The sequence below is a fragment of the Symsagittifera roscoffensis genome, chromosome 2, assembly GCF_963678635.1.
Source record: "Symsagittifera roscoffensis chromosome 2, txSymRosc1.1, whole genome shotgun sequence".
Classification (NCBI taxonomy): Eukaryota; Metazoa; Xenacoelomorpha; order Acoela; family Convolutidae; genus Symsagittifera; species Symsagittifera roscoffensis.
In genome coordinates this window covers 60923850-61060619 of record NC_087063.1, presented here as the reverse complement: position 1 = coordinate 61060619, position 136770 = coordinate 60923850, and the positions used below count along the sequence as shown (strand labels likewise).

Sequence of the window (136770 nt, the reverse complement as noted above, 5' to 3'; positions counted from 1 at the left end):
AACAATGCAATTTTAGCTGAATCCGCGGAATGTTAACCTGGTCAATGAGCTTACCCTGCCAAATTGGTTTTCATGGCATAAAAGATATGCCAACGGATATTTAAAGGCGATCGACCTGACATTGACAAATTGCAAAAACGCATTTGCTTTTCTGGATTATATCCTTAAAGTTACAAAACGCTAAAAATTTGGATCACAAAATTAAAAGAACAAAGGCATTTGAAAAATTGAAAGCAGTGAAAACATATAAAAAGCTATATGCAAGACTTTCACAAAAAATTCAAGTGGAGCGCAAAACTACCAGACAAAAAGTTAACAGAAGAAAAAGCAAGTGGCCCGAAAAACAATCCGTCTAGCACTTAAAGTAAAAAAAAATTCAACGAATATATAAAAAAACAAGTTGAAGAAAATCTAACGCAGACTCCACACACTGCTTGTGTCCAAACATTCGGAAAACAACCACGATTGCTCCTAAATAGTGTCTTTGCATTCCTCCCCAACCCAAAAACATATGGCAACTGTAGACCAACAAGGTTAAGCGACTTATTAGCATGCAAGGTCGCAAGGTATAATAAGATTTACCGGTTTTTAGACATAGAAAACCCCGAGGCATCGGCACACCCTTTGTCCACGGAAACATCTTAGGGGCATTAGAAGAAAATAAGTTCCCATAAAAAGGCGTCAGCAAACCAACCGGCATGAAACAGCAGCAGCACACAACTTTTAAGACTACTGGTACAAGGCATCAACAAAATCCAGCAAACGACCATGACCAAACAGGCAAAGACTTGCTAAGACGGAAAAAGAACAGGAAAATTCCCAAAGCAAGGGGAAAACAACTCACGATACCCGCCTCATTGGCCTCCAAATCAGAAGTGTCAGAACATCTCCGAGAGAAGACGTACCGGAGGCGAGCAAAAAGCAAAGGGACACGAAGAAAACACCACCACCAACCAGAGCGTCAACGAGAACACGAAAGAGCACGCTAACAACAAAAGTAGGTAACGCTATATTAATCATGCAAGTGAGAACAAAAATTTAGGCCCAAAACGAACACCAAGTCAGAAAGTACCGTCCCTAAAGAAACTGATAGAGGCAGTGGCCCACCAGGGAGACAGGAGCGACCAAATAAAGGTGATCGGGTATCTAGAACTCCTAAAATAGCTGGGACCGAAGTAACAAGCCACCGCGACAAGGAAAATCACATTTCGCGAAGAAATATCAACACCGGCAGTATGGCCGATAAGAGAATCGAGTTCAAGATGACAAAAGCAACAGCAGGAAGAGGAAGAGAAAAAAGACAGGAAACAAGCCTGAGGATAGAAGTAGAAGAAATGGGAGATCAACTCCGATTCAAACTAAAAAACTAAACTCAAAAAGGAAACCGGGGAAGTTTTATCCGTCCGCAATATATATATTGAGATAGAGACGTAACTGGAGTACTACTCGGAGGATCGTTCCGTACGGATACGGAACCATTAGTAATAGTTACCTGGTCAATTAGATGACTGTATGACACATCGATTGAACTGGGTCGAATCTTGGGTCGACCGGTGTAAAACCATGGGTCGAACGGGGTCGAACCAGGCGTCGAAAGTTGTCGAATCTTGGGTCGAACATGGTTTATTCGTGGACCGTCGAACAGTATGGAATCATATTTTGAACATGGTGAACGTGGTTTAATCATGGGGCGATTCGGGTCGAGTTATGAGCGTTGTGGAATCATGAGTCGGATAGGCTCGAGTCATGTTTGGTATAATGAGAAAATTGAATTTCTGTCAGGTTTTTTTTGCTGGCAAATTTGTAAAACTTAACGATGCAAAAAAATTCACTATATATGCGTTTTTTGTGCCTTGGTTATTCGTACTGTTTTCTTTACATCATTTATGCTCGTAGTAGACAAATGAAAAGGATTTATTTTTTCTCTTTTCAATTGAGGTTGGCTATTTTAGGGCATAGCGCAACCTAATTTGCGACGAGTGAACACTTTTTTCATTGAAAAATTCAACCTCAACTTTTCAATATCTTTGAGAGGTTGTAAAAAATTGATATCAAAAAATTCAAAATTTGTCTGAAAATATTATACTGAGAAAAAACATGCCGTCAATTTCGTTGCACTTCGGCAATTCGGAGCTACAAAAACATCTGGATGTAATGAAATAATCACAAAATAGTTCAAAAAAATGCAAATTTAAAAATTTTGACAGAAATACTTTTTTTATAATAGTTGTCTCGCCTATGAGTATATTGGTGGGCAAACCACAAATTTTAAGTTTTTTGAACAACGATGTGTTTTTTTTGCTTAAAACGATGTTTATGAATTAGCCTTTGTATATACATTCTAAACCGTCTAGGAAGCAAAAACTTCGATTTGATTTTGTCCAAACCAATACTTAAGATCGCATCAATTTTGCTATTCATTCTAAGGTTTCCGTAGATCAAGTCAATCGGTTTTAGCTGGTGTAACTTCTAGTATCTGAGTTTGAGTCAAAATCTTTAAAATCGAGTTCAAATTTTTTCTGAGTTTTAGAATTATAACTGAAGTTTTTGCGGAGTCCTTTTTCTAATTCGGCAAAAGGCATCTGAAAAACCTGGAAAGATTGATTTTAGGTCAAATGCGATTATAATCTCCAGACTACAATAATAATTACTGCCAGGTCCAGGTCAAAACTCATTTGTCGCATTGTTCACGAATATGGGAACCTTCCCCGCACACAGTAAAAAAAGAAAATGAAAGATTATAATGGATTTTTATTGTCAGTCTCCATAAATTTCAAAAAAAGATTATAATCGATTAAAAATGGATTATAATGTTACTATTTTTCGAAACAAAAAAAAATGTATAATGATCGATTATAATCGATTATTTTTTGAAAAATATTACTGAAATTTTATTGAATTATAATCCATTTTAATCGATTATAATCCATTTTTATTCAAAAAACGTCATCGCATCATTTCGTTTTATTTTTGTGTATGTTCTGTGTGCTTTTTGGTTGGTTTCTTTTTTTACTGTTTACTGTTTACTTTTTACTTTCTTACTGTTTACTGCAAGGGCGGATTAGGGGGGGGGGGGGGTCGGGCGGACGCCTTATTTGATTGTTATTGATTAAATTGTCACCAAAAATGTTATCATTATAATGGATTATAAATCATTTAAACATCTAAAATTGGCGCTTATAATTAATTATAATTTTGCTTAAAAAACTATTATAATTATAATATAATCGATTACTTTCTCTTTTTACTGAGTGCGGGTCGTTTTCACAACTTACGATACGTTAATTTCTTAGCAACATTTGATGACAATTTTTGGAAGACAATGAAGTAACGACAAATGAAAGAGTGGTTCAGTGAGACATGAAAAAAATAGTTTGAATTGAAAATATACATATATTGTCATTTCCAGTGCAATAATGACTATTTAATTGTGTCTACTACTTTGATTAGGGATTTATTTTTGAGATTTTATGCTTTGCTTTGATTTTCTGTTTTGCTTTGTTTAATCTGAATTAGCTTCGGAGCAAAGACTTTTTAATTTTTTTTTATTCTTCTATTTTTTTTGAAGTTAAAACTTTTTACGGATTATACTGTGATGGTTTTCACTTTGGTACAAATGTTACTTTTTTATTTTGTTGATTTTTCATTAAAAAAAAGAAATAAAGTTTTAGTTTATTAGCTAATTTATCTTACCTACCTCGCGGTAAGGACGAATGAAAATGCCAGTCTGTGAAGAAAAAAAACAACAGTTTGATAGGAAAAATATCAAGACAGCTCGTATCAGGGCGAAGCCTTGCATGTTCCGACTGCCTCATAAGGTCTATTTTAATGGCATGAAAAAATTAAATGTAACAAGACTGCTCGTAGCAGGGCGAAGCTCTGAATGTTCCGACTGCCTTTTAAGGTTTATGAAGCAGTAATAGCATGGAAAAATTAAAATGTACTAAAAAATATAATGGAATTTTAAAAAAAATTGAGATTTTTTTTGAAAAACATCACCCCACACGCCATATAAGTACTAAAGGATAGATTTTGCTCATAGTATCAAATCAATTATGGCAAACAAATTTCCTTCAACCAATTTGGAATGATTTCTAAGACATATTTAATCTCCGCTTACGCGTTATTAGCGTGAAATATATCGCGCGTTAATTGTCCCAAATTGGACAAAATGGCAACCTTTAAACCCCCATAACTTAATGAAAAGTTATCATTGGTGAAATATCTTTTTAAATATAAGCTCAGGTCAACACTAGTTTTTGAATGATAAAAATTAAATATTCGAAATCGGGGAAAAAACCACTGCGAGCACAAATATTCCGTTATCTATGTTACGAAAGTTGGAACAATAATTTTGAATTTCACTACAAAAAAAATTATTTGATTACTTTTTCCTACATGAAACTGAGTGTGTTTTGCTGATTGTCGTATTCACATGAACGTATCCACACCACTGACATGTTAATTCAATTAACTTTTTTTTTAATAACGCCCTTTTTTGAAGAAAAAAATTAAAATGCACAATTCTTTTTGTCAGTAGGTGTGACTTAAAGAAAAACATTTCTCATTTGAAAAACCGAAAATCAGCACTATTTTAAGTACTAAAACGCAAAAAACTTCAGCGGCATTTTGGCATTATAATTTTTTGCAATTATTTCGTTTTACTTTAAATAACAGCAAAGAATAGTAAATGGATGGATGATGATCATTAATTTTCTATGCCCGTGCAATTGATTAATTTAATGTAACATTTGAAACCTAAATTTTAACCTAGCCAGATCATGAGTTATATTAAACGATATTAAAACTATTTGGGAAAATTAAATGTATCGCATCGTTCAAGAGCGTACCTGTCGTTTGCTAACACTAGTTCATATTTTAGCTGCTTTGGTCACAGTTACACTTTTTATGAAATTTGATGAATGCAAATTATCTTCAATCTGTCAACTCGCAAAGTAAAAAGAAAACTAGTGAGAGGCGACAGTTTGCACAAAACAAGCAAATGAAAACGAGATAGCTCGAGAAAAACGCATTTTTAGTTGTTCCGATTGCTACTAAAATTTCATAGATTTGTAAGATTTCCCGCACATGAAATGTCAATTGTGAAACGATAAATAGTGGAATTCATGAGTTTCGAGCCGCATTTATTCGAGCTGTTCAATACTCTATGCGAATGAACTATCTGAAACTGGCCTCATAACTTGATGGAATTTTTTGACAGAAGAACTTTATTTGTAAGTTTGAAATCAGGCAGCAATAACTCGCAGCTCGCAGCTCGCAGATCTTGTGTACAAGCACTTTTTTCTTTTGATTAACTTGTCTTTTTCCTGTTTAGAATTTTTCGAGTCCCTTCATTGTTTGTAATAAAAACTTCAGAGCTCGAAAAACTTTCTTTGACATTCCAACCGTATGAGTTTCCCTTCATGCCACAACTTTATTCAGTTAATGTCTATGTAATTTTTGACTGAGTCAAAAATATGTCGCAATCATAATTCGAGCCCAGATTAACTCTTCGAGTATCAAATTTGAGTTATTGTTCCGACTTTCGCTACGAAAGTAACGGAATATTTGTTCTCGGGCAGGGTTTTTTTTCTTCAGACAAATTTCGAATTTTTACCTAGCCATTTTTGACGAATTTTTTTCTGCATCATTCAACAGGTTTTGTTGTCCTGGGCTTAAATTTGAAACGATATGTATCTGTGATTTTTTTGTAAAGTTATATGGGTTTAAAGATTGCCATTTTGGCCAATTTGGGACAATTAACGCGATATATTTCGCGCTATTAACGCGTAAGCGGAGATTAAATCCGTTTAGAAATTGTTCCAAATTGGTTGAAGGAAGTTTATTTGCCATAATTGATTCGATACTAGGAGCAAAATCTATCCTGTAGTATTTATATGGCGTGTGGGGTGATGTTTTTCACAAAAAATCTCAATTTTTTTTAAATTTCATTCTAATTTTTAGTACAATTTAATTTTTTCATGCTATTACTGCTCCATAGACCTTAAAATGCAGTCAAAATTTTCAAGGTTTTGCTCTGATACAAGCAGTTTTCTTTTTATTTATACTCACGCTATCGTTTTGAGATCCGTTCTGCAGAAGTGCAATTGAGTAAACTCCAAGCTGGACAAAAATTAATTTGGGCAATTGCAATATTCAAGTTTCATCTTGAAAAGGTTTCCAAATTGTTACAAATTTTATTTCTTCTGAGAGGTCATTAAAATCATTAGCATTAAACGTTTGTAGGCCATTTTTCCCTCATGATATCTACAATCTTCAATACAGCACCGACTGTTGGCTTCTAATTTTGTATCCAATTGGTTTTTTGAAATTACAGCCTGCTTTTTCAACTTTGGTTTACTGTTTTTGAACAATTTTAGTCAATATATCGGTGTCCATTCATGTTTTTACGGCAAACGTCTGTTGCCCTAATAAATTTTTCTTTCGTTAATTTTGATTAGCACTGTGGTTGCTTCAACTGCCTACTTATTCGAGGTTTTCAAATGCCTGCTTGAAATGCCTGCGTCAGAGAAATTGTTTGTCAAGTGTTTAGCATCCAAATCAACCGACCTTCTTGTCATTTTGTCTACATTCGTTTCGAAAGTTACGGAATATTTGTTCACGGGGTGGGTTTTGTTTCCAGACAAAATTCGACTTTCTAACTAGCCATTTTTGAGTGAATTTTTTGAAGCTATTGTTGATTTGAGCTTAAATTTGAAAAGATATTTCACCTGTGATTATTTTTTAAAAAGTGATGGGGGTTTAAAGATTGCCATTTTGGCCATTGTAGTCAATTTTGGACAATTAACGCGCGCTATATTTCGCGCTATTAGCGCGTAAGCGGATATTAAAAGATTAAATTCGTTCCAAATTTTTTCAAGGAAGTTTATTTGCCATAATTGATTCGCTTATAGGAGCTAAATCTATCACTCTCTACTAAATGTGGCGAGTGGGGAGATGTTTTACAAAAAATCCCAAATTTATAAAAGAAAATTTAATATTATTTTTGTATTTAAATTTTTCATGTCATTACTGCTCCATAGACCTTAAAAGGCAGTCGGAACATTCAGGGCTTCGCCCTGATATGAGCATTCTTGCTTCAAATTCAAATGATTTTTTGAGGCTTTTCACCACTTGTTTCTCTCAAGAAACTTACTTCGTTTTGTTTTTGATCTCATGCTTTAATTTATTGTTTTTTTTGTCTGTACTTTTTTCTTTATGATCCAATGCAAAGATTATTTTTCACTTCAAGAGTTGTTTTTTGGCGCTCATTTTAATTGTTATCCAGTTTTGGGGAAAAACGATTCTGTTTTAAACACTTAGACTTGACATTCAGTTTACCAATTATTCAAGACAAATTATGCATTTTTCTCGACTAAAGATATGTAACCCATTATGTGAACTAATGAAGCTCGAGGTTATATCGATAGCAGCTTGATATGTATATTCAGTTTGTTTTACAATTCTTTGGTTTTCAATTTTTAGGAAATTTGATAAATCCTTGATAGATCAGTGATAGCTCAGTGATTGTTTGACAGTTTGCGTTTGCTTACCGATTGCCCTGATTGGTTTGTATCATAACATGTTGATTCAAATTGACAAATTATGCAATAGGTTTTTTTGTGTTGTTGTTATCTTTACACACACTGTTGATGTTGCCACATACTAAGTTTCATGTAAGTTGAAAATTTGGTGGGATGATTTGCTAGAATATCGACATTTTCTTCAACTACCAAACTTGCAAGTAATAACAAATTACAACAAGACTGCTCGTATCAGGTGAAAGCACTGAAACTTCCGACTGCCTTTTAAGGTCTATGGAGCAGAAATAACATGAAAATTTTAAATGTAATAAAATGAAATTAATTTTTTTTTCATTTGAGATTGTTTGTAAAAACATACCCCAACACGCCATATTAAGTACAAAGTGATAGATTTTCTTCCATTAAAAATCAATTATGGCATAAAAGCTTCCTTGAACCAATTTGGAACATTTTCTAAGACGGATTAAATCTAGCTTACGTGTTAATAGCGCGAAAAATATCGCGCATTAATTGTCCCAAACTGGCCATAATGGCAATCTTCAAACCCCCCTAACTTTGCAAAAAGAGATCACAGGTGAAATATAATTTCAAATTTAAGATTAAGACAACAATAAACAATAGCTTTCGAATGATGTTAAAAAATTCAGTAAAAAATGACTAGTTAAAAAGTCGAAATTTGTCTGAAGAAAAAACCCAACCCGTGCACAAATATTCCGTTACTTTCGTTCCGAAAGTCGGAACAATAAATGACTTTCGTAATTAACAAAAGTTTACTGTTCAAATGAGTTGCGATCGTTAACAATTGACCATGCTTGACCTTGCATTGAAATATGCTTTTGTATTGTGAATTTGAACAAAAATCAAAACCAACACCTCCTCCAAGCTTTTCTTCTAATGCCAATTTATAAAAAATTCAAAGGCGTGATTTAATAACTTTACCAGGTTTTGGTTTCAATTAAGCATAAATTTTGTGCTTTTCTCCCAGGGTAACAATTCTAGTTCTGAAAACTCTCTGTGAAGTAATTTGATGTTTTGTAAAACAATACTCACAGAATTTGAAGAACCCAACTGATCAAACAACAACCATGCGTATTCCCCCTGTGGGACCAATTAAAGAGTTCCAATCCTTATTACGGCCCAATTTATGAGTTAAGGGCATTTGAATTTTGTATCTAGTTGCAAATTTCCCCCTTTTGCAATAAGGAGGATAGCCTAAGAGTTTTTGCTGATGCATTAGCTGACGTGGGTTTTTGAGTTGCCTTTCGTTGCTTGTTGTTGCTGCAACCAATTATCGTTTTCAAAAAATGGAAATGGCGTTTTTGGCAGCAACGTGAGGAACTATCAAGTCATTATCTAGTCATGATGGAATCATGCATGATCTCAGTTGAACCCAGGAACTCATAATACTTTTTGGCCTACTGAGTCCAACCATACTTCAACATTGTAAATTAATTACGAAAAACTCATTAGTGTTCTTGGATAAAAAACAACAAACAGATTTCGAAGGCAGAGTTAATTGACTAATGAAAACATGAAAAATAGTAGACACGATTACATGAAATAGATTTCGGGATCAAAAACAACAAAACCAAAAGCAATCCCCTTCATGTCTGAATTCATTTGACCGTATTAAACTAAGCTTGGCGTTTTACTTGAGTGATCATAAGTAAGCACCTTATTGAGTTTTTGAGAAAACTAATAACTTAGGAATGAGGCTTAGAAATTTGAAAAATATTAAAATATAATTCAACGATTAATTCAATAAAATAGTAATTACTTCTTCATTGATTTTTCCCATTTTTATTGTTTTGCTTGGCATGAAATTGGTTTGATATGTCATATGAAAAAGGAGATTTTAATATATCGGCCATTTTGGCGTCTCTTTTCACACCTCAGAGGTGTTTTTTTTGTAAGTGTAAGTGCGCTGTTGATTTTTTCGCCTTCTTTTATCCCACACTTCTTGTGTTTTTATCTGTAGTGCGTGAAACGGGATGAAATTTTAATGTTTATCCCAGTATTTCCAGCTGCAATTTGACAATCAAAAAGGTCAGATGAAAGGCAGTTGCAAATGGTATTAAGTTTTAAATCTGCTTGTTGTCAAAACATATCATACATTCTTCCCCCTCCCTTTTTCCAGTATTGCCGTCTACTGTTTCTGACCGGATGACCGGTCTGAGTTGTTTTTTTTGCAAAATGAAAGCACCATAAAACAAACAAAAGTAGCCGGTTGCTTTGCAACTGGCACAGAATGTTCCGACCAGTAATCATTATAAGGGATTTTAGTCACAATAAAAATAATATAAAACTATAAGTTTTTGTTTCTTGTAAATTTTGTAAAATGAAGGTGCTGAAACAAACTTTGAAATATTTAATGATATCTAAAAAAGTCCGAAAAATTTCATGGAGTGGGATGAATCCCTCGTTCTTTTAAGTGATTTGGCGACACATTATAGCGGCATCTAGTCTAAACTCTAGTCTGAACATTGAGGTTAATTTTATTGACATTGAGTGAAATTTCTGAAATATAATTTTTTTAAAATCAATTACTGGTAAGTTTTGATATGCTATCACTTTTGATGACCCTCAAGTGTTCTTTATTTACCAGATTTTATGCGTAGGAAAACCGAATCTTCACCATATTTCATTCCCTTTCTAAGATTGGCGATCAAAAAACAGCAACCCAATCTGGGGTAATTGGGCGAGAGGGCAAAAAACGACGCTAGAAGCTCGCCAGACACATTGATCAAAACGATACTTCCATTTATTACTTTTTTCTACGACAATGAAAACCTCCTAAAAAACTTATTTCGTTTCCGGTTCAATCCAATCAAAAAAGTTGCACGTGGGTCATATAATTTGAGTATACGAAAGTAACGGAATATTTGTTCTCGGGCAGGGTTTTTTTTCTTCAGACAAATTTCGAATTTTTACCTAGCCATTTTTGACGAATTTTTTTCTGCATCATTCAACAGGTTTTGTTGTCCTGGGCTTAAATTTGAAACGATATGTATCTGTGATTTTTTTGTAAAGTTATATGGGTTTAAAGATTGCCATTTTGGCCAATTTGGGACAATTAACGCGATATATTTCGCGCTATTAACGCGTAAGCGGAGATTAAATCCGTTTAGAAATTGTTCCAAATTGGTTGAAGGAAGTTTATTTGCCATAATTGATTCGATACTAGGAGCAAAATCTATCCTGTAGTATTTATATGGCGTGTGGGGTGATGTTTTTCACAAAAAATCTCAATTTTTTCTAAATTTCATTCTAATTTTTAGTACAATTTAATTTTTTCATGCTATTACTGCTCCATAGACCTTAAAATGCAGTCAAAATTTTCAAGGTTTTGCTCTGATACAAGCAGTTTTCTTTTTATTTATACTCACGCTATCGTTTTGAGATCCGTTCTGCAGAAGTGCAATTGAGTAAACTCCAAGCTGGACAAAAATTAATTTGGGCAATTGCAATATTCAAGTTTCATCTTGAAAAGGTTTCCAAATTGTTACAAATTTTATTTCTTCTGAGAGGTCATTAAAATCATTAGCATTAAACGTTTGTAGGCCATTTTTCCCTCATGATATCTACAATCTTCAATACAGCACCGACTGTTGGCTTCTAATTTTGTATCCAATTGGTTTTTTGAAATTACAGCCTGCTTTTTCAACTTTGGTTTACTGTTTTTGAACAATTTTAGTCAATATATCGGTGTCCATTCATGTTTTTACGGCAAACGTCTGTTGCCCTAATAAATTTTTTTTTCGTTAATTTTGATTAGCACTGTGGTTGCTTCAACTGCCTACTTATTCGAGGTTTTCAAATGCCTGCTTGAAATGCCTGCGTCAGAGAAATTGTTTGTCAAGTGTTTAGCATCCAAATCAACCGACCTTCTTGTCATTTTGTCTACATTCGTTTCGAAAGTTACGGAATATTTGTTCACGGGGTGGGTTTTGTTTCCAGACAAAATTCGACTTTCTAACTAGCCATTTTTGAGTGAATTTTTTGAAGCTATTGTTGATTTGAGCTTAAATTTGAAAAGATATTTCACCTGTGATTATTTTTTAAAAAGTGATGGGGGTTTAAAGATTGCCATTTTGGCCATTGTAGTCAATTTTGGACAATTAACGCGCGCTATATTTCGCGCTATTAGCGCGTAAGCGGATATTAAAAGATTAAATTCGTTCCAAATTTTTTCAAGGAAGTTTATTTGCCATAATTGATTCGCTTATAGGAGCTAAATCTATCACTCTCTACTAAATGTGGCGAGTGGGGAGATGTTTTACAAAAAATCCCAAATTTATAAAAGAAAATTTAATATTATTTTTGTATTTAAATTTTTCATGTCATTACTGCTCCATAGACCTTAAAAGGCAGTCGGAACATTCAGGGCTTCGCCCTGATATGAGCATTCTTGCTTCAAATTCAAATGATTTTTTGAGGCTTTTCACCACTTGTTTCTCTCAAGAAACTTACTTCGTTTTGTTTTTGATCTCATGCTTTAATTTATTGTTTTTTTTGTCTGTACTTTTTTCTTTATGATCCAATGCAAAGATTATTTTTCACTTCAAGAGTTGTTTTTTGGCGCTCATTTTAATTGTTATCCAGTTTTGGGGAAAAACGATTCTGTTTTAAACACTTAGACTTGACATTCAGTTTACCAATTATTCAAGACAAATTATGCATTTTTCTCGACTAAAGATATGTAACCCATTATGTGAACTAATGAAGCTCGAGGTTATATCGATAGCAGCTTGATATGTATATTCAGTTTGTTTTACAATTCTTTGGTTTTCAATTTTTAGGAAATTTGATAAATCCTTGATAGATCAGTGATAGCTCAGTGATTGTTTGACAGTTTGCGTTTGCTTACCGATTGCCCTGATTGGTTTGTATCATAACATGTTGATTCAAATTGACAAATTATGCAATAGGTTTTTTTGTGTTGTTGTTATCTTTACACACACTGTTGATGTTGCCACATACTAAGTTTCATGTAAGTTGAAAATTTGGTGGGATGATTTGCTAGAATATCGACATTTTCTTCAACTACCAAACTTGCAAGTAATAACAAATTACAACAAGACTGCTCGTATCAGGTGAAAGCACTGAAACTTCCGACTGCCTTTTAAGGTCTATGGAGCAGAAATAACATGAAAATTTTAAATGTAATAAAATGAAATTAATTTTTTTTTCATTTGAGATTGTTTGTAAAAACATACCCCAACACGCCATATTAAGTACAAAGTGATAGATTTTCTTCCATTAAAAATCAATTATGGCATAAAAGCTTCCTTGAACCAATTTGGAACATTTTCTAAGACGGATTAAATCTAGCTTACGTGTTAATAGCGCGAAAAATATCGCGCATTAATTGTCCCAAACTGGCCATAATGGCAATCTTCAAACCCCCCTAACTTTGCAAAAAGAGATCACAGGTGAAATATAATTTCAAATTTAAGATTAAGACAACAATAAACAATAGCTTTCGAATGATGTTAAAAAATTCAGTAAAAAATGACTAGTTAAAAAGTCGAAATTTGTCTGAAGAAAAAACCCAACCCGTGCACAAATATTCCGTTACTTTCGTTCCGAAAGTCGGAACAATAAATGACTTTCGTAATTAACAAAAGTTTACTGTTCAAATGAGTTGCGATCGTTAACAATTGACCATGCTTGACCTTGCATTGAAATATGCTTTTGTATTGTGAATTTGAACAAAAATCAAAACCAACACCTCCTCCAAGCTTTTCTTCTAATGCCAATTTATAAAAAATTCAAAGGCGTGATTTAATAACTTTACCAGGTTTTGGTTTCAATTAAGCATAAATTTTGTGCTTTTCTCCCAGGGTAACAATTCTAGTTCTGAAAACTCTCTGTGAAGTAATTTGATGTTTTGTAAAACAATACTCACAGAATTTGAAGAACCCAACTGATCAAACAACAACCATGCGTATTCCCCCTGTGGGACCAATTAAAGAGTTCCAATCCTTATTACGGCCCAATTTATGAGTTAAGGGCATTTGAATTTTGTATCTAGTTGCAAATTTCCCCCTTTTGCAATAAGGAGGATAGCCTAAGAGTTTTTGCTGATGCATTAGCTGACGTGGGTTTTTGAGTTGCCTTTCGTTGCTTGTTGTTGCTGCAACCAATTATCGTTTTCAAAAAATGGAAATGGCGTTTTTGGCAGCAACGTGAGGAACTATCAAGTCATTATCTAGTCATGATGGAATCATGCATGATCTCAGTTGAACCCAGGAACTCATAATACTTTTTGGCCTACTGAGTCCAACCATACTTCAACATTGTAAATTAATTACGAAAAACTCATTAGTGTTCTTGGATAAAAAACAACAAACAGATTTCGAAGGCAGAGTTAATTGACTAATGAAAACATGAAAAATAGTAGACACGATTACATGAAATAGATTTCGGGATCAAAAAACAACAAAACCAAAAGCAATCCCCTTCATGTCTGAATTCATTTGACCGTATTAAACTAAGCTTGGCGTTTTACTTGAGTGATCATAAGTAAGCACCTTATTGAGTTTTTGAGAAAACTAATAACTTAGGAATGAGGCTTAGAAATTTGAAAAATATTAAAATATAATTCAACGATTAATTCAATAAAATAGTAATTACTTCTTCATTGATTTTTCCCATTTTTATTGTTTTGCTTGGCATGAAATTGGTTTGATATGTCATATGAAAAAGGAGATTTTAATATATCGGCCATTTTGGCGTCTCTTTTCACACCTCAGAGGTGTTTTTTTTGTAAGTGTAAGTGCGCTGTTGATTTTTTCGCCTTCTTTTATCCCACACTTCTTGTGTTTTTATCTGTAGTGCGTGAAACGGGATGAAATTTTAATGTTTATCCCAGTATTTCCAGCTGCAATTTGACAATCAAAAAGGTCAGATGAAAGGCAGTTGCAAATGGTATTAAGTTTTAAATCTGCTTGTTGTCAAAACATATCATACATTCTTCCCCCTCCCTTTTTCCAGTATTGCCGTCTACTGTTTCTGACCGGATGACCGGTCTGAGTTGTTTTTTTTTGCAAAATGAAAGCACCATAAAACAAACAAAAGTAGCCGGTTGCTTTGCAACTGGCACAGAATGTTCCGACCAGTAATCATTATAAGGGATTTTAGTCACAATAAAAATAATATAAAACTATAAGTTTTTGTTTCTTGTAAATTTTGTAAAATGAAGGTGCTGAAACAAACTTTGAAATATTTAATGATATCTAAAAAAGTCCGAAAAATTTCATGGAGTGGGATGAATCCCTCGTTCTTTTAAGTGATTTGGCGACACATTATAGCGGCATCTAGTCTAAACTCTAGTCTGAACATTGAGGTTAATTTTATTGACATTGAGTGAAATTTCTGAAATATAATTTTTTTAAAATCAATTACTGGTAAGTTTTGATATGCTATCACTTTTGATGACCCTCAAGTGTTCTTTATTTACCAGATTTTATGCGTAGGAAAACCGAATCTTCACCATATTTCATTCCCTTTCTAAGATTGGCGATCAAAAAACAGCAACCCAATCTGGGGTAATTGGGCGAGAGGGCAAAAAACGACGCTAGAAGCTCGCCAGACACATTGATCAAAACGATACTTCCATTTATTACTTTTTTCTACGACAATGAAAACCTCCTAAAAAACTTATTTCGTTTCCGGTTCAATCCAATCAAAAAAGTTGCACGTGGGTCATATAATTTCGCAAAAAAAGTCTTCTTAAAACGTCAGAAAAACATGGTCAAGCATTCTTAACCAAAAAAAACGTGTCGAGTAATCATTTACCAACCTAATAGCAGTCAAAAAAATCTTATATTTTTCGAATTCAAAACTTATTGCACTCAAAACTTGTTGTAGTCAAAACTCAAAACCTGTTGTATCTGAAATATGGCGTATAATTAAGTTCATAGTTTATAGGGTATCTTATTTTATAAACTTTGTTGCTGGGATACAATAACTGACAGATTCTTTAGTTTGTCGATAACTAATTCGTATAGATAAAGCTTTAATTTATCCATTTTTAAAATTTTGTAGTTTGATAGAGCAAGTACAGCCTTTTTAGAAAACTTGCAGGATATTTGGTTAATGAAATTTCAAACAACTCGATCAAAAACATGACAATTTTTTACCAATTTTAATCTAAAAAATTATTGATTCTAAAACGTGTCAGAAAAAATAACAGGTTAAAAGCTTGAAGTTCTTGAGTTTGAAATAATGAAAAACATTGAAACAAAATTTAGCAAATGCACAAATTTCTATGTTTTGTTTCAATGTTTTCTAACAATTATTTGATGAGCAATGAGATAATTAATAAATCTGAAGAAATATTTTTAAACTAGAAATGACAAAATGAATTAATTTCAAATAAATTGGCCATAGTGAAGAAAAAATTCAGGCATAACAAAAAAATTGACTTTCCTGCAAAAAATACATCACTTTTCACTGTTGTGTGATTATAAAAAGTTGGTGGGATGAGAAAATAGATTCGGAGCTTTAAGTTATTTTTTTAGTTACCCGCTTTGGAATTTCATCGATTATATCTTTGCATATTTAAATAAGGCATTACTGTTCTTAGTGAGGCAAACAAAAGTGGTTTTTACTTGTATTAACAGTTAATTTAGTGTATTGTAACCAAAAACTGATATTTGTTCAAATTTACGGTGTAATACAAGCAAAGTTATACGGTTTAGCTTTGCGAGCCGGCGAGGTTTGAAGGTTGGACGAAAACACTAATTAAACATAATTACATCATAAAAAAATAAAATTCAGGTATTGGCCACTTTCAGGCAAGCTATTTATGCTGTAGTTTTTTCCATCATTCTTTCAACTGATAACAAAATTCCTTTTCTGGTCCATGTCGATGTATCCTTTTCGATCCTTGAAAAAGCTAAACCGTATAACTTTGCTTGTATTACACCGTAAATTTTTTGTCTGTTCAAATAGAGCATCTATGCTATACTTTCTGCCAAGACCGAATTAGTTTATCATAAAACAAAAAACAACTTTTCGAAATACTAACAATTTTGAGCGTACAAGACTTTGCTATAGCTCTTCAGAAATGATATAGGTCTGTAAATATTCTTTTCTAATCTGCTATCAGGTTTATTTAGCAATGAAGCTAATGATTTTTTCAAGAGCATAGGATTCTTTCCAGGTTCAAATGAGGGATTGATTAATAACTTAATTAACTACTATGTTCACGTTCTTAATCCAAGACAATAAAATTACACTGTCAATTCTTGTAGAATTTTTAGTTTCCAAACTATTTTTGATCTCCACAACTTCATGAAAAAGTGCAAGAAAGTATGTATTTTGAATGGAGTATCAACCGAATTTTGACAAGCAAGATTTTGACTAATTGTAGATAAAAAATGATTAAAACTATTAACTATATTGTCAGGCTCTGTGATATCAAAATTGATTTTTTTCACGATCGCAACCTGTGAAGTCTGGGCCACTTTACCATTCAGATCATATAAAATTTTTAAAATTTGTCTCGATTCTCCAATATCTATTGAGTTTATTAAAAAAGTAGTAAAAAAAACGCATGTAATAATTATTTCTTGCATGTACTTATTTATTTTTTGACTTTTCTTTTATCCGTTAGAAAACTTATTTTTTTCTTATTTTGTGAAAGTTTCTCTCTTATTCAGTGTTTTTCTAAGTTTTTTTTATTAAACGTTAATTTTTTTTTTCAAAGTTTTGCTGTTTTTATATGGTGCAAATTCATCAAAAGTTTCAATGATACACTTTTGGAAGTTTTCACAAGATCACCAATGTTATCTTTATCAATAAGAATTGATTGGGCTAGTTTTTGTTTAAAATTGAATTGGAACGATTTTAGGCTGTTTTATTCGTGGAGAAGCGACATATCCGTGAAAATAGTTGACTGGGAGGAATTCATTTTTGAGAAATTAAAAGAGCTGGATAAAGATCAGAAAAGCGTTCACTGTTGAGAACCTCGATTGATGTGATAATGCGGATAACGAAATCATCGATGAAAGATGAAGGTAGTTCATTGAATCTAGGTTCTGATTCTAAGAGCTCAGATCCATTTGATGATTTTTGCTGTGGTAATTTCAAACAAGTTGATTAGTTCTGAGAATCTCCATAATGAAATCTCCAGCTTTTACTGTAGGTCACTTACATTTAGATAGTTATTTTTGAATTTTTTTCAACTTCTTCGGTCAAGCTCAATTTGATCAACATGTTGAGGCGCTTAGACAACTTATATTATGATTTGATTTCGTTAAATTTAATTAACGAAGCAACCGCTTCGCATAGTTCGCTTCAAGTTGTTCACTAAGATGAACATTACGTGTACGTGTGTGTCCTAGTTGAACTGTTCTTCCGCAACTGCAGATTTACCAGTTTTTCTACAATTGTGCAAGGGTTACCAATTAGTTTGACGGAGTTTTGATTTACCCAATTTTCTCTGAAAAACATTTCATTAGGCGTAGACTCAAAAATAGCTAGTAACAAGCTTAAATAACAAACATTACTAGAAATATTGTTTTCTAAATTGATTTCTAGCACTATCACTTGGAATTTGAAGAGCCGGCGAGGTTTGAAGGTTGGACGAAAACACTAATTAAACATAATTACATCATAAAAAAAATAAAATTCAGGTATTGGCCACTTTCAGGCAAGCTATTTATGCTGTAGTTTTTTCCATCATTCTTTCAACTGATAACAAAATTCCTTTTCTGGTCCATGTCGATGTATCCTTTTCGTCTGCTATCGCCAGTTTGTGAATTTTGTCCTAGTTTTATTAGTATCTTCAAAATTTCTGATGTATTTCAAAGTGGCCCATTCTGCTACACTTTCTGCTTCCAGAAAAGATGGACTTTGGCGATTCGCGTTTGGTCGGTTTGCCTTTTGGAGACTTCGATTGGAGGCGACGTGCAATTGAATTATCTGGCTCTTCTGTATATGCACCAATTTTTTGGCGATAGTTGGCAACTTTTCAATAATTGTTTCTGTTCTTTCGAAATTTTTAACACATGTCATTTCTAATCCAATAACTTTGATATGGTCTCTGCGGTTATAACTTTCGATCATCTCTGATTCCGATTCTGGTTTCAGGTTTGCTTTCGTCTCAAAAAGGCCGAAACTGTTCGTTAAGCTGTTTTGCACCTCAACTTTGAATCGGTTTATTGTCTCATCTACCATGATTTTCATCAAATTTTTCAGTTGTGCAATTAAGTGTTCCACAATGCCTCGAGTGACGCTTTGTAACGACCTACTGATTGTTCAGGTCCAGGTAATCGGGTTCAGGTAATGGTTGTTTGGTCGATTTTTCTCAATTTTGGAAGCGACTCAGAAGCATTCCTTCGGGTTAAACTTTTTTGGATACCATCATCTTTCATCTTTCCGTCTCTAAAACTATTTAATTCGGTTAACAAACAGTTTTGGTTTTTCTGAAGTTTCGTATTTTATTAACATTGACTGAGAAGTTGACTTCAACTACAAAACCTTGGAATTTTTTTTCTAGGAAAAAGTTTTTGACTGCTTGCATTTTCAGCAAGTCAAATTGTGTTCATGAGCAAAGACCTACTCATTCTTCTTTTCTGAAAAATTTCGAATTTTTAACTAGCCACTTTTGACGGAATTTTTTTATCAATCAAAAGGTTTTTTTGTCCTGAGCTTAAATTTGAAAACGTGATCATTTTTTGTAAAGTTATGGGGGTTTAAATATTGCCAGTTGGCCAAATTGGGACAATTAACGCGCGATACATTTCGTGCTATTAAGGTGTAAGCGGAGATTTAATCCACCTTGGAATCGTTCCAACTTGGTTGAAAGAAGCTTATTTGTCATATGTGTTTTGTTACAAGTAGCGAAATTTATCTTTTGTACTGTATATGGCGTGTGGGGGAATGATTTTTGCTAAAATGTTCAATTTTTTTTTCATTTTGTTTTGTTACATTTAATTTTTTTAATGTTATTAATGCTCCATAAACTTTAAAAGGCTGTCGGAACATTCAGGGCTTCGCTCTGATACGAGCAGCCTTGTTGATCCGACTTTTGATACGAAAGTAACAGAATATTTGTGCTCGGGGTGGGTTTTTTTTTCTTCAGACAAGTTTCAACTTTTTAACTACCCATTTTTGACGGAACTTTTTATACCATTCAAAAAGTAGTGTTGTCCTGAGCTTAAATTTGAAAATATTTTTCTTTTGTGATCAATTTTTTTTATTTATGGAGGTTTAAAGATTGCGATTTTGACCATTTTATGACAATTAACGCGCGATATATTTCGCGCTATTAACGCGTAAGTGGAGATTTAATCCGTCCTAGAAATCGCTCCAAATTGGTTGAAAGAAGCTTATTTGTCATAATTGTTCTGTTACAAGGAGCAAAATCTATTCTTTCGTACTGTATATGGCGTGTGGGGGAATGAGTTTTGCTAAAATTTTCAATTTTTTTTTATTTTGTTTTGTTACATTTAATTTTTTAATGTTATTATTGCTCCATATACTTTAAAAGGCAGTCGGAACATTTAGGGCTTCGCCCTGATTCGGGCAGTCTTGTTGATTGTTAAGATCTAATCCATATAAAATATACGATCAACCAATAAAACTTCCCGTACAAATAAACTTTATAAGACTTTTGATTTATAGAAAGTAAATTGGAAAATATCTCCATTTTGTCGCCTCACATAGCGGGTACAATATGATAATTTTGCGTCTGGTGACGTGCAAATAAATCTGAATCATGTTTTTAAATTTTGCTGATGGCATATTTCAGATGGTGAAGAATGCAGGCAAAAAAGGCTTTTTAAAAACTTAAGTTTTTCTGAAGAAATAAAACCGGACTTAGCACAAGTGAAACTCAGAACAAAAAAGCGAACCCCAACAAAGGAAGACATGTGATTCAGTTTCCAAAAATCAAAATGAAAGCAGCTTCAAAAAATGTAACTAGTTGCCGCTGCAACCAACTGTCACTTCCTTTTATAAGTGGTCGTTCCCGCAAGATAACAATTGGTTTTAGCTTGACAATTGGATTTCGTCTGTTTGTAGCTTTTGTTATCATTTATGTGTTTCTATTTTTTTCGCGGCCATTTTTGAAAAGCCTTTTGTTATGTACTGTTCTGACTTGGTTTTGTCGTCACAAATTGAAAATGATTTTTTTTTTCGTTTTATCTTATGTCTTATTTTTGCAATCGCACGATTACGAATCAATTATCGTGAAGAGCGTTTGAACAGTCTTCAAGTAAACGAAAAACTTCTTTCATAGTTAAAAAATTAATTGACTCATTTGCGCCAAATATAATCCTGTTTTTGTTCTACTTGTTGAAAAATTATACCAATTTTCTTGTCATGTATCATTTTTCAAAACACATGCTAGTTTATTGGTATAGATATAAATTTACCGCTTACTATTTTCGAGCCAACTTGAGTCCACTATATACAACAATTGCGAGCACCAGGTGCTAAATGGATAACTATAGACATGTTCTAAGGCGCTGGTAGGCGTCGGCTCTGATCGATTAATTGGACTTTCATCCGGTAAGTGATGACAAACCTCACCCTGCGATTTTTTATATCCCTTTGGGTATTTAGAAAATTGAGCCTCATTCATGTGAACAGATACTTCAACAGTCAATAAGGAATCTTATTCTTTTGCCTAATTGTAGGGCGGTGAACATTCGAAGATTAGATTAGTCCCATATACTTTCAACGTCTGCAGTTTCGCAGCTAATTCACCAGTTAGACTTCGGGGCTAAAGAGCACAAAACAAGAGCTTCTCTGGCGCAACACGCTCCCAGTGGACAAGTGAAAGACAAGTAAGACCCTCTGAATTGGGGGAAAATCGGCATTAGGGATGGCAATCTCGGAAGCAAAATTAGCCCCACAGTTATTTTGTTTTTGTTTTTTTTTTCAAAAGGAAAATAAGATTTACTTCACATATCGCAGTATATAGACCTTGTTTTGAATAAACAGAACGAATGATGTTGATTGAACATGATGTGCTTAAAGAAATCAATACCAGAGCCAGCAAGCTTTATACTAGAGAGTTGAATCTTCCAGCGTCAAAATTAGTTTTTTTTTTCGATCAGATTGGTCAGTTTGTCACTGCACCGTGACAATATGGATGCAATATGGATGCAGGGCATTGCTATAAGGTTTAAGAGGTGAGGGTGTGTGAGGAGATCAAAGTATTGTTTGACAGGCTGGCGCCACATTAACATTTTCACAAAAACTATCATCTGCCGAAATATTTATGAATGCTTAACAAAGGACCACGATATTTAAAAACTAGCGGGCATTTTTTAAGCACTGGTCATTTCAAAAAACAATGGACCCTGAACTAGCAATATTTTTTTCTCGACACTACAAAATTTTCAAATGATGGAAGATTTTAAATGCTGTTATATTTGCAATCGGCCTTTAAACAACTTTTTGATTAGAAGTTTTTTCAATACAAACACTTCATTTTGTCCCCGAGGTTATTTTATTCATGTCTTTTGCTCATAGTTTTTGTCTATCAGAAAACTTGTTCCAGAACACCAATTTTAGAAAACGTGTTTAAGTTCTCAACTTTATGCAGTTTAACGATTTAGATAGTGTATTTTTTGAAACGTTGGTAGCATTCCAGAGTGTAATAAATATATATGAAAATAGCGCCATTCTTTCATACTCATTGATTTGGAAAAGAAATGGAAAACATCCTATTTTAAATTTGGTTTGAAAATTTAATAAAAATCTATCATGTAGAACAACAAGTCCAAAAAACGGACTTTAAAAAAACAGTTCGAATTAATTTCAACTAAATCTGGCACACGTACATCTAATTTTTCTTTACGCCTGATAATTTTACACTGAAAGCCACAAAAGTGCCAGTACCGATTTAGATTGAGATGAAAAACATTTTCCGCTAAAAGCGGTTATCTTTTAATTGCAGCACAAATGGTGATGACCCTTTACAAGACAAAAAATTACCTCATTGACCTAGTTTGGCGATCATTTGTCACCTGAAGATTTGTCATATCCTTTTTCTCTCCTCTCCTCCCCCTGCTTGATTAATCACCAGTAATCTACCTATTAAGAGGCCAGAAGGTACCAAATTATATCGCATTGAGTGCAGAAGAGGTGACGTGTAATCATTATTGTGTGTCAGTCACCATTCTCAAATAGAGAACTTGTAAAAAATAAAGTTGCCCGCATTTTTGCTTTAATTAATTGATTATAACGGTTTTTTATGATGATTTTATGACAATAATAATTCATTATAACTATGAAGACAAGACAACTCGTATCAGAATAGAGCCCTGAGCGTTCTGAATGCTATTTAATTGGTCTCGAATAGGTTTTGGTAAAATAATTATTGGCAAAACAAGGAGTTTTAGGCTGATCATATTGAAAATTAAGTGATACAATTTGAGTCGTATATGGAATTAATAAAATCAATTAGCTGCTCCAATTCAATTACGAACGATTTTGTAGTACAGGCCAACTCTTCACGCGTGTAAATTATAAAGCGAGCAGTTTAGACAGCCTCGTGACAGCTAACCATTTTGGTTTGCACACGCGGCAGAGACCATGCAAATCAAGAGATTGATCCCTCGAGGGACCGTAGTTTTGTAAAATTGAACGATAGAACAACCACGAGCATATCAATTCCTCAATTTCTTCGAAAGGCGGACAAAAAGCCACTTGAAGCTATTTATCGTGAGATATTTTGCCGCATTTTAGCTCTTATAAACACAAACTTTTATCACGAAACTAAAACTTATTAGAGATCCCTTTCTTTTAGTCGAACGATTTTGCATTGATTGAAAAAAATCAGCCAAGTTCATCATCACAACAAAAAACATGCTCATGGAAAAAAGTGCATGCTGCAAAAATTGATGTCAAAAAGAGAAGAAAAAAATTTATATTTAAGTTGAATTGAAAATTATACAATTAGTTCTGAAGTTCTCATATTGAGCCAATGTCTGTGAATAGTAAAACTTACCTCATTGTAACATTCGTCTACTGCAGTCACACATGAGGCTTAAGAAAAATAGGCCCTATAACCACTGGCTCAAGGGTCAGGGACACTATCTCTTGTGTTTTCCCACCTCAAGAACGGTCGGAGCCAGTTCGGTTCGCTTATGACATGAGACTACGACCCGTTACAGCTTAAAGGCTACTACTAAAATATCCCCCCACTCTAGAATTAGAAACGTCCCCATACTTAGGTCTCTAGATACCCAAAATACATGAACGCCGTTAAAAACCGGGTTGGAACAATCCGTTAGGTTACTTTTTATTAGACAGTGTAACTTTGATCCATTTCAGATGGATCAACCTAAAACTCGCCTTACCTCAACATAACAATTACAAAACACACTCTAGAATTTAAATTTGTACTCACATAGCAGCACGCTCAAGAATTGGGAAAATAATCCAGTCAGTAACTAACTCAAGAAATAAATAACTAAGAGAAGTTTAATGTTTTATAGTTTGGACAGCAAGGATAAGTTCATGCTCTAGAATTTGAGTTCTCTTGGACCGTTGGGACACTCTAGTTGTCCGCCTTTCCGCTGAAGGTTCACTCTGGTCCAACTTTAGTAATCGCTCTCTCGGGGATACTCTGTCTTCTATTTCAAGTAGGACAGCTCTACTCTCGATTGTATATAGACGGAAATTGCGAATAGCAATTTCCCACTCGTTTTTACTTTCTAACTTTCCCGCAATTGCTCTAAAATTGTTCTGATTTCTTTTTCTGATTTTCAGTTATCGCGAGAAAATCGTGCATGACATGTTCCATTCGAATTTTTGAAAAATTAAATTTCTCTCCAAAATCAAGTATTTTCTGCTCTTCTCAAGGTCAAACTTCCAAATATGACCGACTGGCACATACTCCCCGGACTCGAGATCGATGTCCTCATCGCGCGCTGTCTTCTGCCAGTGAGTCCCAGAAAAACCGAGTGTTGCTCAAGATACAGTGCCAGTGGTCATTTACAGAAGTTTGCAGCAGATTTAAGATTATCTACACCCCAAAATTCACGACCATTTAAAATTTTCACACTATTGCTAAACAGCAATCAAAATCTGCATTTACCTGCACCTTTGAATTTTTCGCTTTTCAAGCCAATCATTTAAAAATCTCTTTTGTCCTATTCAATCAGGAAATTGTCATGCAGCATTTTGATTTATATAGTAGATGTAGTATATTAGTAACAATATTTACTTTGTTAAAATTTCTTTTTCGTGAATCCAAGTTTCACTCGGATTCACACTCAAGCCCCCCTTCCCTCTCAAGACTCAAGATCCATCCGATTTGCCCATTCATCTCGTGCTCTTCGCCTTGGATGTACTGCATCCTGAGGTGCTAGATGCGGCAAACTGTCTCAACAGTTCCTCTTCATCATCGGAACTAATCACAATCTCCTCCCAAGCCTTCAGCTGTTCATAGGATCGCATCCATTCTCTCTGTTCCTGTAATCTCTTTGCTTGGTTGGGTAGTGCCTTCACCCTAGCTTCTCGGTTCAGGCAAAAGGAGTTGTGCAGGCTCAAGCTCACGTTCTTCGCCAGGTCTTCCTCTAGTATCGACTCCCTCGCTTTGGTATTGTCTCTAGACATCTTACCCACTCTCTTCCATCCCGTCGTGATCGCATTACGATGGGTTAGCAGGGGTCTCTTGAAAGCTTCCGGCCCAATCTCGGCCTGGAACTGTCGATACTCTTTTTGATGTTTTTTCATGTGATCTTTCGTTGCCCTGTACAACCAAGACGTCAGTGTCGCCCGAAACCATGGAAAGTACCTCAAGCGACTCCATACGTGCCTGACTTCCGTTGGTATGGCGAATACTTTGCACGCAGTCTCAAACAACTCAAGTCTCCTGCTGTAGTCTATCGCGTATATTGACTCAGCCGTTGGCGTCGTCGCCTCCCGATACTTCGTTATATTCTCTTCTATCCATCTCAGAGCTAACATCGTACTCACTACTAAGAGCGTCACCTTCTGCCGGTGATCCGGCAGTCCGATCGACCGAATCTCTTCCACATCCCACACCAGGCAAAGGTTCTTGTGATCTGGATACCACACCGTTTGTGCCAAACAGTGGCATGGGCATTCCCCATGAGAGATCTCAATGCTCCTGAGATTACGCTCCCCTGAGGCTTCCAAGAGAGGCTCAAGCTCCATCATTTTCTCGTGCATCGTGTCGTTGTCTTCCAGGTTTGGAGTACTTCCCACAGGTTTCCCGATCACGTTTTGTCTCTCGTGATCGCTTGTGTTTTCTCTTTCCAACTTCAGAAGATCTTCTCCCCAGATTTCACTCAAGTCATCTCTCAATTCTTTTGGTACTGTCCCTTTGATTTTTCTCAACAACTTGTGCGAGTGATGCGACATTCGAGCCAACCTCACGCACTTGGGCACTGAGAAGGCCTTGTCCACCAGTATTCTCTGGCTGGAGACTTCCACCATCGCCATGTGTAGCGGGTAGTGACTTCCGCACAAGTTGGCCATCATTGACCCTATCAGCGACTTCGCGTTCAATGGCAAGCCATAAGCTTCGCTCAAGGGAAATCCCATTTCCGCCTCAAGACCAACCTTCCAGCTCCGGATGTGTTTTTGAGTCACCTGCAACACCCCGGGCCAAGATTCTACGCTCAACGCCGTCACTAAATGATGTTCAGACTCCAGTCTCTCCAGTGCCTGCAGACCACACATTCTCGAGAAGAATCCGAGAGCTGTCGCTATATTCACCGTGGTTCTCGCGTAGCATTCCGCTATTATTTGCACTTCACTTTTCTCCCTTTCTGTGATGTCTTCGAACCAAGTGATCAGGTCTTCTTTTTGAAACGACAGTATTCTGACGCATGACCGTCCATCGCAGATGTGCTCTCCGTTCCCACACGTCGAATCCAGACAACTACCCGGCTCCAATTTCTTTGCTGACCCAGGTTCGCTCATCCTTTCGCTTGGCTCTTGCATCTGGGGCGTGATTAGCTTATGCAGCACACTCAACTTCGCCAGATCTTCATCTTCCGTTGGTGCCAACCTCACCCGCTCAGTGGTTTCCTCGATCAGACTCGCATGGGGATGCGGACACCAGGAGGGTCTTAGTAGCTTCCATATCACTCCCAAGTTCGTGGTTAACAAGCCATTTCCACCGCCCATATTCACTTCAACCCTCTTGTTCGAGCGCGGCATGCTTATCACCTCTGGTGTTTCCTCAAGAATCAGGCCCAGGCTCGGCCCCTCTTTCTCCACCGCGTCTATCTCCATTATTCTTTCTGTCCAAAACTTCAGTAGCTCCGCTACCTCATGGTTTCTGTGGGCTCCTCCAGCTTCCGAGTCTAAGAAGGGATTGTAGGCTATTCCCATCACTCCAGACACATATTGGTATTCCCTCTTCTCGCTGAGTCTCGAGTACTGCTCTGCCGAGGCCAGGTTACGGTGAACATCATGTTCTTCCTCAAACTTCTTATTAGAGAACCTCCGTACCTCGTCCAGCTTTCGATGGTTCTCCAAGGATACTCTGGAGCTATCTTCTTTCTCTATTCCTGTACTCTGATATACGTTCAAGATGATCGTTGAGACTCTTCTCTCCATGGTTTTACTTCCACTTGCTCTCTGGTGGCATGCCAGGATGGTGCTATCAGACATCATAGACATTGTCCATCTCAAGAAACATGTGGCATCTTTTCTTCTAGCCAGGCTCAAGCCTGAATTGTCCCTGGCCACGTGTTGCATCAGTGCCTGATACACCTCTAGCTTCTTGCTTCCCAACTTCAGCCTGTCATACGAGGTCAATGTCTCCAACTCTATTCCCACCAGACTCCAGGTGAACATTAATTGTCCCGCAGTTCTAACGAAGGGATTCGCCATTAGTGGCGGTGCTGATGAGGATGTTCTCATCGCCTCTTCAAAATGATCCTTCAACAAACTCTGCCAGGACCTCTTCAGATGACTTGCCATCTCTATCTTATTAACCTCGGCTCTTTGCTGGGTGGCCCAATTGCGTCGCCTGCGAGCTATTCCACTGTCCAACTTCTTCAAGCAGTCCTCCATTTCCTTCAATGTTTCGAGGGCCACCCACCACGTCCGGGAAGTGTTCCTCGTCTTGCTCCTCTCCAATGGATCACTCGTCACTTGTTTGCCCATGTCCTGATGTGCCTTCGAGATCCATTCTTTGCCGATCTCCACTTCCCCTACCTGTCCGTTCGTTGAACCTCTCTTCACGTTTACCTTCTGAGGCTTGAAGTCTTCTTCTGACGTCGAACTGGTGGAAACCTCTATTTCCTTTTCCACTTCAAGTGGTTTCCTGAGCTCCGAGCTGTTCTTGTATGCCGCCGTCTTGCATCGGGCCAAAACGATGGGCGCCGTCTCTCTCAAGTTTCCTTCCGAAACAGCATCCACTGAAGGACTACCCCATCCTTCCACTTCTCTCTTCCTCTTGCGAGTCTTCACATCTCTGCTCGAGGGGGTTGTGGCTATCATCATTGATTCGACCTCTCCATCCACTCCTTCCAACTCTTGCCTCCCCCCTGCTCGAGCCTTAAGGATATTAGTACTTTTAATCATATTACTAGTCCCAACCTTATCCCTTTTTATATCATCAACCATTTTATCCACAGTTTTTTGTTTCAGAGTAGAGCTGTCCTCACATTTCTCTTTTCTAGTCTTCGATCGTGCGTTCCTCAGCTCCACTAGCTTGTTCAGCAGCTCTTTTCTTGCTTTCTCATCCAGGCCCGTTCCTATCAGGAGCGGTTCCCCGAATCTCACTACTGCGTCCCACAGTTCCTTCTTGAACTTGTCCAGCGTCGTCTCGCTGCCCACTTCTCGATTGAATTCCTCCAGGAACTCCTGCCAAGCGTCATCCTCGAGAGATCCCAAGAATATGTCCCTGTTCCCTTCGAACGTGTTCTTCCCCCTTTCCTCCGAGCTCAAGAGTAACATCCCCATATTGAAGGTCTCACCTGCCAATGGCAATTCTAGGTTCTTCCGCGGGGACGGGTTCAGAGGTGGTGTGGCAGTATCTGCCCAATTCTCTTCGCTCAAGTCTTTCAACAGCTCTTGAGTGGTGAGTTCCTCCCCTGATGGCCCTGGTTCAGGTGTATTCCCCACCTCCATGTCCTCTCCAGCTTCACTGAGAGTTTCATCCATACTTTCTTCCTCCGATTCATTTCTTCTTCTCTCAAGAATTCTTTTGAATCGATCCTCAACGGGTCCGCTCCTCTTGTCTCCAGGCGTGTCCACGGACAGTGGTGATGGTGTCGCAGGATCCAGCTTCTTGTATTCCGTCAGTGCTACGTGCAGTTGACCTGCTGCATCTAGCTCTGTTCCTTCCTGTCTTATTTCCACCTGTTCCAAGCCATAGGGCGCCTTATATTTTCTCGTGGCAAATTTCATGTCGTCCACCAGTGCGACGTGCCCCTCCATCACGATCATCCTGCCATCATCCCATATGGGCAACATGTTATCAAGTCCCTCCTTCTCAAGAGTTCTCAAGACTTTCCTCACCTCATACCCTGGGGGCTGCGAACCTCTACTCTTTTTCGCTTGCGTCGTCCACGAATTTACCTTCATCTCGCTGGTATGGAAATAGACCGCCGCCGTGTAGCCAATGAACAGGGGGTCCCAGCCATCAGTGAAATCCTTCTGCATTTCCTCCGCCCTCATCCTCGCCATTATGGAGGGAACTACCAAGGGACTATTCATACCTAAGGTCATCCTCCTGACTATTGGGAACTCAGGCATGGTTGCCGGGAGGATTTCTTTCTCCATTATGGTCTCTAGCTCCCTCTTCACCAGTGCGAAGCACTCCTTCCAGGCAGGAATTCTCAAGATTTCTCGTCCGTCCGCCGTCAATGGGTTCAAGTTCCAGAATTTGGGATACATTTCAATAGGGCCCTCTCGCTTGCCTCCCATTCTGCATTGCATTTGTCCCCTGAAATTGCACACCATCATCTCAGCATCTTTCACTTTTCCGAAGAGTACCGTGTTGCTCATACGCGCCCTGAGCACTTCTTGCTGACACCAATTCAGTGCTGCACCATCCAGTACGCTGATGAGACTCAAGGGCGTCACCGAGTGACGATACGTTATCACCAGGGGATCTGGAAACGCGTACGTTACTGCTGGACCATAGATGCAGGTCACCACCTCCTCCAGACCTCGGATTATCCCCATTGGGTCCGACCTCATTGCCAGACACAGGTCCGTCAACAGAGGCATCCCTCTGTTCGCCTTCTCCCATTCTTCTCTCGAGGTTGGGTTTTCATCTTCACCCGTCATGTATCGATTCTGCATCATGAGGTATTGCACCAGTAGTGTCTTCAACCCTGCGGCGCACTTGTAGGAGCTGGTTTCAATGCTCGTGTGGACTTTCCCCATAGACAGAGGTTCTCCATATTCCATTAACCGATGAAACGACACCAATTCCCCATGGGTCAAGAGCACTAGTGCCAGATACCCATCAACTCGAAGTGTCTCCACTCCCCGACTAAACATATATGCTGGACCCATATTGAACAAGTATCTGGGGTAGACCAAATACAGGGCCAAGAGCAGGCTGATGGGCATGCCCAGTATCTCCTGCACGAAGGCTCCGAAGATAGTCGCCGTGGTGCCGAACACTCCTGCCAAGAATTCTCTCTCCCAGCAAGGACTCAAGAACTTGAGAATCTCGTAATCTCTCCTAGTTTTCAATTCGCCGTTGGCGTGCTCTCTCCAAAATCCTCCAATCGTCACTTCATTGGCGGCCGAGACAAATCTAACCACCGTCATGTCTCTCCTTTCAGCTAGCTCCAGTTGCTTCTCTAGAAAACTCCAGATTTGTTTCACGAGGAGTGGTGCTTCCTCCCTCGTTTTATTCGTGGCGTTCTCCAGCCTTGGTGTCAGGAATGGCCACCAGCCATTCTCTTGGGTCAAGCGATATTTCATCGATTCTAACTGTTTCTCCGTCTCGACCACATTTCTTCTCTCGTTGCTGGGACCTCTAGTCCTGCTGGTGGAGTTTGCGACTTTCACATCCATACTCCGGAACCACAGGCTGGCCGTCAACTGGTTTATCGCCGGGTGATCGTCCCCGATGACTGGGCTGAACTTGAGTTGTCTAGCAAAGTTCGATATCTCTAGCAAGAGTACCTCATCCAATACAATCAAGACATCGGCTAGTCCGTAAAAGCCCCTCAGCGCATGAGATATGTCAGCCCATGCCGCTGGTAATTCTGATCTGTAAAGTCTCAAGTTTACTGGCTCCAGCTCTCGATTGGGGGCTGCCATCAGAATCCGCCATTCACTCCCTTCCGCTATCAAGATTAAGACCGCATACACGAATTGTAGGGCGGGTGGCATGCTGGCGTATCCTGGGGATGTGGTAAACACCACCTTTGTCTTGGACCCAAATCTCGAGGCTACGTTCTCTTGTACCTCATTCATCGCCGCAAATAAAGCCTGAATAGCCTCCCATATCTTCTTTGATGTCGGAATCTCTTTGCCCTTCAGTTGCTCAAGAAGTCCCATCGCGTGCAGGTGGTCATTCATTCCTGCAAACAATAGCAGCTCAGGTTCACAGGGCATCTCCGACTTTATTGCCACCACTAGGGTCAACATCTGGTTCAATTCGGCTCCTGGCAAAGAGTATACCAGAGTCTCCGGCCAGAACAACTTGGGAGACGTTCCTTCGAAGTCTGATCCCGCCACAATGATCACTCTTGCAGCAGCTGGATCTGCTCTATCATAAACTGCCAGAGTCTTGGCCAATTGGGTGCCGCCACAGGGCTTCCCGTACCTGGGATCCTCTGCCAACCTTGGACCTTCGTAAGCAGCGTCAGGCAACTCCATCCCCCCCGGGTTGAGCAGCTTGTCTACTACCTTCAATTGCGCCGGGGTTGCCAACTTGATCCTGGCGATGCCAGTTCGGTGCTTGGGAGGTTCTGCTATAAGTCCAGGACTCCCTAGCTGCTTAAGAGGCCTGTAGTTAATGGGTCCCATGATCGTTTTTGTGGGAATTCCAGTCAGGTCTGTAGTCTCCATTAACTTCGTTCTCGAGAAATGCGCCTCGTGTGCTTTCAACCAGTCTACGCAATGATGTCTATTCAAGTCCTCATGCGACACTCGTTCGATCCCCAGGGTTTCCGCCAACTCTCGTCTGCATTCCAAAGTCTCTAGATCCAGTTCCTTCACCTTCTCAGGATATCTCAAGCGGGTAGTCTCCCTAGACTTCTTTTCTCTCCTGCTATCTGCCACCACCACGGAGGACATCGCCGAGGTCGGGGGTGTTGATGACTCTACCTCCTCCGACTCCATTGGTGTGGCACTCTGCAATCGGGTCTGATTGCTCCTCGAGCTATCTCTAGTATCAACTCTCGCTCCCAATCGACCAGCCAAGGCCCTCGAGGCAAGGAATGGTGGGTTGGGAGGTGGCCCTAAAGTGAATTGGGCTGTCTCCAGCAGGTCCGCTTCTAGCGTGTTTATGTGAACCTGGAAGACATCGTTCAGCCACTCAGCTCCCCTTGGCCTATCGAAATGGATTCCATCTTTCGAGGTGTCTTCAGGGAATCCCTTGTTCTCCATGCGTTCTGCAACGTCTAACAGCCCGAGAGGAAGCACACTGTTTCGGTGTATTTCTCTGATCGCCTTGTTCAGGCTCCGCACCCTCTGGTTCATCTCTAGGGAGTGTTGATCAAACATCATGTTATAGGGGACCGTGCATATCGTCAACAGGATGGGATCCATTTGGATCCTCAGCTCCTCAAGAAGGCAATTTATCTTGTCGCTTAGCCTCGTCACTTTCCTTGCTTCTCCTCTCGACACGTCGTTGGTCCCAACCATCAAGGTGACTGTGTAAACTTTGGTCATTCCTAGCATGTCCAGAGTTGCCAACATCTGTGGCGTAGCAGCTCCAGCGAAACTCAAGACTCCCGTCTGCCAATGTGACCGGATCTGGGTCAACACCCGCACCAGGCTGTCCCCTATAATCAGGTGAACCGCACCCTCTGGCACACGAGGTGGCGCTAGATACTGCACCCAGGCTGCGTCGTGGAAGCAGTCCCTCCTGGCTTGCTGTTCCGCATTCCAGTCCAAATGACTATGCTTGTGGTAGTTCCCCTCTGTGTCCTTCTTGTAGCTCGCGATCACGACGTTTCTGACCGGCTGTTCCCTCCAAGTTGGTGGAAGCTCTGGCCTTGTCGCTCTTTCACGACTCTGCTGCTGCAATTTCTCGCCCAGCTCCTTCAGGCGCGATGAGGCGCCACTCACCTGACTACCGCTCGAGGTCGAGGTTGGTGTATATCCTGGTAACACCACATCCATCAGAGGACGTACAGGTTGGGTCTCTAGATTGCGCAAGGAGGGCGTCGCGTCATTCGGTATCCAGACCTCCAACCCTTCACTCATGTGTTCCCTGGCCTCGCGGTCAAGGTTGAACCGTCCTCTAGCCCTGGGAGCTTCATCCACCTCCATGCGCGACTCTGGCCTTGAGCTTGTCACCACTCGTTCGTTTGACCTGGCTCCCTTTTGTGCGTCCAGCTCGCGTTGTCGTTGTTCTATCCTTTCCAACTCCGACTTTAGTTGATCGCGATTCGCGGCGTTCTCCCGCACCTTTAGCTCCTGCTGATGTTCCGCCCTTAGCATCTCAAGTAATTTCAACGTCTGATCCCGCTCGTCGACTGCCTGGTCTCTCTCCAGCTGAAGCCTCTCCCTATCCAACTTCGCCTGATCCCGATCGAGGTTCGCTTTATTCTTTTCCTTCAGCGCCTTCTCAAGCTCTTTCCTTAGGACTCCCAGCTCCGGATATGCCTCGGTCGTCTGTTGTGCTCGCGACATCGACGGCACCTTACTCGAGCTCTGGCCCGTGGATCTCGCTGTTGGCCTCGTCGGTAGCGGGAACTCTCCTGCGCCGTGTTCGGTGTTGTTACTCAGGCCAGGATTTCTTGCCAAGTCAAAGCCCCTTACTCCTCCATCCGCATTCCAAGACAACCATCTGGTCTGTGCTCGATTTGATATGCCCTCAGTGGTGTAGCCGACTATCAAGACAGCCTCCGTCGCAGACTCCCTGCACTCGCCCTGGTCCTCCAACTGGAGGATCGCATTCAGCATCACCGCCATTCTCTCGTCGATCTGGGTGTGGTCCAGGTCCCTCAAGCGTCTGTACAGCTCGTCAAGAGTGGGCCTCTGCAGAGCCGTGGGCATAGAGTTCCAGAATCGGTCTGCCATTCTTTATAACTTCGGGATGTGTGTAGATAGATGTCAACCAGCTCAAGAATTACCTTACCAACTCAAGAATTACCTTACCAACTCAAGAATTCTCTAGAAATCTTCTCTTGCAAGCACTTGCTGTAGATCCGGATTGTCGCGTGTTCAATCAAGATTCTCTTTTTCTGTTTCTCGTTTGAGTGTAGTTGGATATTCAACTTTGTTTTCAAACCTGATCTGAAAACATAGAGCTCATTAAAACTTAGTATGTCACGTTCCTAACCTAGAGACCCCCCTTCTACCCATATGATTAAAATCTCATCATTCACATATCACTTAAAACAATTTGATTGGATCTCCCTTAAGAACATGCAGATTCATTTTATGTTTTAGCACCATCAATTCTTTCTTTTAAAATTCAATTGTCATGCCAATCACATCTTAAGATCCCTTTACCTGCGCCGCACCCCAGTACCTGACTCAAGACTCCTCCCTCACACCCGACCTGATACCTCCATGTACCCGACTCAGGCGATGCTCAAGTAGTACTTCTTGTGAAGATGCACCATTATCTCTGTTTCTGCAAAGACCACATGTAGGATAGCGTACAATTCCCTCGAGCTCAGTTTGCCCCTGTTTGGGTCGTACACCGGCATCGAGACCTCCACTATTCCTCTTTCAATCATGAAGTCACGTAGTCTTGTCAGTGCCAATATCACGTGTTCGGGATCAATTGTGTTTCTGTCGTTGACTCTCGTTACTAGGAAGCAGAGGTATTTGCCCGGGACTTGTGCCACTGACGGTGGAAGCGCTGCTATGCCTCCCAGTCCTGGCCTCTGTCTGAACAGAAACTCTATGTTCTGGTACTCTCTTTTGAAGTCAGCCTCCAATCTTGATTTGAAACTCATATCCGCCGTGATGCAGATCGCGCTGGTCCTGTTTGACAGGATGAAGTCGCTATCTGTTATCATGATGTTCTCTGAGTATTCATTGGGTATTTCGAATTTCGTTTTGAAATTCCTTCCTATGGTAGGCTCTGGTTCTTCTTCCTCCAGTTCCAATCCGCTTGTTTCCCTCACTTCCTTGAGCTTCTTTATCATCAAATTTTCGGTGTGGGTAAGTCCTACCCCCACTCCCCGGACAAAAATATTTATCGACGTCCCCGTCGATGTAGTCGGGTCTGAATTGTCCTTAGGGATGTCCAGTGGCCTGTCTGTTGCTGTCCATCCGAAAAGAGGGTCCTCTGTCTTCATGTAATTTGCTGCTGATATATCGACTTGCTGAATGCTTTGTCCTTCGTGGCTCTCGTCCTTGACATCACGCATCCACTCTAGAATCCTCAAGTTCGTGTTCTCCCTCCTTTCTATTTCACTCTGCTCGAGATCCGTCTCCAATTCTGGCGTCGAGTAATCATCCTGCGGATAATGTCCACCATCGTCAATGACCTGCCATTCCTCTCCGGCTTCCAGTTCGCCTGCGCTTAGTAGTTCATCGCCCAACTTGTCTGGCTGTATCTTATCGATCAAGAAGTCATCCCCGTACCTATTGTACCTCATGCCTGTGCGTTTACGATTGCCAGTCCTGGTTTCCGGTGGTGTTGGTCGATCCGGCTCCATCCACTTCGGTACCTCGTTTTGCTCTGGGTCGTTCCAGTCTTCTTCTACAAATGAACCTGCATCCGACTCCACTTCTATCTTTTCGTTGTCGTCCAAACTCAAGTTCTCATTACCATCATTTTTCTCTCTAGTGCCTTTCTCATTCACTTCGCACGCTGGTTCCACCACCAGGTACTCAAGACCTTCCATGTCTCTTGGTAGGCACCAGTCCTCCGGGGACGGGACATGAGGCTTCAGATTTTCGTAATGTGCTGGTCGCCCTGTACTCAAGCGATAGAACCGTCCTTGTTGATGTACTTCCGTAATCATGAACGGTCCTCTCCATTTCTTGAGTAGTTTCTTTGTTCCCTTGGGCGGTATGACATTTTGGAAGACCCACACGTATTGGCCCACTTCGTATGGCTTTGCTCTTAGTATCTTTTCGTCATATTTCTTGCGTTGCCTCATTTGCGCTTGCGCCGTGTTTCTCCGACATAGCTCGTTTAGCTCTTGTTGTCTTTTGATCGCTTCCTTCACGTATGCTTGAGGTGACGTCCTCTTCCCCTCGTACTCCGGGTAAAAGAATGTTATAGGCATTGCCCTTTCCCTGCCTGTCAACATCATGAAAGGACTGATACCCGTCGTTGAGTGCTGAGTACTATTATAGGCTCCTACTACCTGTGGCAGGTATTTGTCCCAGTCCGTCATGTATCTCGAGCAGTACACCCTGAGCATGTTGACCAGTGTCCTGTTCTGTCTCTCTACCAGCCCATTGGTCTGTGGATGATAGGTCGTCGAGTGCGCTTGAGCAATGTGTGATCTCTTCATCAATTCTTTTGTCAAGTCCCCCACGAAAGCCTTGCCGTTGTCCGACTGGAAAGTCATTGGACAACCATACCGCGATATCCAATGCGTTATCAGGTGATCACATGTCTCCTCTGCCGAGGCTGTCTGGCACGGAACCGCTTCCGCCAACTTGGTGAAGTGATCTATTATAACTAGTATTTGGTTATAACCCGACTCCGTCATGCAGATTTTCTGATGGTCTATCTGCACCACTTCATTGAATTCCGAGCTCTCGACAGACTTGAGGGGAAACTTCATCTTCCTTGGGTCTTTTACTTGAAGGCATGCTAGGCAGGCATTCACCCATCTCTCGCAAGCTTTTCTCATTCCCGGCCAATCAAACCTGTGAAGTATCCTTTGTTGTACTTTATCTATCCCCTGGTGGCCCATCTGGTCGTGTGATCTGAAAAGCACCTCCGTTTGGTACAATTGTGGTAGTATGATGAGGTTGTGTTTGTGTAATATTTTTTCCTCATCTCTTCTCTTGCACGCTACCACCCCTTCAGCTGTGTGATAAAGTAAATCTCTCTTTTCCTTGTAGAACTGGCTCAAGATCTTGTAGCTGTCTTCCTCAAGTTCCCCCTTCTCCTTGACTCCCGAATGGATCCATTTGGAGAGGTTACTTGTCATTTTGTCATTCTTCTGGGCCCTTATTAGGTCAGACAGCCTGTATCTCGCCTTAACGTGCTCCTTTAGCGCCATGATCTGTCCATTCATTTCACCAGGGTTGTGGGTGTCATCACCCAGCTTCACACATATCATCCTTTTCACGATTTTCATGTCGTCTTCTGGTACCAGATTCGTTCTGACGTTTGAGTTGCACGATAGTTCCCTTAGTGGTTTTCTTGAAACTGCTATTTTCTCGAGCTCTTCACCACCTCGTACCTCTTGTGTTTCCAGATTGTACGTCCCTGAAGATGGATCCGTCTGTAATTCCCTGTCGTGCTGTCTTATCTTCTCTTCCGCCAGTATCATGCATAGACTGTCTTGGTCTTCGCTGCTCTCATCCGAGTCTTCATCCCATTCTTCACGCTCCCCGGACAATTTCCCTTCTCCGGTTTCGTCTTCTTCCATGAATCTGGACCACTCCCCGGACTCTTGATCTGGTCCCCGGTGTTCAACTTCTTCTCTGAATGTTACTTTCTTATCCCTGACTTTTGTCTGCTCCAGAATTTTGTCGGGGATTTTTTCAACTAGTGATCGCACAACTTCCTTGCTATCAGTGATGCTTCCTTTTGAGACGTCAGTATTGTTCACTGTTTCTTCTCTCCGAAGTATGGTTAGTTCCGGTGCCTCCTGACCTTTCCCTTGGATCACGGGCTTGTCATCTGATAGTTTCTCAAGCAACCTCATTAAGTCTTCATCTATTCGGACCGTTCCCTCCTCTACCTGGGTGAGATCATAACCTTTTGCCTTGAGTGTCTCCCTCACGATCTTGGACTTGAGCATTATTCCTATCGGAATCCCTCTATTTTTCTTCAAGATGGTCTTCTCAAGAGGCTCCTTCGGCAATTCGGGATGATCTTCTATCGGTTTGCCTGATTTGTCCAGCCATCTCGTGAGTGGAAGACTGTCGTACGTTTCTTTGTCCATAAAGGAGAAGCCGTCTTTGATCTCAGGTCTGTCCGCCTCTCTTTGTTCTTGCCTCTCGTAGAACTCCGTCTTCTTACTCAAGCTGTCAGCATTTTGATGTTTATCTCGTGTTCTGTGCTCAATTATCATGTTGTATCCATCCAAGCGAACTATCCACCTCCCAATATAGCTCTGGTCCATTGAGTACGTTTTCAGCCAGCTTAGTGCTCGGTTGTCGACTCGCAGCTTGAAGGGCTCACTGCCTAGGTATGCTCTGTATTTTTCGACAAAGGTGACCACCGCGAACATCTCTGCTTTCGGTGCTCCGTACTTCATTTCTGTGTCACTTAGGACCTTGCTCCCGTATGCTATTGGTCTCAAGACTGTCTTCCCATTCCATTCTTGTTCTTGATGGAGAATCCCAGAAATGGCGACTACTGACGCGTCCGTGTCTAGCACGTACATCCCCTTCTCTGTCGGCATACCCAGTACTGGTGCCTCACATAGCTCTTTCTTTATTCTCTGGAATGAGTCTTCTGCCGCGTTGTTCCACGTGAACTTCTTGCCTTTATGTCTCATTAGTTGTTGCATCGGGTATACTTTGTCCGCATAGCCCTTGATGAATTCTCTATAATAGTTGGCGAAACCCAGGAAGCTCATCAGCTGGTGCTCCGTCTTCGGTGATTTCCAGGTTAGGACTGCTTCCACGGCGTCTGGATCAGGTCTAATGCCGTGCTTATCTACCATCCTTCCCAAGTATTTAATCGAGTCCTTGAGTATCTCGCACTTTGATGGTTTACACTTCAGCCCCGATCTCTTCATGCACGCGAACACCTCGTCAAGCCTCTCGATGTGGTCTTCTAGTGTCGGCGTTGCTATTACCACGTCGTCCACATAGCACATTACCAGGTTGCCGTACTTCTTCGTCACGCCTATCAACGCGTGTGCCATCAGCCGCTGAAACGTGGCTGTTGCATTGCAGAGTCCAAACGGCATCCGTTTCCATTGAAACAGACCCAACTCGCAGGCGAACCCTGTCTTGTCCCTGTCTTGCTTCCTTAATGGTACCTGCCAAAAAGCCGAGCCTAAATCAAGAGTCGTAAAAAATTTTGCATCACCTAACTTCGAGAGGCTCTCATCAATTCTAGGTATGGGATAGGCATCCTTCACCGTGACGGAGTTCAGGTATCGAAAGTCACAACAAAACCTTAACTGGTCGCCTTTCTTTTTGGCCATCACTACTCCACACGCCCACGGTGACTTGGATGGTTCTATCATGTCATACTCTAGTAACGTTTCGATTTCTTTTCTACACGCGTCCGATTTGTGTGGGGTCATGCGCCTCGCCCCCTCCCTGTGTGGTACCGCGTTTTCCTCAAGTTCAATTTCATGTTCAACAAAATTACAACACCCGATATCCGCCTTATGCCTTGAAAAGACCTCCTCATTTCGCTCTAGTACGTCCTTGATAGCTTCGAGCTGTTCATCTTTCAGTTTGCCCCTTAAATGTTCAATCTCCGGCAGAACCGGTTTATCAATTTGCATTTCATCTAGTGTGGGTCTCTCTGGAAAGTTCGAACAGCTCGAAAGCCCATCGTCCGTTTCTGACTTAAGTGATTTGATAAGACCTGAAGAATCTTTTATTCTCTGCAATCGTCTCAAGATACAAATTTTGTCCCTGTGGTTGGGACAATCAACAACTTCATTTTGTTTTGAGTTTTCAATTGTTTCATATCGAGTTTTAACCGGTAAAGCATATCCCAGCTTCCTCCCTCTCTGTATCGTGATCGGTATATCAAGGGTATTCAACAAGACACTGACGCAGAGGCCGCTCTTCGTTATCGAAAATGATCTTCCTAAAACAGCAGCGCTTTGACTATTGGGATTCGGAACTATACACACTTGCTTGTTGTCACTTAGTTCATTATAATTTTTCATCCTCAAGCTTACGATCGCCGCTTCATTAGCTTTTAACCTCACTCTCCTACTCAAGAATACCGGTGCTTTGTTTTCATTCGCCATTATTAAATTTACCGGTTTGATTGCGTACCTCCTATCCGGATTCCGTATCCTGAACATTGCATTATTTAGATCAATCGTTACGTCGAAATTCCTGATGAAGTCTCTGCCCAAAATGAATTGGTCAGATTCATCTAGGTTTTCTACCACGATGAAGCTCATCCACAGGTTACGTTCCCCCAAATTGAGGGCTATTATCGGCGTCCTGCCCAGCACCCGTAGGGCCCCTTTGTTTGCAGCTGACAGCCGTATTCTCGAGTCTATCAAGTCACCTTTGTCAAAGCCCATCTTTTCCCATGTTTCGATTGGTATGACGCTCAAGACTGCTCCCGTGTCAAGTAATCCACGCAACTGAGTCTTTTTGCCATTTATGTCTAGCACGTGCCCTGTCACGTCTGCTTCCGTCCCGATGTGCATTGCATCTTCTTCAAGCATGGCACAGTGTCCGATCGATCTTACTTTCAATTCTTCTTTCCCTACATAGATTTGTCCAATTAGGTCTTCGTCGCATGTTATCATCGTCTTTGTATAGATGTTGATTCCATCTATATTCAGCATGACCTCGTGTGGACCATAAGCTTCAGTGTACCTATTATCAACACGTACCGTTTTGCTGCCCCCTCTCGTGAGTAGTGCCCTGAGCGCTCTAGAAGTCGTTTGTGGACTTATTCCACTCAAGTAGTCTGCATACACGTCAATGTGCATTATCGTCTGGTCGCTCGGCTCGCTCAAGTTTCTGGTTACCTCGTGTCCGCCCACTGTGATTATCGACATTATTCTTGCTCCGATTTTCGATATCCCAAAAGGTTTACCTGTCACCATTTTCACGGTGTTACAATTCCCGGTCTTCATTGAGCCCGTTCTAGCCTCTGGTATTGAGTTCGATCCGGTTAATGCTTCGTTAAAATTCTGTCTTTCGATCTCCAACTTTAGTCGTTGCTCTATTTCTTTCGCAGCCAGATCTTGTTTCACTTTGGCAATTGCTTCCGTCGCCGCTTTCTCATAATTTATCTCTAGAGAGCTTCCGGCCGCGGACTCTAACGCACCGCTAACATGTGTAACAGCTTTCACTGTCTTCGTCGGCAATTCGGTGTTTGGTGCCCCCAAGTTCCTAGATTCAAACTCGTTTTGCCTGTTCCGCTGATTCTGCACCGCCGCTAATGCCAACTTATGTTTGGGGTGATTCTGGTCCTTGACCGCTTCCCAGAACAAGGGACAATCCATTCTGAAGTGCCCCTCCTGATTACAGAAGAAGCATCTGGCGCCTATCTTGATGATCAAGCCATTATAGTACTCGTGTTCCTCCATCTGGCTCATATCCTCCTCATCCGGTGCATAACCTAGGCTCTTCATGCCTTGTTTGTACGTTGTGCAGTCAGCCACATGATGATCCGCTGACCCGCAGTTCGCGCATGATCTACGCTTGTCCATATCATCTCTAGGTTTGTACCATGATGACCTCTGGGGTTGGCTTCCCCCTTGCGTGTTCCTGTTTTCGGAATATGAGTACTTCTTAGGTTTCATCAGCATGTATTCTCTTGATTTCTGTCTCATTTCTTCTGGGGTGGGTGCGCTGTCCTTCGACAATGTGTAGTATGTTGCTAACATTGTCCTTAAGTCATCACTTTTCACCCCATCGATGAACTTCGAGGCAATGCTAAAGTTCCGTCTATTTGTCGACTCCTCTGGGTCACTCCTCCTTCTCAAGCTCTCGAGGTCATCTAGGAACCGATCTATTGACTCGTCGTCCCTCTGCCTTCTCTTTTCAAATCGCATCATCGCTTGGTGACCCTTCATGCCTGACCCGAATCGATTCAGCAATATCTCGAAGATCTTGTCCGCGGTGTCGCGTTCTTCCTCCTTCTTTGCGACCACGCATTTTAATGCCGTTCCTTCCAAGTTGCTCAGTATGGCTGTACATGCTTGCCTTTCGTCACTCAAGTTGTCTTGCTCTAGATGTAATCTCATCACTTCCACCCAAGTGTCAATGCATCCATCGGAGTCGTCCTTGAATTCTTTTGGCTTCTTGAATGTCTTTCTTGATTTTCCCTCTCTCCTGTCGCTCGAGTCAGTGTTCCTCGTGGCGAAGGCCTCTAGAGTCCTGTTCATCATCTCCCAAGTGCTGGCCCATGTCATAGCATCTGGTCCTGTGTTGCTGTTAGCTGTTGAATCTCCCGGAGCAGCCGTTGTATTCGACGTTCCATTCTTCATTATTGTTTTCGCAGTTGTTGGTGCTATGCTTATCGCATCCCTGGTTAAGGGCAACGGTGTCGATTGCCGTTTGTTCCTTTGTGGTTCTACAAAGTCAACTCTGGTGCTTTGCGTACGATCCGCTGCCGGTCTTTCTTGTGGAGTAGAACCTCTCAAGATTGCATCCAACTTCGCCTGTATTGCACACGAACTCTCGGCTTGACTCTTGCTCATTGTGTCCATTCTCCTTTCCAGGCTCCCTAATTGGTTGTTGACATCATCATATCGGTTCTTCAACTGTTGCATGTCTGTTTTGATGTTCTTTTCTCGTTCTTCATTGGTGGCTTCTACCTTGTCTGACATCTCCTTGAGTCTCTCCTCTGTTGCCTTAGCCAGGTTAAAATAACTGTCTAGATACTCGTGCTTGTTGTATCTTATCTCCTTCTTTATCACCTCTCTGTCTTCTTCACTGTGCTTAAGTCTTTTGTCAATCTGATTTAATTTCGCCAACAAGTCACCCAGCTCAATGGTAGTCTCTTCATGGTCAGCTGTCGGTCTCTCTTCGGCCGTAGCCTCTGCTTTAGTTCGTTCCTCTCTTGGATTGGCTTCTGAGGTCTTCGTGCTCACTGTCCCAAATGTTCGTGCTCTTTCTGCTTTTGGTTCTTCAGTCACGTTTTCTTTTGTTTTTATTCCGAACATTATTCCCAATTTTTCCGTAAAAGATGTCCTCTTTACTTGAGAGTCTTCTTTCACCGTTTCTTCGGTGTTGCCTATTGCATCTTCCGCGTCATCTATCGGTGAGAACTCTATGGGTTTCTGGTTCGGTTCCTCTGCATTGGGCATTGGAGTTGACTCTGTCGCCATCTTCCTTGTTTCATCCACACTTTGATCGGGTGTCTCTAGATCAATCTCGATGGTGGGTTCTACTCGCTCCCCTTCCGTGTCCTCTTTCGCCCTGTTCTCCGCTGTACTCCTTGTGTTGACCATGTTAACTGAAAAGTTCGTCTTCGTTATCTTTGGGCCCGTTGATGTCGTTCCGCGCAGCGATGAATTATATTTCGTGTTTGATCCACTTGACCTTTTTTCGAGCACCGGTACCCTACTCCGCCTCATTATTTCTATTTACAACTGCTTTTATTTACAATTTTATTATATACACGATTCTATTCTAGGGGTAAAAAAAAATATTTTTTGTGGTAACAAATTCTGTACAACGTGTTAAAAACCTTATCCAATTCTCTTTCTAAAACCTCCGAAAAATTTTCCTTAATTTGGTCTTAACCCTACCTATTTCGATTTGTCTTATTCTGTCTTAAAACGCACTTGTTGTAATTTGACTTCAATTTCTATACCGTCCCAAGACTATTCGTCACTATCACAGTACTCTCCGCTAGTGTCCTAAGACCCTTGTACCAAGACCACTGTTCCAAGACTAGTGTCCCAAGACTACTGTCCCAAGGCTAGTGTCCCAAGGCTAGTGTCCCAAGACTACTGTCCCAAGGGCAGTGTCCCAAGACCAGTGTCCCAAGACTACTGTCCCAAGACTGGTGTCCCAAGGCTAGTGTCCCAAGACTACTCGAGAATTGCCAAATCCTTCTTGGCTGCTTTCCCACTCGACTGGTCACCTGTTCCAGTCCAGTCTCCTATTGGTTCAGCCAAGTGTCCCTGAACCACTTTCCCACTCGGCTGGTCACCTCTTCCAGTCAAGTCTCCTATTGGTTCAGCTCAAGTGTCCCTGAACCACTTTCCCACTCGGCTGGTCACCTCTTCCAGTCAAGTCTCCTATTGGTCCAGCTAAGTTCCAAGCTATCTGAAAACCCTTGATAACGCCCCACTTCGGGCACTTTATTCAGTTTACTGGTTTAAATTGCTAGGTTGATCGAAACGATCGAACTTGTAAAACAGTATGGGTATACTATTTAATTAATATAAAGGTTTGATCCAACTAATCTGGTGTCAAAGTCACTGTCTTTTTTCGTTTTATGGTTTTTGTTCCTTTTTCTATTCTTTTTTGGTTTTTGTTTTGCTTTTTGTCTTTTTGCTCGTGTTTTTGTCCCCCTAGTTGCCCCCCTTTACTCGGTTAGCTAAGCCTCGTTCGGAGAGCGTACCAGGAAATTTTCTCGAGTTTTCTTAAAAAGCTATCACGGTACAACCGGAAGGTTTGCACGATCCTGTCGAACCGTACCGCCGGTACTCTAGAATGGGCATTCAGCCCGAAGCTGTCTCAAGTGGGTTCGACTCCGTAGTCTTGATGTCGTAAACACCCAGGAGCGCCATAAAAACACTATGTAACATTCGTCTACTGCAGTCACACATGAGGCTTAAGAAAAATAGGCCCTATAACCACTGGCTCAAGGGTCAGGGACACTATCTCTTGTGTTTTCCCACCTCAAGAACGGTCGGAGCCAGTTCGGTTCGCTTATGACATGAGACTACGACCCGTTACAGCTTAAAGGCTACTACTAAAATATCCCCCCACTCTAGAATTAGAAACGTCCCCATACTTAGGTCTCTAGATACCCAAAATACATGAACGCCGTTAAAAACCGGGTTGGAACAATCCGTTAGGTTACTTTTTATTAGACAGTGTAACTTTGATCCATTTCAGATGGATCAACCTAAAACTCGCCTTACCTCAACATAACAATTACAAAACACACTCTAGAATTTAAATTTGTACTCACATAGCAGCACGCTCAAGAATTGGGAAAATAATCCAGTCAGTAACTAACTCAAGAAATAAATAACTAAGAGAAGTTTAATGTTTTATAGTTTGGACAGCAAGGATAAGTTCATGCTCTAGAATTTGAGTTCTCTTGGACCGTTGGGACACTCTAGTTGTCCGCCTTTCCGCTGAAGGTTCACTCTGGTCCAACTTTAGTAATCGCTCTCTCGGGGATACTCTGTCTTCTATTTCAAGTAGGACAGCTCTACTCTCGATTGTATATAGACGGAAATTGCGAATAGCAATTTCCCACTCGTTTTTACTTTCTAACTTTCCCGCAATTGCTCTAAAATTGTTCTGATTTCTTTTTCTGATTTTCAGTTATCGCGAGAAAATCGTGCATGACATGTTCCATTCGAATTTTTGAAAAATTAAATTTCTCTCCAAAATCAAGTATTTTCTGCTCTTCTCAAGGTCAAACTTCCAAATATGACCGACTGGCACACATTGACCTAGTTTGGCGATCATTTGTCACCTGAAGATTTGTCATGTCCTTTTTCTCTCCTCTCCTCCCCCTGCTTGATTAAACACCAGTAATCTACCTTTTAAGAGGCCAGAATATAGCAAATTATATCGCATTGAGTGCAGTAGAGGTGACGTGTAATCATTATTGGGTGTCGACCACTATTTTCAAATAGAGAACTTGTAAGAAACAAAATTTCCCGCATTTTTGTTTTAATTAGTTGATTATAACGGCTTTTCATGATTTTGTTTACGACTTTTTTTACTTTACGCTTTGAAATAGTCACGAATGTTAACTTATACACATACATGAGAACTTAAAAATGTTTTTTTTTTTCAAATTTAGAATTTTTATTTTGTTTCCGCAAATTGCTCTCATCTTGTGGACAAAAATGCAAACAACTCATTTGAATTTTCCAACAACTGTCTGGCAAAAAAAATTTGAAAAATTGTTCCTTTATGGCAAAAAGGCGTGTCATACACTTTTCATATATGGAAATTGTTTGGCAAGCATTTTTTTCAAAAAAAAATTAAATCAGTTTTTTTGTCACCAGTATGTTCAATTGTTTTCAAAAAGTCACAGAAGTGGTTGAACTTTTTTCTTTTGTTTTCGAAAAGGTCCAAAAATTGTATGACACGCCTTTTCTCCAAACACTTGATGTATGGAATTGTGTGATAAAGATTTTTGTTGGATGTAATTGTATGATAAGCATTTTCGATGTATGCAGGTCAACCCGGGCTCTGCCCGAGTAGACTATTTTATTGCTCTCAATCTGCAGCCAGAAATTTGTCGGCTAACGTTTTCCACATTCTCCCGGTCCGCACGGTCTACTTGGAAACTGTAATTGTTCAGTCTCCACGGTGTGCACTCACGGCCTGAACACGAAATCTTACAATCCACGCGATTTGAACTACCAAAAAATAGTCCCAACGGTCTGAGGTTAATGATTTTTGTCCACATGGTCTGAACACAAAACTGCAAGTTCGACCCGGGAAACAAACCTTTAATAAGATTCCTCCAAAAACACATCGAAAGTACAATCTGTTTGCTTCCTTAATTTTAAACTCTGTGTTTGCGTGCCTTTCAATTGTATCAAACACTTTTCAGCCTTATTCTTTTTGAAAATTGAAAAAATTGAAAAAAGCAGGGATCAGCAGGAAAACAACGGATTAAAACTGATAATGCAGAAACTTTGCGTAGCAAGTGTACGGTTTACTTGATTTCCAAACCTTATTTTTCTTATTTTTCTCAAACTGCAGAACGGTTCCGTTAACTTCGCCCTCCCCCTAACGTTTGCCGCTCTGCCGCTTATAACCCCCCACCTAAAAGCTTACCCCTAACTGAATCACTCAACCTGAATCAACTGATTGACCCCCTTCATCCTCAGGGACTACGTCCCTCATCTAAAAGCCCATTTTCACATAGAAAACGTAGAAAACACTTTATGCGCGTTGATATTCTGATTTATTCCAAAATATATTGATTTAATTGGATTTTCATTCTCTTTATCTACAAAAATGAAAATTAATCAATTGTATTTGATTCGCAATGGATTTTAATGCTTTATTGAATAATAGCAATATAATCCATTTTTTAAGATTATAATCGACTGATAAATCTTTGAGTGACAAAAACTAGTTAAAAGTCATTGATTGATAAAAAAGAATAAGCTTCACTTTCATTGACACTGACAACAAAACTCACTCAACTTTATTCTGTTTTATCCATGGAACTCCAGTACGGGAAATGCGATAAATCACGCCATTTTGAGGAAGTTTTTGTTGAGCAAAAAACTAAGACTTGGCGCGTTAAATTTGGCCCTTGTTTTTAAACGCGTTACTAGTTTTTCTGTTTTTTTTGTAATATTATAAGCAATTTCACACACACTTTTTTTTTTAGGTCGACCAAATTGATTTTCGGAGCTCTCCTAAATCACTAAAAAGAAGCTTTTTTGGCCACATTTTCTGCGCCGCAGGCATATTTTTTTGAAAAAACAGGTCAAAAAAGCCGTTTTTAGCCATTTTTTGGAAAACTTTGACAAAAAAAATCGCGTTTTTTTGCCGCGCACTCCCACTCATAGTTTCTATACCATGGCGCCATAGGCGCCTTTAGAAAACTTTTAGGGTCTGTCATCAAAAATAGGTTTCTTAAAAAGTATCAAAGGGGGGACCCTTTGGGTCGACTGTGGGTCGAATCCCTGAGGGGAGGGGGACGTACTCCCCCCCCCCCCCCCCACCGCCCATCTCCCATAATCCGCTCCTGATTTAAATGTCACGCTACACAGTTATCGGATATTCGACTCGATCAATTAGAATGCAATCATTGGCTGTGACACAATCTGAAATGATTATCTCTGAGTTTTACCTGAACTACACCGCTGATAAAACCTAAAAATTGTATTTCACCTTTTTTCTGCAGATTGCCCATAATTCTATGTTGATCATTTTTCGACAAAAACTGAAAAGGCTCGAAAAAAATATTACAAAAACTATCTGTAAAACGTATGTCAGGTAAAATAAATTCTCTATGAAAATTTATCTGGGAGGTACTAGGGATTTAATTGAGCTGTTTTTATAACAGCATTTAGAATAGCCAACTCACTCATTCAAAATAATTTTTTTTTCTGTGGGTATTACTTCTTTGTTCAAGTATCGTTTAAAGTCTTCTCCAGCATCTCCTTAATGCACAAATTCGAATTTGTTGTTTGGTTTACTCCAATCAAAATTTCTCCGCTCAATCTCAATCCATCAAAAAAACCTAAGATATTCAATCAAACATTTGAGTTGTTTCTCGCCGAATAACTGTTTAAAGGATATTTTGGAACATTTTTAAATCGTTCATAGCAACAACAACTGATAGCTTAAAACTCAAAGCAAGCTTTCAAAACATTGGTATTTGTCCTTGAGACAAATTGCTCTTTTTTAGAGGTTAGACATAAACAAGTTTGAACCAAGCTGGAGAGAAAAAATGGTTGAAAACGGTCAAATGGGTCTATAAACCCTGGAAGTTACATGTATAAATGTCTGGGTATTGGGGGATTCAAACCAGGTTGACAAACAAAAGAGTTTAGGCTCTTGGCCGCACTTCCATTTTTTTATTTGGACAGTTTTAGTCCAATCACACTCATTGTTCCGACTTTCAATACGAAAGTAACGGAACATTTGTGCTCGGGTGGGTTTTTTTTCTTCAGACAAATTTCGACTTTTTAACTAGCCATTTTTGACGGAATATTTTTATATAATTCGAAAGCTATTATTGTCCTGAGCTTAAATTTGAAATGATATTTTACCTGTGATCAGTTTTTGTTAAGTTATGGGGGTTTAAAGATTGTCATTTTGGCCAATTTGGGACAATTAAAGCGCGATGTATTTCGCGCTAATAACGCGTAAGCGGAGATTTAATCCGTCATAGAAATCGTTCCAAATTGGTTGAAAGAAGCTTATTTGCCATAATTGATTTGTTACAAGGAGCGAAATCTATTCTTTTGTACTTTATATGGCGTGTGGGGGGATGATTTTCATTTAAAAATTTCAAATTTTAGAAATATTTTTTTTTCGTTTTATGTATATTACATTTAATTTTGTTATGTTAATACTGCTCCATAATTCCTAAAAGGCAGTCGGAACATTCAGGGCTTCGCCATGATACAAGTAGTCTTGTTTTGTCTTTATATACTCTCACACAAACAAAATTTACTTTTGCGCTGCAACACCAATCATCGCAAAACATAATATCATTAAATACTGCAAAAAAACTTCAGTGCTTTTACTTTCAATGGTGTATTTCGAAACTTTTAGGGTGGCATTAGATGCTAAACTGCTGAAAATTGCGAAATTGAACAAGGAAGCACAAAAAACTGTTCAAACTTAATGTTACTATATTATCATTTAGTTGTCACTACATTCACGAACTGAAAAACAAATTTAGTTGAAAAATTATAATTGTTCTGGAGTTTGTTTTCAGGTTTTCCTACAAATGTAGTGTTTGCCGAATTTGAGTTGTCAGATCGCACCATTTTTTCATCCAAAGTCGGAATTTTCAGTTATAAATTTTCCTGTTAAATTTCTGTTGTTGAATACTGCTGAAAATCTATTAGGCAGTTTATTTGCATTTGATTTTTCCGGTCTACTACTTCCCATCCAATTATGACTATTGCCTTTTTGACTTCCTTTTTGCTTACGTTTTTGCTGGCCTTTGCAAAAGGCTACCTAACTAGGCAGACACTAGCCTGCTTTGCTTACATAATTTTTCGCATAGCTTTGTTCAAAAAAAATAACGAGTGAAAAATCAAAAAAAAATGGGTAAACACAGCTTTGAAGACCCTGTTAACTAACCAAGCTAATTTGGGAAGCAGGTTTTCTTGAAGCTTTTTTCCCTAATTAAACTTTGTTTAGTCGATGTAATTATTTACTCAACATATCAAATTATCAACAAAATCAAAATTCATTATCAAAATTATCAAAATCATTCGCTAAGATAAGTAAGTATCGCATGTTCGCATGTGCATCTGTTGTTCATTGATGGACGCTTGATTCTTACATTGGTTGAAACCTCTATTTAAAAAACAAATGAAGCGTTAATCATTTTAATGCGCTGTTGGTAAACCAGCCATTTCGCATTGTAAAATTAGTTTTTTAAAGGAAGCTAAACAAAACTGCACCATTAAATTCAGGTGAAACTTTCGGTTCAAATCGACTTCTAGTCTTGCCAAAAAGTGACACGCCGTGAAATACATATCTATGAAACAACATTTGGAGTAAGTTTTAAAGATTATGTGATTGCTCTTGATGGAAGATAAATCAACCGAAAGATAAACAAGACTGCTCGTATCAGGGCGAATCCCTGAATGTTCCGACTGCCTTCTAAGGTTTATGGAGCAACAGTAATAACATAAAAAATTAAATGAAATAAAATAAAATAAAATGAATTTTTTTTTTAATTTGAAATTTTTTATGAAAATCATCCCCCCACACGCCATATAAAGGACAAAGAGATAGATTTCGTTCCTTGTAACAAATCAATTATGGCAAATAAGCTTCGTTCAACCAATTTGGAACGATTGATAAGACGGATTAAATCTCCGCTTACGCGTTAATAGCGCGAATTATATCGCGCGTTAATTGTCCCAAATTGGTCAAAATGGCCAAAATGGCAATCTTTAAACCCTCATAACTTTACGCAAAATGATCACAGGTGAAATATCTTTTCAAATTTCAGCTCAGGACAACAATGGATTTCGAATGATATAAAAAATTCCGTCAAAAATGGCTAGTTAAAAAGTCGAAATTTGTCTGAAGAAAAAAAAACTCATCCCCAGCACAAGTATTCCGTAACTTTCGTATCGAAAGTCGGAACAACAAGACTGCTCGTATCAGAGCAAAGCCTTAAAAGTTCCGACTTTCAATGTAATAAAAAAAATTTTAAAAAAAATTTTGAACAAATTTGAGATTTTATGTAAAAACATCCCCCACACGTTATATTAAGTACAAAGTGATAGATTTGATTTGTTTGCGCCTATTAACAAATCAAGTATGGCATATAAGCTTCCTTGAACCAATTTGGAACGATTTCTAGGACGGATTAAATCTCGCTTACACGTTAATAGCGCGAAATTTATCGCGCGTTAATTGTCCCAAATTGGCCAAAATGGCAATCTTTAAACACACATAACTTTAAGAAAAATGATCAAAGGTGAAATATCTTTTCAAATTCAAGCTCAAGACAACAATAGTTTTCGAATGATAAAAAAAATTCCGTCAAAAAACGGCTAGTTAAAAAGTCGAAATTTGTCTGAAGAAAAGAAAAACCCACCCCGAGCACAAATATTCCGTTACTTTAGGATCGAAAGTCGGAACAACAACGTTATTTAATTTATGTTGTTGGTCATAGATTTTAAGGAAAACCAAAATATGAAGATCCCTAGTTGTCCATTTTGTGCCCATAAATTTTCTTTGAAATGAATTTTCTTATTAAACTTTTTTGGCATTTTCGAAGTTCAAAAAAATTAAACGACCCTGATTAATTCCCCAACTTAGTATTACGTGATAATTGGTTTTAATTTTTGATGAAGGTTTCACAGACTTGATTCAATGTGTCAAGTTCATCCAGAATCTCAAAAGAACATTTGTATTTGGTCTTATCAAAATATATGAAAATGCGTCGGGAGGATTGAGTATAAAATTATGCTTAACCTTAGCCAGAAACTCATTGTAGCGCAACGACTCGCGCGAGGTGATAGTAAGATTCTTGATACGCTTGATCGTAATAATAGTGGGATTAAAAAGTGTTGCTGCATTATGTAGAAATTTAGCTACGTTTTACGTTTTCGAATTGATTTGCAAATTGAAATGTCCTAAGGTTGAGATAACGTTAGTCAGCAACAACTTGAAGCACCAAAAACCCTTGGTAGAAAATCATTTTTTTGTTTCACCTTTCAAAAAACGTATTTGCTTCTTATGTCTTTGTTTATCAAATATCTCTGCAAATTACCATTAGTTGGCGCAACCGAGAACAAATTTGCTCGAATTTAAGCAGAAATGTGTGTTTCTAAAATTGCAAAAAAAAAAAAACCAATCTCGATTGCTCGATTTTCTTAAAAGTTACAAAAACAGTGTCATTTTAAAGCAATTCAAGGTATTATTTCATATCTTTGATTTCTATATCACGTGCGATAAATTTTTTCTAGATCAAAGTTATGGCAAATATTAATTTTTTTAATGTGGTTCCTGCTAGTCGCAGAGGAGCTATCAGTAGGCCTTAAGAGTCCTGTCAAGGAGAGTCCATTTGTGTTCTCTCCCCAAATTCCAGACTGTTATTTTGTTGTGCATTGTAATGCTTCGTCTATTATGTAGACTCGAAGCATGTTTATCTCGTTGCAGTTGAGCAGTGAACTGATTTATGGCTATTTCTTTCCAAAAATTGTATATTCTTAATAATAGATGAGAAATAAATAATTTCTGTACAGAAAACACAGAAAATTAGGTTATATTATCTATAAAAAACTTCTATCAAGATTCGAAGGTTTTGTTGGGTACGGGCAGGAGGCCGAATTCGGCATAGCAGGTCCAATTTTGATCAGTTTCGGCTTAGACGCAGTGATTCTGCTGATGAGATTTTTTTGAATAATTTACTCTCCCATCAAATATATTATTATCGTATACTATTAACCTTCAATCAACCAGCCTACCTCTCCTAACGATTCTCTCCTCTGATTGGTCAAGTCCATTTTTTGTTTATTTTTACTCCCCTTCTTTCCTCACAGTTGGCAAACGGTCCAACCTATTGCATGCTACTTGAACAAATAAAACATTCCTCTTTTATTACCTATTTCACTGATTAGTTTCCATTTAAAAGGAATAACTAAAGATAGAGATCGTTTATTCTTTTTCATTTCAAACATTCTGCAGCTATTACTTACCATTAAAATCATCAAGGCGACAAACATCATTCTTCAAGTAGATAGCCTAACTTTTATGCCCACATAGGCAAAATTTGTTCAAATTGGAGGCTGTTTTTCACAAATAGAGGTGAAATTTGCCTGTTGAATTGTTCGGATCAAATAGTGGGTTAAATTTTAACTCCAGTCAGGATATTGAATTTTAAAATTAAATTTAAGGCGTTGGTACAAAATGACAGAAAAAGGGCCTTGGACCATTCTTTCGTGTCATTCACAATTAGTCTAAATATTCACAGGTAATTTGTAAACAAGCCATAGGTGATTACATTCAAAACACTCCTGTATTTTGCATTTCTACTTTTAACTTCTCGGTATCAGGGAAACTCGGCTCTTTAATTTTGCAAGTTTTCTGTAATCTAATGAAATTGGAGCCGCATATTTGCACCAAATTTTTTATCGCTATATTTCAGTCTGAAAATTTGTGCGTTCTTCATAATCACGTAATCATTTTTTATTGGAAAATAGGTCCAAAATTTTCAGACGTACAATTTATCCGTGTTGTTTCTTAATTTCTTATTGTTTGCAGTTTTATTTGCTACCCAAAATTCAATAATGTCCGTCAAATTAATTCAGACTTGCTCTTCCATTATTAATCGACGTAGTCTTAAAGAAAAAAACAAATAAGAACAGTCAATATTATTTATTGTTCAGCATTTCTTTTAAGTTCCGCTTTTTTACCGGACTAAGAAAAAACCTCCGCAAACTGGAATTTTGCTTTCCATTTGCTCTATTTTTTATGTCCAACTAATTACAGAACCTATAGACTGATTTGATTTCGATTAATTATAGTTCATTGTACTGTTTTTTTTTCAGATACTGTTTAATTGAAACTTTGGCTACAATAAAACCAGAAAATGCTTTCAAATTTGGTCACATCTTCAACTGCTAATGAGTCGTTTTTGACGTCAATGATGACGTCACTACCAGCAAGCATAGGAAAAGGGGGAGGGGCAGCTGATGACTCATTAACATCCGACGGGGTGGGTGCTTCAGACATGGCCCAGATAGTGCTTCTGGGGGTGTTGGTTGTGATCAGTGTGATGGGAAATTTGCTGGTGGTGGGGGCGGTTGCCAGGGAACAGAGGTTGAGGACATACACCAACTACTTCATAGTGTCACTGGCATGTGCGGATCTGCTGGTGTCGGTGGTCGTCGTGCCAGTGTCCATAGTATACCAGGTTAGCTATTTATGGTGTTACGTCAAAATCACATCTTTGAAGTTCAAAATTTTGACGCCCGCAATCTCAGTTAGTTGTAGTTAAGATGGGAAAAGTTTCTTCAAGATTTTTTGAATCGGAATTCAGAGTCTTAGCATCGAGGTAGCTTCTCCAAGCAGGGTCACAAAAAAGTTTTTCATCATTCGCTGTATTTGATCATAACTTTACTTTTTCATTGTTTTGGACAAGGAAATAATATTCACCTTGATTAATTCCTTCCTTTTATCAAACAATAGTTAAATTGGGAAAGAAAACTAGGTGATGTTTGATCTTATTATAGACTGAAAGCCATTGTAATTGGATTAATCCATTCCTTTAAAGTATTCCTTCTTTGCCGGAGACGAAACAATTTTTCCATATACAGGTATTAATCATGGAGCTTTAATAGTCTGGAGTATCGATGAATTAGCGTTCACTGCCGACGACGCGACGCTTTTTTCCCGATGTCGACTACTTTACCAGCCTTTATTTTGTTCAAACTATATGAAACTCATGAGCCGTAAATTCACAATGCGAAACCATGATTTGGCAAATTTCATTTTCAACTGATTTAGCGGAAGAGTTTTTTGTAAAACCTCAAATTACATGTTGTCCTAAGTTTTCAACTTGAGAAATTATACTGTTTATAAACCGTGCATACATATCTACTTTTTCCGGTTTTTGTAGATAGTCTTTTTTGCCCTAAAGCTTTGCCCTGTTTCGCTGTAGATAAATTGGAATATTTTCAGAAACGTCTGAAGACTGACTATTTGGTCTAAGGACTTTATCTCAGGCTTGAGTCTGGCTTGTAAATTGTTTAGAAATTGTGTTTTTCTTATTGTTCCGACTTTCGATACGACAGTAACGGAATATTTGTGCTCGAGGTGGGTTTTTTTCGTCAGACAAATTTCGACTTTTTAACTGGCCATTTTTGACGGAGTTCTTTTATATCATTCGAAAGTATTGTTGTCCTGAGCTTAAATTTGAAAAGATATTTCACCTGTTATCAGGGGCGGATTTAGGGGGGGGGGGGGGGTTGGACGCCCCCCTTCCTCAGGGAATATATTACTAACTATAACGCCAATATAACGTCCCTCCTCAGGGAATATATTAAGCCAATATATACTAACTTTGAGGGGGAGCGAGCGCCAAAAAAAACGCGATTTTTTTTTGTCAAAATTTTTCAAAAAGTGCCCGAAAACGGCTTTTTGACTGTTTTTTCAAAAACTTGCCTGCGGCGCACAAAATTTTGCCAAAATAAGGGCAAAACAGTGCTTTGGGAAAGCTCGAAGAATCAATTTGGTCGACCTAAAAATAAAGGTCGTCAAAATTTTGGAAAATTTTTTGAAAATCCGCCCCCTTCGAGAAAATCCTAGATCTGCCCCTGCCTGTTATCACTTTTTGTAAAGTTATGAATGTTTAAAGATATCCATTTTGACCAATTTGGGTCAATTAACGCGCGATATATTTTGTCCTATTAACGCGTAAGCGGAGATTTAATCCGTCATAGAAATCGTTCCAAATTGGTTGAAAGAAGCTTATTTGCCATGACTGATTTGCTACAGAGAGCGAAATTTATTTTTTTGTACTTTATATAGCGTGTGGGGGGATGATTTTCATAGAATCCCATTTTCAAATTTAAAATTTTTTTTTCATTTTATTTTTTTACTTTCAATTTGTCATGATATTAATGTGGCGAGTGGGGGGATGTTTTTACAAAAAATCCCAAATTAAAATAAAAATTAATTTTATTTTTGTATTTAAATTTTTCATGTCATGACTGCTCCATAAACCTTCAAAGGCAGTCGGGACATTCAGGGCTTCGCCCTGATACGAGCAGTCTTGTTATAATTCTTAAAACAATTGGTTGACATAGTATGTCACTATTTTCAGTTGGCGCCTTTGGATGTCATTTTTTTGAAAAAAAAATCCCAAAAAAGTTTAAAAATCAGTTTGGTTTGGCGAATAAAAAATACTATCGAAATTAAAATTAATCAGAACTAGACAAAAAACTGATAATTACGGGTCAAATTATGGGTTTTTGGAATTGTAAGCGGATTCCGCAACAAGTACGCTCTCCTTGTTCTTCATTGTTCTTTCATTTTTTTAAATACAAATTCTGTAACAAAAAACAAATTGTAAGATTATCAATTTAAGATTGAGAAGGAAAACAAATGTATGCATGGCAGCTATGCCTGATAGCTAAGCGGAATTTTTTGTATCAAATTACAAATGCGGTAGTTGTGATGCATTTAAGAGTGTTAGATGAAAATTAATCAACCACGTAATTGGGAAATTGGGAAGTGGCTTCAGGAGATTTTTACCTTGCGAAAACAAGCATCTTAAGAAACCGTCGTTACAAGCCAATTGATACATATTCCACCCTTTTCAATTGTGAATAGCGCAGTAAAAATGATTCACAAAACGTTTTCTGAATTTACACAAATTTCAAAAAAGTTATAGTTTCAAGACCACAATGTGGTTGAATAAATGCGGCCTGAACTTTTTCTGCTGCATGAACAGTAAATGGCAATTCATGGTCCAATTTTTAAAGAAAATATAACTGATATAGTCAATATTTGGCGATTGACAATGTTAACCGAAAAATCAGTTCTATAACCCCGCTTTATGTTTTGGTATGGAATTGCACTAAAATCACATGAAACATTTTGACATAAGAGAGCTTCTTCAAAATTTTTCGTAACTAGTAGAAGACATTTCAATCAAATCTGAAAGGTCTTCAATATAATATTTTTTGACAAATTCAGCTATTAGGTAATAACGGGTAAAAGACAGCAAGCCGACAGGACTTCAAGCTAGACTAAAATTGCAAGAAACTCGCGATATCTTACAGGAAAAAACTTTGGACCTGGTGAGGGTGTCCTTGCCATAGAAATAGTTTAAGCCACCCAAAATTCCAAATGTGCTGATTTGCAAATTGTGTTGTCGTGTTGACTTTTGAAGCAAATGTAGAATATATAGGCTCGAAGTTTTTCTTATTCAGACCAATATCGATATGAATGTTTTCTTATTGCGGGTATTGATCCCTGCATCATCGCGAGCCTAGCCGGATGCGCACATTACTCAGTAACCGACTTGATGGTCGCAAAGACTAATCAAGAATATAATTAAAGAGCAGTCATAAGATTCAAGGGTTTGCTCTGATACGAGCAGTCTTGTTTTGGCCTATAGAGTTTTTGGCTTAAATTGATACATTTCTGGGGAAGGCAGAAACACAATTTTCGCGCGGAGAGCCTACCGCAAATGGAAAAAGCGCAGCTAAAAAATTTAGAATTGCTGCAAACAATCAGTCATGTAGTAAAAACTTTTGCAGGCAATTTGGACAAAAATCAAAGCTTTCGTCTTTAAATTCCAAAAAGCCGCTTTGAAGCAGTGTTGATATCTGAGATGGCTTCTCTTTTTTCCTTCTGACGCAAAACTGGGTTAAGTTTACGACCAAAAGACTTCTTCGCAACAAAGCTTAATTCGTTCCAAGTCTGAACCAGTTGGTATTGTTCAAAACGAGCAAAGAGATTATAGTATATTAATGGAGCATTAATATGCGTCTCAAGTTTTCTTTGTAAAAAATAATTTTTTTCTTCTTATCTAAAATACTTTGTGGTCTACAAAAAATGTCGGATTAAACTGGCATTCTTTGAGGCATTATCCGATGTTGCTGCAAACAGCGGTGGTGTATCGACTAGCATAATGACTAATGACCGATAAGCTTTTCCATAATGACCGATCAGCAAAATTTTATTTACAACCAAATCGAAGTCACTAGCACCTAGATATTTATTTTCTGATGAAAAATAATTATTTATGCCAATACTGAACCTTCTCTAAGTGACAAAACTCTAAGATTTCTCTGATTTCTTAAATTCTGTTAAGATTTAAAAATTTTCAGATGACCTGTTAATCTAGCAGGGCGGTCGCAGTTGATCTTAATTCCTCTGTTCTGTTTTCCTCTGTTCTCTGATGCCACCGCCCATATGTCGTTTTTCGGTCCAGATTTTCACCAGTTTAATCAAAGCATATGACATGCACTACCTGCAGCCGGTCATGTGTACTGACATGCGCCTACCGAAGGCTATTTTTTCTCTATTATTTGGCTGTCGGACTAATTGAAAAGATAATCAAGTCAACTGAAAAAATCCTGTTCCGCAAATTGATAAATGACCCTCATAAAATCTTTCCTTTTTGTTTGAAATTGCTTACAGCTCTCGAGATCACAATAAAAATTCAAATCATTACAATGTTTTTAATAAAACTTAATTTTTTCGCGGAATCTGTGTTTTTAACCGATTAAAAACGTGCATATTTAGGAGCAGGGCGGATAGAGAATTTTTCTGGAGAAGGGAGCGGGATTTGGAGAAAAAAAATTGGTTGACATTTTATTTAGGTCGATCAAAAAACTTTCTGAGCTCTCATGAAAAATCAAAAAACCAAACACAAGTTTCTGCTCAATCTAGCTAAAATGCCGTTTGTGCCTTTTTGGAATATTTTCTTCAACTCTTTTTCAGAGCGCACTCCACCTCGAACTGATGTCATTTGGCGGGCAAGGCGCCCTAAAAAGTAAATTTGAATAAAAAAGATGAGTTGTTCTAAATCTAGGTGAGATCTTTAGAAGGCGTGGGTGTCGAGAAAAACATCCCCTCTCACCCTGAATCCGCCTTTGTTAAGAAGTTTTTTGTTTTCAAGTAAACTTTCCATGGATGTAATGAAGCAGTCTCTATTTATTTTTTAGAAAAATACTCCAGCCATTTAGGCCGCAGGAAATTTTGTTTCAGTTAATTTGTTTGTTCAATTTAAGGCCTGTCAGACGAAAAAGCAACATCAATCATAATCAATAAAAACACCTGATCAGATACATTGATTAATTATGATTGTCTTCCAATGATATAAATATCTTTATAGCTGACGTAATCATCATTTGAATATAAGGTTTCCACTGGAAATTAGAAGCTCAAGCAATGCATCCAGCTAAGGTTTCTGGAATTAGGCACTGATGTTGCAAAATCTATCGCAAAATCTGTTTAAATTTTTTTTGACTCATTCGATATTGAATTTGCTTATTTTTTATTTATCAGTTTGTATGCAAACTCTTTTTTAAAAAAAATCCGTCGTGCATGCATTTTAAATTTTTCCACATGTTTGTATGACAGGTAGCAATTGATAAGTTTATCATCTGGTAACGATTTTTTGGGCTAATTGGCGTGCTCCTCGTCGAATTGCTGATTTTGCTTATTCAACTTCTCCAATTCTCATCCGACATAACTCATTAAAAACCTATAGCATCTTCAATTTTTCGCATGTCCGAGGGGATGGGCTGACCGCCCTCTTAGATTATAGTTACCAAACATTCTCCCTCCACAACTCTTTCAACCCTTAAATTTTTCAAAAGGCGCTAAATTTGAGGTGAGCTCGCGCCAAGAAAAGCTGCTTTGTAAAAAAGTATTTCACGAGTCATTTTTTGACTTAAGTTTTCTACGCCTGCAGTGTAGAGATTTTTTGGCAAAAAAAAGTTTTTTTAAGGTTTTAGTGGAGTTCAGAAAAACAATTTCCATTTTCCTCAAAAAATCTTCTGCCTAATACTGAATTATGTATTATCGCCGTCTCTTTGACTTATACTTTTCCCATTACATCATCAAATAATCGAACTCATCGAGGCATTAAAAAGTCGCTTTAAAAATTTTCAAAAGTTGCTATAAATGTCTCGTCAAAAAAGGTCATAACTTTTCAAATGACACGCATTTTTCTTCAACATAAAGTTTACAAAGCTTTTTGGAGAAACTTGACAACTGATTATAGTTGTTTACCAAGATGTAAGTTTTATGATTTTTTTATTATATTAGCAAACACTCCATCAGATATCTTAAAGTTTTGTTAAAACAACTGAGTTAGGACTGGGGTGTATAACTCATAGAGTAATTTCGGATAGGGTACACCGTCTGCTCGTCACGCTATCTTATTTTCGGCCGGATAGATTCGTGCAACTTCTTAGTCTAATACCGATCCTAATCTTACTCTTATACTATCTAGTCTCAGGTTGTTTAACTAGTCTCTGCTAGGCTCAATAGATCTAGGGTATACTGGTTTATTGCGGCTGCTGAAGTGCTCGGGAGAGTCCAACTAATTTCTAAGTTAAATTCAAATCTCTCTGGTGCTGAAATTACAAGTAACTTCAGCACTTACAAATAAGTGGGTTGTTAGTTAGATGGATCATGATTGGTTAATATTAAATACTTTACATTGGTAAAATATCTAAATTATCCAATCATAAAATGTAGTTTAGATCAGGTTCCACCCATCCGGGTTTTACAGAGTTTTTTAGAATGGTTCTTCTGCAATTCGAAGGATGGATGATGGACGTTGGTGTTTGGCGAACATCATATTTCTTCTGTTTCCTCTTTGTTAAAGAAGTTCCAGGAAGCTGGAGTTAGAGACATAAGACGTTGTGTCTTCTAGTGACAACGACTAAGTCTTTGCAACAAACTCAAATCTGATTTCAGAATGGTTTGCTATGTCAGGTTTTTCTGTTCTGCGTGGAGAACTTCTTTTGTGTCTGATCTAATTTGGGAATGGCGTGGAGATTGTGCGTGGAGGGGATGCCTGGTTACTCGGATCTGTACGTATACTTGAACATCGAGGTGGTCATTGGTCTAGTTCAATGAAGTCCTTTTCTGCGAAGTCAAGTCGTACTCTAAATCCTTTGAGTTGTGATTGTGAGTGGCATATCGATTGTGGTTGGCCATTCTCTCTCGAGTGTAGTGGGGTCGTTTTGTCTTTAGATGTTCGTCCTTGGTGTTGTATTCTGATCTATGTATTGCATAATGTAATTTACATTTTATAAAACATTTATTAGTTTAATATTTTTTAATTATGATTTTAGTTAGTTGTTTTCACAAAAGCTTTTTGTTTTAGTTCGGTTATTTTGAAGAGTTACTCACACTTGAGTAGCTCTTATTAAAAATAGAGGTGTGGTCACAAAGCGTGGATGTAGCGCGGTGGGTTAGGCCGGCTATAGAGCATGCTCAGGACGTCCTTCCTGGTGGGTTAGGCCAGGAGTGGGAGTATGATTTCATGCGGTTTTTGTGAGGGGTCCTGTTATGTGACAACGTTTTATGTTGGGTTTGTTGTGGTTTTTCTTATGTCTTGTTGGTTATGTCCTTTTTCCAAAAATCAAATTGTTTGTGGTATGGGTTTGTCTTTTGACTTTTTTGTGTTTTATTATTTCTTTCTTAGACTTTATAATAGTCTTCAAAAGAATAAATTATCCAGTTTTAAACTGGGTTAATCCGGTTTGGGTACCGTTGGTTTCCTTTTCTTAGTCATGCTGTTATTCTATGATTTGTGGTATTTAGTAAGCTGCGTTGGTTAGTTTTGTTTAGTATATGATTCCTTTCCAACCGGGTTAAAGGAAAGTTTGAAACATGTTATTATATGTTAGAGTTGTTGAGTGTGAAAACTTGAAACTGAAATTCATTATTTTAAACAATTCTTCGTGGGCGAGCTGTGCGAGTGTGGATAGAATTTCTGTGCGAATGAATGAAAGTATCAAAAGGTTAGTACTGCATTTGCATTTTATTAATTTACTGCATAGAATTTGGAAATTTACTGCTAGTTATGGGGGAATTTTAAGTTACAAATTTTCATCATAATTAGATTTACTGCTTGTGGGGAAAATTTTAGAAATGAATTTACTGCATTGGTATTAAATTTATAAATTTATAAGTGTAAGAGATTAATAGAATTGTTGAAATCTGTTTGATGAAATTTGCGATCTTTATTTGTTTTTTGTGGTTTTTGTAGGTGATCGTCGGATGAAGGCTAAAAATCTAAGGAAAACATGGATAAAGTATGGTGAGTTTTTTAATATTTTAATTAGTTAGTAATATTCATTTAATTCATACTTACCTGTTAGTCGTCGGGGAAAAAACCGTGGGGGAAGATGTCGTGAATTAGTTCTGAAGTTGTTAGTAGTTTAGCTAAGATGCGGATGATATTTTTAGTCTGAAGCAGTGGCCAAAGCAATTGAAGTGCCTTAATAGTGGTTAGTTCTTCAGTGCCAACTGCAAACTCATAAGGTGTGTTTTGGATTAGATTATATAATTTGTGATTGAATTTAGTGTTGTGGATGAATTCTAAAATTGGGATTTCTATAGGTTGTACAAACTCGTGCGGGATAAGGAAGGGTCGGGATTCTTCGGCGTTGAAGGTCTTGGTGATGGGACAGAAGATGTACATTTGGGTTATGGGATCATAATTGCGAAGAATACCATGAAGGTTAGTATCTTTAATGCAATATGTGAAATTTAGGAAAAATGGTGAAGTGTATTTGGAATTAATGAATTGAAAGCGGTGGTGTGGTTGTCTAGAGGGTGTGTGTAGGTCAAAGTGATTTTGGATGAAGCGATAATAACTATATGTATGGGTTTGTTTAGTGCGCAACATAATATCGTGTGAGCAGTGTAAATCTCTTTCGTGTGGTGCAAGGAAATGAAAGGTTAGTGAAAAAATTTGGAAGCGTTCTTTAAAACTTTCGTATGCTTGTGTGTCTGTTAGTGCTTCTGAAATAATGTGATCAAACTTTCGGTCGAAGATGTTTAGTGTAAATATATATGGTGTCTTGATGAAAAATTTCTCGGTAATTTGTGGATTAGCGAAGCGATCGTCGTCTAAGAATTGATCTTGGTTAGCTCTGATGATGTTGTGATCATAGTATTCGAGTGTATATTCGTTAGCTCTAGGTGCAGTGTGTGTTTTTAGTGATTTTTTATATCCAACGTAAGTAAATTGTCTAGCGGTTAGTGGTGTAGTGAGTCGATATAGCATGTCCGTGTTTCGCTCTATATCGATGTGAGTGTTAGATAAAGGTAAGCAAAGAGGGTTAGTAAAATGATAATATGAGGTCCAAGAGAGAGTGGGCATTAAAACGTATTCATCTACAAAGTTGCGTGTTTCGTTAGTGTCGTGGGGGGTGTTTAAGGTGTATTGTGGGAATGAGGGTAAGGTGATGGCTAAAAATTCTTTTGTGTTAGTATGCTTGGGGTGGTTGATGTATTCAAGGGCTGTTCCTGGTTTTGCTGGGAAAGGATGGTTGGGGAACTTTCTTTTAAAAGTGCGGTAAGCTCTATTAGTGTTGAGTGAAGATTCAGTTGATGTGGATGATGGTGCTAATGATTCAGTATAATTTGAAGAGGGTGTAGGGGTAGGGGGGTTGGATGAATTTATTGTGGAGGAGATTTGGTTTATTGTTGGGGTATGGAGGTGGTAGGGTTGTTGTTGAAGGGTAATAAAATTATCTAGCTCTGGGGAGATTCGGGGGGTGTCTGGAGAATGAGATGATTGGTCAGAATGAAGTGAGGAGTAGGTTGGGGTAACTTGGGAAGCATAAGAGGGTGTGGAAGTGATTGGGTCAGGGTTATTGGATAATATGGGTTGAAAAGGGGGTTGAGAAAAATTAGAAGAATTATGAAAATGATTTGATGGGGATGGTTCTGAGTCGGCAAATTCATCGGGGGTTTCAATATTCGGGTTATTGAGTTGTGAGATGGAATATAAAACTGAGATGTGTGAATTAGTGTCGGAATTCATGCCTGATGTTACATTACTAGATGGAAAATCGGGTGGCGGAAAAGCAAAAAGTGGTATTATTGGGATTGGAGAGGTAAGATTGGTTGGGTGGGAATTTGATCGGTGTAGTGATCCAAGTTGGCGGCTCATCGTGGGCTAAAAAAATGATTATTTTGAGACTGAAAAGCGGTGGTATGGGGTTGTTCAATAATTTGTTCATAAGTATTATCATCTTGTGACTGGTGTGTCATTATATGTTGGATGGGACTTTGTGATGTGGTGAGTCGAAAATTTGGATTATGTGTGATGGCTAAATTTCGAAAATTTCGTGGGACTAGGGATAGTGGATGGTTATTTGGTAGGGGTGGTAATTGTGGTGCCGTTGGCGTTATGTCTACATTGTTATGTTCTTCGTCGTATGTATTTTGTCGTGTTGCTATTTTTGTGTTATATTCTTTTATTTGTGCGTCTAAAAGAATTTTGTTTATAGATGTAGAAAAGATTCCAAAAAATCCTGCAAAGAGTATGCGTGCTACGCTTGCTTGTCTGTTTACTTGTGTGTGTATAGCACATGTGTTGTAGATTCCTTTTAAAAGTGAGAAAAGAAATCCAATAAAGTTAAACATTGCGTATAAAATAGTCAATTTTTCTAAGATGTAGTAGGGCCATCCTAGAAAATCGAGGATCTCATTTTTGAGTGTAACAAAGCTAAAAATGTTAATTGGTGATATATCTTGGGGACGGTATTTTTCACCGTTTAGATATATATAATCTTTAATGTCTTTAAAATATCCGCTATAGTCTTGCGTGTAGATATCGGCAAATCCTGCGGTTTCTGCAAGTTTGCGTAAATTTTGGTCTATTGATTGTCTTTGTATAGTGTCCATTTGTGTTAATAATTCTTGGAATTGTTGTGTTCTAATGTGATGTTGAATATCTGATTTTGAATAGATTCCTATTGATTGTAAGTCTATATTTGGGTTTCGAGCAATAGCGCGAATGCTTTCTGGTGAAAATTTTTTGAGTGATTGCATTAATGTGGGATATGGAGTGAGAAGATAATATTTATTTTCATCAGGGTTTAGTTGTATTACATTGTGGCTGTTTTCTGATCCACATGGGACTGCGGTATCCCAGAAATAGGTTCTTCGTGAAAGTGTATCCACGAAATGTACTTTATTCTTATAAAAGATAGGGATTCTTTTATAACATCGTTTATCTTCAAAAACGTATTGTGGTGATACTTTTTTAGTACAAGTATAAAACCATAAGATGTTTCCTTCATAGTCTAAAAAATTTGATCTATTTCCAGATAATAAGTATCCTGCATAGGGTATTTTTAATACTGCTAGTGCAAGTGATTGTAATATTTGTGTTCGTTCTAATTCGCATAGTTGGTGTAGTGTTTCTAATTCGGAGAGTGACATTTCTTGAAAAATTCGGCTAATTGTATAATCTAGTTTCATATCTAAATGAATATCATAGTGGATATTACCGAAATATGTAGTATTCATTAGTGATAATTCTTGTAAGCGTGTGCTTCTGGTGTCATGGGGTTTTAGATGTCCACCAGGTTGTCCGTTGCTTTTTTCAAAATTAACTGGTATATAGGATGTTCCTTCGTTTAGAGGATGACCTGTGGCATATGGGTCGATTTTTACTTTTCCAGTGGTCATGTCGAATCCTTTTTCGTATTCAACTAATATCTCGGAGTATTGTGTTTTGTGAAGTGGGTTTCTGTATTTACATGCAAGTTCTGTTTCTTGATATATTTGAAAACGTGTCAATTTATTTTCTATATTGTCTATGTTTCTAAAATTAGAACTTAGTTTTCGTGATGGATGGACTTGTTCATATGGAATTGATTGTATAAAATATTTTTCGTGAAATTTTATCATACGAGCGTGTATTTTTGCTACTTGAAATGTTGTACATGTATCTTCGGGGAACCAAACAATGGTTGCTTGTGTTCTCGTTGTAGGGTCGCAATAACCTTGATCATTTTTACAAGGTAATCGGATTCCTAGATAGATCATTGTATTATCTGATAAATCTCGTGTTAGTTGTATTTTTTCGAGTTGTATTTTCCAATCGAAAAACATTATTTCTTGGTATCCTTTATTTTTTGTGTCTGCTTTGCAGTTTGATGGGTCATTTATACCAATGTGTGGTTTCCAATGTTTATCGTGTAGGTCATAGGTTAATCGTCCTTGTGCGCCGTTATACGGGTATTTTTTGTCTAGTTTTATATGTCCTTGGTGTCTTTCAAGTTGTGATTGATGTACAGAGTCTGAAAAAACTTGAAAATTAACTAACTTTCTTGCGGAGTTTTTATTTTGTGTGATGTTTAGTCTAAGTAATTCACTTTTACAATCGTCGGGATTGAGATGTAAAAGACGTTCTATATTACTCTGATAGAATGATTCATGGTCAAGTCGGTTTTTGTTTCCGTTCGAGACTTGTGAACAATGTACTTTCTTTTCGGAAAATGTTGCTGTGAATTTATAACCTGTAACTGTTGTTGCTCGGGCTTTTGAATAGAGTGTTGCTATTACATCTGTGGTTTCTATAGCTTGTGGTTCTGTTTCACATTGTGATACTTGATTTATTGCATATTTATGTAGTGTTTTTTGTTCATTTTCTTCACAATCGTAATGTGTTACTAATAAATCTTGTGGTCCTGTACGAGGGGAAGGGTTTATGTTTTGATTTGAGATTACTAGAAAAAGGAGTTGGAGAAAAATTAATAATTTTAGAATATACATGTGTATGATAATCCTGAGTATGGATTATAAAATGTAATGTAGCCAATTGTGTTTTTGGTATATCTGTCGTATTTGTATATTACTTCAGTAGTTATAAACGGTGGTGGTAGTGATTGAGCTGTTATGTTAGGTGGATTTAATGGGTAGGGATGTTGGGTAATATTATTTAACTTAACTGTGATTTCAAACTTTAATTGTAAACTGTTTTGTTGGAGTATTTGAATATTGTGATCACGGATATCGTTGTGAATATCTTGGCGATATTGTAATCTATTAAGTGCCCAGTTATGAAGGCGGTTACTTTCTTGATGTTGTCCAAATAATGGTGGAGGTGCTGTAAATGTATTCCAATCTAGTCTTAAAGGAATATTTATTGATGATTGTTCTCGATATCTGGCGTCGAGATTATTTGGAAAATTTAAGTTAAAAGGTGGTGGTGAAATCTGGCTTATTGATGGTGTTGATGGTAGTGATAATGTTTCTGGTAGTGATGAGGATGTTGTTGTATCCGTAGAAATATCTATTGGATTATTGACTAAATTTAATTCACCTTGTGTAAATGAATGTGTTGTCCAATATGGTAGTCGTGATGCCTGGTTTGGGGGGTTAAAGGGATTTTCACGTATTTGTTCAGATGTTGGTGTTGAACCTAAGTAATCTGATGGTAGGCTTGAGGTGCTACGTTGTGAAAGAAGCGTAGGGGTTTCTGGTAATATACCAATGGGGTTTTCTGGAGTGTTTTGTGATGGGGATTGAGGTATATCAAAATGAACTCGTGGAGTTTGAAAATTTCTGTTTCGTCGAGGATGTATAATTTGTCTATTTATTTCGACTTTTTTTTGGTTTTGACTAGGATTTCTTATTCTACTTAGTTCTTGTGGTAGTGTTGGGTATAGGTTATATGTTGGTTCGCTTAGAGGTGCTTGTCGTTGAACTGGTTCTAGTGGTTCTGATAAACGAGCATGTCGTTCTTCAAAAGTGTATGGATTGTCTTGAAAAGAAATTCGTGTAGATGTTTGAGGATTTTGAGTAGTTGAAGGTGGTGTTGGGTTATCTTGGGATGATGTCGGTGAAGACTGATTCTGTGACTGTTGGGTAGCAATTTTTGATGGATTTTTGAATTGTTACTTTAGTGGGAAGGTTTATGTTTATTATAATATTCTTCTAAAAAAAGAATTAGGAGGATTGTTGCTAGGGCAAATGTGAAGATTGCTTTCTTTATACATTTACATATGGTCAAAATGAGGGATGATAAAAATGTTATGAAAATTACAAACAATAAGAAAATATCAGTTCTACTGAAAATTGTTCGTATCATTTAGACAAGTTGTATAAATCGTACCTGTGGATATAATCAAGGGTTTTGGAAAGTTGGAGGAATAGTTCGAGTATAGTGTAGAAAATTAAAAAAATGTTACAAAAAATGATTAGGATTATTAGAAAAGATTCAAGTATATCAAAAAGAAATATTATAAAGGTTTCAAGTATTGTAAAAAAATGTTTAAGATTTATGAGTATTTGAGTAACTGATTGAGAGAAGAGCATTTAAGAAATGATCTCTTGGTCGAATATTTTTTGCTGTTTGAGGCGATTTTCTAGTGTGGTCGGATTATTTATTAGTTTTTTGACAAGTGGGTTGAGTTTTGTAAAAAAAATTGTTGGGGGCAATTTTTATGGTGATCGGGAGGTCTTCTTTGTCTTTATTTTCATTTGTCAAATGATCTGGGGTATTTTTGAGAATTTTATACTTTAGGCTAAATAAAATGTTCATTATGTTACTTTAGGCTAAGTTAACAAATTTGTTTTGGGGGTATTCGTGGTCTGAGTTGGGGAAATATTGTTGATCTTTGGGTTATTAGATAAGGGAGGGGTACGGTATTATGGTGATATTTATTTTAGTTGTCAAGTTGGAGTGGTTTGCTTATTTTTGACCTGGAGGTCGTAAAGTTATAGTTATAGATGTGCCTGGAGTTCTATATGATTCGTCTAATTGGTCTTAGTTTGAGTTAGAGAAAGTGACGGATTGGATGAATCCTATTGGTCTATTTTGAACTAGAATGATTGCGTACTTGTCAGCATGTTATTTTGAAAAATGTAAATGAAAAATGTTTCGGAGGTTTCAAGATTGTGAAGTATAATGTTAAAATTACTTTTGAAATTCCACTTTCTTTAAAATTTTAGATTGGGGGATGAATATTTTATAGTTTTTACGTGGTTGATTTCGGAGTCTTGTTGTTTTTCGATTTTCTGATTTGTCGATTTGTTCTTGGGGTATTATTTGTTCGGTCATTTTTCTATTTTTTCTTTGTTTTGGGGATTCTTTATGGTTTTGTGTATTGTTTTTGGTGGCGGTTGGTTTTGTGTTTTGATTTTCGGTGGGGTTATCATTTTGTTCTGTGTTTTTCAGATGTGGTTCATTTTGAATGATTTTTAATCCTGTGAAAGAATATAATTGAGTTAATTCGCGGAGTGCGTATTCTTTTGGGTAATAAGGTAATAGGTTGTTTCGATGTTGAACGATTTCTTTTTTGTTTGAGTCGGTAATTTTATATGTGACATCAGTGGGTTTTGCAATTATTTGGTATGGTCCTTTTCGAAGGGGTTGTAATTTTTTAGAAATTCCTTTTTGAGTATTAAAATTGGGTATTAAAACAAATGTTCCAATTTTTAATTCGGAGGCTGGTGTAAAACGTGAATTGATTTGTTCATTAATGTTTTGTCTTTGTAATAACTTTTTTGTTATTTTTTGATAAATTTCATTGTGTTTTTTATCTCTATTTAGAATCCATTCGGTGTGTGTACCGGAGGCTAGTTTAAGAATTTGTGGGTGATGAAAATGATCTTCATCGTGTGTATGTAAAGGTAGGTTATAACAAATTGAGTCTTTATTTGGTTGACAATAACCTTGTGCGTTTTTATGAGAATTTGCTGTAAACATTATTGGTTTGCGTGGCTTTTGGTTAAAAACCATTTCGTATGGTGACATTCCTAAAGTTGTCGTAATTTGTGAATTATACGCTAAGGGAAATAATTTTACATCTGCTGACCATTCGGTATATTTTGTATCATTTCCGTTGATGATACATCTAAGATATTCTTGTAATGAACGGTTCATACCTTCGACTAAGCCGTTTGTCCAAGGTGCATGAGATGTACGTGGTTTGTGTTTAATGTTATATAAATGACATAGTGTGATAATTTCATTATTTATGAATTCTGTACCGTTGTCTGTAACTAAAATTTCTGGTAGTCCGAATTTTGCTATCCAGTGTTCATAGAGTGTTGTGTAAGCGTAATAAGCGTTACAATGTGGTACTGGGTTAAGTGCTACATAATGTGTAAATGCGTCAACAATTACCATAATGTAGGAGTTTCCTTCGGATGAGGGTGAAATTGGTCCTTTGGTATCAAATGAGATACGATGGTTAAAGTACAAGCTTTGTCCTTTAAAATCTTGTTTTTATGCTATTTGTTTTTGATTTGGGTAAGGTTTATTTAGTTGACATACTATACAGTCATTGCATAGTACTTTTATCCAAATTGGTGCATTTGGGAAGTAAAAATTTTGTAAAAAATTTGAATATGTTTTTTCTGATCCAGAGTGTCCTTTAATATTTTGCGTATGTGAAATATTAAAAGCTATAAGAATCATACTTAAAGGGAGACAGGGAACTGTAGATTCATTCAGGTTATACTCTAAAAGGTCTGTTTTTTCGTTAATTGTTGTGTTGTTAAATTTGCGAAAGTATCGGAGGAGTGTTTTGTTTCCTAGAATGGTTGAATCTGCCTTGACAGGTTTAGTTTTATATTTGTGCCATGATTTTAGTTGTCTAATTATCGGGTCAAAATTTTGATATTGTTTCAGTGTTGAAATTGTAATCGTTTCTGTTGGAGGGAGAAAAATGTTTTCAATTTCGAATTTAGATAAGGGTATTGTATCAAGTGGGTCGTGAAGGTCAAAAACTTGATTTATTGTGTATTTTGAATCATTTGTTTGTGGTCCTGATAAATTTATTTTATCAGTTAAATCTTCTTTTTCAATTAGTGGAAAATGGTCTTTTTTAGGCGGGTGTTGTTTTGTTCGTTTTTGTTGTGTGTTATTTTTTATCCATTGAGAATATGGGATTGGTTTGAAAGTTGATGTTCCAAGTAAATCAACTTCATAATGATTATTTTGACAATCTAAATAAAGTGGGAAATGTTGTAAATTATTTATTTGTGATTGTTCAACGTCAGTTTTTACTGCATATTTGCATTCCAATCGGGGTGATGTTTCGTTTTCTGCAAGGTAGAATTTTATGTTTTTGGGTATTTCAACTGTTGTTTTTCGTGTAAGTAATTCAGGTGGTGTATTTCGACTTAAGGTGTCTGGTAATGCAAGATTTTTTCCTGCAGTCCAAACTATATGTAAGTTTGGAAATTTCATTAGAATTAGTTGAAATCTGTAAACTCGGTGGTTTGGGTTAGATTTTTGTGTAAAGAGAAAGATGATTGGTTTATGGTCTGTGAATAGAACTGTTGGATGTTTTGATCCAAGTATCAGAAATTCATATTCTGTCAGTGTATATATTATGGCTGTACATTCTCTCATTAGAGTTGAGAGTCGTAGCTCTGCTTGAGTGAATAATCGAGAATTTGCTGATATGAGGTTCATTTTATTTGTACCATTATGTGATTGTAATAGTGCTGCACCGATGCCAAAGTTCGAAGCATCGCACATTGCATAAAATGGTTGATTTGAATCTGGAATTGTGTTTGAAATTTGTTCAGTTAAAAGTTTCTTTATTTCTTCAAATCGTGTTTGATGTTCTGTGTTCCATTCAAAATTATTTTGTTGTCTAAGGATGTTATAAAATGGTCGTAGATATAATTGCATTTTATAAACATATTTACTTAAAAAGTTTAACATTCCAAGAAATTCTTGGATTTTCTTTTTATTTGTTGGTGGTTGAAGTTTTTGAATAGCGTCAATGCGTGATTTCAATGGAGTGATTGTTTTTCTTTCTATATTATGTCCTAAGAATTTAACTCTTGTCAAAAAGAAGTGTGATTTATCGGGGGCGGCCTTCAGATTTTCGTTCTGAAGTATTTGGTGATATTTTTCTAAAACATTGAACATCTCGTCTTTTGTTTGTGATTGCATAAAAACATCGTCTAAATAGGTGATTGCGTTTTTCTTGAGTATTAGTGGTCTAAAAATTTTGCTCATAAAAGCTGAAAATGCTGCTGGTCCTATGGATATTCCATAGAATAAGCGGTTGAATTCATATTGTTGGTTTCCGATAACAAATTGTGTTAAACGTCGTGATTGTTCATCTAGTGGCATTTGATTGTATGCACTATTCATATCGGCGGTTGTAAAGTATTTGCCGTTTATTTTTGTTAAAATAACTTGTATTGGTTCAATGGGCCAATTACATTTTGATTCATCTATAAGTGAATTGAGGTATCTAGCATCGAGAACGATTTTTAATGATTCTCCTTTAGCTAGAATGATAACAGGGTTGATAAATGTGTTGCCTTTTGGTTGTTCTTCTTTGTTTACTGGTGATATAATATTGTATTGTTCTAAAATGTCGAGTAATCTGTTCACTTTATCATGTAAGTGAATTGGTACTTTACTTGCTCTCTGTTTTTTGAAAACTGCGTCTGGTTTTAACGGGAGATGTAGTGATGAACTGATTTTTCCAACATCGAATTTTGATGTTGCATAGACTGATGAATATTTAATTAGCTGTTTGGCTAATTCTTCGAATTCGTCTTGTGTTATTTGTGAATGTTGGAAATTAAACATTGTTAAAAATTTTTGTTGGTCCTCTGTGTAGTTACTTATGTTGAATGTAGGTTTGAAATATGGAGTTTTTGTGAAATAATCCGTATTTCTGTTTTCGTTACTTATTATATTATTTATAGATAATTCTTCATTAAGAATTGTAGATTGGCAAATATCTAGTAATTGGAGTATATTATTTACGCGATAGGCTTTTTCGTGTATTGGTGATATTGTAGCGTTGGTTTCACAATATCCTAAAAGTCCTAAAGGTAATGTTACTTGGTAAGGTGTGTTGTTATAGACATGTAAGGAAATGATATCTGAATTCGAATTTTTCAAATATTTTATGGATGAGATTGTGATTTTGAAAAATTTGTGAATAGGTTTGAATTCAAATTCTGACATATAAAATTTTTGTTTGTTTTGTTCTTTATCATATTGGTGAACTTGTTTGATTGAAAAATTATAGATATTTCCTGATAGTGGTTTTAGGTGTTTTCTTTGTTGGTTAAATATCGGGTAGAATTTTGAAAAGAATGGTGGTTGTTTATTTAATCTTTGAAAAAATGTTAAGGATGTTTCTTTTGTTTTTGTATATTTATCTTTGATTAATATTTTACTATTAAGTATGTTAATTGTTGGTATATACTTCGAAATAAATGGTATTCCAATGATATTATATTTAATGTCAATGATATGGAATATTTGTTTAAATGGCTTATTTAAAATTTTGCTTTGTTCCATTGTTCTGGTGGGGAGGAGAAATAATTGGATTTTTCCGTAGTTTATCAATGTTGATCCTTGTGCTGTTGCTAACTTACTTGAGGTTTCAAGAGGTGTTAGCTTTGGGTGTAAAGTTTTTATTTCATTCCATGTGGGGATGTTTATTATGTTTGATTCTGCTCCTGAATCAATTAAAAAATCTATTTCAAGGTCTGGTGGTTGAAATTCTTTATTTCTTGGGCTTTCTAAGAGAAATGGTATTGTCCAAATTTTTTCTTTGGGTTGTTCTTTTTGTATATTTTGATAAATGTGGTTTGTATTCAAGCATTTTGTTTTGATATTTTTATTGGTTTGATTTGTAGTGTTAATCTCATTTGTTTCTTGCGTCGTTGGTGTGGAATTTATGGGTGTAGTGTAATAATTTTGAAGAAATTCTGATTGATTTTCATATATGTGTGATGAAAAGGGTTGTTCATATATGACAGATTCATAGTCATTTTCGACTTTTATCATATTGATAGAAAGAGTGTTTTCAGTATCACTTTCTGAATCTGATGATGTACAGTTTATTTGATTGAGTTGTAACGTATCAGTTACTGTGTCATCAATACCTGGAGGGTCTGATGTTGTTTCTGGATTAGACTGTACTTGATTGATTTGTCTTTGATGTTTAGGTGTACTACTTCTGTGGCGATTATTAGAATTATTATAGTTATTATTATTCCGGTGTGGTGATTGGGAATAATTTCTATAACGATTATTATAACTTGAGTGTCGATTTTGTGAATTATTTCGCGATCTGTTTTGGTAATTATTGTTTGGTCTGTTATAGTTCGATCTATTATATGAGTTATTCCTTGATTGATTGTTCGGGTAATTCTGGTTTCGGTTGTTTGAATAACTTCTATTTCGATTATAGGAGTAGTTTCTATTCCTATTGTATGATGAATTTCGTGATTGGTTGTTTGGATAGTAGTTATTTCTTGATTGGGAATTAGATCTAGAAACAAATCGTTGTGTATTTGAATTTGATCTGGAGTAGTTATTTCGACTATTTGGTCTATTGTAGTGATTTTGTGATGAATTATTCGTGTTTCTTCGTTCTGGTGATCTTCCTCTATAACTTGAGTTATATGGTGATTGATTTCTTGTATAATTTGTATTGTTCGGGAGTGGTTTTCCTGAACTGTTGTTGCTGTAGACTGTTTTGTTCGGTAGATTTTGATCTTTTTTCATGTATTGATAGAATGATTTATTTGGTTCTTTATATTTTTGAGGTTTATTTTGATTGTCTTGCTGTTTTTGTCTACATTCGGAAATACTATGTCCGTATCGTCGGCAATAATTACACCATTTTTTGAAAGATGGTTTGCCTTTAAATTTTGGGTTCTTTTCGTAAATATTGAGTATTTCAGTGATTTTTTCAACGAGGTCTGTCTCTGATTCCTGTATATTATTAATATTAGTGGGAGTCGTTTCAATTCTGTTAACGTATTGTAATTTTAGATTTTCCGTTTCTTCTAGTTTCATCGTGATTTCTGCTTGTTCTAATTTGTCTACTAGTTTTCGAAAATCTAAATCGGGTTCTCGAATTGAAGAAGGATGGGATGCTCTCTTTTTTATTGCTATTTTCCTTAATTGTGGTGTTAAGGTCATCATTAAGATTTCTGTCATCTTTGTGTTTTTATAGTCGTGTGTATTTAATGAATATGCTTTTCGAACTAGTGTTTCGATTCGTACTGCTATTTGCTTGATGGTTTCGTTTGGTAATCTGCGAATTTCATTACATAAAACTCTTTGTTGTTGTTTGTTTCTTTCGGAGTCAAACATTTTTGAAAATTCCTGTGTAAACCTTTTCCAGTTTGATTTTATTTCTAGAGGTAGTACTGAAAACCATTTTTGGGCTGCGCCATCTAAGGTTGTTTGTATTAACGCTGTGCGTCGATGTATCCAGTTTTGATGTAGTGGTGTATTAATTGGTTCAGGTCCAATATTTAAAATCAGGTTTGCTGTTACTGCATTTAAATAATCTTCTACAGAGTATTCAGGGTCTGTTCCTGTGAAAACCATTAAAGGTTTGTTTGATGTTATTGATGATCCACCCATAAGGTATGGATTCATTGTCATTTGTAATGATTCTGCTGCATTTGGCATTTGAGAAAAATTTGAAAGTTTGGTTTCTTGTTATTTCATGTTGTTGGAGATAATATGGGAGTGGTATTTCATTTTGCATTTGTGATGCTTGATACGAGTGTGCAGTCATTGGATTTTGTTTTTGAATTGGTTGAAAAGATTGTGTATTAATTAGATTTTGTTGTTGAATTGGTTGTTGATGTTGTGCATCTATTGGTTGTGGAGAAAAATTTCTATGATTTGTACGTGTTCTCTGTATTCCTTGTCTACGATATTCTTGAGTATTTGGTGCAAATATATCTGGTTGTAAGAAATCATCATCTGAGGATAAATAATCCATTTGATAAGATGTCTGTTTTTTATTTTTATTTTGTTGAAAAAATGGGTAATTTTCACTGTGATCCTGTGGAGGATTTGTTTGGAAATTTATTGAATTAGGTTGGGTCATTGGGTTATCCCAATTTCGAGATCTTGTATATTGGTTAAAATTTCTTTGTGGTTGGTTATATGTTTTTGATGGATGTGTATAATTATAATTATGGTCTGCAAAGTTGTTTCTAGTGAATGTTTTGCGTGTTTTTGATGGTATTGTCATGGGTCTGTATGTTTGGTAATCCATATGTGAATATTTAGGGGCAACCGAAGGTTTAACGGTTGATTGTAAGGTTACCTGTGTTTGTGAAGGATTTGTATTTCTTGGTGTTGTTAAATTTGGGCGTATTGGTGAAATACTTTGTTGTGTAGTTGTTGTGTGTACAATTTCTTCATTTATGAAGTGTGATGGTGTCTGGATATCTTGTTGAGTAAGATTCCTAGTTCCATTGAGGTTTTCATTGTGTATAACTGTAGAGTTTAAACTATTATTTTGTGTATCGGGCAAAAATGTATTATAGTTTAATGGTGTTGCATCAATGGTTAATGGTATTACTTTTACATAATCTCTTATGTAAGATATCGTACTTATTGCTTGACTTGAGATTGATTGTGGGAAGCTTATAAATGCGGGATGAGACCATTCGGGGTCCCAAACATAATCTGATTGTTCTGTGATAGCGGTATCATCGTTCGAGTTTTGGGGTCTAAAATTTTTTCTTGCTTGTGCAATTAAATCAATATTGTGTGTGAAAAAATCTATTATGAACCATGCCAAAATTTTTTGTAGATCGTGTTTTGTATGTTGTGAAACGTCGTCTTTCGTGAAATTTTCTTTAATGATGTTTAAATAACTAGAGAGTAGTGTGATTTCATGTCGTACTCTTAAATGTTTAGATGTTTCTGTCGGTGAGACATTTGTTATTGGGATTTCGTTTTCTAATATCGAAATATAACTATATATTATTGCGAAAACTTCATTGGTGAATATGGAGTTTGCTCTTTGTGAGTTATGATATTGGATGCTTTTTATATATTCTGAAAAAACTTTTGAAAATTCTAAATCAAGATCGTCTGTTTGAATTGTATATTTTCTATTATTATGGTTTGGTGAGGTGAATTCTATGGAGTAGATTCCATACTGTTGTGTTATGTTGCATATATCTTTTAAGTAGTGGTCTATGATTTGTCTTTTGATTTTTACATCTGGGAACTCTATTTTACATGGACTGATTCCGGGTTCAAATAAATTTAATAGTAAATTTTTGCAAAATATATGCTGTCCTCTATCAGTGGTTGCATCTACTATAAAAGGAAAGATTTCATCATCATCTGGACTTTCTTCACCTGGGGTGTGCGTTGAGCTCATTTTTTCGTTCGATTACTGTTAATATGTAATTATTAATGTGTCGAATTGGTTGATTCCAATTGTATAAATGTACTGGTTTGTGTTTATACTGCTTTTTTATTCTTCTTTTTCCTCTTTTTGATGAATTTGAAGTTGTTTCTGAGTCAGAAAAATATAATTGATCGTGAAGTGGGCAATTTTTATCTATTGATTCTTTTAGTTTGTAAAGTTCGTCTAAACTGTTGGTTTCTGATTCTGAAAATGCGTTTCGATTTTTTGAAAATCTTTTTCGTGTTATTTGTCTTTGTTTCGTTATTATTTTTCTTTTTAGTGTTTGTCGTTTTGTTCGAATGTATCCAACTGTTTGTGTATGAGGTGTGATTACGAGGTCGTATTTTTTGTTATCTATTTCACAATTGTGTAAAACGATTGTTTGTTTATTTCCTAGGTTTTTAAGTGACATAAGGTTTAGGATGACGGATGCAAAAGGTTGTTAAATGATTTCTATTTTCCTAAACTGTTAGTTCTTACGATTTTTTGGTTAGCTTAACCTGGGTCTATTTGTTCAGGATTGGAGAGAAAAGTATATCGATTCCGAAGAATGATTTTTTACTTTCTCGTGGCTAGTATAAGTTAAGGTGTTAACTTACTTAATCTTACTTAGGGGTAGTGATTGTGTTCAAGGGTTGGAGAATAGTAAATTGATCCACAAGGTTCAGGTATAATTAGAACGCGAGTAGTTCGTTAGATACTATTTTAAACTTACTAAGTCTAAGATTTATCCTGGGTCTGTTAAGAGGGGGGGTCAAGTGAAGGATGAATAACCGAAGTTCTTCACTGTTTATCCTAATTTGAATGATTAGTTTTGTTTAAAAATTTCTATTAGTCTTAGGTCTTTAGAAAGGGTTGGGTAGTGAATCGACGTTTGAGGTCGTTAGACACTAATTAAGTGGGTGGGGGAGAACAAAGTTGTTCTGTTTGATCCAAGGATAAGCCTTGATGATCAAATTTGAAGTTTAATTAAGTAGAAAATGATTTAAGATCCAAGGATAAGCCTTGATGATCTGGTTTTAAAATTAAGTGAATTTAAGTTTTAATAAAATTTTAAATGTGTGTAAAGGAAAGATTTAGTGTTTTGATGATATTAGTGGGTTTATGATTGTTGTTATGTTTTAGATGATGGAGCTGGAACAACAGGATGATTTATGATTACTAACCATTTATTGTCATGCTACTAATTTTTATTTTTATTTTTCAATAAATATTTTTCAAACATGTTTTGTATATTACTGCAGAGTTTTAGGAAAACGATCTTAGATCTTTTTATCAATCGTTATTGTATATTAATAATTTTGTTTAGCGCCTGAAATGATTTTGAAGGTTAACTTCAAGGTTTTATGTTTGCAAATGAAAATCTAAATTCATTGCTAGTAGTATTCTAAATATAAAAGTTTGTTCTGGTTTTTGCCTAACTATCATGTAGCTATATGGCAAGTTTCTACTTTGTCGTATGTCGTCTCTGGTTCGAGGTCTTCTTCCAATTCCGGGTAGTTCTATTATGGTTCGGAATATTGGCTCTGATCTATTGAGTCGTAGAGACATTTCGATTAAATTATTGTCGTATAACATTTTTTAAATGTTTTTGTCTAATTTCTAATCTATTTTGGTTAATTCTAAGCTATTAAGGTCTTGTTCGAGACTTATGGTCGCACCAGATGAGTTAGGACTGGGGTGTATAACTCATAGAGTAATTTCGGATAGGGTACACCGTCTGCTCGTCACGCTATCTTATTTTCGGCCGGATAGATTCGTGCAACTTCTTAGTCTAATACCGATCCTAATCTTACTCTTATACTATCTAGTCTCAGGTTGTTTAACTAGTCTCTGCTAGGCTCAATAGATCTAGGGTATACTGGTTTATTGCGGCTGCTGAAGTGCTCGGGAGAGTCCAACTAATTTCTAAGTTAAATTCAAATCTCTCTGGTGCTGAAATTACAAGTAACTTCAGCACTTACAAATAAGTGGGTTGTTAGTTAGATGGATCATGATTGGTTAATATTAAATACTTTACATTGGTAAAATATCTAAATTATCCAATCATAAAATGTAGTTTAGATCAGGTTCCACAACACATTCAGTGCGTCGCTATACAAGCTTTCCCTTATATAAATTAGGACTTAGCTTTGCTTGTCAAAGGTGAACTCTGAAATTTTAAATCTTCGAGAAAAATTTTCCAGAAAATTTGATGGGTAGTTGGCACATTCATTACTACTTTTTGAAATTTTATCATTCCATAAAAAATTTTCTCCTCGTGAGCCCAATGAAGTTTACTGATTATTTTCACATCTAGAAAAACACAATTTAGAATAATTAGCTAGCCTTGATTCTTTTGGGGAAAATTTCTGAACTGGATTTAGTCGCCGCACATACTACTTGCGCTAATTGAACATTTTTCCGTTATTTTATTTCAATCTTCTTGATTTTCAGTTCAGAGTGTCGCTATTTTTCATTTGATATCAGAAAAAATCTGTCAAAGGCGCTTATTTAAACTGTCGAAATTGGCTTGAGTAAAAAGCTTGAGTAAAAACTTGAATGTTCCGTCACCTTCTTGGCAATTCGGAACCACTGTTTTTAGCTTCACGAATTGTATAAGTTTCTTCAAGTTAGATTTGGTAAAAATTGTTTTGAAAAAAAATCAGAAAACGCTACAAACAATACCAATAGCACCATAACACAGCCGAAAAAAAAATTAGATTCGTTTATAGTTCGAGGTTTAATCAATTTAGGTTTTGCTGCCTAAAATATTATCTTAATTGCTTGAGATATGACCTGACAAAAGGCTGTGCAATTTTTTCAAATGTGGTTTTTCAAATTTTTTCAGATCAAAGTTTGTTTCATGAGTTTTACACGAGATAAGCTACAGATTATTTGGAATCACAAAACTTTTTGATGCACATTATGCAGTTGACTATTTACTACCTAATGTAAAGATGAAAACGAAATAGAAGAGGTTATAGTCGTTAAAGTTATATCTCAAAACTCACAATAGATTTCTCCTCTGAAATTTCTCAGAAAAAAATTAAGGTTTTCTTTTTTTCTGTTATTTACCACAACTATTTTTTTAAGCTGAGGGCTGTAAGCAGAAAGAGCTGGTTTTTGAGGCTTCATTATGTTCAACAGTTGGCCTCCCGCAGGAAAAACATGGCTAATTTTTTTAAATTGGGTTTAGTTTGACTGAAAAATTCTGCAAGTTGTTGATTAAATTAGCCGGTTTATCTGCTAGAAAAAAACTCTTTTTCTTTTGTCACTTTTCAAATACTAGCACAAAAAAAACGTTTGAATTGGCACAGTTGATCAGCATGAGAACTTTTATTGGAATCACTGCTAATATCAATTTTATTATAATTGCAGAAAATTTGTTGCTCTGCAAAAAATAAAGTTTTCTTCACATTTGAAAAATTCAAAAAAAGAAAGTGTTTTGAACAAGTTGATAAAAACAAACTCAATTTCAAGTTTCAATTTCCTTTTTTAGTAAAGAACGTTTAGTTTAGCTAAGAACGGCAAGAATGAGAGTTGATAAAAGATAATCTAGTTCATATGTTCCAGGATAATGAAATTGGATTCAGTGTGATGTTTCACGGGTTACATATGATAAAATGTTTCTTTGTTACGGATAATTCTAATTAGTTACAAAAAAGATATGTTTAAAAAGTGAAATAATCTCTAAATTAAAACATTAAAAAGTGAGCGGTCATTCTCTCCGTCGGAGAGAATGAAGATAACAAGGTCATATCTAAATTAACCAGTTAAGAAATTTTAAAACTAATTAAATGAAATAAGACGAATAGTAAGATTCGCAACATTCCCCTTAGTGGGAAAAAAAATTATAGTATTAAGCGCCATGATACATAACATGTTATCTAACCCTTTTTCTCCCTCTCGAGAAGTCCAACAAGGATTGAAAATTAAATACTGTGCAATATCACAAATGAAATTTTAGTGCTCCGAAGGAATGACTGAATTAGAAAGAATGATATAATTTCTAATTCCGGCGGATTATAATCCCTAGTTATAAGAAGGTAAACTCTAACTGCGCTGAAACGAAACACTAGTACGATATAATGACTAAATGTGAGTTTTCAAGTTTTTGATTTAGTTTAGCTGTCCCCTTCCATGAATTTTTCTAGCTCAGCGTTAAAAATTTCACTGTCTAAGTCGATGTAGTTGTCGAAATTGTTCACCGCATCTCTCAGGGATTCGTCAGTAGAGGCGATGGAGAATTAATCAGGAGATGAAGGGTACGCTGGGCCCGGTGCACGGTCCTCCGGTAGAGTGTCGCAAATGTGAGTCTGGTTCTCCGAGGGATTCTCTCTGAAGGTTAGAGTGGGGAATCCCGAGCTGTCGCCTTCGTCCAGAGATATAGGGTTATTCGCGGAGCCTGGTTGGTTTTCGCACTCGTCTATAATATCTATGTAATATCGCTTACCATAGAATTGTGGGGGACCAACATTTCGACTTGAACGTCTTAATTTAAATTCGTTACCGGTGGTAGTGATTTCCTTAGGATGTCTTTCCTCACTATTTGCACTTTCGTTAGAGGAGTCCTCTATCTCAAAGACTGGGAATTCCACCGGATTTTCTCCTTCCAATGCTTTTGTTGAATCCGAAGGAATGTTTGGGCCCTCTGTTGTCGTAGCGGTAGAAGATTCGCCAGGTGTGTGTGAGGTAGATTGAGGTGCTGGCTTTATACTAATTGGGCATTCCGCTGTATCTGTAGATTGAAGTTGTTCGTCTAAAATCTCAGATTTTATATTAGTTTGATATGTTTGAGGAGCTAATGGTGGGGAAGGGTTTTCGTTAAAATTGAGGTTATCTGAAATGAAGCGTTTTCGTATCATTTCTCTGCATGGAAAACCTCCCGCAATCCATTCCCAATCACTAATGTCCGACGTATCCGACGGAATGAACATGGATTCGTCACCTGCTAAGTATCCTGTGTTCGAAGTCGAGGCTTTATTTCGGTTTCGCTTCGGTTTGTTGAATTTAGTAGGCTGTCTCGTTCCTCTAGATCTGGTGGTGACCGGGGTGAAAGACTCTGTGTGTCGTCCTGTCATAGTGTCTGGTTTCCGCGTCTGTTGTGTCTTCGCTTTGTTTGTCTTTCTTGGACCTACTTGTAAATCACTGTTAGAAAAAGAGGGAAAGGAGATATTTCCTTTGAATGAACGAATTGTAGAGGATTTAGACTTTGGGATGGCGATGTCCGATTTTCTAATGATTTTTCCGTCGGATAGTTCAACCGTGGATTTTGTTGAGTTTATTATTTTATGACCTAGTTGTTTATAGAAGGGATTTCCGTTTATACTTCCGTTGGTTTTTCGTAGTAAATTACCTTTAAACGGACTGTTTAAGGCCACTCGAGAAGATGAAGGTTTTGAGGTTGTTGGAAGGTCTAAGTCGTAGCCTTTCTCCAATGGTGACTGGTTCTTTTTCGGTACTAGAAGGTCTTTGTATCCGTCTTCTATCCGATCGTCAGCATTCCAGTCAAGGGCCCTTTCTCTGCTTAAGATCGACTTCCCTTTGTCTAAAAATCCACCGGATAATTTATTAGATGCCAATTGCTTCCAGATCGTGTTCGGTTTTCTATTAAAGTGTATTTCGAACGGTGAGCATTTTATTTTTGATTGGAAGGAAGATCGTAAATTCCAAATGATTTTCGAAATGGCAATTTGTAATGTAGGTTTTTGTTGTTCCAAAGACATTGCTAATAATTTGATTTTTACAGTATGAACAAGTTTTTCTACAAGACCGTAAGAACGATGATCCCCAACTGTACAAAATATTAATTTGATATTAAGAGAATTACAATATAATTTAAAATCCTGACTAGTAAAACAGGATGCGTGGTCAACACGAATGGAGTTAGGAATCCCATGGAGATAGAAATAATCTTGAAGGAATTCGATTACCGTGTTTGATGACGTTGAAGAAGTAATTTTTGCTGATGGGAATTTTGAAAAACTATCTATACATAATAAGATGTATTTATTGTTTCCCCAGTTGTTATCTAATGGACCGGCAAAATCAAGGTCTAATTCCTCATTTGGTTCAAATAAAGTGGGGAGTTCGCTAATTTGTGTAGTTGGTATGATGCTTTTTATTTTCTTACCAGTTTGAGTGCATTGTGTGCAATTAATCCTGTGGAAACAAATTTGTCGGTTTATATGTGGCCACCAAATATATTGTGCCAGGTATTTCATACCAAATTGGCCAGGGTGTGATTCGTGTAAAGTTTTTAAAACGGCGTTTCTAAGTGTAAACGGAATAACCAATTTTCCATCCATATATAATAGTCCGTCGGATTCATGAAGGTCTTTCGCAAATTGGTGTAAGTAACGGGAATTTGCGTTGATGTTTTCTACTTTTTTCTGTAAAGCTTTCACAATTGGGTTTAACATCTCATCATCTTCCGTTAATAAAGCAACCAACTTTGCATTGAATAAAGTATTTAAATCCAAAGGTCTTTCAGGTAACTTGAGGTTTTCTCGAAATTTAGTTACTAACTTTTTGTGCTCTGAGGAAATTTGGAATTCAATAGAGACCTGTATCCCGGAAGTGGAAGGAGTTACTACAATTTGGTTATTTGACATATTTACACTATTTATAAGTTTGAAATCCGAAGGATTACTAATTAAGCTACTGTTAATAATTAAAAAATAAATAAAGGCTGAATTTGATAGAAGGATTTTAGTAGAATCTGTGCTTGAGAAATCCGAGGGAATACATTTAGAGTTACAAAATTCTGTTCTATAGTGTTTTTGATTGCAGATTGAGATGGAAGAATTGACGAAATTCAATGCTGTAATTATTACGTGATTTCGTAATTTCGTGTACTGGGAATTTTCCGAAATTGAATTAATTGAATTACGTAATGGATTTTCATTATCCAAAGGATTGAGTGCATTATATATTTTTTCGGTAGTTGCAACTACGAATTCTTTGTCGTAATGGGATGGGGGAATTGCTTTACCCGAAGGAGTTCTCGAAATTAGATCGGTAAAACCCATATCTTTTCCCGCTAAATGCTTGATAGTAAAATTGAATGGTAGAAGACGATCTGCCCATCTTGTCAATCGGCTATGGTACGTTTTGTTTCCGTGATTAGGTGACAAAGCGGAAAGGAGAGCTTTGTGGTCGGTAATAATTTCGAATTCGGAACCGTAGAGATAATTTTTGTAATGTTCCACCGCCCATACAACTCCTAATAACTCTAATTCGTTTGTTGAATATTTGGATTCATGAGGATTTAAAAATCTTGGAGCAAATGACACTGTTTTCCAAACGTTTTCATGGAGTTGTTCGAGGGATGCACCTAACCCATTGTGTGAAGCATCGGTTTTTACTCTCGTGGATTTTTTTACGTCGAAGTTTGTGTTTTCAGTAAGATTTACTATTTCTGATTTAATCTTATCGAATGCTTTTGAGTGATCTTCCTTCCAAAGGAAAATTGACTTCTTGTTTAGAAGAGGTCTAGGCGGGCTTCCGAGGGATGCTAAATTTGGTACAAATTTAATGTACTGATTAGTTGACCCGAAGAATGATCTTAATTCTTTTAGATTCTTTGGAATTGGAATATCTTTGATTGCCTTGGTTTTATCGAATAGTGGGATGATTCCGGTTTTCGATATTTTAAAGCCGAGCCATTCGATTTCTTTTTGGAAGAATTTGCATTTCGACCATTTAACTGCGAAATTGTAACTATCTAGCGTTGATAAAATTTTATAAACAATTTTCTTGTGATCGTTAAAACTTCCTTTGGAAGCGACTAATATGTCGTCAAGGTAACAATTAGTGAAAGGAATATTTCCCAGAGTTGAGTCCATGACTCTTTGAAACTCGTTTGGCATATCGCCGAGTCCGTAAAAACCGGTTAAAAATTGATAAGTGCCTGTTATATCTCCGCCAACTAGGCTAAAATTGCATTGGCTGCTAGTAAACTTGTCTAGCGAGAGTTGACTATATGCGTTCTTTAAGTCTAGATTTGTAAACCATACTTCTCCGGCGGAGTTGTTTGAAATTTGAGCCGCTACGTTATCCACTAACTCGTGTATATTGGGCATCTGATAATTGTTCTTGTAAATTTGTTTGTTGATAAATTTTGAATCTAGAGCTAGCTTTATCAATTTGTCTTTTTTACAAATGATAACTATCGGACTAATAAATCTGTCCTCGTCACAGTTTTCTAATTTTTTGATGTGTCCTTCGGATTTAAGTCTGTATAATTCTGATTTTACTGAATCCAGTAAGTGTAAAGGGACCCTCCTGCCTTTTAGTTGAATTGGCTTTAGAGGTTCGTGAAAGTGTGTTATTTTTGTTTGATTTTTTATCTTTCCAATCCGAAGGAATAATTGTTTGAAGGTTTTGGAAATCATTTCTATTTCATTATCTCTGTCAAGTGAGGTAACTGAATTGATAGACTTACAAGTTCTCTTGTTGGTGAGTGTTGTGAATTGTTTTTGTGAAACTTCAATTCCGACTTTTGGTAAATTGTTGTTTCCCAAGATGTTTCTTTCATGACCTTGATTAAGAAGAAGTGGCATTCCTTGTGAGACCATCCATTTGAGAAAATTGGGACGATTACCTCTCCAGTGATATTTATTGCGTTGTTCGTAAATCCATAATAGAGTTCTTTAGTCGCTTTATCCACTGGATAAATTTTCACATAAGGGTCTCGTAACTTCAACTCGTGTGACACGTTCTGCTTAAGGAAGCTTACAGGGCTTGCTGAGTCCACCTGTATATTGAGAATTACTTGGTTTTCATTTCCTAATCCGATGTTTAGTAATTTCTTCAGTTCCTTTCCTTGATCGTCGTAGATAGTTGTTACGTTTAATACAGAGTAATCATCGTTATCGCTCTGTCCGGACTCCGACCATGCGTTGATTACTCCACAGCATTCTCTATTGGCGTGGTCGATATGTACATCCGGTTGTTCCGAAGGATAATTATGGTCTGTATTATTTACAATTTGACTATCCACAATATTTACATTTTTACGGCGTGATTTACAGAGTCTAGTAAAATGTCCTCGATATTTACAAGTCGTACAAGTCGTATCTTTAGCGGGGCAAACCGCTAGATGTCCTTTTGTAAAATTTCTGCCGCATTTCATACATGTGTTGGTTCTTTCGATGTTTAGGGTGGGTTCTCTTTTTACATTAAAATGATTACAAGATTTGTTGGAGGAATATCCGTTGGATTTAAAAGTACTCGTCATTTTGATGTGGTTTGTTATTCCTTTTTCGTCAATCAGGGCTACATTTAAGGCTTCTAGTGGAGGTAAGGTTTCCGTGAGAAGTTTCCGTTGGATGTCCGAGTTCTTCAAGTTATTGATAAAAACATCTCGAATCCATTCGTCTTCTCCTGTGGGAATGTTACATCTTTTCGCCATTTCTGCAAGTGCCCCCCAGAATTGTTCTAATGATTCTCTGTCCCTCTGTTTTCTGTTTAATAGCTTGTGTCTTTCGAAGGTTATGTTTGTCTTTCTCACAAAAGCTACGGACAAATTTTCCCAAAATTCTTTGAAAGAAATTTGTAGAACTTTAACTCTCGTAAACTTTTGGCCGAATATTTTCTTTCCTTCGTTTCCGAGGGCTAGATAGAGTATGGATCTGATTTTTTTGTCCGCCTCTTCAAGTCTCATGCCGTTGAATTTCTTGGTTTCTGACTTTATTGAGGCCATTTCTTTATCATCGAATCTCTTTTGTTCTCGAATATTCCTCTCGATGCGAGATGTTTTTTGAGCGTCGGATTCATTTTCCGGCGGATTTTCCAATGTTGGGGGAAGTGGATGATATCGTTCCGATGGATTCAAGAGATTTTCGATATCGATATTCTCCTTTGCGATTATTGCTAGCTGGAATAGATCGCTCCACTCTTCCCAAGGGATTGGTGGGTCCACTGTGTGGTTTTGCCAAAATGAAGGTATACCTCTCACGTTTGATTCGTTGCTGTTTGACTGCGCCATGATAAAATGTTTCTTTGTTACGGATAATTCTACTTTGTTACAAATAAGATATGTTTAAAAAGTGAATTAATCTCTAAATTAAAACATTAAAAAGTGAGCGGTCATTCTCTCCGTCGGAGAGAATGAAGATAACAAGGTCATATCTAAATTAACCAGTTAAGAAACTTTAAAACTAATTAAATGAAATAAGACGAATAGTAAGATTCGCAACAACATAGTCAGGGGAAAACCTTGACTTCCTGCTAGGAACATAAAGAGTCCAGTGCAATCCTGAACTTCCAGCCAGGTCCTATCCAGGGAAGTTTAAGAAAAAATCCTCGAAAACCAGGCCTGAATAGCTGCTAGCTACCCTTCCAGGAAAAAAGGAAATCAGCAAATTTTTATCACAAGTTTTCGAAAATTTTTTACTGGCAAAAAGCCTGGACTCTTAGACTGTTCCAGGAAGTCATGGTTATTCCCCTGGCCAGTTTTATTCTTTCCCGCGGACAAACTTTATTCAACATAGACGATTTTTTGAGTTTTTTGCAATCTGAATCCCAACTGAAAGGGCTCTAACATAATAGCACAATTGAATCACTGCTGGATTTCTTTGGAAAAACACACCCTATACCATAATTCCTCCCCTTCTTCAAGTGTTTGGAGCAAAAAGGCAGCTTTCAGTTGAACGTAATTTTTCAACCGAAGAAGGCCCATAATTTCAGTTTTAAATAGTTTTTATTTCAATCGCTTTCTGTGGTAATTCTCGATGAGACGTTCATTTGACCCCTGGCTTATTAGCAGACCTTGGTATGGCTATTTGACGGTCAGACAGTTGCAAACGTCTGGTCGTAAGCACTCTTTATGGCTTTTGCAGGTGCCTCCCTGGCTGGATCATTCAATAATCGCAAATGGCGACGCAAAGTATTAGAAATTAGGTCTTATTTTTTTGCTAATATTGCGGTAATATGAGTAGAATTTTGATAGCAACTGTTTTCATGCTACGGTGTAGTTTCAAGAAAGATTTCACGGCTGCGCCCTGAAAATATTGCCCCTATAGTCTTATATATAGAACACTAATTTCGACTTTTGAACGTCCATCATGATTGATATTCTGACATTTCCGACTTCCCGAATTGTAATGCAATCAAAGCAATCTCACGCAAAAAAAAAACAAATTGCGAAAAAAATAACTGAAACTTGATACATTGCTGGGTCATGCTTTAGCTATCAAGACCAGAGGCAGAAGCTAGCAAACGTATTATATCTGTATATCTGCAAACGTATTATAAACTATATCCCAGCTTTTTAATTGCTTCTTGAACCCTTTTTTGTTCCGAATTTCGTAGCGAAAGTAACGGAATACTTGTGCTCAGGGTAGGTTTTTTTTCTTCCAATGATGTTCGACTCTTTAACTAGACATTTTCGACGGAACTTTTTTTAATTATTCAAAAGGTATTGTTGTTCTGAGCTTAAATTTGAAAAGATATTTCACCTGTAATCGTTTTTAGTAAAGATATGGGGGTTCAAAGATTGCCATTTTGGCCAATTTGAGACAATTAAAGCGCGATATATTTCACGCTATTTACGCGTAAGCGAAGATTTAATCCGACTTAGAAATCGTTCCAAATTGGTGGAAAGAAGCTTATTTGCCATAATTGATTTGTTACTAGGAGCGAAATTTATTATTTTGTACTTTATATGGCGTGTGGGGGGATGATTTTTACAAAAAAACTCAAATTTTTTAATTTTCTTTTTTATTTTTATTTGATTTAATTTTTTAATGCTATTACTGCTCCACAGACCTTAAAATGCAGTCGGAAAATTCAGGGCTTTGCCTTGATGCGAGCAGTCTTGCTTGGCTTTCTCAGTTTTTGAAAATATTCCTTTCCAATAATTTACACCCTATTGTCTGAAACAAAAACTACGTCATAATAGTTTCTTTAGTTTGTGGTAATATGGCTCACAATTTGCTCTCAACACTAACTGATAATTGCTCATAACGCGAAAAAATTGCTTTGTCACTGATTTCCTATTAAAACTAATTCCGCCATGAAACGAATTCATTTGAAAATTACCAATATGCTGATATTAAGTTAACATTGTTTCGTTTGAATTTGAATGATTTTTTGAAATGGGTCTTTTTAACGGTATAATTAGCAATCCTTTTATGGTACCTACTAAAAAAAATCTGCTCCTCTAAATAAAATCAATAAATTAGCACAAAAGCGTAGCACAAGAGCCTAACTTGCGCAATTAAAATTTTTACTCAGTTGACAAATAGCCCCTGTAAACACGGCAATCAATCATGTCACAGAAAACAAAACTTTAACCAAAACATGCTTTTTTCAAAAATAAATCAAAAACTCAAAGAAAAACAAAATCAATTAACAAAGTTTTGGTCCGTTTTTCTACAGGTTTCGAGAAAAAAACTAAATATATGACAAGCACTCGTCAAGACAAATTTCCTCAATTTCAATCAAATTATGTCATACATCAATTATAAAAGCGGTTTTGTAATCAAGAAACTAATACGGGAATAAAAAATCTCAGAAAATTTAGAAGATATAAATGTGCATGGAGAACCTTGAAAAGATATAAATAAAAGTCTTCAAGTTTTCCGTGAAAAAACGTCCAAAAAATTAGAACTTTGATACTCGATTTTGCAAGCTGAGCTGGACTCGTTTTTTGAGCTAATGTCCGGCAGTAGAGCTGTTAGAATTTTACTGCGACCAAAAATTACTTCTGTCAAAAACTTGAAATTCAGATTAAGATTATATGATGTACTGAGGATTTTTCGTGGCAACAAGGCATTTGCAAATCTGCGCATATCTAACTTGAAAATATCAAAATTTGCTCAATGTTCTGACTTTTGTAACAAAAGTAACGGAATATTTGTGCCTGGAGTGGGCTTTTTTATTTAGACAAACGTCGACTTTTTAACTAGCAGAATTTTTAAATATCATTCGAAATTTTTTGTTGTGTTGGGCTTAAATTTGAAAAAAAAATTTCACCTGTGATCTTTTTTTTATGTTATGGAGGTTTAAAGATTGCCATTTTGGCCAATTTTGGACAAATAACGCGCGATCTATTACGCGCTATTAACGAGGAAGCGAGACTTAATCCGTCTCAAAAATCGTTTCAAATTGGTTCAAGGAAGCTTAAATGCCATAATTGTTTTGTTAATAGGAGCAAAATTTATCACTTTGTACTTAATATGGCGTGTGTGAGGATCTTTTCACGAAAAAATTTCAGAGTTTTTCTAAAAAATGATTTTAAATTTTTTTCCTTACTTTTAAATTTTTCATGTTATTACTGCTCCATAGACCTTAAAAGGCAATCGAAACATTCCGGGCTTTGCCCTGATTCGAACAGTCTTGTCTTAATTTGTCTGATTCTTTATTCTTCGAAAACTAAACTTGTTAACCCTCGAGTCACTGAAGGAAAAATTTTATACAGCTTCATTTGAATTAATTGACTTGTTTTTATTATTGTTTTAAATTTGTTATTTTGGCTTCTGTTTGTTTGCTGTTATCAGATTTTGTGGAAAAATTTGGGTTTGTACTAAGCGGTCAAATGAGTTCATTAGGGTTTTAGTTCTAACTGCGCCAATAGCCGCATGCTAAGCGGCATACAAACAAGTAGGCCGTCCCCAGAACATTCTATTACATTTTCTATAATTGCTGCATTCTGATCAGTCAAAAACCTGCAGTTTTAACCTACATATCAATTAATGAGTAGCGTCCTGTGTACGCCCATTCTGTTATGATGCAAAAGTTATCAGAGATTTAGTTCAGGAATGCAACCTGAGTCATCATTTTTGATATCTTCGAAATATCTGGAAGCACCGTGGCAAAATCATAAGAGAAAAATCTTGAATATCTGGCCAGTTACTGCGCAAAAATCAAAAAGTTTCAAAGATTCTTCAAGAAATTTCAAAGATTCTTAAAGAAAAAAAAGATCGGAAAAATTATTCTACCCGCATCGATTATAACGAGGTAATCGATTATAACGAATTGTTATGATGATTTTTGACAATTATTAGTGATGATAATTACCAAAATTAGGTGTTTAAACGATTTATAATTGATTATAGTCGTGATATTTTTCATTGGATTATAATCTCTTATAATTGATTATAATTGATTATAGTTTTTACAAAAAACCTTTAAAATCAATTATAATCGATTATAATCGATTATACTCTCTTATTTGGCCAAAATTTTGTCAATTCAAAACTATAATCGATTCAAATCTTATGGGTTTTTTTTTTGTGTTTCAATAAGAAAATCTCTAAAAAAGTGATCTCTTGAACGCTTTGGTTCATCTGAACACAAAATTTTACCACGAAACAAGAGTTTCATAGAGATCCTTTCATATTAAATTCGGAAGAAATAAATCATGAATAATGAATCGAAAAAAAATAAACCATGAAACTAAATTAATTTGCTGATGTTTTCCTGGCTAAAAAAAATTAAAATATGCATCACAAAACAACTCTATGGGGAAGAAATGAAAAAAAAAACTTGAAAATTTGAATTGATTGGAAAACTTTTTAAAAATTTTTCTCATCTTTCATAGGAACCAATGTCTACAAAAAGCATAAAATATAGGCATGTTAGATGCAACTTCGAAGACAAAATGGACAATCAAAGGGGATTATAAACAATTCTAATCGTTTATAATGGATATTATGCAAAACTATTGAAAAACTATTAGAAACTTGAACAAAAACAAGTCTGCTCGTGTAAGGGCGAAGCCTTGAATGTTCCGACTGCCTTTTAAGGTTTATGGAGCAGTAAAAACATTAAAAAAATTAACCAACTAAACATTTATTTTTCTAAAACTTGAAATTTTCTTTGAAAATCATCCCCCCTAACGCCATATAAAGTACAAAAGAATAGATTTTGCTCCTCGTAACAAATCAATTATGGCAAATAAGCTTCTTTCAACAAATTTGAAACAATTTCTGAGACGAATTAAATCTCCGCTTACGCGTTATTAGCGCGAAATATATCGCGCGTTAATTGATCCAAATTTGCAAAAATGGCAATCTTTAAACCCCCATAACTTTACGAAAAATGATCACAGGTGCAATATATTTTCAAATTGAAGCTCAGGACAACAAAAATTCTTGAATGATATAAAAAATTCCGTCAAAAATGGCTAGTTAAAAAGTCCAAATTTTGTCTGAAGAAAAAAACCCACCCCGAGCACAAATATTCTGTTACTTTCGTATCAAAAAACGGAACAATAATGGATTATAATCAGTTATGATTGATTATAATTGTATCGAAAATTAGACGAAAAAAGAATCGATTATAATCGATTATAATGGATTATAATTAGTTATAAATTGATTTCTAAAAAAGAGATTAAAATCGATTATTAACTGATTAAAATCGATTGTTTCTCAATTTCAGTAGGACTGGTACTAAAATCGTAATATAATCGATTATTAACGCTTGAAACTGGATGCAGGTACAAACTTTCAAAGATTTGCAAACAAAATGAGGAGCGTTTGGCAACGCAGATGGGTTAGTAAGGTTTACAATCATTGTTTCTGGAGCATTATGTTATACTTTTTGCAAAAAATTTCTAACTATGAGAACTAAATTTTTGGTCTTCTTAGATGAGAGATTTTACTTTCCACAATTCTTGTGCAAAGATTTCAAAAAATGTTCGGCCTTTTTTTCTAATGAACTTCAAAAAAATTCTTGAAGAATCTTGAAGATCTCATTAAGTTTTTTAAATGCTCAATTTGGTCGGTTGATCTGCAGAGCCATCATACACGTTACTGAGAATATTTTTATGTGATTTAGACTAGTCAGTACCTGATAACAACCCGATTTTTTTAATGATTTTTTTTACTCTTCAAAACTTTTCGAGAATTTTTAAGATCTTGGCCAAGTTTTCAAAATGATCAGATCTGAAATTGATTAGAAAAATTGGACTTGCTCACATATTTTTTAAATGTTTTCGTTCCTTTGCGTGTCTTGCTTTCGGTTTATCCGCGTTAGCCTTAGCGTGTTTTCCAATTTGTGAAAAAATTTTCAAAAGTTTTTCCCGCTCCTTGATAATAGAATGGACAAAAATTAGTCACCAAAATAGTTCATCTAAAACTAATTCTGCAAGCGAAGAAACGCTTGCGCCACCATTTTTGCTCAATGATGACGCAAATTGATTCCAAAGATCACGAGTGTTCAAATTCATCATTCCCGCAGTTGAAAAGATCTCTATTTTCTTTTTTGAAATAATTCCATCTTATCTTTTAATACCTCGGTTCTTTGTTTGTTTGAACTTTGTATTAAAATTCGGAAGGGCGAGGTAAATTCCACTGGAAAAAAATTTCCACTAATCTCCAAAATGTTGATTTTTATATTGCAAAATTTACCTTTTTTGGCTATCAACTAAAAACATATTCTCTTAGACATATTTTTGGAAAATTGTTATCATAAAACTTTGCTGGGCTGTGTAAACTTTGTTGCTGACTGCTTCTTTCGATATACTTTTCTCATCAATTAGTTTGGTAGTTTCAGCGTAATTCTTGGCTAATTTAAAAAAGTCAAAATATCTCATTCTTGGGGTGAAATTTTGGTTGAGAATTTTGGAAAGAAATTGCATCATATTAAATCTGCTGAAACCTTTCTAATGCAGACTAAGGTGGTGAGTATTAATTATTAGAACTCTATTTTCTCTGAATCCAAATTTCGCGAAACTCCTGACCTTTAAAACAAGGCCAAATGTCGCTTTGAATTACTCTAATTCAAATGCGCCATATACTTTTTTTTATCAATTGTGTTCCTTATTAGTTCTTGGTTTTATGTAGAAGGGCTAAATTTTGTCTGAGTTCTTAAAGTTTTAATTTTATCTCCTGCAGCGATCAATTCTTTGGTATGTTTGTTTGGTTTCGCCCTTTTGTTTTTCCCTCTATGAGATTACAATAATCTCTATTCTGCTCTATTTCCTCGTCTGATCAAAAATGGATGCTACTTGGGAATGTGACAACAAAAGATAGTCTTGGGGATAAGCGAGGACCCTTGGGCCTCCATTTTTTTGTTTACTTTAATACAAGGCCCAATTTTGACCATTTTTTTACTCGAAGAGTTTTGTGAAAAATGGCAGCTGTCAAATTGAAGGCCAATTTGTCAGTTTCATCGACAAAACTGTAAAACGTATGTTTTAACGTTAAGAAAGGTTAATTTTTGTTTAAAAGTCATTTGGAATACCTGCCAAAAGCGCCTCACCTTTTGAATCTGAATGACTCCGATTATTGTTATAATGACTAACTCTTTTTTAATTCAGCTTCAAGCAGCGAGTCTTAGTCTCTTAATCCAAACTTTTAAAAAAAAAACTAGTCCTAGTTTAAGAGTCTACTTAAAATTTCTCGGTAGAAAACCTTTTTTTTTAATCTCAAAAGTAGTTTTTGAAACTATTCGTAGTTTAAACATTTACCTTATCCTGAATTATTTAGTTTTAACTATCTAAGTTAACCTCACTTTTTAACATGGTGCAGTCAAACGAATTAAATCTACGAGGATTAGATTTTTTTTGGAACAGTTCATCGAACAAAAATCATCAAGGTTAGGAGAAATGGTCCAAAAACTTAGTTTACGTTTATTGCAAAAGTTTCAGTTGACAACGAAAAATTAATAAACGTACCGGTCTTACAAGAACTAAAATACTCAATTCCAGAACCTCCCGACAGAACAAGCGACCAAACCCATTGGATTACGGGAAAAGAGAAAAAAAACCATTTGGGCATATACAGAGGAAGTACGAAGACAATGCAGAATACAACGGCTTACAAAAAGGAAACATAGACAAAAACTAAAGTATCAATTGTACCTGGCTCTAGGAAAAGAAGGACAGAAATGCTTCTCCCATTAATTTTTCTGCCAACAGATTTTAGACTTCAATTTTACAGAGTTCTGGGAATTAAAAAGACTACGTTCACTGTAGCTAGGACTCTGGTACGAACGTTTTAAGTTTTTTGGAAGCAGACAAAAAGATAATGAATCGCTGCAAAAAGATCTGGAGTTTTATCAGAACTGGTAAAACAACTGCCAGTTTGGAAATTTAGAAGTTGACCTAGTAAGAGCTTCCTTTGGTTCAGTTGGACTCGCTGTGATGTCTGTTCTTCGGTTTGTAAATAAAATCCCATTTCCTTGCCTGGTAAAGGTTCGATTGGAATTCGTACGGTTGGAGTTTGTCGGCTCAACGAATTTATCGAGATTGAGGAGTTTTAGTTTATTTTTAAGGCCTCTTTAACTGTCTCTCAAGTTCTCTATGAGTGCTTCGTGATCTGAAAGGATAAAAAATTATTGTTTAGTTCGTACTGTTGTTTAGTTCGGTGTTAATTAGAAATCTATTGGCGAATGCTACAATCTTTCACATTCCCAGATGGTCCTGTTGAAGTGAGGCACCCAGGTCAAAATGAGAGACAGCACAATTTTCTTTCGTTCTCAATTTGATATCGAAATAATGATTTGTAACTGTGATTCAAATCTCTTTCTTGACCTTATGGAACGCTTATTGGTGTATTTCTGACCAATTAAGTTATTCATTTCTCTGCATTAGATTTTGAAACGATGTCGATAAAAAGGCTAAAGTCGGTATAAGTTTGTTACAAGAGAAAATAATTCCCATCGGTGATCTTTTATTCCTTATGCGCTTGGGTTCCGGGTAGCGTCGGATATATGAACAAAGAGAGTGGTTCCTTTGAAGTTGATTTTAATCCCAATCACTATATGCTGTTTGTTAAAAATTGGCACTTCCTCCATTTTATGGCCAATTCTTCTTCGTCGAATTTTTATAATATAGCTTACAGTGATTTTTTGCGCAATCAACGGCAGCAACTCAAATGATGTCAATGAAGTAGGTAATAGTGTGAGGTAGAAAGTTTGTCGTTTAAGCGTTTCAAAAATCGCTGAAACTTGTTTGAGATATCTCCTAGGCCGTAAAAACCTTGTTTGAATCGATTGAATTGGTAGAAACCCGTTAAGTTATCTCCCACTGTAATAAAAGTACATTGATTTCTGGCTTTTTTCGAGAGTGGTTTTTGACTAAACGCGTATTTTAAACCAACTATTGAAAAACGGGTTTACTTTCTTCGTGGTCGTTATTTGTCGTTTGTAAAAACTGTTCTGATTCCCTTCTTCATCCAATCTTCGATAAAATTTACTTCCTTGCGACTATCTCCAGATAAAATTAGAAAATCATCCAAATTTACATCGATCAGGATTGTTGTTCCGGTGGGTTTGACTTTTGCAGCAAAACGAGTGGAAGCGACCTCGATAATTGATTCAATAGACTTGCTAGGAGAACCATGACTCTAAACGAGCTGAGACTATGGACTACCATTGGGCATGCAAACTTTTATGTCAATTTATTGTGCATTCTGAATTTTCATACCACTTATTCTGGTATAAATTCCGAATTTCGGTCCAAACTTTTAATGTGCGAGTACATTAACAAAAAACCATAATTGGGAAGATTTTAGTGCTTCCTCCAATAAATACCGCACTTGACCTCCAAAACAATTTCGTTCTACTGTTTCCAAGAAGAATTTGAAGCGTATGTTATAAGCTTGAAGTTAAACTTTAGTCTGCAAGTCATTTGGGCGTTTTTGGATCTGAATGATTCCGATCTTTTTTCTTATTTTTAACTTTTTCTTATTTCAGTTTAAAACAGCGAGTTTTATACTAGACTTAGTTTAGTTAATCACCTAGCATCTTAATCTGAACCTTCTTGTACCATCCTAGTTTAAACACCTGCTAAAAATTCTTGGAGAAATCTTTTTTTTAAACTCAATTTTTAAATTAGTCTTATGCTAAACATTTGCCTTATCTTGTCAAGGATTAGTTTTAAATATCTAGGTTGATCTCATTTTTAGCAAAACCTAGTGTCATTTTTTTGCTAATTTTGAAAGTATAAACCTATAGACTGCGACAAAATTCACTGCGACAAATTTCAATGGGACTCAAAGCAGCCAAAAAGTGGTCGAAATCAAAGCATATGAAACATTCAGAGTAAAAGTTCTGAAACATTGGACCCACTTTTACAAGCAGAAAAATTTAGAAATACCGAATAATTGTTTTAAGACATTTTTGGTCACAATTTTTGAGAGTTTTTGGTAGTACTTTGCCACGCAAGAAGACGAAAATCAACCCAACTTCAAAAACTATTTCCGATTAGCTAATACATTTATCAAAATTTTTGTTACTTTTTAAAATTTCAATGAAATGACCCCTTTTTCTCGAGGCACAGAATTTTTCTTACAGGAATCCCCACGAAAAAAACTTCATAATGATATAGAGGCACTTGGTGGTAAGGCATAGTCGTAAGGCGTTCACTTTGTAATCGTCAGATCAAGAAAGTTGTAGAAGCAAAAAAACTGCCTTGATTCGCAAAAAAGAGCCACGCTCAACAAAATAGCATTCTGAAATGTGGTTAGATAACGAAAATTGACTATCCTCGACAGGACTGTTAACGCATACTGATAGCTTCTCTGCGAATTCCAGGAACCACCGGTATTAAATAACAGACGAACTCTAAAGAATTTGCTTTTTGGCACCAATTTTGGAGTGAGAACAAAAGAATCGTGAGTTCCTTCCCTTTGAGTAAAATTTGGTTGTGGGGAGAAAAACGATAGATACCATAGTTTAAAGAAAGTCTTTAAAACATTTTCACAACATGAACAATGATCAAAACTTTAGACAACTTTCTAAATTATAAAAAATTTTTTTTGATGAAGTCTCCAAAACTCTTAATTCAGTTCATAAAAAGATATAGATAAAAAACTGGATCACTAACGCCCAAAAGCTCTAACCTAACTTGACAAAACTAGAAACTAGGCTCATTTACACTAGTTTTTTGTTTGAGCTGTTCGTGCAATCCATGGAGGAAAAAATCAGAAAGATAATATTAGTTCGATTCGACAATTTTTGAGTGGGAACAAATTTCATGATTTTGGGATATAGAGCAAAAACGTAGGTTTTCTATATGTATTAACACAAACTTACAAGATACCTGCAGCTTTTATCCCGGTTGATTAAATTTCGAGAAGGCTTTGTTTTCTAATCTATAAAAAATTGCAAAAACCACGACGCTTAAATTCATTTATGAAATTTTAGAAAAACACAAAAGGTGAATGCAGAACTCTTTCGTTCGTTGACCGACAAAATTTTTGCTAAAAACACTAAAATAGCCGGGTGCTGGAAAGCATCATTGGCTGTCCCATTTTTTTGTGCGATGAGGGGAGCATACTAAAATCTAGAAGAGAGTAAAAAAAACATTGGCCTGAAAAAGCATAATAACAAATCATAAAACTAAATCAATACGACATAACGTCATTGCTTTAAACTAGCCTGAAGAACAAAAAAAAACTATTTTTTCTCAAAACTGACAATTTTAAATGAAATTTTTTTGATATCAACCGAATATTTTCTGTCTTGCACCTGTTTTTGGTCAAAACAACAAGCGGATATCTTATATGTTCTTGCAAACAACTGATCTTCAATGTTCGACTAAAAATCCTGAAAGCCTAAAAAATATAATGATAGTGCTAATGATTTCTTGATTATTTCATACTTTTTACAAAAAACAACAGTTTTTTGAATGTTTGAAATAACTTAAAGTTTGAAGACTTATTTAATCAAAGCTCATCAAAAATGAAAGTCAGTACAAGTGATTTGTTAGCTAACGTTCATGCAGTGTAGACCTGTCAATTAAAAAGTAAAAAATTGAAAAAATATTCAAAAACAGCTACGCTATTCTCAACTTTTTTCGAATGGATCATAACAGCAACTTAAAAGAAATCATTTCAATTGAAAGTACATCCTCGAGTATCACGAATTCTCTAATCGAAAACAAAGTTAGTGGGAAACAAGTTTGTCCTAATTTTTTCAAGTGTCCGTGTTTTTATTAATTGCCAACTTAACACTACATAAATTTGTCGTTTTTAAAACAATAAAACAAAAAAAGACACACCAACAATCAAAAAAATTTTTCGAGACGGTAATTTTATTTGTGTATGTAAAAATTTGTATGTTTTTATGCGTTCAAATGCTGCCAAAATACTTGAGTTCTTTTTTTTCAGAATTTAGTATTCATTTTCTAGCTGAATTAAGTTCAAGTTGAATTTCCAAGTTTAGTCAATAACAAAGTTGTTGGTTTTTGAAGTGTCTTTTTTGTTTTATTACTTTCAATTTGAACCCGTAACTGAGTGTGAAGAATGCAACTACTGGGAACGTGACACTTGGAAAAGATAAGATTTTCAATTTTCGACTAATTTTGTTTTCGAATAGAAAATTCGTGATATTCACGGCGGATGTACTTTCAGTTGAAAGTGTTTTTTTAATGTTGCAACTCTGATCAACTACACTTTTGTGGAAAATATTGAAATAATCAAAAAACCATTAGCACAGTCATTATACTTTTTTTGTTTGTAAGATTTTTAGTTCAACAATGATGTTTTATTGAAAAAAAAAGAAGATATACGTTTTTTATTTGACCGAAAGAAAGACTTTCAAGATTGAAGTTATATCAAATTAGTGAAATCCAAATTTTGGTGAAGCTCTTATAAACTTACTTCGAATGAGCTAAATATTAAACAAATTAGAAATTAAGAGCCTGAAAATCAAGTTTTGTAGGTTGAATTATTCGCGGATTTCAATTTTGAGATTCTCACTTTTCAGAAGACCCAATTTTTAAACCTCTTTGGGCATCAATTTTGCCCGACCAGCCCAAAAAACTCTTTCTAAGGCCTTTACCGCAAATACTGTTTACTTAATAAATTTGGCGTCACTTTTGTATGTTAGAATAATTTGGAAAAATTCGGCCCAAATTGATGCCATGAAAAAATTTCAAAAGTATAGAATTCATGGGTGGCGGAGGATCAAATTTATGAATGATTCATAGACTATCAAACTCGACAAAAATGTTCTAATTTACTTTATTTCTAACAAGTTAAATATTTAACTTTTTTTCAAGTAAGATTTGAAAACTTTTGACAATTTTCCGTTATGCGTTCATTATTTTGATAGATCATTAGTCTGGGACCTGTGAACACATCAATCTGACATTTTCTGTTTTCATTTTTTTGAATCATTGTTCAGCAACCTGTTTTTTTCCAAAATTTTCCAGCGGCTCAGAAAAGTTCGGCAAAATGGGTTCTATTTAGTGTGTGGAGTAACTCGGAAACTAAAGTGGAGCAACTTAAGAAAAGTGGACAAAATTTTGAAGTGAAAATCCTTTTTTTTTCGTGAAAATCTTAGATGAGCCAGCTTTGAATGATATTTAGAATTTGTAGTTTCATCCATCAAAACCGTCTGTTTTTTTCGGGCCAAAGTGTAATTTTTTGTTTCAAGTCAATGTTGATTTTTTTTTTGTATGTTCAGTTTTTATATTTTGAGTTTAATTGGTAGAAACCAATTAGAACTATAAAAAATGGTAACTCATTAGAAAACACATTAGAAAACCACCGCCCTTTCTGACCTCGAACCCTCAATCCTCTGAACCCTCTGCTAGTCAGATTTCACAAAAGAGCCCTCTCTCCCTTTCTCCCCTTTCTCTCATTTTCTTCCTTTCTATTTCTTTCCTTCCGGCCACTCGATACTATTTATGGTAATGTGGGCTAATCTTCATCGTTGCTGGGGCATTTTGGCTAGACAGCGTGCAGAGAGAAGACGGACCTCAAGAGCAGATTAGATACTCTTGCACAGAGGCTGGTTTATTGATGCATTGTTTGAAGGAAGCTTTTGAGTCTTGATTCTGCTCATTTTGTTGAGTAACTGATATTGGATTTTTTACAATATGCACTAAATAAACCACAATACTTGGTTCTGAAATCCACGCCAATGCTTAAGGTATTAGACCATGGATAAAATACCGATCAAACGCAAAAAGCTCCTAAGTGGATTTCACGACAAACTGGCTTTTCCCTGCCCCAAATTCCACTGGAAAACTTTCCAGAACGTGGTTGGTCAACGCTAACGTAGTTAAAATAGTGCAAGGATGAAAAACGAAAAACTATGCTTCATTACAAGTCGAAGATTAGAATCACTCAGTATTTTTTATCTTCTGTAGGTTTGCTAGCTAACAAAAAATGTTCCTTTTCAATAAGTTTTACTGCTAATTGAACTTCCAGCGGTAGAAAATGCTCCCGTCCTTAGTGCTGAAACAGTTCTGAAAAATGAAAAAAAAAATGAAAGAGTCACATGTCCTAGGGCACCCCGTCAGCTGCCTGGTTTGTCAAATTATGCGGTGAAAAGTTTCCATGTGGGCATCTTTTGCTCTTTTTCTTGCCCCCGTGCTTGTTGACTTTTAGGTAGATTCTTCATTGAATGATTGCTCTCTGCTTATATGCCCCTACCACTAGTAACTTTGCGAAATCTAGGAGCGCATTTGCTACCTCTTTGAAGGAACTGCCTACGCCCCCTCTTTTTAAACAATAATGAGCTATAAAAATATCCTGACGCTGTTATTTTCAATCTTCGATTAAATTTAATTATCTTTCTCATGGGAGTTACACTACATTTTGATTCGACATCAATTATTATTAAAAACCCTCAGATCTGCAATTGAATTTTACGCAAATACTTTCATTAATGAAAATCGTCACTTTGATATCATCGTTATCTGTGAAGTGACAATATAAGGGCGTTTGGACTATCGGATGTCCAATTTTTACAAATATATCTGATTAATATAGCCTCATTTTAAATTGGACTTAGATATTAAAATTCGATTTATATTCATGACAATATGTTCGATCGAGCAAACAGCGCTATGTGACGTGGACTAATTTAAAATGAATGGGGCGCAAAGGCCGCCATAGATGACCTATAAAAGCTACCTTGCAACTATTGGTCATAAATTAGCCACAATAAAGATGGCATGCAAAATAATGTCAAGATTTGGAATGGTACATATGTTTTCGATCTAACTGACTACACGTTGAAAACCCACAGCCAAATGTAGGCTTTCAATCTTTAGATTTTCTAAGCGGCCCTTTGTGCTTTAAGTGTTGTTTTTTTTTGTTCTGGGCTAAAACCGTTGCATCTTCATATCACAAACACAACCCTCGGTCGCCCCGCCAAATTCTTGAGTGAAAGGCAAATAACCTCTCACAATATGACTTGACATCGTTATGGGATATTCTTATGCAGATTTTCAATTCTGTGGTCACATGTTTCTAAAGTACTCTCAAACTCACGAAACTTCAAAACTTAAAATGATTCAGCATTAGATGAAAAAACTTAGTGCCACTTTTCATCTATAAATATTGTAAATCTCTAGTCATTGTGTATGTATTCAACCATATGTTACCAAAATTTTGGTTGATGGCTGAATTACAAAACTTTTTCGCCTAAATTGGAAAAAAAGCGCGATTCGAACGTTGATTAGGGACTTGAACATTTGTTTCGTAGTTTGCTCAATTGGATGTGTAGAAAATACACCTAATTTAAGTTTCAAAAAGGTTTTTCAATTTTCTTGCCAAGATCATGCAAGATCCTGCCAAGCTACCACGCAAAATCGTGCACCATCTTGTATCATTGAGCAAAATTTCCAAGTTGCTTTCCAGAACATGCATGATACATTAAAAATTTAATATGATTTTGAAAACGTTTCCAAGTTACTTGCCAGGATAGCAATGCTACTTGAAAAACTTAACACGATCTTGGCAAAATTTTTGAGGATCTTTGAACCAGATTTTTCAAGTACCAAGGAGAACAGCAATGATTTTGGCTGCCAAAACATATCAAAGAATCGGCGCCTAAGAAATGCTGAGAAACCGACTTTAAATTCAAAAATTAAATCGTTTCAATTTTTAGTTAAACTCATTAAAAAATTCACGTTTTTAATTGAAAAAAGAAATTTTTGCAAAAAAGACCATAAGAGCTACTTGTAACATATGCATGAATGGATAATTCATGATCTGGTTTTTCTAGATTCATGGAATTTAACAAAAAGACTGAAGGCTTTTGGAAAAATTTTGAAAAACAGTTTCGAGGCAAAAAATAATACATTAAACACATTCCAAACAGCCTAATTTGCTGCAACAATCTTTCTTTTTTTGAGAAAACATTTAGTGCTAACAGATTGATTTCTTCCGAATGAAAACAAGTTTTGTTTCAGATCGATTTCAGATTCTTTTGTAGCAAAAATTTAATTTGTGTATCATAAATATTTTGGCAAAATCTTCATAAGATCTAGCACGATCTTGCCATGAATTCCTTGTCTGGTTGGCTTGGCAAAAACGTGGATTGTAAAATGGGCAAAAATGAGTTTTCTACGAATGCTTGGTCATCTTGGATTTCTTGCCAACATCTTGCCAACTGCAATGGTTAATTTGTCAATATATTGCAGGTGATACTTGAAAAACCCATAATAAACCATGATCTGGGCAAGAATTTCCAAGATCAAACCACAGGATGCTTCACCCTTGTGCTATCAAAGCTATTATCTTAGTATGTATGATGATGAGGCTCCGTATTATTATATTTGTATTGAGTTTCATTGAACGCAAAACTGCTTGTGTCAGGGCAAATTCTCGTACACTCGGAGTATACCGTATCTCGTCTCACCAAAGTTTTTGGGACAAAAGTTGACGAGGCTTATTATTTTGAAATTTTACTATTCTTTTTATTTGTAATTTTTAACCCGCTTATTATTTGCCGCTGCATAACAGGCACTAAAAATTAACTTTCCAGACTTTGAAAAGACGTTCGTATGCATTTATCATAATTGTAAAAAGTACGCATGAAACAGTCCCAAAAAGTAGTCATTTAATAATTTTCAAACGCCGCAGAGAATCAGCGTAAGCAATTCCAGATAAAACATTTTTTGGTCTTTAAGTAGGAGAGTTTGCAATTTCAATAGGATTAAAAAAATCGTTCAAAACTATTATTTCGAACACCAAAACTGGTTTGAAGCACAGATTAGTCTTGCAGTTCAAATCAGTACTGGTACAAAAGTGGGATCTTGTTAATTGTTTCCCCCTATGACAATAGGGGAGAGGGTGTAGGGGGAATAGTAAACAAAAAACAAAATTCGTATATGCTTAACCGTTCAATTCTTTCTTAATAGGGGTGAGTATTCTTCACAAAGTACCATAGGGAGGGGGAATAGTTAACAAGATACCAAAATAAAATGGCAAAATTTTAACAGTGCTGATTCATTTTTGACCCTGTGCTTTTTTGGGCTTTGTTTTGTAACTATAGTAAAACAAGACTGCTCGTATCAAGGCGAAGCACTGAATGTTCCGACTGCCTTCTAAGGTCTATGGAGCAATAATAACTTGAAAAATTTAAATGTAACAAAATAAGATTATTTAAAAAAAATTGAGATTTTTTTTGTAAAAACGTCCCCCCACACAACATATTAAGTACAAAATGATAAATTTTGCTCCTATTAAATAATCAATTATGGCATATAAGCTTCCTCGAGCCAATTTGGAACGAATTCTAAGACGGATTAAATCTCCGCTTACACGTTGATAGCGCGAAATATATCGCGCGTTAATTTTCCCAAATTGGCCAAAATGGTAATCTTTAAACCCCCATAACTTTACGAAAAATGATCATAGGTAAAATATCTTTCAAAATTGAGCTCAAGACAACAATAGATTTTGAATGATATTAAAAATTTCCGTTAACAGTGGCTAGTTAAAAAGTCAAAAATTGTCTGAAGAAAAAAAACTCACCCCGAGCACAAATATTCCGTTACTTTCCTTACGAAAATACTCTTACTTTCCTTGTCGGCAGGGGGTCAAATCTTTGAGGAGGATGGGGGCGTGCCCCTTTCTAAATCCGCTGGTGGCTATATATAAAAAAATACAGTTTCTTTTAGTTTGGTAACCAACTGAAGAGCACACAAAACAAAACAAAACTAAAACGAAACGAAGCGATGACGTTTTATGAAAAATAATGGATTTAAATTGATTATTATGGCTTATAATTCAATAAAAATTGAGGAAAAAACTTCCATAAAGTAATCGATTTCAATCGATTACAATCGATTATTAAAATTTTTATTGTTTCAAAAAATAGTAATATTATAATCTATTTTTAATCAATTATAATCAATTCTTTTTGAAAGTTATGGAGACTGACTATAAAAATCCAATATAATCTATTATTTTCTCTTTTTACTGAATCCGGGCGGGGCTTTATTCAAACAGAAACGCAAAATTTTACATTTTTCCCACTCTTACGCCTAAGGATGGATGTAATACTCTTACTGATAATTGATTTGGTACTGCACAATTAAATTTCGTTATGGCCTATGAACATAGATGGCCCATGTTTGTTTATGTACAAGTTTTGTTACAGATCTGCATTTCTGAAAAATCACTGTAAAAATACTGAGGTAGAGCTGATTTGCTTTGCTATGTCAACTTTTGAGATAAACTATTCTAGTTGTAAACGTTTATTTTTTCTCAAAACTCTACCTACCCTAGCATAAACATTAAAACAAAAAACCACCCATAATGGAAACTCGGAACAAAAAACCACCCTTCGGATTATTAATATTCATTCAATTCTTCCAAACTTGTTCAAAAAAAAGGGCGTAGAATAAATTGTACAATATTTTTTTCAAAACTCGAAACCAAAACTACCAACGCAATCATAAATATTTCATTTCTCTCTTTGAAATATGGATTGAAAATCATTGATCATAGCATAAAAATTTTGTTTTTTCTACAAAATTGCAAGAGATGGAAGAATAGGTAATTTTGATGGCAGAAAATAAATTTCATCAAAAAAAGTGATTAAAGATCATTCGCATTTGAAATTTTGCTTTGCAGGGTAATCAGTTTTCTTGCCATTATTTTTAGTGCACGCCAAACATTGCGCTTGTCTGTTTTTTAATCAAAGATTTATCCGCAAAATGATTTACACGTAGTTTGAAAAAAAGTTAGGAATTAAGATGCCATTTTCTGCCAGCACAGTCCAGTCCGTTCTTCAAATTGATAAGCTTGAAACATTTAACAAAGGTTCTCCACAGACTTTCTCCTGAATATGGTTCATGGAGAGTTTCAGCGATTAAATGATCAAATTTCTGACCAATTTTTTGTGACTTTTGGTGGAAATAGTCAAACTCTGAGGGTGAAATGATCCTTTTTGTGGTGTGCATATTCCAAAACTTACAGGAAATTTGATCAATTTGAAAATTGAAATTTTTTTTCTTATGGAAAAACGCAATTTGAAACAAGCACCAGACACGTGGAAAATTCAATAAATGTCAATTTCCAGTGCGTTTTCCAATAACTCCGACCATTTTATCTGGTGTTCTCCTTGTTTTGAGGTTTTCATGCATCCTTTCTTGGCAATTCAGCTCTTTCTGGTAATCCGTGTTTTTCCGACTGTCTCGCGACAACTTTCTTTTAAGAAGCAGTGAACGCGTCAAGTTCTTATCTTGGTCTTTTAATGACTAAAACGAAACTAAATTTTATAACAAAAAGCCGGAACAAGTTGTCACTGGACCAAAATTTTACCTCTTTACTGTTGGAAAAATTTCTCCCAAAAACTTACCAATCAAAGTTCTTATTATTATTTTTTCATTCTAGACTATGCGTCATTGGATGTTTGGCCAGCTGCTCTGTACTCTGTACACTTCACTGGATATCATGTGTTGCACTGCGAGTATCATCAACCTGTGTGCCATATCCCTGGACAGGTACTGGGCCATAGTGACCCCCTTCCAGTACCAGCACAAGATGACACGCAGAACATGTCCCCTAATCATAGCCAGTGTATGGCTCAGGTGAGTACAACTTACATATAGCACACAAAAAAGTGTCGTGCCGGTCCAGACATTTTAAACTGACTCGATCGAAACATATACTTTGCACTATTGGTTTATTCGCGCGATGTCACAAAAAATATAAATAAGGCTGAAGTGTCACGCGTTTTTTGCAATTTCCAAGATTAAGATGATTAAATATGCGCTAACTATAGTAGTTTTTCCAAACTGTTTATTTTTTTGGATTGGACGATCTGACAATTTTGAGTAACGTTTCTTGGATAAATTTCGTCTTCAGCTCTGCGACCATCGCCGTGGCACAAATCGGTTGGCGTTACGTTATGGGGGAACTTCCATCTGAAAACAAACAACCTAAGCCGGGACACTTCAATGAAACAATTAATGTCACTCTTGAATCTTCTGGTAGTCCCGAACAAGGATCCGAAAAGGATCCTGAAACCGGGGAGGAGCTGCAACAGTGCCAGATATCCTTGGACTTCTCATTCAGAGTATTTTCCAGCATGTCTTCTTTCTATGTTCCTCTGGTGGTGATGCTGTTCACTTATTCTAGAATATTCGCAGTGGCTCAAAGACAGAGTAAAGCGATGGCTGAGCAGCTAAGACAATGCAACCCTACAATCCAACAAAACGGAATCCTACTTACAAATAACAACGGCGCTAATGGTGACGACCAAGAAAAAGTAAACAACAACAACAACAACCATAACATGAAAGAAAACGACCTCCCGAACAGCAGCAGAAGCAACAGCACGAACAACAACACCCTCGATCCGAACTGTTCAATTTTAGACCCGAACGGACCCGACGGCGAGCCACAGCCGAACTGCGGTGGCAGTCGAAACGCCTCGGTTTTCAGCCGAACCAGTTCTTTCCGAGGAATCAATCGTTTCGTGCAACGGGCAACTAAATTTGTGGCCCGATCGAACCCTCTGGGTCAAGCTACTGAGTTAAAGGCTTTCAAGACGCTTTCTATTGTAATGGGGGTTTTCATTGTGAACTGGTTTCCTTTCTTCGGTCTGTATTTGGTCGAGGGGTACCAGCAACGTCGCCTCGAAGGTCTTCCGGCTGTAATTGTTATGTGGCTAGGGTACTTCAATAGTGTCCTGAATCCTTTTATATATTTCTTCTTTAATAAACAATACAGAGAAGCCTTCATTAAGATGCTCTGTCCAGCCTCAAGACGAAAACTGAAGCACGAGTCTACCATGCTTGCTGTCTGATGACGTCACACTCGTCTCCTTGACTTATAATTGACCTCAAATGACCTCTATACATTCTTTATTAACGACATATGACCAGATCTGCAGTTAACTTTATAGTTTTGTAATATTGAAGCACTTGTAGCTTTCGTGTTTACTCGGAAATGCGCTCAAAAATTAGTTGTATTTTTATTTATATGTTTAATGAACTAACCAAAAGATTTATAACGCAAATTTTGTTTAAATTCAAATCTCAGATTTTTTACACTAATCAGTTATATATTAGACGCTTATATTTTTTAGAAAATATAAGCACGAATAACCAGTAGCTCTACAAGAAGCATAGAATGTTGCAACTACAGTCGTTTATGGACACAAAATAGAGCAATTCCAAAATAGTGTATTTCGCTGAAAACCTGGTGAAATAAGCTGGCTATATCGCCCGGGTCGAGGTCTCAGAATCATGTCCAGACTTTCGCGACAAAAACTTGGCATGTCCAGACTTTCCAGACTAAAATTAGACATGTCCTGATTTTCGCGATCAAAACCTGGCATTTACAGACTTTCGCGACCCGTGATGATCCGTCACGACTTTCTCGACCGAAAAGGAGGTGGCGCGACCAAAACATCGCGACTCGTATTTGGTATGTCCAGACTCTCGTGACCAATAATTGACATTTCCAAACTTTTGCGACCGAAAAACTCAGGCGCGAATAAGATGCATGCGGCGCGACCCTGCGGCTCAGGAGACGGCGCGACCAAGCTCAGCCATTTCCAGACTTTCCAGACCGAGATAGAGACGGCGCAATTTTCCAGACCAACATGGAGACGGCGCGACTAAGAAACTTTTTTTGTCAGGGCTTCCGCATCCGAGGTGGAGATCGCGTGGGACTTTCCAGACCAAAGTGGAGACGGCGCGAATTTTCAGACCAAGACGGAAACGGCGCGACTTTCGCGACCACTGGGATTTGGTCACGAAAGTCTGGACACAAATTTTCGCGACCCATGTCCAGACTTTTGCGACTAAATTTTGGTATATCTAGACTTTCGCGACCCATGTCCAGATTTCGCGATCAAATTTAGGTATGCCCAGACTTTCGCGGCCCACGGCGTGACTCATGTCTATAATTTCCAGACTCAAACTCTCGGCGCGACTGTGCAATTTGGGTTTAAATCCAGATGCGGTGCGACCCTCAGAGTCTGGACATGAGTCTGGGACCTCAGCCCGGGCGATCAACTGTGATCAATAATTACCCACTTAAATGGTTTTGGCTGTCAAATCAGTTAATGTCATCTTTTGCAGTAAATGTAGAAAGCTGAGTGGCATCACAACCAAGTCTCGCCGGTCAGAAAAGTTGGGAGGACAGTTTCAGCCAATTTCCTCTAACTTAGTCTGAAAACCGAAAATGTTCAGATAGTTTGTCTCGACACTGGGATTACGTTTTCAAACTTTTTTGGAAGCCGAATAGCGACCCATTGTATTTCAGTTGATACCACACTTAACTCTCTAAACGTTTCCTTGAAGAAGTCAGAATTCGATGGAAAAAAATTGCCTTGAATCCAAAGTTCCTCTGCACTCTTCGAATGTTCAGAACAAAAAGAAACGAACGAAGAGATTTAGATAAAAATCAGGTTCGAAATTCATGAAAACGGTAATATCTGCGGTTGTCATATCCTGCGTAGTTGCTGTGCTTGTTATCGAAAAACTACTAAGTATTACAGCGAAATCAACTGGGATCTACGACCATCAAATGCTATAAATAAGGAAAAACAGCAGCAGTCGCAACAACCACACAAACAATATCAACAACAACAAAGTTCGGACGAAATATTAAGACTTGTTTTGATGCCTAGTTGACCAAAAATAGGTGTGGTAAAATAACAACAAGGATATCCGGTTGCTGTGCAACAAACACTGAATGGTCCGACCATATTCTTGAAAAATACATCAATAATTTTTTCATGGTTTCAAATTAAAATTTTGTTGTTCATTGTGCGTGCTGCAATAGAACGGTCTGACGAAAACCTAAAAATTACGCAAACTTGACAGTCACAATGAATAAAGCAAAGATTTTTTTCGAAAAATCGCTAGAAAAAAAAACAAAAACAAAACTCTGAAAAAAAATTCTCTCAAATTTGTTTTCATTATTTTTGAAGAAATAGTTTCAAGTTTTTGAAGTTTTACGTTCCAAAAACGGCGCTAAATATGTCACACCGGTTTTCTGACACTGGAAAAAAGTTTCAGAAAAAATCTAATGTTTGAATCAAGACTGAAAGTTGTTGTTAAAATGAGAAATATTTCCACCCTTTACGATGATTGTATGTGGTAAATGTTTTTGCTTGAATAAGAAAACAAATCTGATTTCTCACCTCACTCGTTTGAAATCAGACCAAAAACCAAAAACATCAAATGGTTTTTTTCTAACCACTGGGAAAACTTTTTTATAATTGCAATCGTTCGAATTACAATTGAAAGGGTTTCAATATGATATACTTTCGACCTCTTCGATGATTGTTTGTAGTACTGATTTTCCAAGGAAAAAAAACTATAAGAAAACAGAAAAACAAAATCTTTCCCATTTCATTGTACGGAACAGAATCCTTAGAGTTTTCTGGGTGCTGAACGGTTCGGACTTAATTGCTCGACTAAAGCATCAAGCAAACTGGTCGAACGATTTCGTTTGGATCCTTTGTTCGAACTAGCTCAATTTTGCTCGAGTTTGAGATACCGGTCATAATCAAGTTGATTCCCAATTCGATCATTGATTGAACCACGTCTATAACGTGTCATTTGCAACAATTGACTTAGAACAAAGTTGTATACGTAAGAAAAAGAAATTCCGTCTTTCCGTCTGAATGATTGGTATCAGGTAAACAAGAAAAAAAACAAAAAAAAACTAAAACAACTATCACGTGCAAACGATTTATTCAAACAATTCAAAGTCTAAGAAAATTTTATAATAGACAAAAAAAGAGTGATTTTTTTAAAACAATTTTACAACGTTCGTTTTTTGGGTAACACTAAGCTAAACACGAAGAAACTTTTCTGCAATTGGAAGATGCCACTACCTGCTTTGTGGATCACCGTAACAAACACGCCAAAAAGAAAGATCTCATTATTCGCTTCATTGGAACGCAAGTTGATCACGACGACATCATAAATGACTGTGGGCAGATGCTACGAACAAACACAGCCAAGACGACTTCACAACTATACTGATGCTGCGAGCTAACACAATGAAGACGACTCCACATTTGTACAGAATACTCATGCCGATACAATTCGAATCCCCATACAGAAATTTCATCGCAACTTCAGCTATTACTAAATCAGGATTCTAGTCAGACGTCAACGTTAACCAGCATTGGCCATCAACTTGGATCATCAGCACTACAAAAATCAGATGACCTAAACTAATCAGATATCCGAGATACTCCCGAGACTTATTTCGATATAACAACGAAAATTAGCCGACCGACCTCCGCTTCAACAGCCAGCACATGACATCACGATCGTGAGACTCAGTACAACACAATAACAAGAAAGCAGTTCATACCAGCAGTAGACTCTCAGGCATTGAGCAACGGAAAGTCGGAACGAACTACAGTCTTATGACTAGACCTTCAAAAAATAAAAGTGAGCCTATTGAGAGAAATCCCATTAAGTAGAACAAGTGGTTTGGCCTCTTCGAAACAACTTCTTTAATTGCCCAATCTCGGAAGCCAGAAAAGACACATCAGAAAACTTTAACTACAGGAAAAACTAATAAAGCTATATTTAACAGTGCCTTCAAAGAACTACGACGACAATATGGACCACCAGACGTCATCATCGTTGACTTCATCAACGACTATAGAGCTTCAAGCAACCATCAGATCATCGCACTGATTCGAACAAGAGTTTTTCTACTTTCATCAGTAACAAGTTTATATTTTTAGTACGCTTGGGATCAAGGACCACTTGAGCTCAACAATATATGTAACAGTTAAGGTCAGCAAATTACAACACCACCAGCAGCTTCATTAGACGCAAAAGATCACCACCTAAAAAATCACGCAGTAAAACCTCATCAAGAATAGAAAGATAATTCACCAAGCATTCAACCGCAATACATGAACCAGGACTCAACGATCAACACCAAGGTTTTAGAGAACTCGACACGCCAACGAAATACAACAATAGACCGACCAGCTTTTACCGCAGACATCAGGAAACTGGATTACCATTACCCGGACCCCATGCCCTTCGACCGACAAACCATCAGCTAGCATACTGCAGCCAGTACAAGCATTAGCCTTTTGAAGAAAAGCAGAAACTCTTTATGGACAGACAGTTTCTGTACTTTTACCTCGAACAAGAACCTCAACTGAAAGGTTGCACCTCAAAACACGCTTCCAGCTACAGCAACCAATTTCAACATTCAGAATTGCACATTTTTTTCAACATCTCATCCTGCTCGATGCAAGACCAACCGTGGAAAAGGGTGATTTCGTCCAATTTGCCGCAGCCAAACTCACCTTGAGGAGACAGATGACACTGCGACTCCTCTAACGGTGACCGAGATGGAATCGAACGCATGACCCTCGTGATGAGATACATGTGCCTAACCCACTCAGCCGCGACTGCTTCAACCTTGCACGGTCATCAAAAAGAGCACCCGCAGCTCAACACCAGCCAAAAACCAAATCAGTCAAGCCACCTAGACAGTCAAAAGCCAACACTTGTTAGTAGCAACACACTCCTCATATAGTACCAGTAATCCTCCATCACCACACAAACGTCGACAAGTACGTTTTTCTCAATAATAAAAACACAAACAGTTACATGTAACAGAAAACCGCATATTTTTTGGAAATAGAGCAATTCAATTGTCGTTCGAGGGTTCTTTGACTCCGTAATAGGGACGCATAAAATGGATCTAACAATTCGCGCTTTAGAGAAGTCTTCGACAACCTTTGATTTTTGAAAGGTTTCTATGATGGTTGCCAGCAACGTCAGTGCAGCAAAAACTGACAAACTCAACAGCATCTGTAGAAACCACGACCACTTGGACTACATCGCCTTCCCCAATTTCGCCGACAACTCAAGTTGCATCATACCAATAACAGATAAAATCGATTTAATTAAACCCCAAACGACAAACAAAAGATCACCTGAGGTTTGACGTGCGGTTAAAGTAGTTTCCGAACCAAATGAGTTAGACATCAAAGAGAAAAAAATAATTGCTACACATCAGGCGACAGCAACAATTTCACTCGAATCAACCAATAACAGACGCTCGACAGCAGATATCAACAGCATCAGTAAGACCATTTTGGCGGAACGGCCAACCGACCTACAATCGTCAGCACAACAAACAGAACATACTCGGATTGCAACTTTAAATGGTCAATGGATTCTAAAGACGGCAGCTCCACAACTAACTCAGATCAACTCTTGAAAGCCGCAGATTTAACATCGCTATTTTGCAGAGGCCCACCAAGGAAACAAACACGAAAGAATTTGCGAGTCAAACGGAGCCAACATCGTTTTTTCAAAAAAGTTTCGATGAAAAAAAAACGGACATGCCCGCTACCACATCTAAAAAAGGATCAGTCAAGCTCATAACGACAACCGACAGAGAAAATTTCGGAACACCGAAAGAATTCTCGGGACTTCGGACAATCAATATTATTTTCAACCACCAGGAAGATATCAGACTAACAGCAACAATCACAAGTTTCTTCAGCGTCAATGAATTCAACGGAACAGCAACGACAACTTCAACCCAACACCTGTTTGATTTAAAAATCGATGCTTAAAAAATTCTGCGGTAAAATTCCCAGCACGGACGATACTCTACAGCATCCCACAACAAGAACCAAATACCCAGCCAAACATTGAACGGCAAAGCAGCAAGCTAAAACATTGAAAACACTACTCGAAGCCTCAACGAACCAACGGTATCAACGACATTTGTTGACTTTGTGCAAAAAAAGCTACCAGAGTTTTAAACAAATAAAAGTCGGCAACAATATACAGCAACAGCAACACAGTAGCCAACAACAATAATAGCAACATCAGTAGACGCATCAACATCAACCATCAGCATCAACAAAATGAAACACACATTGAAATGAGCTGAGCTGACGAATCTGTGACACAGCCACAACCGATATCAGCTGAGCCATTTTTGGGAATCGCCACCGTTCAGGAAATATTCCAACCCCCATTTTTTATTAATAATACTTTACAACTGCAAAATGAGGCTGGGTGTAACGTTTCAATTGCAAAAAGTAAATAAATAACAAGGCTGTTCACGCGCAGCATAAAATTGGAAATCACGCCTTCTTAATTGGAATCATCGACTCGAAAAGGAAAGTTACCAAAATTTGAAATAACATCCTTAATTGTTGTCATGAGTCGAATTGAGCATATGAGGGAGAAGAGCGTTTAATTCGCTTTGTTAACGCTCTTCGCGCTTGACTTCAAATCCGCGCCTAATTTTAATTAAAAATCCGTGCCTAAGTCTAAAGAAAGCACCTTTTTCAACAAAATCAACTTTGATTAATTTCGAACTATATAAATCAATGCTTTATAGGGTAGATTATTAAACCAAGCTAAAATTCAAGCGAGTAGGTTATTCAGTAACTCAAAGATTGTTGCCTTGCTATTTAGTGTGCTTCCCAATCGGTTTCAGTCTTGCCTCAATCTCTCCCAGAATCCGATCTGCCGATTTGAAAACAGTATCCGCATCTTTCTTCGAGAAACACATGGGCGGCTTAGTTTTGATCACACTATTGAACTTCCCGTCTAGATTGACCAACACTCGGTTTTCTTTCATCATTCGCACTTGCAATTCATCTGCTTCTTTCGTTCCCGGCTCAAGTGTGTCTTTATTCCGAATGAGCTCAAAGCCTACGAGTAGTCCTTGACCTCTGACGTCAACATACAACCTATGTTTAAGTTGTAGCTCTTGAAGTTTCTTTTTCAAGTAAGCTCCAACTTCTTGTGCAAGTTGCTGTAGATTGTCGTTTTCAATCACATCAAGAACTGCTAGACCAGCTGTCATTGAAACTGGAGCTCCTCCAAAAGTGTTGAAATATGTTCTCTTTCCGGCACAGAATGAGTTCGAAACTTGACTTTTTACCACAAGCGCGGCCAAAGGGTATCCATTTTTAATTGGCTTCCCAGACGAGACCATATCAGATACGATTTGGTCCCTTTCAAAGGCCCAAAAATGGGTTCCGATTCGCCCAAAACCCGTTTGGATTTCATCTGCAATACATAGAATATCGTCTTTTGCAAAAAGTCAAAATTTTTTGAGATAATTCTTCGGGAATACAATGTGACCTGCACATGAGGGAAAAGATTCGGCGATGAATGCCGCGACTGAACAAACTCTAATTTCATCTCTCTCTGACACAATGACTGCGGCAAGATCTTTCAAATATGCATCACATTGCCGTGCTTCTTTCTTAATATGAGCAAACTTTCCTCTTACAGGATCAGGCATGGATACTACTTTAACCCAATTGAGTTTTGACGGATGGTCTAACTCATAGAGTAATTTCAGATAGGGTACACCGTCTGCTCGTCACGCTATCTTATTTTCGGCCGGATAGATTCGTGCAACTTCTTTGTTTAATACCGATCTTAATCTTACTCTTATATCTCTTAGTCTCAATAGATCTATAGTATACTGGTTTGTTACGAGTTGGTCTCTTGGAAAAGGCAACTAAGATTTAAGTTAAATTCAGAATGCTCTAGTGCTGAAACTACAAGTAATTTCAGCACTTACAAATAAAAGGCTTGTTAGTTAGATGGAGTATGATTGGTTAGTCTTTAATATTTTATAGGGATAAAATATCTAATTTAAAACCAATAATAATATATGGTTTGGATCAGGTTCCACCCATCCGGGGTTTACAGAGTTTTTGTTTCTTTGTCTTATTTCTGTAGTGGAGGATGGATGATTCATAGTTCAAATTTCGCAAGCGTCATTTCTATTCCATTCTTGGAAGAGAAAGCTCCAGGAAACTGGAATCGTAGAATTCATCTTGTCAATCAACGATGACTGAGACCGTCAACAAAATCAATCTGATTTCAAGATGGTTTGTTATGATCGTCTGTTGTTGATCGGTGTGGAGAACTATGTTTCGATCTGAATTGGGAATGGCGTGAAGCTCGAGTTTGGAGGGAATGCCCTGTAACTCGGATCTGTACGTATACTTGAACATCTAGGTGGTCATTGGTCTGTTTCAATGAATTCCTTTGCTTCGAAGTCAAGTCGTACTTTAAATCCTTTGAGTTGTGGTTGTGAGCGGCATATCGGTTGAGTTTAGCCATTCTGTAGGTTGTGCGTGATGAGGTTGTCTTAGCTGCTTGGTGCTCGTCTTCGTAATTGTGTATGATCTATATTACTGCAATATATATTTTACATAAATAAATCTTTGGTTAATCCTTCTTTTTAATAATGATTTTTTATAAATTTTTATCGCAAAAGCTTTTATTTCTAGTTCAGTTATTTTAAAAGAGTTACTCACACTTGAGTACCTCTTATCAAAAATAAGGAGTGTGTCACAAAGCGTGGGTTTTTAGCACAGTGGGTTAGGCCGGCTATTGAGCCTGCTCAGGAATTCGTCCTCTTCTGGTGGATTAGGCCAGGAGTAAGGGTATGATTTCATGCTGGTTTTTTATGGGGTCTGTTTTGTGTTAAATTTTGTGTTGTTTTTGATTCTGGTTTTTCCTTTTGTTGTTTTAATTATGTCCTTTTCTTAAAAATCAAATTGTTTGGTTTGGGTTTGTCTTATGACTTTTTGGTGTTTTATACCTTCTTATTTTAGACTTAGCAATAGTCTTCAAAAGAATAAATTATCGGTTCTTCAAGGTGATTTAATCCAGTTTGGGTACTGTGGGTTTTCTTTTCTTAGTCATGCTGTTAGTTTGTGTTTCATGATGTTTAGTAAGCTGCGTTGGTTAGTTGAGATTATTATAAAATTCCTTTCCAACCGGGTTTAAAGAAAATTTGAAACTTGTTATTATTAGTTTGAGTTGTTATCTGTGAACGTTAAAACTTGAAATCATTTTTTTAAACAATTGGTCGTGGGCGAGCTATGCGATTGTGGATGAAATTTGTGTGCAAACAATTCTTGAAAAAGTTAGTACTGCTAGCATTTGTATAAATTTACTGCTGAAAATTTTAAATTTACTGCATTGTGGGGATTGAAATTATTAAATTATTTTCAGTGTATTCAGATTTACTACATTGGGGAAAAGAACTTATAGATGAATTTACTGCTGTGGAGAAGAAATTTCACTGCGTCTTTTATTGCTGTTAGTTAATAAAAGTTTAGAATTATAAAAGAGTTTACTATTTGAAAAGTTTATAATGTATAAAAGAGTTTGCAATTTTTGTTTCTTTTTTCTGTTTTCTTGTTTGTAGATGATGGTGATCTAAAGACTAATAAAAAAACATATAATAAGAAATTGTTAGTCTGTTTTGAATTTATTATTGTTAAATTATTTAATTCATACTTACTTAATTATCGGGGAAGAAGCCATGAGGGAAGATATCGCGAATTGAATCTGATTTGGTTAGTAATTTTGCTAATTTGCGAATGATGTTTTTAGTTTCGAGTTGTGGCCAAAGCAATTGAAATGCTTTTATGGTGTTTAGTTCTTCGGTGCCAATGGAAAACTCGTGATTGGTGTGTTGAATGAGGTTAAAAAGCTTGTGATTATATTCAGTATTGAGAATGAATTCTAGTATTGGGATTTCTATAAACTAAAAAACTATCACAAGCAAACGATTATTTCAACTTATTCAAGGTCTAAAAATTAGAAAATTTTTTCATAGACAAGAAAAGAGTCACTTTTTTCACCTTTCGTTTTTTGCGTAACACTTAAGTAAACACGAAGAAAAACTTCTGCAATTGGAAGACATTACTACTTAGTTTGTGGATCACTGTAGCGAACACGCCAAAATTAAAGACCTCATTATTCACTTCATTGGAATGCAAGTTTATCACGACGACATCATAAATGACTGTGGGCAGATGCTACGAACAAACACAGCCAAGACGACTTCACAACTATACTGATGCTACGAGTGAACACAATGAAGACGACTCCACATTTGTACAGAATACTGATGCCGATACAATTCGAATCACCATACAGAAATTTCTTTGCAACTTCAGCTTTTACTAAATCAGGATTCTAGTCAGACGTCAACGTTAACCAGCAGCAGCCATCAGTTTGGATCATCAGCACTACAAACATCAGATGACCGAAACTAATCAGATAGCCGAGATACTCAGCAACAAGCCCCCTAAGACTTATTTCGATATAAAAATGCAAATTAACCGACCTCCGCTTCAACAGCCAGCACATGACATCACGATTGGAAGACTCAGTACAACACAGTAACAAGACAGCAGTTCATACCAGCAGTAGACTCTCAGACATTGAGCAACGGAAAGTCGGAACGAACTACAGTCTTATGACTAGACCTTCAAAAAACAAAAGTGAGCCTATTGAGAGAAATCCCATTAAGTAGAACAAGTGGTTTGGCCTCTTCGAAACAACTTCTTTAATTGCCCAATCTCGGAAGCCAGAAGAGACACATCAGAAAGATATAACTACAGGAAAAGCTAATAAAGCTATTTCTTAAGATTCCTGCAGCAGTTCTATATATTTTGGTGCCTTTAAAGAACTACGACGACAATATGGACCATCAGACGTCATCATCGTTGACTTCATCAACGACAAAAGAGCTTCAAGCAACCATCAGATCATCGCACTGATTCGAACAATAGTTTTTCTCTTTTCATCAGTAACAAGTTTAATGTTTTATTACGCTTGGGTTCAATGACCACTTGAGCTCAATCTTATATGTACCAATTAAGGTCAACAAGTTACAACACCACCAGCAGCTTCAATAGACGCAAAAGATCACCACCTAGAAAATCACGCTGTAAAACCTCATCAAGAATAGATAAGATAATTCACCAAGCATTCAACCGCAATACATGAACCAGGACTCAACGATCAACACCAAGGTTTTAGAGAACTCGACACGCCAACGAAATACAACAAAAGACCGACCAGCTTTTACAACAGACATCAGGAAACTGGATTACCATTACCCGGACCCCATGCCCTTTGACCGACAAACCATCAGCTAGCATACTGCAGCCAGTACAAGCATTAGCCTTTTGAAGAAAAGCAGAAACTCTTTATGGACAGATATTTTCTGTACTTTTACCTCGAACAAGAACCTCAACTGAAAGATTGCACATCAAAACACGCTTCCAGCTACAGCAACAGTGGAAAAGGGTGATTTCGTCCAATTTGCCGCAACCAAACCCACCTTGAGAAGACGGATGACACTGCGACCCCTCCAACGTTGACCGAGATGGAATCAAACGCATGACCCTCGTGATGAGATACATGTGCCTAACCCACTCAGCCGCGACTGCTCCAACATTGCACGGCCAACAAAAACAGCACCCGCAGCTCAACACCAGCCAAAACCCAAATCGGTCAAGCCACCTAGACAGTCAAAAGCCAACACTTGTTAGTAGCAGCACACTCCTCATGTAGTACCAGTTATCCTCAGAAACCACAGAAACATCGACAAGTACGTTTTTCTCAATAGTAAAAACACAAATAGTTACATGTAACAGAAAACCGCACAATTTTTGGAAATAGAGCAATTCGATCGTCGTTCGAGGGTTGTTTGACTCCATAATAGGGACGCAAAAAATTATTCTAACATTCGCGCTTTAGGGAACTCTTCGGCAACCTTTGATCTTCGAAACGTTTCTATAATGGATGCCAGCAACGTCAGTGCAGCAAAAACTGACAAACTCAACAGCATCTGTAGAAACCACTACCACTTGGACTACATCGCCTTCCCCAATTTCGCCAACAACTCAAATTGCATCATACCAAGGAACAGACAAAATTCATTTAATTAAACCCCAAACGACCAACAAAAGATCAGCTGAGGTTTGACGTGCGGTTAAAGTAGTTCCCGAACCAAATGAGATAGACATCAAAGAGAAAAAAAATTGCTACACATCAGACGACAGCAATAATTTCACTCGAACAATTAATAACAGACGCTCGACAGCAGATATCAACAGCATCAGTAAGAAAGTTTTGACGGAACAGCCAACCGACCTACAATCGTCAGCACAACAAACAGAACATACTCGGAATGCAACTTTAAATTATCAATGGATTCTAAAGACGGCAGCTCCACAACTAACTCAGATTAACTCTTGAAAGCCGCAGATTTAACATCGCCATCTTGCAGAGGCCCATCAAGGAAACAAGCACGAAAGAATTCGCGAGTCAAACGGAGCCAACATCGTTTTTTCAAAAAGTTTCGATGAAAAAAAACGGACATGCCAGCTACCACATCTAAAAAAGGATCAGTCAAGCTCATAACGACAACCGAAAGAGAAAATTTCGGAACACCGAAACAATTCTCAGGACTTCAGACAATCAATTTTATTTTCAACCAGCAGGTCATTATGAGACTAGCAGCAACAATCACAAGTTTCTTCAGCGTCAATGAATTCGACGGAACAGCAACGACAACTTCTACCCAACACCTGTTTGATTTAAAAATCGATGCTTAAAAAATTCTGCGGTACAAATCCCAGCACGGACGATACTCTACAGCATCCCACAAGAAGAACCAAATACCCAGCCAAAAATTGAACGACATAGCAGCAAGCCAAAACAATGACAACACTACTCGAAGCCTCATCGGACCAACGGTATCAACTACTTTTGTTGACTTTGTCGAAAAAAAGCTACCAGAGTTTTGAACAAAAAAGTCGGCAACAACATACAGCAACAGCAACACATTAGCCAACAACAATAATAGCAACATCAGTAGACGCATCAACATCAACCATCAGCCAACATCAACAATATGAAACCTACATTGAAATGAGCATAGCCGACGAATCTCTGAGACAGCCACAACCGATATCAGAAGAGCCATTTTTGGGAATCGCCACCGTTCAGGAACAATTCCAACCCCCATTTTTTATAAATATTACTTTGCAACTGCAAAATGAGGCCGGGTGTAACGTTTCAATTGCAAAAAGTAAATAAATAACAAGGCTGTTCACGCGCAGCTTAAAATTGGAAATCCCGCCTATTTAATTGGAATCATCGACTCGAAAAGGAAAGTCGCCAAAGTTTGAAATAACTATCACGTGCAGCCAAACAAATCAGAACCTTCAAAGATTCGACCCAAAATTCGACGCTGTTTGCCTCAAGATTCGACCCACAACTCGAAGCTGTTCGACCCATGATTCGACTTTGTTCGACCAAAGCTTTCATTTTACCATCCTTATTTTTGGTCAAAAAGCGGTCATCCTTAATTGTTGTCATGAGTCGAGTTGAGCATATAAGGGTGACGAGCGTTTAATTTGCTTTGCTAACGCTCTTCGCACTTGTCTTTAAATCCGCGCCTAATTTTAATTGAAAATCCGCGCCTAAGTCTAAAGAAAGCACCTTTTGCAACTAAATCAACTTTGATTAATTTCGAACTATATAAATCAATGCTTTATAGGGTAGATTATTAAACCAAGCTAAAATTCAAGCGAGTAGGTTATTCAGTAACTCAAAGATTGTTGCCTTGCTATTTAGTGTGCTTCCCAGTCGGTTTCAGTCTTGCCTCAATCTCTCCCAGAATCCGATCTGCCGATTTGAATACATTATCCGCATCTTTCTTCGAGAAACACATGGGCGGCTCAATTTTGATCACACTATTGAACTTCCCGTCAAGATTGACCAACACTCGGTTTTCTTTCATCATTCGCACTTGCAATTCATCTGCTTCTTTCGTTCCCGGCTCAAGTGTGTCTTTATTCCGAATGAGCTCAAAGCCTACGAGTAGTCCTTGGCCTCTGACGTCAACATACAACCAATGTTTAAGTTGTAGCTCTTGAAGTTTCTGTTTCAAGTAAGCTCCAACTTCTTGTGCAAGTTGCTGTAGATTGTCGTTTTCAATCACATCAAGAACTGCTAGACCAGCTGTCATTGAAACTGGAGCTCCTCCAAAAGTGTTGAAATATGTTCTCTTTCCGGCACAGAATGAGTTCGAAACTTGACTTTTTACCACAAGCGCGGCCAAAGGGTATCCATTTGCAATTGGCTTCCCAGACGAGACCATATCAGATACGATTTGGTCCCTTTCAAAGGCCCAAAAATGGGTTCCGATTCGCCCAAAACCCGTTTGGATTTCATCTGCAATACATAGAATATCGTCTTTTTTGCAAAAGGTCAAAATTTTTTGAGATAGTTCTTCGGGAATACAATGTGACCTGCACACGAGGGAAAAGATTCGGCGATGAATGCCGCGACTGAACAAACTGTAATTTCATCTCTCTCTGACTCAATGACTGCGGCAAGATCTGTCAAATATGCATCACATTGCTTTGCTTCATTCTTAATATGAGCAAACTTTCCTCTTACAGGATCAGGCATGGATACTACTTTAACCCAATCTTGTTTTCCCGAATCCGCAAACCCCTAGGGTAGTTTCCGTCTTTCTTCTTGTAGACTGATATTCGCATCGTTGATTCTAAGTGTCCGTGGTATGCCATCTCGAGGCACAGTATCTTGTGACGCTCGCCTTTATGGTAGGCTCTGGCCATTTGGATAGCCAGATCAATCGCTTCTGATCCCGAATTCGTGAAGTAGCAAAAATTCAGTTTCTCGGGGAACTTCGACGATAACCGTTTGGCATACACCGAAAGCTTGTCGTTCAAAAAACGACTGTTAACGTTTAGAGTTAGTATCTGTTTGTGGACTGCTTCTGCAACGTAAGGGTGCAAATGGCCGACATGGCTTACGTTAAAATTGCAGTCCAGGAACTCGTTTCCGTTTTCATCGTATAAGTATTGACCTTTCCCTCTGACAATCATTGGCGGGTCTTCTTCGAAGAAAAGTTCCACATTCGGTCGAACATGTTTTTGTCTAAGTTGAATCGTTTTCATTTTTGACACTAAAATATCTTCGTCTAAAAGTTTAGGATGGCCATTAGATATTTTCGATTGGCCCGCTTTGTTATTGAGGTTCATATGTTTTGGCTATTTCTTAGAAGGTCGCACAGACGACATTGTCAGATTTACTCCTGGTGGCGTTTTGTCAGCTGAATTGATAAATAATTGGCACTAATCGAGAATCGAAGAAACCACTTACTGATGAATGTGAATCAAAAGTTACATTGAGTCGAACAAGCCTCCTGCTGTTCCGAGTTTGATTGAGAGTGCAATCAATCGGACAAACCTCCTACTGATCTTAAGAAATTCAAAAACACAAAATGACCGCGTATTCAAAAATTGATGTGGTTTTGTAAAAAAAAATAAGACTGCTCGCATCATGGGTTCCAACTGCGATACACAGAATATCTTCTTTTTGCAAAAAGTCAAAAACTTTTTTGAGACAATTTTTCGGGAATACAATGTGACCTGCACACGAGGGAAAAGATTCGGCGATGAATGCCGCGACTGAACAAACTCTAATTTCATCTCTCTCTGACTCAATGACTGCGGCAAGATCTTTCAAATATGCATCACATTGCCGTGCTTCATTCTTAATATGAGCAAACTTTCCTCTTACAGGATCAGGCATGGATACTACTTTAACCCAATCTTGTTTTCCCGAATCCGCAAACCCCTAGGGTAGTTTTCCGTCTTTCTTCTGGTAGACTGATATTCGCATCGTTGGTTCTAAGTGTCCGTGGTATGCCATCTCGAGGCATATTATATTCTGACGCTCGCCTTTATGGTAGGCTCTGGCCATTTATGGTAGGCTCTGGCCAGCTCTATGGGTTTAAACTGCGGCTTAAAAAGAGTATCTTGGGCAGTTTTCAATTCAATTATTAACAAGACTGATCGTATCCAGGCAAATTCTTGAATGTTTCCACTGCCTTTTAAGGTTTATGGAGTAGTGGTCTCTTTGAAAAAAAATGATGATGCGAAAATTTTTTTAAATTGTATTATTTTGAAAGTCACCGCCCCACATCTTATATAAAGTGATATATTTTGCATGGAGCAAAATATAAATTTAACCAAACAGCACAGCATGCCTCAATTTGACACGATTTCTAAACGGATTAGATCTCCGCATACGCCTGAATATCATGAAATATATCGCGCGTTAATTGTTCCAGTTTGATCAAAAAGGCAATCTTTTAACCCTCAAAAATTTACAAATTTTAATCAAAAGTAAATTATCGTCCAAAATGGCAAGCTAATCAGTCGAAATTTGTCTGCAGAAAAAAAACACCTCGTGCGCAAATATTTGTCATTTTCTTCGAAAGTCTAACTAATATATTGTTACCCTTTCCACAAATATTTGTTAATCAAAAAATTTTTTCCGACGAGGTTGTATTACATTAATCAACTAGCTAGTTTCATTCCAATCTGGAATGATTTTCGCTTAAATCACTGCCGTCGCAACACGTTTATAGAGAATAGCAAAAAGCGCTGGTCTTAGCCAGAAATGGGCATTTCATATTAGAGTATTTGTTCCAATTTTCAAAAAATGGCGGAATGGTTATGCTCGGGTGGTTTTGTCTCCAGAAAAAAATCTAATTTTCAATTAGAAGTTTTTGATCAACTTTTTTAATATCATTTAAAAATTATTCTTGTTCTGAGCTCAAATTTGAAAGTTATTTCACTTGTAATCAATTTTTGCAAAGATATTGGGGTTCAAAGATTGCCAATTAGGTCAATTCGGGGCAGTGAACGCGCGGTTCGTTTCGTGCTATTTACGTGTAAACGGAGATTTAATCAGTGCTAGAAATTGCAAAATCTAAGCGAGAATTTTTACCGGGAATTAAACCCGGGTAATTCAGAGTTCATCTATGCAGCCAAACATACATAAGCAAATGATGTGATCGCATCGATTTTCTAAGCAACCGTTATCCTTTCAAACTCCGAGTCCAATGAGTGACTGCTTCCATGTCTTCCGTATCTAACGATCAAGTCTAACTCATATTTTCAAGAAAGTTAAGATATTGTTACTGCGTGATATTCTTTTTTCTCCAGACAAATTTTGAATACTAAACTGACTTTTACAAGTTTTTTTATACTACCCTAACAATTTTGATATCCTGAGCACTATCTTAGTACTCTTGATGACTGGGGTGTTTTTATTTAGGAGAAAGATTGTTTCCGAAGCTGAAATGCTAATTAGTTCTTTTTGCGACCATTTTTGGGTGTTTGTAAAAAAGTTAAGTTGGCCAATTTGGGATATTAGGTTATAAAACGGGGTAAAGTGCGGATTGTTTTGCTTAAATTATAACCAATGAAAAACATTTGATACATGACGCTAAGTAATCCCCATTGTACTGTAAACTAGCGTTTCTGGGGATAAACTTGTCAAAAAAACACAGAAAAAAAATTGTTTCGAAATTCAAACAAAAGCACCGAAAAATTAAGCTAGGGGTAGTTTTTATTCTTAGCATTTCAGATTTTTCAATTGAATTTTTTAATGGATTTTTTTTCATCTTTAAAGTTTATGAGGCTTGAAATTTAACATTTTGGCCAATTTGTGATTTTTGCGCAAACATTACTGCAAACACCTTAGATTAGGCTCAATTTCGGGGTATACTTATGCTCACTACACATCCCTTTAATTATGATAAGCAGAACTGAAGCAATGCAAAGCAAAATCATTTGTATATATAGAAGGAAAAGTAGCTTTTTTCGATCAAATTGATCAAGGGGTCTAAAAGCTTCAAGTGCTCTTTAACTTCTTTCAAGTGCTTTGACAAAAAATTACGAAAAAAATTTCTTCCAAAATAAATTCGATCAGGTAAATATATTTTGTTCTCCATACACAAGCAAAAACAAGCATAAAAAAGGTGGTTTGTATCTGGAAGGAAATTCAAACAACTAAACCGTGTAGTTTAAAAATGAATAGTTTTGATTGCAAATGAGTGTGCAGTCTCAGATAATTCAGATGTATGATTTGACTAGTTTGCACTAATGAATACGTAAGTAAATAAAATTTAGTTCAAAAACTGAAGAACATTCCATTTGTCAAACACTTGTCTAGTTGAAAATTGTTGGAACCAATTCGTTTCGTTCAATTAACTTTAAAAAATTTTGGAGGCAGATTTTTTGCCTTCTCATTCGTTTAAGGGCATTGTTTTAAGCGTTTTTGATTTGTTGCTGACTTTCGAATTTGTGTTCGAGGTGGTTTTTTCTTCAGACAACTTTCGACTTTTTTACATAGCAATTTTTGACAGAAGTTTTTGACAGAAATTTGAGTTGGGGAATTTTACCTTTGGTCTTTTTTCGTGAAAATATGGGGGTTTAAAAAGGCCATTTTGACCAATTAGGGACATTTAACGCGCCATATAATTCGAGCTATTGACGCGTAAGCGGAGAATTAATCCGTCTTAGAAATCGTTCCAAATGGGTTTAATGAAGCTTATTTGCCATAAATGATTTGCTACAAGTAGCGAAATTTATCCTTTTGTACTTCTATATGGCGTGTGGGGATGATTTTCATGAAAAATTTCAAATTTTAGAAGAAAAAAAATTTAATTTTATTTTATTTCATTTAATTTTTTTATGTTATTACTGTTGCTCAATAAACCTTAAAAGGCAGTCGGAACATTCAGGGTTTTGCCCTGATACGAGCAGTCTTGTTGTTCTTTCATTTTTTTAAATACAAATTCTGCAACAAAAAAAAACAAATTGTAAGATTATCAATTTAAGATTGAGAAGGAAAAAAATATATATATGCATGACAGCTATGCCTGATAGCTAAGCGGAAATTTTTGGATCAAATTACAAAAGCGGTAGTTAAGGCATGGTTGTGATGCATTTAGGAGTGTTAGATGAAAATTAATCAACCAGGTAAATTAATCATCCACATATTTTGATTGAAGAAAGGTTTGTTGCCATAATTGATTTGTTAATAGGAGCGAAAAACATCACTTTGTACTTTATATGGCATGGGGGGATTTTTTCCTCCCAAAAATTTAAAATTTTAGAAAAAAAATCATTTTTTTCATTACATTTGATTTTCTCATGTTATAACTGCTCCATAGACCTTAAAATTCAATTGGAATCTTCAAACTTTTTTCGCCTCCAACGTTGAGGACTTCTTTTGAAAAACTCTAGTTGCTTTGAAAGACTCGGACTACTCCATCCGAGTTGGGGAATTCTTCACGCTGGATGTACTGAATCAAAAAAAGGTACTAAAATCCAATCAGAGTTGAACTCACCAGCGGATTTAGGGGGGTGGGGGCGGGCGCCCCTTTTTCTCAGGGATTCGACCCCCTGCCGACCCAAAGGGACCCCCTTTGTACTATTTTGAGATATCCTTTTTTGGCTGAATGACCCTAAAATGTTTCTAAAGGCGCCATTGGCGCCAAAATATACTAAATTTGAAGGGGGAGCGCGCGCCAAATAACGCAATTTTTTGCCCAAAAACGCTTTTTTGGCCTGTTTTTTCAAAAATATGCGGCCTAGAAAGTTGTGTCGAAAGGCGTCTTTAGTGAGTTGGGAGAGCTCAGAAAATCAATTTGGTCGACCTAAAAAGAAGGTCGACAAAATTTTTGAAGTTTTTTTTGAAAATCCACCTCATGGAAAATCCTTTGAAAAAAAAACATTTATTATCGGGGCGGATAAACTGAAATATGGTTCGAATGTCTTTGTTCTGGACTTGAATAGTCTTGCCAAGACCTTAAATTGACTGGAGAAGGGCGTTAATTTCCTTGTTTAGTTTTCTTGCCTGGGTAAAATTGTCTCACCCTAGGAGCAACCAGTTCGTTTTTTGCGTTTTTTTAATCTCTGCCCTCAAAATTTTCATGGACTGATTTCAAAGGATTGTTTAGAAAAAAAAGAGGTTTAATAAGGAATGGCTCATTAAAACAAGTATCAAAAGGACCACTGTGAGTGGTGATTGGTTCGAATCCCTGCGAACGAATGTGTTAGCTGCCCGCAAATAAACCCATTTACGGTCCCAAAAAAATGATAACATATAGCAGCAACGCAAATTTAAAAGTAGAAAAAGTTCAAAACGATTTATTAAGAATTTTTCCAACAATCAACCCGTACTCAGTGAATTTTCTGAAACAGATTTGAAATTCTTTATTTCTTGTGTAAGTTAATTTTCAGATCTGAAATTCTTTATTTCAGATCCTAAATAAGAATTAACCAATTTCAGATCTGAAAGTTTTTTTTTGATAAAATCGAAAATTTCAAATCTGAAATAGGTTGTGAAAAGTTTAAATAACGCTTGGATACTTTAACGATTGGTTATTTCAAATCTAATTTCAGATCCGGAATTTTGCCTTTCCGGGTTATTTCAGATCTGAAAAAATCTATTTCAGATCTGAAATTTAGTTTTTCTTGGTTATTTCAGAACAGAAAAATCAATGATCCGGGCACACCCGGGTTGCCCACCATAGAAGATAATGCGCAACCATGCACATCCATGCATGATTTGCATGGAAAATGACTAATCATACGTAGCACATACGTTGGTTTCGAAAACTCTCAAAATAGCTTTGTAATGAAGTAAACTAGCAAAAAAACGGTTTCTCATCGATATGCAAGCTGTTGGTAAAATATCAAAACTTTTCACCATGCAAATCATACGTCGCAACATATATGGTGCTACGTATGGAAGAGGTTTTTAACCATTTTTTTTTCTCCAGAAAACCGTAAAATAGAGGTTAATTGACAACAATGACTGAGAAAAATTTTCTGGAGTACAAAATACATTTTTATTAGATTTTATTTTTTTCTACCATGCAAACCATACGTCGCACCATAAATGGCGCTATTTATGGAAACGATGTTTCCTTACAAAAACAACTTTAATAGAGCAGGCAACAGCACAACCAAAATTGACAAAGATTTTGTATATTTCGAGGTTTATTTGCATTTTCAAATTTTGAGGGGGTGAACTGAGAACATACATTTGGAAAAAAAATGCGTGAAGATTGGTGAAAAATGTTTTTTTTTTCAATTTTCCTAAAATTTTTCTCATTCCGGAGCAAAGCATTATTTGGTACGTCTTGAAACGAATTATAATAAATCTCTGTCTTAAACAAATTGTGTCCCATTACCACAGGATGTTTTAAAATTTGGATTTTTTTCAATAGTAATTCAATTAAAAAACTTAAAACAATATTTCCATAGAAGAAAAAGTTTAAAAGAAACATTGAAAAATTAACCAAACTTGATGTATTCTGTTACCTTTTAGGTTTTTTTCTTACAACATTTTAGGGAGTGAACTGAGGCTTAATAGTTTATTTGAAACAATCACCTTTTGAGGTGAATTTTGGTTTAAAAAAATATTGATCTTTTGAGGTTTTTCTAAACTTTCATCAACTTGAAAGCAAACCTTATCTTTTTATCAGATACCTTTGAGAGGGCAAACTCAAATCTCACAAAAGAATTCTTTTTGGGTTCGGAAATCAAATTTGTATGTGCTTTTTTCTGTAAAAAAACAAAGCAAATTTTCAAAGAAAAAAAAGAATTAAAAACAAGCAAACGAGTCAATCTTATATCTTTTAGCTAAGTAATGAATTTCAAATAATGAGTTAATTATCATGCAACATATCATGTTTTGCTTGCCTTCAGAAGGGTTAGAGTAGTTGCAATAAATAGATAGTGCGGGTTGTCTTCACTAAAAAAAAGAACTGGCTACAGCCTGCATATTGAACAATTTTTTTGGTTTAAGCAAATACCAAAAATTATATATATTTTTTTCATTTTTTTTTAGCTTCTGTCGCGTAAAACTTTTTGAATCAAATTTATGCAATCAAAAAAAAACTTGCAATTTTCAGAAACTTTCTTGTGTTATCATGAAGGTTTTTTTAATCTGAAAGAAACGAAACAAAACTCCACACAAAAACATCTTCGATAATCTCTCACAAAAAATAGCAATAACACCAAAAAAAAACAGAAAAACGGCGTTTCAAAACTTTGACTGAATAATTTATTTTCTCCAGAGTTGACACAAAGATTAATTGAAGGCTGATGAAGTACCGAGGAGAGGTACTAAATTTTTTTTACTAAATCCCCTATTAAAATGATTTTTGTTCCCAATTCTTTCAAAATTGACGAAGACTAAATTTAAATAATCACAGGAGTCTTCTGAACACTCGTTTTTCAGGAAGCTACACGAGAGTTTTTTTCAAGAGAAATCTTTGGCATATCAAAAAGTTTTGGTTTCTTTAATTTCACTTTTTGAAATATCATTCAGACACGATTTTTTTCTCCTTTTTTCATTGTTTTAATCATACATTTTTTGAATCAACTTACTCTGTTCATTGGAGAACTTGCAGACCTTAAATCAAAATAAGAGAAGAAACCCATTGTTACATTATCTCGAAGCAAAAATTTTGACATCTGCAAAACCGGAATCGAAATTCCACACAAAAAAATTCGTGATCATTTTTTTTAAATCACTAGTAACAACGTAGGAAATGAGCAGAGAAATAGATTCAGTTTTTTCTAGTGAAAAACAGATTCAGTTTCACTAATTCTTTTTTTTCTAGTGAGCTGAGAGAAAGATTACCTGAAAGCCGATAAAACACAGCGGTGACGCTTGTGTTTTTTTTCCACTAAGTTATTTTTAAAAAAAACTCTTGTTTTGTTCTCAATTTTTCAAAAATGTTGAGCTATAAGCCTTACTGATCAAACAAAGTAGTGAAAGGTTTTTTCTTAAGCAGCATAAGTGTTCTACTATTTAGGAAAAAAATCAGATAATTACCTGCATATTTAACTAGTTTAGTTCGTATGAGTAAAACCTTTGAAGCATCATTAATACAAAATGTTTTTTTTTCTATATGTTTCGCTTATTTTTTTATCAAAAACAGTTGTCCATCAAGCTTTCGCCGTCAATGTTGCACTTGCAGATGATAAAATACTATGAAATTTTTTTGGCTGTTTCGAAGAAAAACCTTTGATCTTCTGAAAAAACGGAACAAACATTCATTCTTCACAAACATTGATTGATAAAGTTTTATAAACTACAGCAACAATCTAAGAAACAACTGAACTACCAAATAACATCATTGGCTGAACAAAAGTCTGTCTGAAAAATTGAGCTAGAGAAATCTTGATCAATGATGAATAACTAAGGAGAGTCATAAGCTTTTTCGATCAAATTGTCAACAAAACATTGACATTTGTGCTCAATTCTTTCAAAATTGCCGAAAATCAGGTCTCACTCATCGAAAACAGTGGTAAACACCAAGTATATCCTATTTGGAGATAATCCTTGAAAAAAAATCTAAAAAACACAGAACAAGAAAGTTGTTTTTTTCTTATGCCCAACAGGGTACGACATTTTTGTCATTCCCTACCCAAAATTTTTTTTTGCAAATTCTGGCTCAAAAAAACTCAAATCTCTTCAAGGATGCTGAAAAAATCCTGAAATTTTCTGAATATTTAAGTAGAAATAGACTCCTCAGCTCTCTGCGAGGATTTATTGCTAGAATCAGTCCGAAAGTTTTGTTTTTGCTGCGCTTGGGGGAGTACCCGAGCTCAAAATGACCATTTTTGTCGTTTAAATTAGCTTTTTTTTTAACTCACTGTTTGTTTTTTGTCCAACTTATTTTTGCATTGGTAGACACTTGGTGTGGCTTTGTTTTGATATAGCAACCGACGGTTATATGTTCCTAGTTTTTGGGTTAATAATTTCTTAGTGAAAAATGGATTTTTTTTGAAAAATTGTGGTTCGGCCCTCGTCTTTGCTTATTTCTCCTGTCTCGAAATTTTTTTAATAACCGTTAGTTTTCATCAATAGTATAATGTCATAGCTGGATTGTGATGTAATGTTCATTGGTAATTTCTTCCTCTTTTTTGAGTTTTTACTTTTTTAATGAAAATGCTTTTTTTTCAAAATTGTGGTTCGTCCCACGGCTTTGCTCTTTTCTCCTCCGTTTCGATTTTTTAACCTGTTTCTTTTTATCGATAGCTCAAAATCATAGCTTAATTATGATGTAATGGTCTTATTTTAATTCTTTCTAGTTTTTGCGTTATTATTTTTTTAGTGAAAAACAGGCATTTTTTAAAAATCTTGATTCGTCCCACATCTTTGCTTATTTCTCCTCTGTCTCAAATTTTTTTTGAGGAATCTTTGTTGTTATCGATAGACTAATATCATAGCTTGAGTTTTATATAATGGTCTTTGCTTAATTCTTTCTAGGTTTTGCGTTTTTATTTTTTTAGTGAAAAACAGGCATTTTTTTAAAATCTTGATTCGTCCAGCGGCTTTGCTTATTTCTCCACAGTCTCGAGTTTTTTTTACAAAATTGTTTGTTGTTATCGATAGCCTATTATCATAGCTTGATTTTGATGTAATGGTCTTTGCTTAATTCATTCTAGGTTTTGCGTTATTATTGTTTTAGTGAAAAACAGGCATTTTTGAAAAATCTTGATTCGTCCAACGTCTTTGCTTATTTCTCCTCTGTCTCGAATTTTTAAAAAAACTGTATGTTGTTATCGATAGACTAATACCATTGCTTGATTTTGATGTAATGGTCTTTGCTTAATTCTTCCTAGTTTTTGCGTTATTAGTTTTGACGCAAAAAATTGGCTTTTTTTGAAAAATCGTGATTCGTCTCACCGCTTTTACTGATTTCTTGCCTTGATTTTTTTTAGAAGAAAGCATTTGTTGATACGATTTAACCATAAAAACAAACTTATTTTGATGTATCATTGTTTTGTTAATTGCTTCTTGTTTCCGGATAAATTGATTGCTTACTGAATTTATGGTGTTTATTGATTGTCATTTTTTTTTCAGATAATTCGATTCGATGAATGAAAAAGAAAATAAGCTCACTGAATCACAGAAACTCTTACGCCAATTATATGTTGATAGAGTAAATGAATGGCGCGCTAGGTTCAAGAAAACTCCTGACGTGAAACTAATGTAAAAAATTGTCCCAATTTTGTCGTCAATCGAAATTGATGACCCGGATTATAGAATCTCCAAGTTCGCAAAAGGTTCGAACAGTTCTCAAAAGAAGGAGGTAAGTTTTGTTAATTATAACACTATCAATAACTTGTTCAAACGGTGCGCGGTATGTTTTGGAGTAACCAGACCAGTGAGCAAACAGATCGAAAACAGTGGTAAACACCAATTATATCCTATTTGGAGATAATCCTTGAAAAAAAATCTAAAAAACACAGAACAAGAAAGTTGTTTTTTTCTTATGCCCAACAGGGTACGACATTTTTGTCATTCCCTACCCAAAATTTTTTTTTGCAAATTCTGGCTCAAAAAAACTCAAATCTCTTCAAGGATGCTGAAAAAATCCTGAAATTTTCTGAATATTTAAGTAGAAATAGACTCCTCAGCTCTCTGCGAGGATTTATTGCTAAAATCAGTCCGAAAGTCTTGTTTTTGCTCCGCTTGGGGGAGTACCCGAGCTCAAAATGACCATTTTTGTCGTTTAAATTAGCTATTTTTTTAACTCACTGTTTGTTTTTTGTCCAACTTATTTTTGCATTGGTAGACACTTGGTGTGGCTTTGTTTTGATATAGCAACCGACGGTTATATGTTCCTAGTTTTTGGGTTAATAATTTTTTAGTGAAAAATGGATTTTTTTTGAAAAATTGTGGTTCGTCCGTCGTCTTTGCTTATTTCTCCTCTGTCTCGAGATTTTTTAATAACCGTTTGTTTTCATCGATAGTATAATGTCATAGCTGGATTGTTATGTAATGTTCATTGGTAATTTCTTCCTCTTTTTTGAGTTTTTACTTTTTTAATGAAAATGCTTTTTTTTTAAATTGTGGTTCGTCCCACGGCTTTGCTCTTTTCTCCTCCGTTTCGATTTTTTTAACCTGTTTCTTTTTATCGATAGCTCAAAATCATAGCTTGATTATGATGTAATGGTCTTATTTTAATTCTTTCTAGTTTTTGCGTTATTATTTTTTTAGTGAAAAACAGGCATTTTTTAAAAATATTGATTCGTCCCACATCTTTGCTTATTTCTCCTCTGTCTCAAATTTTTTTGAGGAATCTTTGTTGTTATCGATAGACTAATATCATAGCTTGATTTTGATGTAATGATCTTTGCTTAATTCTTTATAGGTTTTGCGTTAATAATTTTTTAGTGAAAAACAGGCTTTTTAAAAAAAAAAATCGTGATTCGTCACACGGCTTTGCTTATTTCTCCTCTGTCTCGCAATTTTTTTCAAAACTGTTTGTTGTTATCGATAGACTAATATCATAGCTTGAGTTTTATATAATGGTCTTTGCTTAATTCTTTCTAGGTTTTGCGTTTTTATTTTTTTAGTGAAAAACAGGCATTTTTTAAAAATCTTGATTCGTCCAGCGGCTTTGCTTATTTCTCCACAGTCTCGAGTTTTTTTTTACAAAATTGTTTGTTGTTATCGATAGCCTTTTATCATAGCTTGATTTTGATGTAATGGTCTTTGCTTAATTCATTCTAGGTTTTGCGTTATTATTGTTTTAGTGAAAAACAGGCATTTTTGAAAAATCTTGATTCGTCCAACGTCTTTGCTTATTTCTCCTCTGTCTCGAATTTTTAAAAAAACTGTATGTTGTTATCGATAGACTAATACCATTGCTTGATTTTGATGTAATGGTCTTTGCTTAATTCTTCCTAGTTTTTGCGTTATTAGTTTTGACGTGAAAAGTTGGCTTTTTTTGAAAAATCGTGATTCGTCTCAGCGCTTTTACTGATTTCTTTCCTTGATTTTTTTTAGAAGAAAGCATTTGTTGATACGATTTAACCTTAAAACAAACTTATTTTGATGTATCATTGTTTTGTTAATTGCTTCTTGTTTCCGGATAAATTAATTGCTTACTGAAATTATGGTGTTTAGTGATTGTCATTTTTTTTTCAGATAATTCGATTCGATGAATGAAAAAAAAAATAAGCTGAATCACAGAAACTCTTACGCCAATTATATGTTGATAGAGTAAATGAATGGCGCGCTAGGTTCAAGAAAACTCCTGATGTGAAAATAATGTAAAAAATTGTCCCAATTTTGTCGTCAATCGAAATTGATGACCCGCATTATAGAATCTCCAAGTTCGCAAAAGATTCGAACAGTTCTCAAAAGAAGGAGGTAAGTTTTGTTAATTATAACACTATGAATAACTTGTTCAAACGGTGCGCGGTATGTTTTGGAGTAACCAGACCAGTGAGCTAGCAACTCACTAGATTTTCTCCAGAACATGCTGACTTTTCAATTTTTACCCTTAGTTTATTGAACATTGTTGGGCTCTATCATGGATGTGTATATGGACACTTATGTGAGCCACACAACTGTGTTTGCCTGATAATGGAAAATTATGGGTAAAGTGGATAAACAATGTGATTCTTGTTCATAAAACATAAATACATTTTGAGTTTTAAATACAATAGAATGGACTTATTTTCAGAATTCTCAGCGGATTAAAAAACTTAGTTAGTTTATTTCCTCTGTGAAAGCAATTGTCTTGTACTCGGAACTGGACTTTTTCCTGTATTTGCTTTTTCTTACATATAAGTCAGTTATGCTAGTTTATGCTAGTCGAGCTTTATGCTAGTCGATATACCGTCATCATTGTCTTTAACCAGACTGAACGACGTCATTACATCTGTCAATCAAATTTGTTTATAGAGTCTGGTAAAAAAAGCCATGTTTTAAACTTTCTGGTAAAAACTCCATGTTTACACAAGCAATGCTTGTGTTGTAGTATAAAGTATAATTTTTTCCAACCTGAGTCGCTAATAATATAGCGATAAAATGTGTTCATTTTGAAAGCGTTCATTTTGATCAATAACCAGCTATTAAGTACAGTCAGTGCTAAGATAATAACACAGACTATTATATTATAGTTAGCACTTAAGCTTACAGGTGTCATGGATCTGTAGCGTTAGGGTAGGGAAGGAGACCCGCAACAAAATAAGAGGGTTCAAACCTGAGCAGTGTCGGATGTTTTTAATGAACTTTTTCGTATACTAGTTAAAATGCGTCCGCTCTATAAATTGAGGCAAGTTAGTTGGTAAATTTCTTCTTTTTTTTTCATATTGGCTGTTACTGCTAATGCGTCTTGATTGGCTGGCGTCACTTAGCAATTATGTAGACTTATAATTGGCGTGCGACTTGAGAAATTTTGCAGACTCAAAGATTAATCATTGAGTTTTTCCCAGTATCGTTATCGGTCATGTTTTTGCTTGTGGGTACAACTTGCCTCTGTGTAAACATCGTTACATCGTTAGCCCCCTCTCAGCTCAGTATCAAATATATTATAAGGGAGGGGGTATGATTGGCGAGAGTGGTTCTTTTCCAAACCACCCCTTGATTTAAAGAAGCAACCCTTGAAAGGCTGTTTGAAGTAATTTTGAGGCATACGAATGGGCCTATGAATAATCTATCTCAGAGGACTTAATTTTGTAACTTGACAAAGGAATGGGTCGCACAGTATATTCTCAATGAGTCTTTGCCGTATGGAGCTACCAAGTTTTTTCCGTTGCCTAGGGTCGTGTGGAGATTCTAGACGTAGATTTTTCTGTGCATGTTAGTTAGAAATACTTTTTCGAAAGAGGTTGATAGAATAATTAAAAATTGAATTTGATTCATATTTACGAAGATTATACAGGAAATATCAAATTTAGAATCATGAATTGAACATTTTGAAAAAAAGTGAAGAAGTTGAATTGACCTTTTAGAGGTTTCGATATCTGAAAAGTACATAATTCTGAGCTTTAAGAGCTAAAAAAAAGAGCACATTTGATGACTGGATTTACAAAAAATTAAAATTCAAGAATAAATATGATAACGTATTTACGTGAGTTGTTTTAGAGACCCATTGCATCGATCAAACCTTTGCTAAACACCATTCTGAAGTTGAAATGATGGTTTCGTGAGATAAAGAATTTTTTGGTCAACAAAAACGGTCTTAAGGGAATTCCTGGATTTGCTAAAAATTGGTTAGTTGATGAGTGGACGTTATTCCTATATTGTTCCGACTTTCGATACGAAAGTTACGGAATATTTTTGCTCGGGGTGAGTTTTTTCTTCAGACAAACTTAGAAATTTAAATAGCCGTTTTTGACGAAATTCTCAAATCATTCAAAAAGTATTGTTGTCTTGAGCTTAAATTAAAAAGTTATGTCAGTTGTGATAATTTTTAGTAAAATTTTGGGGATTTAAAGATTGCCATTTTGCCCTATTTGGGACAATTAAAGCAAATCATTTTTCGGGCTAACAACGCGTAAGCGGAGATGAAATCCGTCTTAGAAATTGTTCCAAAATGAATCGCTACAAACGAATTGACATGCTATGTTTCTAGAAGCGAAATCTATCTCTTTGTACTTTATACGGTTTGATTTTCAAA

At 36.6% G+C, this 136770-nt stretch overlaps 3 protein-coding genes across 4 annotated transcripts; 1 reads left to right on the top strand and 2 right to left on the bottom strand.

Moving 5' to 3' along the window:
* Nucleotides 1-20821: 20821 nt before the first annotated feature.
* On the top strand, nucleotides 20822-107687 carry LOC134839112 (histamine H2 receptor-like). Of its 2 annotated transcripts, none has more exons than XM_063854550.1 (4): nucleotides 20822-21068; nucleotides 53375-53739; nucleotides 106021-106217; nucleotides 106495-107687. In XM_063854550.1, the coding sequence occupies exons 2-4, from the start codon at nucleotides 53416-53418 to the stop codon at nucleotides 107435-107437; spliced, it is 1464 nt and encodes a 487-aa protein (XP_063710620.1). In that variant the 5' UTR covers nucleotides 20822-21068; nucleotides 53375-53415; the 3' UTR covers nucleotides 107438-107687. The 2 variants fall into 2 exon arrangements, with proteins under 2 accessions (XP_063710620.1, XP_063710621.1); XM_063854551.1 differs by lacking the exon at nucleotides 20822-21068 and adding an exon at nucleotides 52385-52797.
* A 6379-nt stretch (nucleotides 107688-114066) lies between these two features.
* Nucleotides 114067-114600, bottom strand: LOC134839906 (ethanolamine-phosphate phospho-lyase-like). The gene has a single exon (XM_063855534.1). It carries the CDS (start codon nucleotides 114598-114600, stop codon nucleotides 114067-114069), a length of 534 nt encoding a protein of 177 aa, XP_063711604.1.
* Nucleotides 114601-121065: 6465 nt separating this feature from the next.
* Nucleotides 121066-122425, bottom strand: LOC134839905 (ethanolamine-phosphate phospho-lyase-like). The gene is made up of 3 exons (XM_063855533.1): nucleotides 121957-122425; nucleotides 121751-121840; nucleotides 121066-121673 (listed from the first exon to the last, which is right to left on the bottom strand). Exons 1-3 carry the CDS (start codon nucleotides 122423-122425, stop codon nucleotides 121066-121068), a joined length of 1167 nt encoding a protein of 388 aa, XP_063711603.1.
* Between the last annotated feature and the right edge of the window lie 14345 nt (nucleotides 122426-136770).

Excerpts from the sequence above, each read along its gene's own strand:
- LOC134839112 (XM_063854550.1), top strand. The coding sequence starts at position 53,416 with ATGCTTTCAAATTTGGTCACATCTTCAACTGCTAATGAGTCGTTTTTG. Across the intron at positions 53,740-106,020 it reads CAGTGTCCATAGTATACCAG|ACTATGCGTCATTGGATGTT; the intron begins GTTAGCTATTTA and ends TTTTCATTCTAG. Across the intron at positions 106,218-106,494 it reads ATAGCCAGTGTATGGCTCAG|CTCTGCGACCATCGCCGTGG; the intron begins GTGAGTACAACT and ends TTTCGTCTTCAG.
- LOC134839906 (XM_063855534.1), bottom strand. The coding sequence starts at position 114,600 with ATGGTCTCGTCTGGGAAGCCAATTAAAAATGGATACCCTTTGGCCGCG.
- LOC134839905 (XM_063855533.1), bottom strand. The coding sequence starts at position 122,425 with ATGAAAACGATTCAACTTAGACAAAAACATGTTCGACCGAATGTGGAA. Across the intron at positions 121,841-121,956 it reads AGACGGAAACTACCCTAGGG|ATCTTGCCGCAGTCATTGAG; the intron begins GTTTGCGGATTC and ends CATATTTGACAG. Across the intron at positions 121,674-121,750 it reads ATCTTTTCCCTCGTGTGCAG|ATGAAATCCAAACGGGTTTT; the intron begins GTCACATTGTAT and ends TATGTATTGCAG.